At 45.8% G+C, this 127343-nt stretch overlaps 2 protein-coding genes across 9 annotated transcripts; one reads left to right on the top strand and one right to left on the bottom strand.

Annotated features, from left to right (window-relative positions):
* The first annotated feature begins 39822 nt into the window (after window positions 1-39822).
* FLNB (filamin B) lies at window positions 39823-111603 on the top strand. Of its 8 annotated transcripts, XM_056501438.1 has the most exons (47): window positions 39823-41468; window positions 64656-64904; window positions 65914-66011; window positions 66899-67046; window positions 70092-70210; window positions 70924-71001; window positions 71608-71770; window positions 73038-73235; window positions 74921-75058; window positions 76178-76304; window positions 76820-76956; window positions 77313-77506; window positions 77826-77939; window positions 78441-78584; window positions 78924-79047; window positions 79296-79456; window positions 79998-80088; window positions 80300-80469; window positions 82495-82612; window positions 83312-83574; window positions 84199-84796; window positions 85019-85192; window positions 85570-85732; window positions 86108-86268; window positions 86934-87101; window positions 87696-87785; window positions 88595-88718; window positions 88971-89127; window positions 90664-90853; window positions 92648-92895; window positions 94656-94730; window positions 95428-95530; window positions 96419-96559; window positions 98085-98213; window positions 98678-98851; window positions 99005-99163; window positions 99535-99738; window positions 100316-100468; window positions 100782-100904; window positions 101433-101699; window positions 101935-102072; window positions 102165-102280; window positions 104068-104200; window positions 105206-105382; window positions 107731-107949; window positions 108882-109085; window positions 109829-111603. In XM_056501438.1, the coding sequence occupies exons 1-47, from the start codon at window positions 41120-41122 to the stop codon at window positions 110014-110016; spliced, it is 7959 nt and encodes a 2652-aa protein (XP_056357413.1). In that variant the 5' UTR covers window positions 39823-41119; the 3' UTR covers window positions 110017-111603. The 8 variants fall into 8 exon arrangements, with proteins under 8 accessions (XP_056357413.1, XP_056357415.1, XP_056357414.1 ...); XM_056501440.1 differs by lacking the exon at window positions 87696-87785; XM_056501439.1 differs by lacking the exon at window positions 94656-94730.
* A 7962-nt stretch (window positions 111604-119565) lies between these two features.
* On the bottom strand, window positions 119566-125080 carry DNASE1L3 (deoxyribonuclease 1 like 3). Its single transcript, XM_056501437.1, has 8 exons — window positions 124877-125080; window positions 123403-123488; window positions 122667-122759; window positions 122286-122398; window positions 121717-121829; window positions 121241-121398; window positions 120286-120382; window positions 119566-120081 (listed from the first exon to the last, which is right to left on the bottom strand). The coding sequence occupies exons 1-8, from the start codon at window positions 125012-125014 to the stop codon at window positions 119959-119961; spliced, it is 921 nt and encodes a 306-aa protein (XP_056357412.1). The 5' UTR covers window positions 125015-125080; the 3' UTR covers window positions 119566-119958.
* Between the last annotated feature and the right edge of the window lie 2263 nt (window positions 125081-127343).

Raw genomic sequence — 127343 nt, 5'->3', positions numbered from 1 at the left:
GTTTTATTGCTTTTTTTTTTTTTAATGGCAAATGTGTGTGCTCTTTCACATTGATGTTTAGGTTCTTTCTTTTGTGAGTTTTTATTAGCTAAGCCTTGGACTTACTATACCAAGCAGCTTTTCACACGTATGAGACGCTCCACTTGTAAAACAAGTGCTCTGAGCTTGCACTGAAGTTTGAGGTTTTAAAAAGGTTCCTCATAGTAGCAAAGTTAGGCAGAGAGTTATTTTATCAGTTGCTAGTTCAGTTTGGAAGATTTAGTATAAGTCTTAGAATATCTGAACACTTCCTCAGATTTGTCCTGGTGTCTTGAGTGAGACATCTTTTTTTAAATTCTGAAAGAATTTACCTATGTGGGGACTACAATAGCAGGCCTTTTATTTAAAAATATAAATGTGAAAAATACAGTGTGATTTTCCTGCTCCTTGTAGCTGAATTAAAGGTGTTCTTCCAGAGTCTTTGCCTCATCCTTTTTGCAGAATGTCTGGATTTTTTGGTGCTAAATGGAGGATTATGAGCCTGCACAATATATTGCGAAAGTTCTCACTAAGCAGTGAGAATTCGTATCAGATGACTGATAGCTGAAGCAAAGGTAGTCAATCACCTGTGCATGTATTTTTGGGGTAAATCCCTAAGTTATTTTTCTAATCAAGTCTTCTGAAGTATGTTAGCTGTTCCAGTTTTCTGTGTGCTTTATGTAAGATTTTGAATGTCTCCTGCCTTAATCCATAGGGTTCTGCCACTTGCAAGAATCGTTTCTTCAGCTTGAATCTTTTTTCCATGACAAATCCACTGCCAAATTCATTCCACCAGCAGCATCTGAGTGCTTTAAAACACCAGGTCACCACTATGGCTTTTGGGAAGCCACTGTCCTTTGCACTGGCTCTGCAAGTGGGGCTGGCCGGGTTTCACCAGGGGCCTTTTCTCCCCTCTGGCTATTCATCCACCATTAGTGTTTCATTAACAACTGTCTCAATATTTTGAGTCTCCATTAATAATAGCAACTAATCATATAAAAGAATTAGAAGCCATATTCTGTTCTTCTCTCTTGCATATACCTCTGGGTCTGTTTCAAGGATGATTGCTTCCTGCAAACAGCTGCATTGAATTCCCCAGATCCAGCTGATTTGCTCATCCCAGTCCCTCTTTGCACATGCTTATGAACACAAAATTCCTCTTTCTTCTCTGGTGGGGAATTGGGCTGCAGTATAGGGGATTCTTTTATGGCTTTCCTGGGTTTTTACTTTGTACCAGCTTGTTGAAAGTGAGCAGAGGCTTGTCCAACAGAGGCAAGTATTTCTGCTTGGAAGAGAGGGGCTGCAGCCATTCCTGCTTAAAAGCTGGATGCTACCAGTGTCTGACTAAAGACTCCCAGCAGTAGAAAGTAAATCAGCAATCCAAACACAGGTTTTGATGGGAAGGGACATTACAGGCTCAAGTTCCCATTTCTAAAGGTATGGGGAACTCATCACTAATCTGGATATCATAAAACTTCTGTCTGATTTCATCAGCAGCAGCAGAATGTCAAGAAGTTCAGCATTTGGTAGTAAAAAAGAATTCTTACTTTAAGAACTTCAGATAAGATATGTGAGCAACTACTGTTCCCTCCAAAAAAACCCCAAACTAATCCCCAACCCTGTGTTTGAGTTCATCTTGCTTTGGCTTCCAAAAATTTAACTTCAATACATCTCTCTTGGAGGATGTTCTTTTGCTGCAAATATTGTCCTGATCCAGGGATTTGAAATACCATGATAAAACCTTCCAATCTTACTTTATATGAATGGATAGAATTTTAAGTTCTTTTCTTCATCCCTCTAGTTTTTGTTGTCAGCTTTTTAAACAGTTTTTGATTTTCCAGCTGTTCTCTTTTGAAGAGTAGATGCCAGAATAGAACTTGTCCTTACAGTTATTACTTTACTAAAATCATATGAATAGACAATAAGCTTTATATCCTGCTCTGGTATTCCTGCTTGATTGTCTCCCAGAATTTTTTTGGGAGGGATTCACTGATTTCTAGCTTCTGGATTTTATCTTTGTCAATCAGTCGCTATACTCCTCACATCACCCTAGTATGAGGTGCACCCTGTGGCATCTGACTTTGCAATATTGTTTGGTAAAAACCACTGTAGGCAGCAGGCCCAAGCAGCAGCCTATTCCCATGACTTTTCAGCACAGTACTGAAGGGTTTTTTCCCTGCAGGTTTTATAGGGATGACTTGAAGCTTTTTTTCTAGGCTGGTGATCATACACTGTTGAACAGCAGTGAGAGAAAAACTGATCCCTGAAGCACAGTAGGGAAAATATTCATAGAATAATTCCTTCACTTAGTTTTTACAAACTGACAGCTATTCTGTAACCTGCATTATTAGTTAATGGTGATAGTAGTGTAGCCATCACTTTTTATTGGAATGTCATGATTTACAGAAGTCTTGGTTTAGGAACACTAATAAACCCATTTTTTAAAAAAGCTTTGAAAAGGGGAGTTTTATTTTCTATATGCTTTGACAAATACTAATTATTATACATTCTTGAATTTTTTGCTGACTGCTTCCCATAGATTGTTCTGTGATTTGCCTACATCTTAGAGTGAAGCAAAGCCAGTCCTTTTCTGAGGATCAGCCATTTTACTCTCTTCCCTCAGCCCCATCATGTTGTTTGCACATTACTGATACTTCCCTCTCCAAGCATTTCAAATTCGAGGTTGTTCATGTGGCTGAGTTTCTCAGTGTGCTCAGTGAGCATCATTCCCAGAGCTGGTTGTGTCTCAGCTCCAAGGCACCGAGGGATGTGGATGTGTGTCCTTTCTGGGATTGTGCTTGCATGTGGTGAACCAGGACATGGTCACTGGTGTTTAGCAGCCATGAGAGAGAGTGGGGATGTAATTGAGATTCTTGGGTAAATGGTTCTCAGCTGTGGGAATGGAGATGTTGGCAGGGAGAGGTAATTCCTGTGTTATGTCAGGTGAGACATTGAAAATGCCAATGTGCTGCCAAAGTGTGTCATCCCTTCATCATGTCTGATGAACAAATCCAAAGCCTGGGTTAAACTAAAAGCAATGTTTTATTACCTGATCATATTAGTCAGTAAATTGAGACAAAGGAGTGAAATCATCAGTTCATTCTATTGGAATAAAATGTAACCAAAAGCTTATCTGTATTTATTTCAGTACCCATTGTTGGGACATGGATTTTTTTTTTTTTTTTTTTAGAAACACTGCACACACACTATGGTAAAGTATTGCCTTCAGTATGGAATGAATTTGCTATTTTAATCTTTTCATGCTAGATCATTTATGAAGTTTATATTCTATTTATATTTCTTGTAAGGAGTTCTTGCTCTGGAAAATAATTTTATTGAGTATGTCATCAGTTTTGATGTGACAAAACTACTTCTTGTCTTGAATACAGTGGCTCTTACTTTAAAAATGTTCCAAATATGCAATATGTCTTTTGGGATGAATAAATGGTAAAAATTATGAGAATAAATTTACATCACAACAGAAAGCTGATTTGTATTGTACATAGTCTTTCCTTCAGCCTAATTTCAGCACTCCACAACTTCTGAACCTGCTACACTCTCCTTTACTGTGATAGAAGACAAGTTACTAATTAATGAATCAATTAAACTGATTTCAAAATTGGAATCCATATACCTGCTTACTTTGTGCAAATGGGATTTGCAGCCACATGACCTTCCCTCCTCTGTGTGACATGGTAAAGCTGGGTTCCAACAGGTCTGAACCCAGGGAGAGAAGGGCTGGAGCACGGGATAGGAATGCAAGCTTTGTTTGTGCAAGAGTTATGTGGGTTTAGTGGTGAGACATCCTCAGGGCATCAGTCACTGTCCTTTAAGACAACCAACAATCCTACAGTCTTTTATCTCCACTGTAAATCAAAGAGAATTCTGGAGCTCTGTTTCAGTGCTGACTCAAGAGAAGGACATGCAGTGAGTCACTCACATAGTTTTCAGCGAGTTGGAGGAAGGAAAGTCTCCTCCCTGTTTGGAGACTGTGTGGTTTGGATCCACCCCAGGTGCAACTTAAGTATACATGGTTTCATTCCAGGCAAGCAGTAAGTCCTGGTGTAAGACCCAGGTAACTTTTCTCTTCTATTTTTCAGTTTAAAAAGTTAAAGTCGGAGTTAGCATTAAAACATTCTTTCAAATGCAGTAGATGGCTGGGGGAGAAGGAACCCTAAAAATATGATAAATAGATCTGCTGCTCTTCATGGGACATTGTTGGTAGCACTTCATGTGTTACAAATTTGTCTTGAATTCCTGTCTCCCAAGACCGGTGCAGAGTGCTCTTCTTAGACCCTAAATGAGTTTATTTCTGAGTAATGCTGCAGGTAAAAGGTGATGATAAAGTTTGCTTGTTTTTAAAGGTTCAGTGTCAATATCTCAGGCTCAGTAGATGTGATATTCAAGGCATTTGTTGTTTCTGTTGTAAGTGTAGCAGCCACAGCTGACTGGCAGTTTTTCTGTTGCAGAACCTGACTGCAATCCAACTGTAGCTGGCAATTGTCACAGACTTTATTGCTCTTTTTTTCCATTTCGTAATTATTGCAGTGGCACGTAAGCAAAGACACAGCCTGCAGCAACTTCACAGTCATTTTTTAATTGCACTTCCAGCCTTGGGTTGGCCAGGTGTTTGTGTCCTGTGCTACATTCTGCAGCAGTAGGACATCCTTCCCCTGCAGACTTCTCTGAACTGTAATTCTTCTTTAGAAGAATTATGTCCCAGCCAATAATAAATTATTAACAATCTCCCTTATTATTACTTTACATTATTGTCTTTGCAGTGAGTGAGGGTGTATCTTAGCACATCCATGTCCCTGTTAAGGAGGATGTTTAGTAGACAAATACCAAAAAAATTTTGTTGTCTTACATGGTATGTCTCATTTGAAATCTAGAGAATGGTAAAAAATTATTTACCCCACACTGATGTTTCTTCCAGTAATTGAAAAACAAATACTGGATTAATTCCACCTGAATGAGCACTTCTGGGATGTTTCTTTGGTGAGAACTGAATTGCTTTGTCAGATGTGTAGGATGTTGCATCTGCTTGGAATGTGAGTCTGTGAGATGTCCCTGCTACTGAAAGACTGCCTTAGATGGGCAGGGAAATGTATCAGAGAAACCTTTGTTGTAAATTTTGTCAGGATGGAAGATGAACTGCAGTATTGGCAGAGATAATTCTCAGCTGAGGCACCTCAGTTCTGCTCATGTGCATGTGGACTCCTTAACAGTGGTGTTCATTTGGTTCATTTAATGTAAATTGTTTCCAGTTCCCATGAAATACATTTCACTGGAGATTATTCAGACATGGTAAGTATTCAATTGTAAAATAGGGAACAATAATTGCATATTTAGTCATATTCTGCAGCTGTGTGGCTTAATGTTTTAATTTCTTGGACTTAAGTAAGGCCTCAGTGTGACCCTGCTAGCTCAGACACTTCATCAGAAAACTGCTGTATTTCTTTAGATTTTGAGTACATTTTGGAGTTCTTCAGTCCTTTTGGTTGTGAGGATACTCAAAAAATATAAAGTTCTAACTGTGTGATGTGAAGGTTCCTTCCTGCAGCCTCTGAAGTGCAAGCTTGGGAAGCAGTGGGTTTGTCCTGATAAGTATGGCCATAGGTGTCCATGTCCAGGTGTGAGCAGCCATCTGCACTTGAGGAGAAAGAGGATGATGACTCAGGGCAGAGTCACATCCTGTTAGCACTGCCTGGGGACACCACCACTTCACTCTTCCTGCTTCTCACTAATGAAAGCTGAAAAGCCAGAAAAGAAAAAGAAGCCCCTTGAAGTGTGAGAAAGGCCAGTACTTTCACAGTCTGTGGCTGCCCAAGTCCTGCATGCAAGTATCTCACCTGTCCAAAGGCAGCTCAGGCTCAGCACTGTGTTTGTGGAGCTCTCAGGATTGGGTGGTGGCTGCAGACCCAGGCACACATCATGGCCTTGCTTCCCTCCAGCTGAGAGCCCCATGCTTTTCTCTGCAGTCCCAGGCTGAGGTGGTTTGCTGTGATGTGGGTTCTGCTTTACAGGGGATGATGCCTGCTCCAGTGTCTGCAGTGTGCAGGGTGGGAGAGAGCTGAACCCCAGCAGCTGGCAGTACCATCTGGGGAGGCTCTGAATGCCCATCAGTGTCTGCCTCTTGCATCTCAGTGTGCTGTGGGCTACCCTGTGGGGTTGGCTTTCAGCTGGAGTGCAGCACATCTGTTAACAGGTGGATTTAGGTTGGATATTGGGAATAAATTCTTCCCCATAAGGATGGTGAGACCTTGGCACAGGTTTTCTACAGAAGCTGTGAATGTCCCATTTCTGGAAATATTTGAGGCCAGGACTGATGGGACTTTGAGAAACCTGGTCTAATGGCAGATGTCACTGGCTGAGGATTGAAATGAAATTATCTTTAAGGTCCCTTTCAGTCCAAACTGTGCAATGATTCTGGGACAGATCAGCTCAGCTGGTCAGAGGAGGTGTAGTTACACCAAAGTTGTGGGTTTGATCCCTGTATGGGTCATTCAGGAGTTGGACTCAATGATCCTTGTGGTCCCTTCCAACCCAGAACATCCTGTGATTAAGGGTATTTATCCAGTTTCTGGTTTACAGTGCACATTCAATGGACCAGCAAAGCTGTGTTTGCATGCTTTCCTGAATCAAATGATCATGGAGCAGAAACAAGCTGGTGTAGCTGAACATGAACCTCCACTTATCTATACATTCTTATTTAGTGGGATGAAGCTTTGTGCTTCTCAGTGCAGTTTTAATGGGATAGAGACTTAGATAAAGGTATTTTAAGCTTTTAAAATTCAGTGTGTTAGAAGGGTGAAGTTGGAGTTGCAATTTTAATGAGTACTGTGTGCACAGATCTCTGCTGAGGCATCTTAGTTTGAAAGAGGGTATTTAAAAACCTTCCCCAAATATGTTGGCTGCTTCCAATAACTTTAAAACTGGCATTGAAGCTGGAGAGGATTTTTTCTTTTGTTCCTGTGCTGCATTGCAAAACTGACTCGTTTGAGCAAGGAGCTTCTACTAACAGCTTGAGATGTCAAATCACATTTCAAAACATGTTTTGTGGTGGAAAATACTTCCCCTACAGCCTTCTTGGGGGTGTCCTTGCTGGTAGTTACTGCTTCTGTTTTTCCTCAAATATGTCAGGGTGGTTTTGCTGAAATAAATATTTGTCATCCTCAGTACATAAAGGCCCTGGTAGCTGTGTTGTCTCTGAGCATGTTGCCCCAGCAGCCCCATGCTGGATGTTTGGTTGTTATGGTTTCCTGGGCAATAAACTGGTGGCCTGGGAAACCTGACCTGGCCTGAATCACCATGAGGGGTGGCAGGAGCCTGGAGGAAATTCCAGGTGCCTTAAGAGAAAGGAAATGAGGGGAAAACAGCAAGTTTTGGGAATGTTCCCACAAGGAAGGGAGAGGCATGGGGAAGGGAAGGGTCAAATGGGTCTAGGAAGGATGTTCCTGGGTTTTGCCACAGAGGGAAAAGGTACTCTTCCAGCTTTGAAAGAGCATCCCCGTCCTCTGCTGTGTGCTGCCTGGGGGAGAGCCCCAGCTGCTGCCAGGGCAGAGGGAGCTGCCCTGTGACCTTGGGAGCAGTGAGAGGGAAGGTGCTGTTTAGTGTTCAATGCACTGTGCAAGAGAGGGGCCTCACAGACAATATCTGCCTTCCTGCCCTGTTCCTGAACCTCGTGGGAAGCCTGCTCCATTCTTATCCCCTTCCTGGCATTGACCCCTGGGTCTGCTGTGACCTGAGGCTTCCTGTCACCCCTGCAGGGTCAGCACCTTCACCACCACATGAGAGCCAGGTCCTTGGGCTCCCCTTGCCCTGAATGCAGAAGATTTCTCCTGCCTTTTGCAGCAGGGAGGTGACCTGGAGCTGTGTTTGCAGCATTAACAGGAGAAGCAGAGGATTTTAACTGGAGACACCGTTGTGGTCATTAAGGTGTCCAGGAAGCAAAGTCTGGTCTGGGCAGTCACAGCTGCAGGAAACATGTTGGGATGGGATTTGGTGGAGATCACATTGCAGAATGCAGCTGCCATGGGGCACAGTGCCCCTGCAGGGTGGGCAGAGCCCCTGGTGAAAGCAGCTCTGCTGGCACAAGTGCAGGACTTGTGCAGGGCACAGTGGAGGGTGCACCTGAGCCTGGCTGCATCAGGAGAAGGTAAGAGCTGGGAACATCTGTTCTGCTGTAGCAAGAGTGATGTTGGTGCCAGTCCCTACGTGGTCTGAGTCTTGCCTTGCCTAAACTGTGTACTAGGAGTGAGATGCCTTTGATGCATCTGTTGCCTCATGTGTTGCCTCATCCACTGAGCTTGGCTTGAGCCATCCCTATGGCTGAGAGACAAAGATCCTTTTAAAACTTAAAAGAATCTTTGTTCTAGTTTTGTTTTGTCTAATTGTCACTTGTATATAATAATGTACATAATATATATGGAAAAAATTATCTTCACTTGAATGTTTTTTTCTCTATACACATGCCAGTGGAAAATGCTTCATCAATATTTCCTACAATCCTGCAGACCCAGACAATGCCGTTCTCAATACTATTTCAATCTACATTTACTGACAAATAAAATGGCTTGTTAATTTTACCAGAAGCAGATGTCAGCTTTCTAGGCTCAAAGCAAAAAAACCCACAAACCAACAAAGCCCCCAAAACAAAAAGAAAAAAAACCCTTTAGACTGAGTGTGTGGCCTAAACACAACTGTCCCAATGCCTGTGCTGCTAATGGGGCCCTGCCTGTCACCCTCATTAGCCCTTGGGCTTTTGGGCACTGCTGAGAAGGAGCAGCCCCGTTACAGGGCAGTGGAAGAGTTGTTACATGATGTCTCTCTGTGGGAAGAAAAATTCAGTTCACACCCTGTAAGTCCAAACTATAAGGTAAAAATAATCCCTTTCTATTCTCTCCTGAACAGAACTGCTCCTGGAAAGCAGAAACAAACCCTAGTAATTGCTCTATGTCCCTGGAGTCCTTAACAGAGCATCTGCAGACATGACAGGAACAAGACCTGCTCCGGGATCCCTGCAGTTTTCCACAACGGCAGAGATCAGTTCATGCGTTACTGTTTCAGTGCTCTGTGTGTGCTCAGTGCTGTGGCATTACAAAGAAGATGACTTTATTTTCCTGCTGCAAGGAGGTTGAAATCTTAACATCCTGAACATATGGAAGGAGAGTTTTCTCTGACTGTCAAAAATCTCATAAACTGTAAGCTGGGGGGAGAGGGGAGGCCACGTGCATGCTCAATGTTCAAGAAAAAGCTATTTGTGCTCAGTGTAATGGCAATATTTTTCAGTTGCAACTCTCCTGTGCAGAAGTTTAATCTCCCTGCTGTGGACAGAGTGAGAACAATGAGTGCTACATCATTTTTAACATGGCCAGTTTTCTAAGAACAGAAGGAATCTGTGTTAAGTATGTGATTTGGGTCACTTTTGCACCTTTTTTTTGTCTGTGCTTCTATTTATGCCCTGGCCAGTTCTTATACTCCTCAACTTGTAAGAAAGTAGACATGGTTAATAACTTTAAGAGGAAAGAGACTGGTTTCCTAGACTTGATCTGAGGACCTTTATTTATGTAAACATAAAGTGACATCATCTTCTGTTGCAGAATGGGAACCCTAAACAGTTATGTGAGAGCAAATTTTAGGAAGTGTCCTTATAAGACAAGTGTGATTCATCTTCAAGTGTGTATATTTAAGAAAGGTGCTGTATCCTGAGTCAGATAAATTCTGTGAATCTGACTTCATTCCAGTTCAAACTGTAATGCATTAGCAAAAATCAATCACATTTTTTCCTTTTAAACTGTTTGAAAATTGGTGCTTGCAGCCTGCTGGGGAGTGGGAAGAGCAGTAGAGCTGGCTTTTTTGTCCCCTTTCAGCTTTCTTCAGAAATCTGCTTTTGCACTCCTCCAAAAGCCTTTTGTAAGTGATGCCTGACCCATCCAGTGATGGTAAGGGCTGCCTTGTTCCCAGGATTTAGAGTTAGTCATCCAGGCCACGGTGTTCAGGGCATTGCTGAACTGCCAGTAAAGCACTTGGGCTCCTACTGGGAAGTTTGCTGATGTCTGTTAGAAAATATCAGCCAGGTTCAGTCTCTTCTCCACCACACAGTGTGGAGGAAATGTGCATCCTTTCTGGCCAGAGCTGAATAAGTAAAACCATATACCACAGTATGGCTGAGTTGCTGCCAAGGGTGAACATCTGTTCTACAGCTTCTCATTCAGCCCTTAAAGACATCCTGTGAGCAGCCAAGAGCCCTGGCCTGGCTGGGTTCTTGCAGCTGCTTTGTACCTGAATGGGAAGTCACTCTCTCCAAAGGGGATGGTTGCAGATTAGCAGGCTCCACCTCTGTGCCAGCTGCACGTGTGCAGCAGCACATGGGCCTGCCTGCTGCAGAGAGAAAACCCTGGTTTCTCCTCACTTGGAGTTTCTGTGCCATATTTACTGAAAATAATTGTTCCTGTAGTGAATTACCATGAGCCAAGTAGACAAAAGCTCCCCATTTCCTAGCACCTGCCTTGCTGCAGGGACATGTCTCTGTGCCTCTTCTTGCTGTCAGGAAGTGACTACATCTGTGCTGGTCAGGCAGGGACAGAAGGCTGAAAGTTCTTTGGGTTTGTTTGTTTGTTTGTTTGTTTGTTTAAAGATTAATAAGTGTTTAGCAAGCATTAGTGATTGTTTCCAGTTAGTTTGCTTTCAAACTTGGCCTCATGCCATGGGAAAGGCTGGGATTAAGTACTGTTGGACATTGGGAAGTGCCATGGCTCAAGCCATGTCCTAAAACCAGAGAACCTTCTATCCTTTCTGAATTGTTTCCTCCATGAATGAAGGCAAATGTTAAATTATGGGAGAGGCTCCGGCCTGGGCTGGCTCTGGGAGAGGCTCCAGTGCTGCTGAGCTGCTGTGGGGAAGTCACCAACTTGCTTTTCTTGGCTCCTGCCAGGTTTCACTTCCTCTAATGCCTGAGTTTCACACTTAAAGCTGAGGAGGATCGCATCTGAAGATGTTCTGTCTCCCCAGCTCTCTGATGGCACTGTGTGCTTTGTTTTGAGCTTACCAAGTGTCTTCACTCTCCTCTCAAAACAGCAGCTTTATAAAAGCAGGTGACCCCAGCTGGTGTGAGGGCAGAAGTGAGATGGTTTGGGGCATCTCATAAACATGCACCAGTTCCTCACTGGGGCCAAATCACAGCAGTGCCCCAAACAGATCCTCAGTGTGCCCCTCCCTGGTGTGGGTCTGCCCAGGGCTAAGGGCTGGTGTCCTGGCTGATATGTAGGACAAGAAGCAGTTTTCATTCCTGCTGCTTCCAGGAAGGTGAGGAGATTTGGACCAGTTTTGCTGATCCTAATTTGGAGAAGATTTTGGGTGCCACCAATCATATGACAATTCTCAGGAGTATCCTTGAGATACCATTTATCCAGATTTGCTGTGCCTGGTAAGTTTAGGGATGTGTGTTTTTCCCTGGTCTTACTAAGATCCTGGTGAACCATCTGGAAATTTCATCCTATGATTACTCCAGGATCTGGAAGACCTTTTGTAACTACTAATCCCAGAAACAGATTTTTCCTTCATCCTGTCTGTCAACACAGCCTTTAACTTATTTTTATGGGCTTCAGCACATATTTGAAGCATCACTGCCTTAGGATACAATTTATTTTTGCTGGACTATCTCAGTGCTCCATATATCTACTTATAGCACTTTCTGAGGAACAGCTGTTTTTGTGGATATTTATTAGGATCTTCTGTGTCCTTCTGTAGTTGCACACCTAGAACAGGAATCAGCGTGACTTAGCATGCCATGAGTATGAGATCCTAGGAAATGATGCTTTGTGGTACCACCTATTTTGCTGCAAAAAAAATTGAGTAATGTTTTCATTGGTAAGACATGATAAATATTTAATTTAAAAATACTTATCCAATTAAAGCAAGGGGGGTAAAGCAAAAAGACTAAGATAACTGGTGCCATGCTAGATTCTTGGTATTTTGTTCTTTTTTATTGTGTCTTGCCCTCTGGCTCTTGTTCACTCACCAAAATAACTTGTGGATAAAATTTGCTGTATGTATCTTAACTGCTCTGTGGAAGGAGTGGGATATGGCAGGCAGGAATCCTGTGTGCAGGAAAAGCTGTTTAATAGAGTGCCATCAGTGTTGGGGGAGTTTGGGAAGGTCTGTATTGTCATCTTGCCTGGAACCATAGCCCTGTGTTCCTGCAAGAACACAAGGCTCTAAGCAGAGGTTCAGAGGAGCTCCCTGGGGAGCCTGCAGGACACATTCCCATGGCTGGAGCATGGCAGAGTGATGGAGAGGCAGGAAGAGTCTGAGTGTGTGCACAGACCCAGGTTTGCTGTGTGCCTGTGTGCAGGAGTGGGCCCCAGGGCACACAAAGTCAGGAGTGATGCACAGAGAGCTGCCTCCTTTTCCTCTCTTGTTAAGGAAGAATCCTCAAAAAATGTTTCTTCATTTTCTGGGAACAACAGTAAAACTTGACCTAATTGCTGTTCTAAATGTAGGCCCATGGCTTCTGAAAGGCCCAGCAGGATATAAAACCACCAGTTACCAGTTCTGATTTTTGCCAGAACTTCAAAGTGTTTCCTTTTATGCAGTAATCTTAAAACTAGTCCAAGAAAGCACTCACACCATTACTTAGATATTCCAGTTGTGCCACCAATATGGAAACTTAAATTATTGTATTTCCCACAGGCAAAGCTTCCATCATTAGTTAAACCTGATGGTCTTCTGCTCACTTGTAGGGAAGATACAACTTCCTTTCCATGCTCTGAAAAATGGTTGCAGCTCAAAGCTGAGCCAAGAGTGATGATTGATGGATGAAAAAAATAGGACCTTAACATAGTAACCCATGTCCTATTTAGACTTTAAATGTTTTTTAATCATAGTCATATCCTTCTCTGGAAAAGAAGATTTACATGGACCATCCAGTACTCATTTAGTAAATGCTTTGGTATTTTACTGTTTGAGATTACAGTTCCCATCTTTATCACGTGTGCATCATGCCCAAACTTATCAGTAGAGATAAAAGCTTGTGTACCTCCAGTGATTTAAAGCAAAATTAGTCTCCAGTCCTATTCCCTAAGTTTTAGTCACTTCTTGAAAGCTTTGTAGGCTGTGTTTCCCTGCCTGTGCCAGCGTGGCCCTGTGTGATCTGCAGTGTGTTCATGTTGTAAGCGAGGCCGTTGCACAGGGTTCATTAATGGGTGCTCAGCAAGCCATGGCTGCTCTGCTCCAGGGATTATAACTACATCATACCAATACATTGTAAAACTGAGAGGGAGATGGGGGGGTTTTGGTCAGGTTGTATTGGGACTTGCTTGATCAGTGCAGTTCTGTGGGCAGAGTCTGAGGTATTTCTTTTTTCTGCTGGAGTGACCTCATGGTAGCACTTGACCTTGCAGTCAAGCCAAGGTGGGTTTGTCCCTTGGCCACTGGGCCCAGGACAGCCCCAGCAGATGCACCAGGTCCTGGTCAGGGGGATATCCTGGAATGCCAAACAACAGCCTGCAGAGTCCCATCACACTCACAGTGGTTTCAATGACTACAGGATGTGTGGTCAGAAATGAAGAGGTTTTTCAAGAATCATTTAGGTGTAGCAAAATCCTCCTGCTTGAGCAAATATCCTGCCGAGTTTCTCCTGGAAAATAATTTGATGTGTAAAGCTGTACCTTTTCCAGATTATGAGGGATGGGATTTGAGAGAGAAGTGTCTAATTCTCCAAACTTAGAAAGCAGTGGGCCTCAAACTGTTTTCCCAGTTGGAAAATTTGCTGTTAAGAAAAGGAAATAGATTTTTATAAGCAATATTTAATTCAAGCATTTGGCTAATTCTCCTGCTGCAAAACTTTTAGGGAAAATTCTGATTCATTGGTGTGGATCTGGAATTAAAGGGATTAGGAGAGGAAGTTGACTCTGAAGTTAGGAAAATTTTGGTTTCTTGTTCACTTTTTCCTACTCATCAAATGTATATTTGACCTATGTTTCTATTTTAAGTGTTGTAGGAAAACTTACTCCTACATGTCTGCCTTTGCTCTTTTTCTGTCCATTGTCATCAGCTCTGCTATGGGTGTGTTCCATTTTACTTCTTCAGAAAGGGATCCTGATCATTCTGGACATGACATGGTTGTACAAATGCTGGGAATTTCTACATTTATTCCATTAGTTAGAGAATGGAAAAATGGGTGGTTTATTATTCTTATTACTCATTAAAAGTATGTGTTAAAACAGTCCCTGTTTCACAATGTGATGTTCTGCAGTAGCTCAGGCCTGAGAGAAGCTGTGGCCAGCACTTTCCCTTTGCTGCTATGTGTGTGTGTATTGACAGAAGTGTGTGTTGTGTTCAGGATTCCTACAGGGATCACTTTGGGGATCCATATGAAAACTTTTCATCTGGCATTAAGGTCAGTCTCCCTCTGTCGGTCCTTGCCATTTCTCTGTTGTGTGTGTGACCCTCAGCTCCTGTTGTCCACAATCCCACTCTCTCCCAGCTTCCAAAACTTCCCATTTCCAGTTGTGAGTACTCTCATTGCTAGGTCTGAGAGACCTGGCAGCCATCAATCCAAGGTAATTTACAGTGTCCTGTAACACAATCAGTGATGGTTGTGAGTGCTTTTTCCTTGCTGTGTTCATAAAGCAGCTACAAAGAGACTATGGGAGGAGCCAGGTCTGCATCCCACCCTGTCTCTGGTACTGTGGAGTTGTGATGGATTTACTGCTTTCATAAATGCAGTAAACAACATTGCCAAACCCAGTGGTTTATCTGGGGCCATCCATGTGTTCTAGAAAAAATAGCTCATCCTGGGAGAAAAGAATGATGGGGGGTTTCCCTCAGTTTCCAGTAATTACTTTGAGAGTAATTATGTTGTTCAAAAGAAAGAGCTGCTGCTTGTCTTTTGAGAAAAAGGAGATAAGAACAAGGAGGTTAAATGTGACAACTCTTCGGGATACCAGCCCTGCCAGTGCTCTGGAAAGAGGAGAGCACAGTGGTAATGAGCCAAATTCACCTTGGGGCCAGTAATTAGTCGGGTGGGAGCTTCCCACCTGATTGCAGGTGTCCTGGGAGGTCTGGAATAGGGAGAAAAGAAGGGGCTTGCCAAAGCAGAGGACCTTATAATTTTTCTCCCAGTTTTCATCATGTAATTCATGCTTTGCTCTGTAAAGCACTGTGATATAGTTTGTATACATTATGTAAAATAAGTTGTATTCTATTATATTGAAGAAATACGAATATAAAATAAAGACAAAGGATGGAGTAAAGTAGCTGTGTGGTAACTGGACCCCCAGTCCCCAACTGCACTGTTTGTCCCGTTCCCCAAGACTCTGGTTGCAGGTCTCTGGGTCCATGGAATTATTTAGGTGCTTTCCACATGATGATACAATGTTAAATACAGACTGCCCTGGATGAAAAGAGGAGCGCAGATCAAATTCTCTTCGGGACAGCCTGTCTCCACCATCCCCTGCTCTCCTGCTGTTTGTGGCATTTGCAGCTCTTCTGTCTCAGGAGTTTTAAGAAACAATTTTTTAACTGTGCTTCATTTTTTTGAAGTTGGGAAAGCTCTAAATACATCTCCAGGCACAACTGGCACATGGGCCCTTTAGGAGTAGCGCCGGTCGGTAATGGGACAGCATGTAGCAATTTGTGATCTAGGGAAAGCAAAACCCCAGCTCTCCAGAGTTTGAGTTGGGGGCTAGGCTGGGAGGGAGGTGAGGATCTGCCAAAAAATGTCGAGGGGAACGTTTCATGGGAACAAAGCCGTGGTTGTGAGCTGCCCGGCAGCAGGACGAGGTCCTGTTTCTGCCCGAGATCCCCGAGGAGCCGCATCCCGAGCACGCAGCCTCCTCTCCAGGGAGGGCAAGGGAAGAGCCCAAAATCCCAGCGGCAGAGGAGTCGGATCTTGGCTCTGCGAGGGCTGCCCAGGAGGTCAGCACGGGGGGCTCCCGGCACAAATCCCTCTGCTCTGTGGGAATTTCCCTCTTGAGCGATCCTGCGCTTTTAACCCGAAGATTAATGGAGGGGGCCATGGAAAGGGCCGGCGTGCCGGAATTAGTTCATTGGTCTCCAAGCGAGCCGCAGCCGGTGAGTCACCCACCGCTTCCTGCACTCTGCTCGCCCTGAGCTCCCGCAGCCATCCCATCCAGCCCGGAGCTCCATCAGCTATCCCATCCCGCCCGGAGCTCCATCAGCCATCCCATCCCGCCCGGAGCTCCATCAGCCATCCCATCCCGCCCGGAGCTCCATCAGCTATCCCATCCCTCCCGGAGCCCCATCAGCCATCCCATCCAGCCCGGAGCCCCATCAGCCATCCCATCCCGCCCGGAGCTCCCGCAGCCATCTCATCCCGCCCGGAGCTCCCGCAGCCATCCCATCCCGCCCGGAGCTCCATCAACCATCCCATCCCGCCCGGAGCTCCATCAACCATCCCATCTCGCCCGGAGCTCCATCAACCATCCCATCCCGCCCGGAGCTCCATCAGCCATCCCATCCCGCCCGGAGCTCCATCAACCATCCCATCCCGCCCGGAGCTCCCGCAGCCATCTCATCCTGCCCGGAGCTCCCGCAGCCATCCCATCCCGCCCGGAGCTCCCGCAGCCATCCCATCCCGCCCGGAGCTCTATCAGCCATCCCATCCCGCCCGGAGCTCCCGCAGCCATCCCATCCCGCCCGGAGCTCCCGCAGCCATCTCATCCCGCCCGGAGCCCCATCAGCCATCCCATCCCGCTCGGAGCTCTATCAGCCATCCCATCCCGCTCGGAGCTCTATCAGCCATCCCATCCCGCCCGGAGCTCTATCAGCCATCCCATCCCGCCTGCCATGCGGAGCTGGAACTCCCGGGACCGCTGCTAGAAAATAAAAACTCATCTAATTAATTACACCACACATGTTATTCATCTATAATCCTGCTCCTTTGCCTCCCAGCATTGCTCCCTCCATTGTTTTCTGTTCCTCTTTTAAGGTGTCCTTGACTTGTTTTGGGTTTCTCCATTTTTTCCAAGGGCTGGGATGACAAAGGTGCCTGGCTGGCAGCAGTGCCTGCTCTGTCTGCTCACCTGGGGCAGACCCATGTCTGTGTATGTGAGGCCATCAGAGCTGACACTGGGCTTAGATGGGTCACCAGCAGTGATCTGTGATGGCAGCACAGAGGGTTGAATGGCTGGAAATGCTCCTGGCCATAGGATCAGAGAACATCATAATTTGGGAGGGATTCACTGGGTCCAGCTCCTGGCCCTGCACAGGACAACCTCAGGACGCCAGAAGTGATGGTCCTGGTAGGAGATGCAGAGAGGATGTGTCTGTTTCCATGATGTTACAAAGGTTTGTTGCTACATCCGATAGAAAGCAGTTGAAAATTAAATCTAGCCATTGTAGGGGACCAGCCTGTAGCTGCAACAGGTTCTTACTCTTAAATAGAGCATTATGTCAAACCCGTTGTCTTCCTCACATGGAAGTGATGGTGTTTATGTGGAAACCTGTGTGCAGTCCTGGCTGCAGCACTCTGGGATGAGACAGCCCCTCACTGCACTGCAAGGATCTGGAGATCAGGGCCCAAATGCCAGGTTTTTCATTCCTAGAACACATCTCTCACCTGCACTCTCACCCATGGCCCCAACCACAGGTTCAGACCTGGAGGGCTGAGGGTATCCAGGTGCCCCCTCCAGCTCGTCCTGCAGCACAGGGATCCTGGCCCAGGTTTGTTTAGCAGCAGGATGGGGGTTGAGCTCAGAGGGACCTGCAGCCGTCGTGACTGAGCGTCACTGCCAACCTGAGCAGGCACAGGAGGCTGGGGTCTGTCCCACTGCTCTACTGGAGACTGTCCTGCTCTGGTAAAGCTCTGCTCCAGCTCTGGTAAATCTATTGCTGCCATAGGTGCTGGGGAATGAAAAGGTGTCAGCTCAACAGGGCAGCCTGTAGGATAAGGTCTGGTTGCTGCCTGGAGCCTGTGACAGCATTCCCAATGACTTGGGTGGGAGAAGCACCAGGACCCTGATCCCCGGAGATGATAAAGATCTAAGACTTGCTATATCTGGACAAAATAAGCTGTGCTTTTGTTTTGCTGTGTTGTTTAATGAAAGAAGAGACTTTGAAATGATTTTAATACCTCACAGAGGATTGTTGCACTTTCATGTGATGCCAGTGGGATCAGCATGCCAGTGGATGCTCTGGTGGGGTCCCAGGGTGCAGTGCCTGGAGGTCTCCAGCCCCCTCAGCAGCAGAGGTGAATTATGGGCATCATTCAGGTATTTTCCAGAATGTTCTGAACAATTTTTTGCTGCAGTCACTTCCAACAGGTGTTCTAAAATGTGGCGACCATTTGTTTTTTCTCCAGCCTTTGTTTTTCTTCCCTGTTCACCTATTTGAACACTGTAGCCAAAGGGAAAAGGAGTCAGAGAGTTCAAGAACTGGCTGGATTTTTTTTTTCTTTTATTCTTTGCCTTTTTTACTTTTATGACTGCATTTTTAAATGGTATGTTTATAAGTGTGGACCTCATTTTCAAAACAAAGTGTTTTGAAACTAATTTTGCAAACAGCTGTTGCAAAGGAGAGCCCAGACCAGAGACCTTTTGCATCTGTATCTCTGACCATGTCCCTGCAAAAGTGATGTCAGCATGGAGGGTTCTGGGGTAGGTACAAGAGGGGCTCATGACCCCAAGGGGCAGTAAAACAGTTGTTTTGAACACTTGGTCTGTCCCAGTGTCCCCTCAAGCTCTTCCACCAGCTCAGACATCCCAGCACCACTCTTCCTCAAGAAAACATGCAATTTCTTAAATGGTTTAAATACAGTAACTTGGGGAATGTGCATGTTGATGAAACAGATTCTACCCACACCTGAACCCCTTCCTCTGCACCTGATCCCCATGATCACCAACCTTTGGAAGTTGTGGCATTTACCAGCAAAACCAGCAGGTCTGTGGAGATGTTTTCAGTGGCACTTTGTGCATCTGCTTTAGATTGCTTTAAATTACAGCAAGGGGCCAGCTGTGTTTAAGTGGGCTCAGAGGTGAGACCAAAGAAATGAGGCTTAAAATTCAAAGCAACCCGACCTGCCCTGCCATGGTGTAATAGTCTGAGTAAGGCTCTGGCACAGAGCCATCTCCCTGCCTCCTGGGAGAGATGCTTTAAAAGCTCCTCACATGGGCAGTTCAAATGATGTACACATGGGGAAAAAGAAAATAGTGTTTAATTGAAACTCTGTACATGTATATGTGTTTTTAGGATAAACAAAACAGATTGGGCAAATATTTACTTCTGCCCCTACTGCTACAAAGCAAACTTTCCCACAGCTTTTGACAGAGATAATCTGTTTTTTAGCCATGATGGTGAATTTGTAATGACAAGGTTTCGTTCTGAATGTTTCAGGATTTCCTGATTGGTTCTCATGCAATTATTTTGATTAACAATGAGGTTTTCAGACCAACTTGAAAGGGTCTTGGAGCCGTAGGAAAAACCTGGCTCTTGGTTATTCCTCTCACTGGGATTATTTGCTGTAGCTTTCTAGCACTGAAATCAAATTCTTTGGAAATTAAAGAAAACTGCATCTTAAAAATGTTTCATATCTCCACCCTGCTCTGAGAAGAGTTTCTTTAAGTTTAGAAAAAAAGAAAAGCATAGAATTGGAATAAGAATGAAATCCCAATGTAATTTTTTAATGAAAAGATGCATTTTTAATAAAAACAGATGAATGCTTTAGGTGGTCATTTCTGTGAGAAGGCAACATCTGAAACCAGAAACTGAGAAGTATTCAAGGCATTTCTGATTAAAAAAGAAATGAGATCTCATACGAGAAACCTCTGGATGTTTCTCTTTCATTTATAAACATAGGAGGTAACTTAAGGAATTAGGAAACATCCATTAGTGCTGTTTACTCAGATTTCATTGTTCTGTTCTTATCACTTAGATTTTTTTACCCTTTTTTTAAAGATGACGTGGAAATCTCATACTGGCTTTAGATGCTAGCAGATCCCCTCCTCACTGCCTGTCTCTGTGCTGCAGGTGATGGCATCTTTCTGCAGATGGGAACAGTCCTCAGGAGTTCCCATTCCCGGCAGAAAATGCCATCAGTGGCAGGTATAAAAGTAATGTACAATATGCTTGGACTCAGTCCTGGCACTGCCACCCCTCCCCAAACTGCTGGGGGAGATGGAAGGTTATATCAGCCAGGTGAGCCTAAACACCTGCAGTGTAGCACTGTGAGATGTCTGCTGCCACTGGTCTGGCATTCATCACATCCTTCATTTGTCACCTTACAATAATTTAAGTAGAATAGTGGATTTAAGTATCATAGTGGCAAAACCAGTGAGGATTAAGAGGGGTGGTTTTGATACAAGCTGAGAAGCCTGTAAATGGGGAAAAACACCAGGTTTGCTTTCTATGAAAGTGAAGCTTTCTGAGTTTGAGCAGTTAAGTCCAACCAAACTGTCCAAGCTAAGCAAACACAGCAGCTCAAGGTAAGTATGTGTAGCAGAGTATTTTCTTTCACACCACCAAAAGTGGAAATATAAGCTGTGTGTCTGATGTCATCTCCATACAGATGGGTTTGAAATGCTGGCTCCCATCTGAAACATCATTACTTTTACAGTGAACTTTTAAAAACTCTATTATTGCTGCTAATATTATGTGTATGTATTTTAGAAGTAATTTCCCTGGACTCCAATAAAATGTTCTAACAGGGTTTTGTTCTCTAAATTATTTTAACCCATGTTTTGCCTTTTGGGGAGTACTTTTGGGCCCCAGGCAACACAGAAAAAAATTGCTGGCTAAGTAACACCAGATGCAGGAGAGACTGCTGGCCACTAGAGAGCTCCCAGATGAGAAGGCCTTACAGGTTGAAATACAGATATGTTTTGTAATGAAAGCAGAAACCCTCTTTTACTTCAGGGCACAGGGACCAGCCATGAAGCACAGAAAGATTTTTTGCTTAGGTTACAGCAAGAGGCATCATTATCCATAATTACATTTTTCATACCTGAAATCAAAAGCCCCAAAGCTGTCCTCCCTCCAGAGCAAGGTTTGGAAAATTATCTTTAATGTTGTTTTTTGCTGATCTCAGGAATGAATGAAAAGCTGCTGCAGCCCCTTAAGGGTGTCTGCACAGGGATTATGTGTCAGCCACCATCCCGTGCCCCATCAGTGGTGCAGCCTCAGAGATGCCACGTGTCACCTGGACTTACAGCCCTACAGCCACAGCCTCCTGCTCTGCAGAAAAAGGGCAAGGGGGCACCACTCCCCTCCCTCTCCCTCACTCAGGCTCCTATTATTGGGGACAAAAGTCACCTTTGCATAACTCACAGTGCCTGGGAGCTGAAGGGGTCTGGCTCTGGTATGCGCCGATGGTCCTTTGGGAACCACTTTTTGGACAGGAACAGACTGTGCCAGGTGCAGCCCCTCTGGAGGGACTGGCTGAGGGTCATGTCATTTATATTGGTCTGAAATGCACTGCCTGTGCAGCAAAGCCTGTGCCTGGGCAGCTCATGAGTGAAGCCCAGCCACAGGGTGCAGGGTGGGACGTGCTGGCAGCAGAGCCGTGGGTTACAGGAGCCTTGTGTTGGTTGTTTGCTGTGAGCACTTTGTCACCAGTGACAAGAACCTATATGGGTTCCTGTGGATGCATGGGCTGGTGCACTGGAAAGGACACAGAGGCTGAGCAGGGGTGGGCAGCAGCTGGGCTCAGCATGCAAGTGCCAGTGCACTTGGGCCAGGGAGCACTGTGCCCACAGGGCACTGCAACACCCCAGGTAGAAAACCTCCAACACAGCTTGGACCTGCTGCCTTCCTGCTGGCCCCATGAAATGCTCCTGTGCCTGCCATGTGTGGCCTTTCCTGTGGCATCCTGCAGCCTGCCCACCTGGCACATCCTCCTTTGGAGGAGGATGGTAAGGTCACACCTGTCCCTTTCCTTTGTGTGTGCCACCACAGCTGGGCAAGAGGCAGCCTGTGTGGCAGTGAGAGTGGGCTTTTGCACTGAGCCATGACTTTATGCCTATCAAGTGGTGTTTGAAGAAGCCAGATTTAGCTTAGTTTCTGGGGCGGGGGACAGGAGCCTAAAAATTCTCATCTGCCAGATCTGAACAGGCTGCAGAGGGTAGTGAGGTGGCTGAGGGTGGGAGTGAGCCCACAGCCAGGGATGGGGGATGGGACTCAGTGCCTTGAAACCCAGAAAGTGTTTCCATTGCTCAACAGTCACACAGCAGAGGAGTGCAAGAGGAACATGGAGGTCAGGGTTGACATCATCATATAAGCATTTTAAACATCTTGCTGGAAAAAGCAGCAATTAGAGTTCCTGATGGCTGCCACTGCTGTGTCCTATACATTTTGGTAGTACCACATACAGGGTCTAGGGCTGGTGTGCATAGAGCTGGAAACTCAGTGGGCTGCGAGGGCAAAGCAGAGACAACTTCTTACCCATGCTCTTGCACGGGCATGTGGAGCTGGACCACAAAACCCCATCACCAGGAGCCCCTCTCTGATCAAAGCAAGGAGAGACATGGGTGCCCAGGAGTGGGCATGGCCTGGCTAAGGCTGGCTGGGGTTTCTGGCAGCAGGGATGGAGCTGGGAATTTTTGGGGCCCCTTGCCAGTGTGTCCTTTCAGATCTGGGTATCTCCTCTGCCAGAAGCAATTTCCACCCCTTCAATTTCCCAGGGGCTTGGTGAGACAGAGCAAGAAGTGCTGTCAAAGGTTTTCCCCTTCCCTTCCAAAGTGTAAGCCCCTGGGGTCCCCGGGAGGGATTTGGCAGCCACAGGAATGTGTGGGAATCCAGGAGGCTTTAGGACAGGGCTTAGGCGTGTATGTTGTTAAGAGAAATATCTCATGGAGGACTTCTTTGAATCACACTCACCCCCAAGTCTCAGAGCAAAGCTGCCCCTGCCCACGCCCCATATCCTGGTTGGTCTCAGGTGCGTGTCCTTGTTCTCGGCAGCCTGGAACGAGGGTGTGCCCAGAGTCCCTGGCAAGGGATGAGCACAGTGCCGCAGTGTCTGCTGATACTGTGCCTTTCAGGGCGTGAAGGAGTTAAAGTTTTCAGATGGAAAGCGGACTGAAGATCAGAGCAGCAGCCTGGTGACCTCCCGCCGCTGGGACAGCCGCAGCTCTCGGCGCAGCCCGCAGTTGCTGCATCCATCGCTCGGCGCGGCGCGGCCCGGGCAGCGCACGGTAGGTGCGAGGGGCGGCGCGGCCGGGCACCGCGGGGCTGCGGCACCCGCCTGGGGCTGCAGGGCAGCGACTGAGGGGCCGGGGACGGGGAGAGAGCCCGGACAGCTGTGCCTGCTCTGCTTTCCGAAAAGGAGCTGCTCTAAGCCAGCTTGTCCCGACACTGCCTGGGGAATCGTGATTTCTTGCCTTTTCGGACACCTAGTCAGCAGAAACCGAGAGTTTGGGAAAAGCATAGTTTTGTAGTTGAACTCCTTGCGTGCAGCGAGGGAGGACACTGTGGGTTTATTTCTCCCTGATGAAGAAGGAATGACAGCTGCATTATTTAATCCTGTCCTTTGATGAAGGTCAGAGATATACCAATAAATGCAAAAAAAGCAGCTGATGTCAGTTTACTGGTCTTAAACAATGAAAGATTTTTATAAAAGTGGAAATTGGGGTTTTTTCCCCCTTGAACTGAAAACAATGTGGTCTAATTCTAAGTAGTATCAGCCATAGCCTGTTGTGCTGAGTTGTCTCCCTGGGTCTTTGGTTTATTGAGCCATAGCAGACTCTCGGTTCAAAGATAAAGTGTCAATAATCTGAAAGTTTATTTTGCGGTAATAAAGTGGTACTGTTTTACCTAGGGATGCACAAACATTTCTCATATAATTTACATTGTAATGTAATCATTTTACATGATAGAATTCTTCAGAAAGCATGGCTAAATCAAAAGTCATGATAATTTCTGGTGAAGAAACAAGACTTACTTAACACAGTTAAAAAAAAACAAGTAGAACCATAATCCTGTAAAACTAAAACCAAAGTAGTATTCTGTTCCCTTCACTGAATATCCCCAACCCTTATGGCATTTTACGTTTTTCCTTCAAAAGAAATCAGAAGACATATTTCCGTAAAATTTGAGTCTTTTTTTTAACTGAAATGCTCTTGGGATGATGATTGAAAGAGGTTGCCAGGCTGCTAAGTGGTAGTTTCTGCCCAGGCAAATGGAAGTGCAATCACCACACTGCCGTCAGAAAAGCTCAAATTGCTCTTTACTGGCCTCCCAATCGCTAGAACTCGATTTCCCCAAGGTACTTTCTGGCCAGAGATGAGGCTCTCGATTACAGAAATGCAGGTCTTCTGGTAATTGCATTTGATTTATTCTTCCGTATCACGGAGAGCAAGTCAATGTTACTCTTTGGAAGTATGAACTCTTCCAAATGCTAACGTGTGGGGAGAAAGAAAACAGCAATTTTTATTATCTTCTTAAGAACAACCCACAGGAATGTGCTTTGCAATGAGTGCAGCTTATGAGTTCCCCTGCCTCAGTTCTAGCCTTTCCTGAGGGCTGCTGGCACAGCCAGAAGCCCCTTTGCTGACTGGCCAAAAATCCGTCAGGGGAAGCAATAATCCTGGAGGGGGGAAAGGAGGCCATGGGATACATTAAGAAAGGAGCTTTGAAAAGTCATTAGTAGAAATGCAGTGGGGAGCCCCACTCCTGAGGGCACCCCAGAGACAGCCGGTGGCTGCTCAGTAAGATCCATGGGGGATCTGGAGCATCTCTTGGGGCCAGGCAGCACCTGATGGAGGTGACGTCACATGGTTCCCTGCTGATTTGTCTCTGAGGAATGCTGGGAAGGGATGCTGGGTGCTATGGCTTTTGTCATTGACTTAACACCTTTCCACAGTGGTGCAGACATCCCCGTCTGCCCTCTCTCTTTAACTGATGTCACAGAGAAAATGTCCTAAGGCACTAAGACAGGTGGTAGTTTGTCCCAGGGGAGCACAACCTGCCCAGGCTGGTGAGGTTTATTCAACAGGGACTTGATACTACTCTCATTCAAGTAGATAATAAAACTCCCATTGATGTTTTTCAGTCACTGATGACTTTCTATGGACTCTCGATTACCACTGCAGCCATGCCCAGAGTGTGCGAGTGTGCGGGGGGTGCATAGCTAGAGAAGTCTGCTGTATCCTGTTTTTGTAAAGGGCTTTTCCTCTTAGTAGTTGTAGTGAAAACAAACATGTGGGAGAACAATGGGACTTTTTTTCTGTTTTCCTCTAGATTTTTAAATACAACAAAAAGCCCATTAGAATTAAATAAAGTGCATTGACGAAAAAGGGATTCCTATATGTTAATGAGGAAAATAAGAGTAACTATGTGAACATACAATCACAAGCACAAAGGTCATTTGCCTTCTTGATCTCAGCCTGTGTTTTTGCAGTTGAAAGCCTATTCATTAAATATCTGTGAAAACAGAGCACTGGTAAAGAACAATGCCTGTGCCATAAAACTGTTATCTGTAGCAGGGTTCACACCCGAGAGAAAAACTCTGGCATGCTGCTGGGCATTCCGCAGGCTTTGGAGTTGGCAACTCAGCAGGGACCAAAGGGGAGTCTGCAGAAAGGATTTCCTTTCTTCAGATAAACCCAGAGGTATTCTATTTGTTGTGTCTAAAATATTTTTCAATGAGCAAACAAGGATAATTCTAGCTGCTGTAAAAATGGAAGTAATATTAAGATGTCAATGCTTTCTAGGAGTAAAACTTGGAATCACTGTTCATAGGATGAATTGTTCCCAAGAAAACAGGAACTAGGATGAGGTACAGTATGTAAGGTGGGACAACTGCCTTCACCTATTCCTATCTAAATTACACATGTTTTAGAGAAAAAATCTGGCATTGATTCTTCCTTCCATATGAGAGGTGGAGGATCTACTGTAAGAGATAGTTAAGGGTACAGTTAGCTGTTCACAAGGTCAAGTTACTCCTGTTTGAACATATATTTCCCTAGTGTGTGGCTGCTTAGTTGCAGCTTTCTGCCATGAGTCACTTTTCCCCTGGGAAGTGGAAACCCCTCACCTCTGACATGTCTTTCTCCATGCAGGTGCTACAGTTCGTGACCGCATCTGGCCTTGATCTTCTCAGCAGCAGATCAGGATCCCAAAGCCCTTTGCTGTAAGGTGGGTTTCCTGTGCCATAATCATCATCCTCCTTGCTGCTCTCCTTTTTCTTGTTTTTTCTGAGTGGTAAATATCATATTGAGATGCAGTTTTCAAGTGTGTTTATATGTAATGAGATTATTCGTGCTGCTGACAAAGTCCAATACTCTTCTGACAGAGTCACTTGCACTTGATGTTTAAAAGATATCCTGGGCTCTCCAGGTACCATCATTAGTTTTGCTCTATCACCAGTTTATTAAAGAAGGGCTGCTTGTCATTGTTGCTTGAAGTGCAGCTGTGTGTGGACACCAAGGTGGGGACAACTTCCAGACCCCATCTATCAGCAGGAAGGTGGGAAAGGCTGAGGAATATTGGTAGGACCAGATTTCATCCCAGTGTGTTTTGTTTATGTGGAGGTGAAAATGCTTTGTGAAATTGATACGAATTTGAAGTTATTATTTTAAGAGTGGGAGAAAGGAATAAGGTGCAATAATATCAAAGTACCACACTGAACATTATTTGGAGTGTAAGATTTTGGATTTTTTTTTTTTTTTTGAAACAACATATCCTTTCAAGAACTGGTTTGCTCTTATTCAGTTCTAATACAAAGTCAAAAAGAACAGTTTAGAAGTGCCTGAAACCAAGGGGAGCAGCTTTTTGCCCTCATTCTCCTGAGATCTGTATGCATCAGGGTTTTGGCTCCAAGTCATAGTGATGCTAAATTTAAAAATCCTTTCACAACAGGGCTCAACCTTTCTCACAACTCTCTTAATAAAAAGCTCAATGTTGAAGTGATAATGTTCGGAACAAAGAACACTTACTATAAACATTTAGTTTGTACTAAATAAATTACACTCGGTCTTACAGTCACGTTACTGGTGACAGCTTGTACAGCCTGCACCCTTTCCCTGTAATTCACCAGAACAAAACAAATATACATTGTTGGGAAAAATTTTTTTACTTTTTTCAAAGAGCCCAACTGCTGTCAGCAAACATATTGTGGGAATATGAATCTGGAAACAAACAGATCATTAGAGGGTGAGTTAAGGTTTTGTGATTTAATTCTAAACATGTTGAGTGAGTGAACCAGAGATATGCAATGCCAGAAAAACTGTGCAGCAAAAGGGCTTTTTTAGTTAATGAAAGCTGGTGTTTGTATTGAATACAAAGTACTTGGGGTGACAAAGATAGTTATATATGGAAAACATGAAGTTTCAATTGTTTTGGAGAATTATGAAGATCATTTCATTAGAAGTAACGTTGTGCCAATACAAGCTTAGCATTCTTTCCTTGTGGAAATTATTCATCCATTTACAGAACTTCATTAAAGTACAATAATTTTCCAATTTAAAAAAGAGAATGTATTAATGTATAAAAAAGAGGATCTCTGCTTGGACAGCAAGTAGTGATCTGGGCTTGTGCAGTCACATCTCTGGTTGGATATAATTCGTGCTTTGCCCTGTTACAACTGTACCAAGGGTTGAGTAAATGAAACAACTTCCCCAATCAGAGCATCTTTTTTGGGAAAAGCCTGAGCTGAGACTGTGGTACTGCCCAGCCTGCTCTGACTGCCAGAGCCATTTGAGTCAAGGACCATCAGGAAGGCAAAGAGCCAGAGGAGCTCTTTGGAGGTCTCCTGAGAGGACTTGTAAATCATCTGTGGAATCCTGAGAGGGCACAACTGTTCTCAGCCTTTTAGAGAAATGCAGTCATGTCGGGGCAGGAAGGAGGAAGGGAGCCAGGCCCCATTCCCCAGCATGAGACCCTGCATCCCTTGGGATGGACTGAGTGCCTGTGACCAGGCTTGGGCCTCTTCTGGGCTTCCATTCTTGTGACACATCTCGAAGCCCTCCCCCATGTCTGGACACACCACTGTGGAACGGATATCCCCATCTGCCCCAGCCCCTGTTCTGCAGGGACAGCCACAAGGCGCTCTGTGTCCTTGTGTACTTTGGCAGATGCTGGAGCTTTGCTCTCTCAGGGAAAAGCTGCTTTGGTCTCTTCCCTTCCTGCAGCCAGACAGCTACTGTCTTGGCCTCACTGCCAGCTGAAAGGCAGCCTGAACTGCTCTACTGTATTTGAGAGAAGGTTACGGTGAGGGAGCAGCAGGACATCTCCACTTCAGAGTGTACCACAAAGCCCATGCAGTCCTGGAAGACTTCAAAGCTCTGTCATACACCTATCCCTGGAGCACTTTCTTCAGACAATAGCAGCTCTGCCATTAATGGTTACCTGCACAGTGTCAGTATAAGAAAAGGAGAATATTCTCTGAGATTGTCAACCTTTTTGATTGTCCCTCTAGCACATCCAACTATATCCTGGATTTCCCCTAAAATTCAAGGACTTGCTTCCTGTGATCTTTGTATCCCACTGGCGCCATTAACCTGAATACAAATAGGAAAGTATAAGACATTTCCCAGAGTCTTTGACAAGATAGCAAAACACTTCTGTTTCTCAGGAGCAGAAAGATATTTTTTTATTGGAGTAAATGCCCATGCAAAACTAGTTGCAGCCCCATGAGCTGCTTGTGGCTGGGGCCCCAGGGTGGCAATGGAGCTCACACCTGGGGGTGGCTTCTGGTACCCCTGCTGTAGAAGGATCCCTTCACAACCATATGCCAGAGTCTTCTGCTGGGATGTCTGCAGTGTGGTCAGGCTTCCAGTTATTTCAGTAGTGTGTTTTATACACTCTTAATTTTATAACAAGACAGAGGTTGACCAATGCTTTCTGATATTTCCTGCCTTCTTCACAACACTGGTTTGAATAGTTATTAAATGAAGAAATCCAGCCAGCTCTGAGAATCCAGCCCAGAACTCAGGTTATAAGGGATGCACAGGATGTACTGATGCTCATCTCAGGGTGAAGGAACAGCTTTTTGCTGCCCTTCTTTTTCCTCTAGGAGAAAGCACTGATGAAGGAATGGGCTGCAAGAACATGGGAGCGCTGCCTGGAGATTTTGGGCTGTTGTAAGAAGATACCAGATGATAATTTCAGAAAATTCTGAGGTTCAGAAGTGCTAATGGCCAGGATAATGTGTTATTTATTGCAAACAGGCATCTCCAGTGGCCTCAAAGCCTGGATGTCCGACTGCCCTGCTCCACACATCAAAACCCTCTCATAGTCTCAGTCCCAAATTCAGTTTCCAAAGCCAAACAATGATGGTATCACATTCACTTTTCATTTCTGTGTGGGCACTGTGCCCATGCAGTTATAACACAGCTGAGTCTGATTTTCATATAGTTCATTGTTTACTTATGACTTACTATAAAGTTGAGCTTGTCTTATTTATGAGCAGCCATGAAGATATGGGATTTCATCCACTGGGTGATGACTCATTCATTGGGTTGGACTCTTTAGCTCCTAATACGTGACACATTTTGGACTATTGGATGAACAACATTTCTGCATGAGCCCAAATTAAATGAGGTGAATGGAAATAATTAGTTGTTTGTTTTTAAAATCATGTTTGTAGCTGGGTTTGTGCTGGTTCAGCTCTGGGCTCGTTCTAGCAATGTGCACAAGGGCAGGATGAGTTGCTGTGCACTATGGTAGAGAGGTGATGAACAGCATTTCTGAGTCAGACGTCTAAACATGCCAGGGGCGACTTTGCTTTGTTTCTCTTGCACAAGGAAACTTTGTGGTGATGGAGCATTTGATACTTTCTATGAACTTTAATGACTGCGACATTTCTTGTGCTGCTGCAAATAATTTGAGAAACTAATTTGTAAAATCACTCATAAAAATCTCATGTTCTTTCTGTAATAATAAAACTCCTCGGCTGGAAAAAGAAATACAAATCCTCAGAAAGAGCAGCTCAGCAGGAGTGTACTTCAGCCGCTCTTGTCTCGGGCATGCTCTCCCCTCCTGTGGGTGCGTCATGCCCCATGAGGTCAGCAGGAAGGATTCATGCACAGGCAGAAATATCGCCCCCGGTAACGCTCAACTACATAAGGAAAATGAAAAGTTTTTAAAACTTTTTCCCTCTCTTCCTGCCCCCAGCTCTGAGGGATGGGACAGGGACCATGGGAAATGTCTGAGTAACTTTGTCGCAGTGAGCGGTTGTTACGGTTTACAAGTTTTCACAGCCAGGAGCCCTGCCAGCAGAAATTTATGCCTCCATTTCAGCAGTAAGGATGCTTCCCAGAGCTGTCAGCCGGCAGCGGGCTGGGAGGCAGCAGCGGGGCGTGTGGGGGACTCACCATGACATAACCACATTCCTGCGGCATGAGAGGATACTCCCAGGCCGCAGCGGGGGCAGCGCAGCCCCTTCCCTGCTCCCACCCCACCTCCGCGCCTCGCAAGGCCTGGGGAGTGCGGATGAACCGTCGGCCGCGCAGGCTTTGGGTTATTTTGGGGCAGAGTGGCTGGAAAGCTGCCTGGCAGGAAAAGATCTGGGGCTGTTGGTTGACAGCAGCTGAACGTGAGCCAGTGTGTGCCCAGGTGGCCAAGAGGGCCAGTGGCATCCTGGCTGTGTCAGCAATGGTGTGGCCAGCAGGACCAGGGCAGTGATTGCCCCCCTGTGCTGGGCACTGTTGAGGCCACAGCTCAAACCCTGGGTTCAGTTTTGGGCCCCTCACTACACAAAAGACATTGAGGGGCTGCAGTGTGTCCAGAGAAGGGAAATGGAGCTGGGGAAGGGGCTGGAGCACAAGGCTCCTTGGGAGTGGCTGGGGGTGTTTAGCCTGAAGAAGAAGAGGCTCAGGGGGGAACTTATGGCTCTACAACATCTGAAATAAGATTGTAACCAGGTGGGAATCAATCTCTTCTCCCAGGTGTAACAAGTGCAGGACAAGAGGAAGCAGCCTGGAGTTGTACCTGGGAAAGTTTAGATTGGATATTAAGGAAAATTTCTTCACTAAAGGCACTGTCAAGCATTGGAATGGGCTGCCCAGGTCAGTGATGGAATCACCATCCCTGGAGGTGTTTAAAAGTTGTGCAGTTGTGGCACTGAGGGACATGAGTTAGTGGTAGCTTGGCAGTGCTGGGTTAATGGTCGGACTTGGTGATCTTAGAGGGATTTTCCAGCCTAAGCGATTCTGTGGCTCTGTTATTTCACCGCCGCGGGGTTTTTTGCAGGGATTTTTATCAAATTAAACCAGTAAGACGTTTTTTGCTGGGCCTCCCGTGAGGGCCGGGCCGAGCGGGGCTCGGTGGGCCGGCAGGGGGCAGCAGCGCCCAGGGCTCCGTGGGCGCGGCCCGCCCTGAGGGGCGCGGGGCGGCGGGCACGGGGCGGCGGGCACGGAGCCGGGCTGTGCCCGCACGGACCCCTGCCCACTTCAGCAGTGCTCCTAGGAGCTGTCAGAGCAGCTGGATCTGCGGGGAAGGGAAACTAGTCTGCCCCCCCTTAGACAACGAAGCCGTTCTCCAGTTGTTCCTCATCAGTTTGCGGCTGCTTCATCACCCCCTGCCACTTCGCTGCTGTCAAGGAACCTGGGAGAGGATTTCTGCTTTCATAAGGAAAATTTGCAGTTGCTGTGAGAACCGCAGAAAACTCGGCACACTGCTGCCGAGGCTGGCGAAGGAGCAGCAGGAAGGCTCCTGTGGGCCAAACCAACTCGTCGTAGGACAGGGAATGGCTCATCCGTCTGTATGGAGCTCCCAGGCTCTGGGCTGTGGCTGTGCCAGCTGGGCACCAGCAGCACAGTGTGTTAACAGCCAGATTGGTGTTTTTCCCACAGGATCGAAGTGTTTCACTGTGGAGTCTTCCCACTGCTGCTCCCAGAGAGACGGAGATAACACAGGTGTGCTGGCATGTGCCCTGCTCAGCCCCGTGCTTTAAGACACAGTCATACCAGGTGCTTGCCAGCCAGAGACGGCTGTGCCAAAGGAACTAAAGTCCGTGCAGAACAGAGGGAGAGTTTTACATATGAAGTTCAACAAAGAGGACGTATATCCAGAAGACAACTGCTCTGCAGAGAGCAGGAGAAGGAGACTTGTGGGTGGACCTGGCCTTCCTAGGGCATCTTGCAATCTGGGGGCTCCCTAAAGGAACTGCTGCCATCTCCCTTCCCAAGCTTGAGCGTCAGAAAAGCCAAAAGCAAACAAGGGCCCCCAGAGGCACCTGGGCGGCCACCACACTGTGCCTGTGCAAACATCCAGTGCCTCAGAGGGCAGTGGTGATAACCCAGAGCTTTGCAGAGCTCCTGCAGCCCTGCACTGGTGACATCCTTGCTCCAGGCCCCTGAGGGCTTCCACATAGCAAAACTGGCCCCAGCTGGATCGGATCACCCCAATCCTGCTGCAAACCATTTTATCACCAGGGCTGTAAAGATAAAACCACTTACCTGGGGCTGCTCTATCTATAACTCGCTCTTCCCTCCCCCTTCTCTAAAACCACTATTGCAGCAATGAGGCAGCTGGAACTAAGGCACAGCAATTTTCCTCGAAAAAGCTTCTCAAACCATGCCCCAACCCTGTTCCCCTTTTACATTTGGTTCTTGCTTACTCTGATTAGTAGGGCCAGGGCTCTGGTTTTCCCCTCTGTGTCATACCAGATTCTTGGTTGGTGTTTTAGCCTGTAGGGAAGTGACAATACTTACAAATACAAGGTTCCTTGATTGGAGTGCCATACCAGATGGCTGATGTGAAGTGCAGTGCCAGCTGCTGCAGTGGCTGAATTACCCTTTGAAATACACAGTTCCTTGATTGAAAAGGGTCTATTTTTAATTTTTGGTCCTTTTCAATTAGACAGCTTGTGACTGGGCTCATTCTCGATATTATCTCCAGGCACACAAAGAGCAAGAGGTGCCAGCTGCCCAGCTAGCTCCACCAATAACACCTTCTAACACACTTAACACACAGTAACACACTTTCTAATGCCACCATCTCCCATTAGTATACCTTTTAGTCCCTTTTTTTTGTTTTTTTGAGTTGGTGATTTTGGGCCTGCTTCACAAAATTCAGGAATCATAATTTAGAGAAAAGCAGGAACCTGGGAATTGCATGTTTTGCCCTACAAGCCAAAGGTTGAGCCAGAGCAGAGTGAGGATCCCCCATGGGAATCTCACATTTTTTAGAGCAAGTATACAGCCAGAAATCCTAGGAATTGTTAAGGCATTAACTGTGCCACAGGGTGGGTGATCAATTCAGCATTCTTCCTGCCCTGTTTTCTCCCATCTGAGAACTCCAGTTTCTTTGGACAAACCCATGCTGGGCTGTCTCCAGACACCCATCCCCCTAGTTCATGCAGGTTTTTCTGTGTACACATCTCAGGGTTTTCCAAACTGCCACCTTCCTTCTGCCTACCCTGGGGTGGTGTCTTCCATTTGTTCCGGGACAGTGGCAACACCCTGTCTTTTCCCCCTGCTGGTGCTTCTTGCACCCGCACACCCGCCTTTCCTCTTCTAGGGTGTTGCTGGGCAGAGCTCAGCTGCAGGACATTGTTATGCTGCAATATACTCATAGCAGAACTGACTAACAACTATGCAGGGGGAAGGGTGGCTTGAGGCTGGTGACTGCTGGCCGGGTCCAAGTGCTTTTCTTCTGCTTTTTATTATTCCTAATTGTTACCCAAATCAATGTGATGCTGTCCACAGAGGCCTCTGCCATTCCTCCTGCTTCTGCAACATGTTTAAAACCGTAGATTCCTTTCAAGTAAAGGAATGCCCCCAAACACATGCCTCACACGTACAGGCATTTATGGAGGAAGTTAAATTCTCTAATTACTTGGCTGGATCAATCCCAGGCTGCCAGCACTGTGCTGAGCTGAGCAGCAGAACAATGTACAGCCCTTGTGTCCTTATGCACCAGGCAAGGCTTATCAGCCATGTAGGGGCTAATAAAGCAGCTTTTAAATGAGTCAGTAGACTAAGACTTTTATGCAAGATTTCTGTCTGGGAATATTTTTGTGAGAATGTTTAAAAAGGAGAAAGGAACATGACTTCAGCGTTTTTCAGAAAGCACTTAAAAGTGCAGTTGGGGTTGGTTATTTGCCATCATGAGAACACTGCAGTGGGGACGGTAGAAGTGAGCACCCCAGTGTCATGCCTTTCCTCTCAAATAGCTGGGATGTGGTGTTTTCACTCACTCTGCACACTGGCATTCTCACCTCACTGCTGCATCCTGGGGTGTGTGTCAGGAGAGCCAAACAAACTCCCCATTTGGCTGGACATAGGTCAACAATTTTGTTTATGTCATACAGAAGAGTTTTGGCTTGCTTAAAAAATATACACTGTTCCCCTGAAAGCATTCCTTCCTATGCTACATCCAGCTGTCCCAAGGAGGAGCTTGGCTACCCCTCTGAAGTCAAACAAAACTATTCATCTGTATCTCAGGTTACAACAGCTCCTGAAGAGTAACTGGGAAACACTTGAAATTCTGTGCAGTCCATGAGCTCTGGCAGATATGAGATGCTTAATTTCAACTTTACATGGTCACTCCTGCAAACTTCAACTCATGGAGTAAAAGCACAATAAAAGAAATTCAAACCCTGAGAAAAATGGGTGTATCATCTTAGGAAGAGAACTTTGGTTACCCTGAGTGCAAACACAAGCAGTAAGATTGGAAGTAAGCAGAGAAAATGCCTAATGAGGCCCGTGCCTGCGGTATCTGCTAGGGGCAGGAAGCCCTGATTAGCTGCACACTGGAGCATTGTGTGGGTTTGTATAGGATCTGACTTCCCAGGTCATGAAATCAGATCCTGAGTTATTTTAAAAATGAGCTGCTATTTAAAATTATTTTTCAACTTCATGTTTGATATGTCAAGTCACATTTATTTGGGTAAGCTATGTTTCACTCAGACACCCACAGTGCAGCCAATGCTGCATTCCTGATGCTGGGAGGGGGTATTCTGGCTGAGAGCAGGCACTGCCATGGGGACATTTGTACTGCCAGGCATTGTCCTCAGGTATCAACACAACTTTGTTTTCATTTTGGAAAGATAAATGCTTACACATGGCTGTATGTGTTTTTTCATTTAAAATCAACTTCACAAATCAAAAGTAAAATTAAAGGCCCTGCAGCAGTTTATCAGAAAAATAGATGAACCAAGAAAAAATATGAACTTCATAACATTTCCATGGGAAGAAGCAGCAAGGGTATTTTGGACAAATAAATTAGGTGAATTCCTGCATGAGACACTCCCAGGGAATGCCCTGTCCTTGCTCTTCCAGTATGTGCTGGATAGATTTCAGTTTAGTTGTCTCCTCTGATTTCAGGATAGCAAAAGCACAAGCAGCCTTGCTCTTGGGCTGTTTACAGCCTGTGTCAAAAACAGACCTTTAAATTCCAGCTGTGATTCTCCCTGGGACCCAAGGCAAAAGCAGCACTGCAAGTTCTTGCAAAACACTGTGTTTGCCAGATGGATGGCTGCTTTTGGCACCAGTTTCAGCTTCTGGATACATATATAATGCAGCAAGACATATATATACATATATATAATGCAGCAAGAACTCTGTTTAGAAGAAAAACCATGTTCTTCCAAACACAGAGAGATGAAAATTGCCCCAGACACAACTGCTACTAGAAGCAACTGTTGCCTGAATAGTTTTTCCAAATACAAATTTCAATGCAAATTTTAGAACAAGTTATGTTTTTCAGTGTATTTCTAGAGATTTCTCTGCCTAAAGACATCCCTCTGTCCGATTTGAACTGAATTGCCGCAGGCTCACATATTGCTCTCTTCCTTGGATAACAGAAGAGGAAACAGAAGATGGAAAAACTCAGAACAAGTTGTGTCAAAGGTCTTAGCCAATAACTGTATAATGCAGAGCTCCTTTGCCTTCCATAGAGCTGCTGAATAAGGAAAATGTAATCCATATGATGCAATTCATTTGATTCATGCTTTGACTTGAACGGCTTGTCTGGGCTTCACTTGGTAGAGATCATGGTAACAAAAGGAGAGATATAATGACTACTTCATCAATTAAGAAGAAACACTTCTATTGTCTTTCAAAACCCAGTAAATAGGTAATGGGTGAAGAAAATGAGCAGTGTGTTTGGAAACCTTTGACATGGGAGGCTGGGAGGACCTGGCTGTGATGCTGAGCCAGGCTCAGTGCTGCCAACTGCACAGCAATGCCATTTATGGTCACTTAGTCATTAATTCCCTTCGAGTTACAGTGCCTGCGGCTTCTGAAAAAGCAAACCCTTAACTACTGTGAGCCTCAGCTGCTGGATCTTTAGCGTTACCGGCTGGGTGCTGGGTTAGTGGATGAGCTGCCCCGCGGGGATGAGGATTAGCATCTGCACACTGGTTTGAATGTGCTACAATTTATTTTATGGCATTTGTTATGCAGGGCTTTTGTTTTAATGCACAATGCTCTCCTGTGTTTGGATAAGGCTATTATGTGGCAAGAAACTATAAATATTTGAAATCTCGTGATAAATTTCTAAAGCTACCTGGGTGCTATAGCCCATGGCCCAGTTATTCTTTTTCCAAGCCTTTGCCCTGACAGCTCACAAGTTTTGATGGCCGCTGGGTACAAACCTTCACTGTGCTGCTGCTTCAACAGGAACCTTTTGAAAAAACTGAGGCATCCTGCTGGCTTTTCACCACAAGTTTCTGCTGAGATATGATGCATCTTCAAAGTCACTTGTGTGGGGTTAGTTGTAGTGTGGGGAAAAAAAGTCATTGCTCCTTGTGTATTAGCAACACCATTGAAATCTTTAAAAGGTGACATTTCTCTTGCACAGATCCTCAGAGAGGTGGTAATTAAAGCACGACCTGCCAGGAGCAGAAAAATGTCCTTTTACCTGCAAAGACTCATCCTGGATGCTCAGCCATGGCTGATTCCTGCTTTAAGCAAAATGTGCAGATGTTGGATTAACAGTTGAGATTAATTCCGATTCTTGTACTCTTATAGTCAAAACAAGATGTTGCTGAAAAAATCATCAAGTAGAGAGCATGTACAGTGTCCAAATGGCTGGGATCTCTCATGTATGACCCACGACTTGGAGGAATCCAAGAACATATCATCACATGAGACTGTGATAAGTTGATTACTCTGAAATAGATCTGACTGCATTAGTCACCCCATCATGCGCTGTTCACTGATGTCAGTGAGGGCCCATGCTGCCACTCCCCACACCCTTCTGCTTTTGCAAAACCAGGCTTCAACAGACTTTTCCTCAATTAAACAGCCAGTGTTAGAACTGCCATTTCCCTCTGCTGTTAGTATGCTCCAAAAAACTAATGGCAAGTGTCCACCGTGGAGCCCCATGGTACCATTCCAGAGCTTTTGAGGATATGATAAATGGGATTAAATTTACATTAAGGATTGTCAAGGATCCTGAAAAGAGCAGCAACAGACCTGCAAAGGCCAGCCAACTTTTATTTACCTTCACCATTTAAACTGTGCTCCTAATTTTTTAAAATCCTGCCAGCAAAGCAATTCCTTGTGAATTTGGAGAGCTTAATGCCATATTCTGGCTTTAGAGACATTCTGCAGTGACTTTTTGCTAAAAATAGAGCATGCCAATAATGAATTGCCCTTATAATTTATTCCATTTGTCAAGGTTGTATTTTCAAACACAAAATATTCTGAGTTCCATGATAAAACAGTGAGTATGTGGCAGAGGAAGCCCTCTGCTGCTGAATTAAACAGGGTCTTTTTAAATTCAGTGTTGCAGTGAATTACCATAGAGAAAGAGTACTTTTAAAACAGTGAAAAAAAAATCATTGCTGTGTTTTTACAACCACTTAAAGAGAACCAAGAAAGCAATGACCGTTCTTCCTTCCTTGTATCTGCATCTAGCAAGTAAAGGAAGAACGGAATGGAAAGATCCTTGTCATACAGGACAAATCAAAAGGAAAAAGTATCCACCCCAGAGCACAGTATTGAAATCTCCCTCCCTTTCTGCCTCTATACATACATTCACCCAAATATCTACCCGTAGAACTATGCACATAAGGTATTTCTGCAAGGCATACATTAGTTCATTTGTAATAATATACAGTACCAAGATGGTATTCCAGCAAGTACAGATTAATGGGTCAGCTTGTTTTTATTTCTCTGTCTCCTGATGAAACTTGAAACACAGGTTCACTTGTGTTAAACTGTCTTCCAACTTAATTTCAAAGGAAATACAGTTTTCCAGGTCAAATATGGCCCCAAGAAGAATCTGATCACAGAGCAGTACAGAAGGACTCTGTCATCAGTAGATGAGACCAGGCATTGATGCCCAGCCCTGCAGTTGCTGCCACAGCTGGATATCACATCTGTGGCCAGGAAGGTCCCAGACAGGGCATCTCTCCTGCTCTCAGTCACCTGTGCAGGCAATGGGGTGCCGTGCAAGCAGGGGTTACCCTTCTTTGCTTCCTGTCAAGAGGAAATCTTGATCAGACCATGGCTGCGAGGATCATCTGGGACTGGGAAGAAAGGAAAGAAACAAGATCTGTTCTTCAGAGCAGAAATTATTTTGCCTTTTTCATTCTCTTCCCATAAAGCAACCTTTGTTTCCCAATAATCATGAAAGCAGTCAGGATGCAAAAGGCTGAATTCTGTTCAAAAGCCCTGTGATGTGCAGGGAAGGGCAGCTGTGACACAGGCTGCTGTATTCAGACCACACCCCACCAACCCTGCATGATCCCAACAGCAACAGCCCTGACTGTGCCACTGCCCTTGTCCTGAGTCTGATGGGGTGAGCTGGGCTTGCATGTCTGTGCCAGAGCTTTGCTGAGCACTTCACACCTGGCTTAGTGCCTCAGTGCTTCTAATGGGATGGATGGATGGATGGATGGATGGATGGATGGATGGATGGATGGATGGATGGATGGAGTGGTGGAAAGCCACGCAAAGAAACCACTGTCTTTATGTGTGCAGAGCATGTCATTGCACAGTATATCATTGTGATGAAAATTTTCTTTGCTGAGTCTATGGAAAAAATTACTTTTATTGAACATTATAACTAAATATGGAAGTTAAAAATAGAGGTCCAAATACTAATTCTGTCTTTTTCCTGTGTAGTTCCTATTCACTGCCTTTGCTACAGAAAAAAACAATGGCTGAAGCTTCAACTTTCAGCATGGCATGGGCACAAAGTGATATTAAAAAGTTTGCATTACTAGGTGTGGGAGTGAAAAGGAATGGAAATTAAAATATTATAAGCAATCAGCTAATCCGGATGTGGAATGGTTGCTAAGGAGTCCCAGCCCAGGCCAAAGTCAATAAGCAATTAGTATCTATTAAAAGATGAAGTATAGGATGATGGGAGAAAAGTCCTTGAGAAAAGGCTCAGCTCCCTGTTTCCAGGCTGCCTTCCCCTGGGCTGGACAAGTCTGTGCTGACAGCAGAGAGCTGCTCGCAGAGGCACAACCTGCCCTGACTGCAGCATCTCTATGACCTTCACTGGTTTTGCTCTGTAAATTAAAGCTCTCATTTAATGTCAGTTTTTATCTGAATAATAAAAGCAGCTTCCTGCTGCTTGGCTCAGTGATTTGAGGAAAGCTCAGTGACTGCTGTGCCATGAGATGCATCTCAACATTTCAGTATACTAAATCTGACCTCTGATTTCTTGGATAGTTTTAAAACAAAAGGCAATGATGATTAGTGAACAATGGAAATTTAGACATAACTCCCACTTTACCTCACCTTCATATTTGCTTCTTTCTTAATTTATTGTCAACAAATGCATCAAATATAAATTAGTCTGAGGAAAGGATCTATTAAGTCACCAGAGAGAAACCATGGTGTGATGGTTTAGTGGAAGCATGAGAATAACACCCTTGAAAGAAAATAATTGGACGTGTATTCTAATCTTCTAGCTGAGAATGACTATAGTAAATCAATTAAATAAGACTTTATTAATGGATTTGTTTTCTCTGACAGACACCTGAACCATTCAGTGTGGCAGCCTTGATGTAAATAGGTAGACACATACACACTTCACTTGAATCTGCAGAGCAGCTCCCGGTAGCAAAACCAGGACTGTAAGTGCGTGCTGGATTGGACCCAAGGGTGAGCAGGGTGGGCACAGGCTTCCCTCGGGAGAGGAGCACGCAGGGACACCTCATCGCAGCTTTTAGGGACTCAGTAAGTGTCATGAGATGTCTCGGCGACCTGCAAAATTCAGTATGCTGCAAGGCAGCTGGAGTAGTTTTATTGACTCTGCTGTCATCAAATGAGTCAGCGGCAAGTCACAGTCTTGTAGGTCAGCAGGGAGTGGCGCGCCAGGAAATCAGTCACAAAAGTGGGGAGGGGGGGGGAGAAACAAAGAACCCCCGAGAATTCGAAGCGTAATTGACTGCTTTTAGAAGTTTCTATTATTTTCAAATGGCCGATAAAATCGTGTGTGCCGGCACAGAGGTTGCTGTCCCTTTGCCACATCGCATCTCGTGTGAACACCCTCAGCCTCTCCCGGGGCGGGCTGTGCAGAATGGAATCCCCCCAGCCCAGAACCTGGGCTCTGCTGGCCACCCTGCACAGCTCTGCAGGCCCGGCGAGAGGTCATGCACCCACGGCTGCATTCACCGCGGCTGCATCCACCCGTGGCTGCATCCACCAGTGGCACACACGGCTGGTGGCCTAACCTGTGTCGGGAGTGTGAGTGGGGCTGTGGTGGGGGTGTGCGGGTGGGTCGGGGTATGCGCTCCTGCTCCCGCTGCGGCTTTCATTTGTCTGTGGGGCCAGGAGGCTGCACCCCGGCCGGGCACTAGCGCCAGGCCAGCTGCGCTCCTGCCCCGGCCCCGCCCAGCACCTCGGACAGGTGAGTGTTGGCCCAGCGTGGACCCCGGTCCATCAAGGGTTCGGCCAGGCCAGGCCAGCCTAGCCCAGCCCAGCCCAGGCCGGCCCCTGCGGGCCGGTGCGGCGGGGCGCGGGTGGATGCGGCGGAGGGCGTGCCGCTCCCGGCGGATAAAGGCCGGGCGGCGGCGCGGGGCCGCGCAGAGCGGGTGGGTCGGGCAGCGGGGAGGCAGCAGTGGCGGCAACAACAGCGGGCGTGCGAGCGAGCGAGCGAGCAGGAAAAGGAGAGGGGCCGCTGTTGAGCGCCGCGCTCTTCACTCTTTCCCTCCCTCCCTCCCCGCAGGCGGCCGGGCGGGGCGCGGGCGGAGCGCAGCGGGCGGAGCGCAGCGGATCCAAGAGGCGGAGCGGGGCTGGCCATGAGCACGCAGGCGCGGGGTCAGGGCGCGCGGAGAGCGGCCGATCCTGACGGCGAGATGCCCGCCACCGAGAAGGACCTGGCGGAGGACGCGCCTTGGAAGCGGATCCAGCAGAACACCTTCACCCGCTGGTGCAACGAGCACCTGCGATGCGTCAACAAGCGCATCGGCAACCTGCAGCATGACCTGAGCGACGGGCTGCGGCTGATCGCGCTGCTGGAGGTGCTCAGCCAGAAGCGCATGTACCGCAAGTACCACCAGCGGCCCACCTTCCGCCAGATGCAGCTGGAAAACGTCTCGGTGGCCCTCGAGTTCCTGGAGCGGGAGAGCATCAAGCTGGTCTCCATCGGTGAGTGCGTCTCCGGCGGGCCGTTTTGTTGTTTTCTCGTTTTATTGTGTTTTCCTGCGCTGGACCTTTGCCTGGCGGAGCTATGACGACGGGGCTCAGGGCAGTGGGGGCTGCGGGCTCGCAAGCCGAGGGGCTTCTGCTGCTTCTGTCTTTAAAGAGCTCTGTGTGCCGTGGGGCTGCCCCACAGCCCGCTGCCGGGGCTGGCACTGAGCTCCTGTCCTCCGCAGCGTCCCTCTTGGTCACCACTTCATAGGTGAGGCTTTGCTTTCAGGTCTCCCCTGAAGAAACCTAGTGGCGGGGCGTGTTCTCTCCCTGTGCAGCCAGTTCCTCCAGGCACTGACCCCTCCAGCAGCCCGGCAGGAGTATGCGGCTGGACGATGCCGCTCTAGATGGGCGTACCTGGCTTCTGGCAGGGTGCTGGAGCCAGACTCACGGCTGTGGGGAAATAGCTGCAGCTGTAGATAGTATAGGTGAACGGGGAGACTTTGCTCACCACAGCCCAGTAGATGATGCCAGTGTTCAGATTAGCACTGATGCTTGCTTAAGCACAGTTGCAGCTTTTGAATAGGATTGCACTTTCTCCTCAGTTTTTCTGCTGCAGTAGGTTATAGCAGAAAATGTTCAAGGAACCCTACTAAGCCCAGGCAATGGGTGCTTTGAGCTACTGCCACGCAGGCTGCCATGAGATTCGCGCTATACTGGAGCGTGCAGTTGGTTGATAGCTGGTGGTTTGGAAGGCTGCTGGCGTGCAAGTCGGATTGCGGATGATCCCTCAGGAATGCATTCGGTTACCGTTTGGGGAATAGCTCAGGTGTGGCCACAACTTAGTCTGTAAAGCAGTAATGTGAATGCGTGAAAGATCTCTGGGAAGGAATGTGAATGCCTTTTCTAGTTCTTTGCCGGATAAATATAACTACTGCTTCTTGATGTCTTTGGTCTTGATGAATTGCACAGCTGAATTTGGGTATCTAAAATGCTTGGTCAAGGTAAAAGCTATTTCTCTTCAAAGGCTTTAACTACAACAGCAAGAAAATAGAAACTTCTTGAGTCTGGGGAAGACCTGACCCTCTCTGGAAACCTGTATCTGGGTACCCTCTTACTCCTCTCTACTGATGCATAAAAATGGCTTTGGACAAGGAGTGAGGATTGTTGGTCCCAAGTGGCTGATTGTCCTCCCTGGGCAGAACAGCTAATATACTTGCAGCTGGGAATGAAGCTGGTGCTAATTATTTACTTAGAGCTGGATTCCCTTTGCACTCAGTGGGGTTCGAATTGCAGCTGCTGATTCCTGGGCTGAGCTTTTGCTAACATCAGAGCTCACCTTTCTGTGGCAGCTGCTGGACTAACTCCAACACCAGGCCAGCATTCCCCTCCTATTGTATTGTTTTCCCTAGAAAAATGTTGTTGCTCCAGCTGCCTTCCTCTTTGTCTGTGGAACTTCCCGAGGGTGATGGGTTTGGGAGATCAAGGCTACTCCAGTCAGGTCTGGCTTTCAGTGACTTCCTTTCTAGAAATGCTGCAGCAGCAGCACAACTCCTTTACATGGTTAGGCTGAACTGCAGGGTGTCTGTAATCATTTAAGACATGTCTATTTGTTTTACAGCTTACTTGCATTGTGCTGGGTATTTAAAAAAAATCAAATAAAATTTTAAAAACCCAAACCCTGAGAAAACTTGAAGCTTTGAGAGAATGGAATGACTGTGACTGCTGATGATTTTGCCATATCCCAGCCTCTGCATGAAGGAGTGTATAGCTCCATCTGTGCTCTGCCACCTGAGCTAGAGCCAAGGAGTAGCACAGGAGCCCTACTGTACAGTCCTGGATAAACTGAGCCTGTCCTGAAAAAATGTTCTGAATGCCCTTTCCAAAAAAGACATTCTGAGTGAGCCTTACAGTGCTCTGCTGGGTTGAAGGGCTGAAGCCTCGGCACCTGTCCTGCAGGTGCAGCATCCACTGGGTTTACTACCTGCCCCTGGTGTGTTTGTCCCTGCAGATTCTGAAGAACTTGAGTCTTTCTTTTTGTTTCTACTGCTTAGACTCTTTTGTGTTGTTGAGCAAAACCAGGGCCGTTGCAGACCCTGGAGCTGAAGTGAAAAAAATAAACTAGTAAAGGCTCTAGGTGGAGAACTTTTATGACCAGGTTGGTCTTTAGGGCCTGGGGTGTTTAGGGCCAGCTCTGAGCCAAATCAACTGGGAAAACCTGACAGCTGCGCCTGCTGGATTTCTGGCATTAATAATGCCATCAGACTTCTGCTAAGTGGATGCAGTGCCTGTTCCAGTTATTATTTAACTTCCAGGAACATTTTGGAAGCCATGTGTTATGGCTCAGCTACCGCTGCTGTACTACAACCACATTTTAAAACCTTTTCAGTAGCAAGGTTTTGGCATTTAATGTTTGTCTATTTAAAATAAGTCAATGTTTGGCCACAACCCTTCTGGATGCACATTAGCAGCCCAGCCTCTCCTGCTGCTGTTACCCCTTGTTTAGTCTCTGCTGAAAGTCTTTTGCTAGTTTCAAGAAGCTTTTCTTCTAGGTATGAAGTGTCTTCAGTTCAATGCCAAATTCACTGCATGTATGATCTACTGTAAAAAAAGCCATGAAGCACATAGGTGCTTTGTGCCATCCAGCAAGATGGGAATGAATGCTCTGAAAAAGCTGCTGTGGAGCAGGTCACTTCACACAGAGCCTTGTGCTCAACATTAGGTGCTGCTGTGCTGCTCAAGTGTTAACAAGTGTTAAGTCTAGCTTTTTTCCTTGTCTGCTAGACTGAGATAATTGCAAATTCCTGGGTGCTGAGTGGCATGCTGCATGACAGGCACTGGGAGTAGGATGCCAGGAATGTAGAGCACAAGGGCTTTGCTCTTGGCTGAAGGGGCTGATCAACTCTACAGATTACTTAGCAGAGAAGGGAGAGGAGTTGAAGCTAATTTGGTATGGAGTTTGTCCCTTGAAACCCTGGTAACTGGCAATAGGAGTCAACTGATGTAGCTTAGAAACAGAGAAGTTGGGTGGCTGAAGCCTGGCAAATGGTTTTGGGTTGAGATCTGCCAAGTTGCACCCCAGCTTGCAGCTGGCAGGTCCTAGGTGCATACAGTGCTGCTCAGTATCTGTCAGCAGTGTTCCCATGTCTGCTGCTCACCCAGCAGCCTCAAGTCACTGGTAGAGGGAGGATGGGTGCCAAGGTGCCTTGAGTAAAACTGCAGTCCTGGGCTGCTACACACAGATTGAGCAAACTGAAAAATGTGGTTTCTCTGCCAGGTTGCACTTTCACCAGGTAAGTGAGCTGACCTGGCTTGCCTCACAACGGCAGGATGTGAAGTGGCAATGCAAGTAAATGGATGTGCAGTGGTACATCTGCTGCCGTGGCAGTAGGATCCAGTGCTGCCCTTGGCTGCTGCTGTGTGATTTGTTTCCAGGTTTGTCTCTGTGGTGGTCCTGTGTCCTGCTGCAGTGCCTGCAGGGAATTAAGCTATGCCAAGAAGGAAATGGGTGAGGAGAGGATGGGGTTATAATCATGATCTGTTGGTACTTCCCTCATGGAGTTTGGTGGTGGCATATCCCAGCTGCAGGAATACTGACCAAACCTGACCTGTGCATTGGGTGGGGTTTTGGTTCATTACCAAGTACTTGATGTACGAACTGTGGTCTGCAGTGTGCTTAAGAGGAAAGTACCTGTGAGTCTGAGGAACTTACAGAAATCTCACTTTAGGAAAATAGTTGAAAGTCAAGTTTCTTCTCTATGTTGCTGATATGTTAAAGAGTGACAAAGCAAACTGTACATTTCTAGAGGGAAAACTAGTTTCCTGTAAAACAGTAAATGTGCTGTCCTGTAATGCTTAGAGGTAGGTCCTTGAAAACTGAAGAAAGAAAATGTGTTTTCAGCCTGTGTACATTTAAGTGTTCTTGTGTCTCACTCAATGTTCTATTAACACATCATAAGGAGGTAGTCAAAATACACTTGTATTTTGTCTGCCACTTATCTGTGACTTCCCTGGATGTTGTTTTCTGGAAAATATCCAGCTGTGTCTTGGAAGCAGATTTCTGCTTCTTGGAAATATGACACTTTCCTTCCCCTTGGAAATAATTTTTGATAGATGGGCAGTGGCTCTCTTTGCTGGAGGTGGCTTCAGCTTTGGAAGATTTGATCTCCTCAGGACCTTCTGTTTCAGTAGCTGGACTGCTGATCTAACGAGAAAGTACCTTTGCCTGAGCTATGACTTCCAAGTTACAGGAGACTTTAAGGTAGCTTACACAGACTGTTCTTGCATTCTTTTACATATGAGTGGAAACTTGTAAAGTGATCAAACTTCGGTAAAATTACTTAGGGCCAGTTAGATTAATGTGCTAAACAGCTTTTTCATTTAAGGCCCTGAAGGCTATGCCAGCTATTCAAGATGGATTGAAATTTTAACTGCTCCATATTCTAATGCCACGTCCTGTATTGACTTACATGGGGATGTTTAAATCTAAATGGGTTAGGATAACTCTTTTCTAGCCTACAACTGTAACCTAAGAATGTGGTTAGCCTTGTGTGTGGTCATGCTGCTATGTTGCCAGCATTGTTCTGTGTCTGCTCCAAGCAATGGGAAGTAAAACAATGGTCTCTGAATCCCCCAGGCTGCAGAGGAATTCTGTTTTCTCTCTGTCCCTCAGAAAAAAAACTTTGAGCAGCTAGTTTGGGTCCTGAACAAGGGCCTGCTAAGTTTAGACCACTAATCCGTGTTTAGCAAACACACCAGTGAAAGTGTATTGCTGGTCCTGCTGGAGTGAACAAACCTCTGCTGTACTGTGATGCTTACCAGGTCCCTGCCACCAGCATCAGGTGGCCCTGTTTTCCTTTATTGCCTGGCATGATAGCTCATGAATATGTCACTTGACTTGTAAGTCATTACAGTAAAGAAGAGCTCTGTCGAGTGGTGTTTGGCTCTGTCTGGTGTGATACCAGTGTGCCTGAAGAGCCTGTCACAGTGGCTCTTGCTTACAAAGCATTGAGGGTGACTCTGGCTGTTGGGGAGGTAGCCAGGCTTTCTGTAGACAAACTGTAGGTGATTGTGGGGTTTTCTTGCCTTTTTTGGGGTCCTCTGATAGTACTGTGGGTCCTGTTCTGGAGTATACACCCCTGGGGAAGAGGAGTGCACCATGGTAGTGGTGGTGGGTGGTGGTAGGTGAGGATGGGTAGCTGCAATCAACTTGGATGTGGCAAGCAAAATGCAATCAGATATACCAAGAGTGTCTCTGCCAGAGGAAGGAAATGCTGTGCAGCTAAATGTTAACTGCTGTCGGAAGAATGGAACCCAAAATATGCATAGAAAAGACTAGGGGAGGGTACCACCAGCCCTTGTTAAGGAGATCTAAGCAGTGTGCTACAGCCTTCCCTTGCAGGTGGAATTCCTGATAATGGTCAAAGGTGATGGTGGAACAGTGTGTGTCTTTAGGTGGTGTTTGGAGGAATAACAGTAGCAGTTGCATGAAAAGACTGTGTCTGTGAAACTTGTGCTAGCTGTTTCTGTAGCTTTTCTCGATTGCTATGCTTGTCTGTCTGTGTGTGTAAAAAGTGGATACTCACCCCACCCTCTTGCAACCCCCCGCCGGGTGGGGTGAGCAGAGCTACCCTTGCTCTTCCTGGGAACTTGACCTCGGGTTCAGAGTTGAGTCAACTGAGATCTGAGGTTCTGTGCAATGGGCTAAGCAAGCTCTGCCTGTTTATTTGGATTTGTGCAATGAAACTCTAGTGAGTTTTCCCCCCTAGGTTCTGCTTCTGGGGACTTGGCACAGATTTTCTTTCCCCACAAGGCAAAAGTTTGTGTAGTTGCACTCCTGCCTGTTTGGTTCCTCCTAAGGAAGAACTAGTGCTCTATAATCTAAGAGGGAGAACTTTCTTCAAGGTCATCATTAGGAGATAAATCCCAGTTCTGTACTCAAAAGCCTTGCAGTAAGTGTATGCTGTATCTTAACCAGATGGTTCTCTGGGCTCTGATGTGGTCTCTAACCTGTCTGTCAGCCTCCCTTGGCTCTCTGTCCCTCCTGCAACTAACCTTGAATTTTGAAGGTGTCTGCATAATATCTGGTACATCACAGGTATATCACATCTGCTGTGGTGGGCTTTGGGTTCACCTAATGGATTGCAAGTCCTAGTGTAAGCACTGTTCTGCTGTAAGCAGTTGAAGTCTAACATCCATAGGGAGATGTATGCAATGTCTAGTTCCTATTGTGCTTGTACATGACAACTGGCATACAACCACTGCAAGAATAATGTAGATTTTTGGTGTTAGTGAAAACAAGCTAGGCCACTTCAAACAGCAGCTGAATGAAGCTTTGCCCAAGTTCCTGGGGAAGCGAGGGTAGCCTGGCACATCCTCCCTTGTGATGAGTAAGGCAGCAGACACTGCCCTGGGCTGCCTGGGAGTGGGCAGAGGGTGGAGTAGCTGAATCCTGTTACCCCTGGTGTGATGGGTTGAAATTGTTTGGACCTCCTGTTGATGCTGCTTTTGAAAGAAAGCAACCATGTCACTCTGAAGTGTCTGAGAAGAATGGCCACACAAGCAGCTGCACTGTCCAGTTACCATTGGGATGCTTTCTCTGCATCAGGTGATGGCTCTTTGCTGTTCCTTAGAACTTGGAGAAGTAGACAGCTAAACTAATGGGAAGGAACCAGTAAATACAGAAGACTGTCTCTTACTTTAAAGCATAAATCCAGCAGATATTCAGAGGTAATTTGGGTCACTGAAATATAGCAAGTTTTACTGATCAGACTGGTGAGTTGGTAGTGGCAGAGCTTTGACCATTCAGGCTATGGCCTTTCTTGCAAAGGGACAAGCTGTTTTCATCTAACAGCAGCAGCAGGTTGCATGAACTTTCCTGCCAACGTTACCCAGTAACAATACAAAAATTACTGTAGGCTGCAATGACATCATGGGCTGTGGCTCCTTGTCCCTTGCTTCAGGCCATGCTGTAAATCATGACGCATTTATTTGTCAGAGCATTGAATTACTCTGGCATGAGCTGGCCAGGCTGCATGGCAGTGTGGCTCCCAAAGGATGCCTCCTCTGAGGGCGACGTGGGCACAGACTGCCAGGCTGACGCCCAGCCTGCCTGCTGGGAGGGGCAAATCGGGCAATGGCTGTCGCAGCACATCCTGCTGTCACATTGCTGCAGTCGGTTCACGCATGGCGTGGGTGCTGCGCTGAGCAGAGGCTGTCAGCTGCCCCTCTGCTCTCCCCATGCTGCTGGGGTGACTCTTGCTGCCTCTTGCTTGCCTGGGTGGGGTGCAGGCATTTGCAACACTCCACTGCAGATCAGCAGCTGAAAGCACTGGAGGCAACTGCTAGCCCACGGCTGGTGTGCTTCCACCCACTTTTTGTGCTGAAACCTGTGTGATGAGCTCTGGGCTGAGCTATTAAATGCTGCTCTGAAACGCCAACTCCTGTCCTTTGTATTGGTGCTGTGAGTATGTCTGGCATTGGTGCACATGAGCTGGGGGCTGCCCCAGCCTGACCTGGGAGTAGGAAGCTGGTGACTGCTCTCCTTTGCAGCTCACAGCCCGCGGCAATGTCGGGCTACCCTGTGTGCTTGTGACTGGTTTTGATTAGTCTTTGGCCTCCCTTGTAAGGAGACAATGTATTCTGTATTTCTGAGCCTGTGTTAAAACGCACTGTCGTAGTTGGTGGGCCCAAATTGAGCAACTGGTGAGCTGTGTTGTGTACATGTCTGCTCTGGGGCCCTGCAGCAGAAGGCACAGCTTACGGAGCTGTGCTGAGCAAACAGCTGTGATATGTGCATTTGAAGGTTATTCAAACACAGAAGAGGAAATACTGTTCCCCTCGGCTAAGATACTAACTTGCTCTATCTGTGTTTCCTTTAATTGGTGTAATTAACTGTTTTGCATTCCCTTTTCTCACAACAACCTTGCAGTAGTAGGTGCAGCAGTTTGCTTATGGAAAGTCTACTAAAATACTGGCAAGCCAAGCCTTGGAACTAGTTTGTCTCAGTGCTAAAACACTGATGAGTACATCTTGGAGGTGAGCTTTACCTTTGTGCAGATCCTCTCTTTGTTGTAAGGTGAGTGGCAGGAGCAGGTTTCCCTGGCCTCAGACTACAGGAGCAAAGCCTGACCAGGGTATATGTGCAGGGTCCTCCATTTGTCTTTGATGTATCTTCCATGCTGGGAACTGTAATAAATACACCTTGTATCTGTCATGGTGTGTGACACAAATCTTGGATTTATCTCTCTGATTTTGATCCTTGCTACAGAACAGGAAGTGCTAGCTTGCTAAACAAAATTGGTGTCTAACTGTCATCTTGATGGTGCAAGGTATCATGTGTTGCCTCATCACATCTAGACAGTGAATTTCTCTAGGGTTTCTCTGCAAAACTAGAAGTAACTCTGCTTGTTAGTCTCCCAAGTAATCTGAAATCTAGGAGTCTTTGAGCCTCCTCCAGCTCCTGGATGTTCCTGAAGGGCTGCCCTTTGCTGATGTCACTCTAGTTGCAGTGACTCTGAGCATTTGTCACTTGCTCAGACATGGCTTATCAAATTCCCTTGTGGGGGACAAGTTGGTGACTGAGCAGACCTAAAATACCATCTGTGGGAAGACTTGGGATATTAATTGTGTTGTTTCAGTTTTGTTCCAGCTGTTGATTACCAGTGTGGTTGCATGCAAATATCCTATAGCTCATGTAACTGCTAGAACAAGATCAATGATCTAATTAAAAGTCAAATAGAAGCAGCTTTAGTTGACTCTGGGGATTATTTCTTTTGGTAACTCTTTTAGGTGTGTAGTAAAAATGCAGCTATGAAAAGCAGAAAATCCAGAATGTTGACTGCCACAAAAATTTATGGTGACACTTGAAAGACTTATAGTGCTACAGCGTGAGCTCACCAGTGCTGGACACTGCTGCTGTCAGAAGTCAGGACCAAGACATGGAGGGTTTTAAACCAGGACTGCAGCACCTTCTATAGTGGAGCCACCTTAATGTTCTCAGTACTTTGTGATTATGTATTCCTGTGCTATTTAGTGCCGACTTGTGGGTTCAATGCTCTTAATAGAGGATGCACCATATGTGCTGGACAACTAAACAGTGACATTGAACAAGGGTGGCCAAAGGGAGCAGGGTAACTTGCCACAGCCCATACAGCTGCTTTGGAGAAGACCCCAGCTTGCAGAGGTTGCTACATGTTGATAAACCAACTCTGTACTAATAGTACTTCTCTGGCCTAACCTGAGTGCTGAGCAGGAGCAAGGATTGCCAGCTCAATCAAGGTGCCAGTGACCAAGTGAGCTGTCATCTTGTTGGGAGATCACAAACTCAGGTGACTCAGGAGTGCTCCTGCAGGTCCCCAAGCTGCAGTGTGCCCTGGGGCTCACCAGAGCCATGTGGAAGCAGGTGTGGCTCTCAGGGGACCAGTTATGCTTTTTGCATCCAAAAAGCATAGAAGAGCCTGAGATAGTCTAGTGGTCCAGGTTCTCTCCAAAATATGCATGAATAAGCCCTGATTGCATTCAGCTCACAGCCAGTGTACAGTGGGGTGGCTCAGCACTGCCCTTGGTGCTGTCACACAGGATGATCTGTGGCTGCTCAGTGAGCATTGCTGAGTGTGCTAATGACTTGCAGACATCTGCAGTTAGAGATACATGTGCTACTCCTGGACAGGGTATTGCAAAGACCTTGTCCCAGAGGGACGTTGGGATATTTTCACTGGGATTCTCACTGGAGTATATCCCACTCTACTAATTTCTGGAAGGAGGCAGTTTGGAGCTACTCTGTAAGGGTTGTCTCAGGGAGAAGGTTTGCTTTGCTGTGAAAGCCCCATGAGCAGCAGACTTGAGTGAGGAGCTGCTAGTTCAGACCCTGTAAACAGTGGAGATGTCTGGGATTTCCTGGGTGGAAAGCTCTGCTGAATGACTTGACTCAAACAGGGAAGCCTCCTGAAGTGAGTGGCATAAAGCCCTACTTCAACACTTCAGATTTTGCTGTGGTTTTGTAACCTAGCTCTGAGTTTGGTGTTTGAGTAAAGAATAATTTCTTCTGATATAGGTAAATAACTGAAGAAAACTATGTCCTTTTGAAAGGTTTTAATTGCAAAGAGAAGAAATGAGCTGCTTCACACATAATGCTGCAGCTATTGGCTGAGAGTACTATTTAAGGCAAAGCAAGTTCAAATATTTAATTTAACCATCTTTATTACTTAAACATAGGCTTTAACAAGATGCAGAATATTTCTTACTCTACTGTAAGAAAAATAACTCTGACTTCTGAAGCAGTATCTGGTTAGCAAGAGTATTTAAGCTCAAATGTAGAAGCTGAAAGAAATGGCCCAGACTTCCTCTGGGAGTAAGATAAACACCTGTGGGGCTCTTGTGTCTTGATGGAGGTAATAGTATGCCAGTAAACATTTTTCTGTGAAATGGAGGAATTGCTAAAAAACTATGTCATCTAATGCTGCATCAAACATGGTAGGAACCTGGAAGAGCTATGGGAGATCAGACCGAGCAGCATAGCTTGTGAAGTTGCTGCAACTATTCCAGCTCTAGAAGAATTGTCCCTAGAGCCAGCGCTCTACATTTTTAGTGTTGTTTAAAAATGTGAAATACAATAGGCTTGCAAATGTGAACAATGTGAGACTGCAGATTAAAAATGGGATCTTGCAGCTGGTGAGACTTTGGGTAATTGCCTGCACTGTTCTTGGTCAGTATGTGTGTGATGGAGTGCTGTCCCTGAAGACTAGGGTGAGATCTGCAAGCTTGTGAAATTTGGAAAGACTTGTGTGAAGTCTTTAGTTGGAGGATTTGAGGTCTAGCCTCTGGAGAGGAAAGGTAGTATCCCTCTCAGCACTGGCTAGTTTGGAAGCTCTGTTAGCAGCCAGAGCCTATTATGGCTGAGCAGCTCCTGACTAAGTTGGACTAGGCTGATGATGTCAAATGAGCAGACCTGCCTCTGCCTTTTGCTAGGAGAGTGAGAAGATGGTCCCTGAGCAGAGTCCTGGCATGGCGCAGGACCCGTGGTGCAGGAGGGTAGCTCTGGGGCCTGGGGCTGGTGAGTCCATGGCAGCTGGAGAGAGATGGGGACTTGGACTATTCAGGCCATGCAAAATCCAGACATTTGAAGCAAAGCTTTACTGTTTAGTGAGTGAGTTTGTGTGGGAGGTGGCGGTGTATGGTCTGCATGAGCGGGTGTTGCACAGCTGGGGCTAATGTGTGCTCAGCCTGTACCATTAATCCCAGATGGTCCTCTAGACCACCCGTTCAGACTGTGCCTCTGCAGATTCAGCACCGTGTTCCCAGCCATGAAAGCTCCTCTCAGAAGAGGTCTGTCTGATAGTGGTTGCCACAGTTGGATGAATTACCTGGGCCTCAAGCCAAGCGTCTATTCCTGATGTTAGCGGCTTGTAGCTGAAACCGTATAAACACAGCGCTGTCGTGTGTGGGGTGTTAAACACACAGGGCTCAAATCCACACGGTGCAGGGGAGAGCCTTGTGTGATGTGCAGATGGAAGTGTGTTTATGGCTGTACTGCACAAGCATACAGAAATGTGTTCAAGCTTCATTGTTTCCTCAGAAAGAGGAGGGGAGCATTTTTCTTTCAAGATGCAGCACACAATATTTTTTACTTAAAAATTGGAATTCCAGGAAGAAAGCAACCCCATTCCTTCTTGGAGAGGGCTAGTCACGGCTTTTAGTGGAGGGGGATGAAGCTCATGGGGAACTAAATCTAGCTGGCTCACACACAGAAGCTTGAAGACATCTTCATAATGGTCATGGAAAAGCAGCAGTGCTTTCCAGGCCACGTGTTTGTAGTGACTGTGTCCTGCACATCCTTGCTTTGTGTGCAGCTGCAGAAAGCAGCCTGGCTGTGTGTCACCCCTGCCTGCTTGACACTCATACGGCGATGCTGTGGTGATGGCTGGAGCTTGAAGACAGGATGAGAGCTCATTTTGGGTGTTTGACATCATCACAGCAGTGTTGAAGGGCAGTAGCCTGGTGAGATAGTTCTGTTGCTGGCACGTGTGTGTGCTGGGCTACTTCTGGTGCTGTGTGTTTGGGCTGAGTGAGTACTACATCTGAATGTCAAAATGAACTGATGAAATTCAGATTTGGAGAGTAACTCCAAAGTGCCTGTTCCAATCTGCACTGAAGGTACAATTGCACATCTCATAATTTAAGCTCAGCCAGCAACTCTGTCCCACACAGCTGCTCACTCACTTCCCTGCCATGAGATGGGGAGAGAATTGGAAGAGTAAAAGTGGGAAAACTCGTGTGTTGAGATGAAGACAGTTTAATAAGCAAAGTGTTCATTCTCCACTTCCTATGGGCAGGAAGGTGTTCAGCTATCTGTCATGTGTAATGGTTACTGGGGAAGACAGGTGACATCACTCCAAATATTCCCCTCTCCACTTCCTTCTGGTTTTGTGCTGAGTATTACACAGTATGGGGTATCCCTTGAATCACTGGGGATCTGCTGTCCCCTCCCAATTTCTTGTGCATTCCCAGCCAACTCACTAGTGGGGTGAGAGACAGAAAATGCCTTGATTCTGCGTAAGCACTGCTCAGCAGTAACAAAACATCCTTGTGTTATCAGCATGGTTTTCAGCACAAATCCAAAACTTAGTTCCATTCCAGCTACTGTGAAGAAAATTCACTCTAACCCAGCCAAACTGAGCGGAGCATGTTAGAGTTAATTACCTTTCCTGTTGCTTCTCAGGGAAATGGTTGGACAGAGAACTGGAATAACTGTCATTAAGCTGCAGAGGGCTGCAGAGCATCTGTAGCGTGGTACCTGGGCTTGTATGCTTCAAAACAAGCTGGCATAGAGCAGTGCTGTTAGGTGCTCAGAATCGGAGATGATCAAAACTGAGACAAACCACAAATCTTTTGCAAAGCTAAAGTAACTGGTAGGTTACTTTCTGATGTGTTACTAACCTCAGACCACAAAATGTGCTCAAATCCTCAGAACTTTGGTGCTGCAGTGTGGAGTGGAGATGGGTTGAGCTGTGCAGGGCTGCATGAATGGGGATTTCCTTTGAACAGCCCTATGCACAGTGAATCACAGTCAGTGTAGCAATTCTGGTTTCAAATGGAAAAATTGAATCTTGGTGGATGTTGTGGCCAAGGATTTCCCCAAACAGTAATCACTTCTGATAATTTCAAATGTGTTGGTTTTGGCTTCACGAAGTCTATCCCTTGCAGCTTTTATGCCTGGTGTCTGCTACACAGAAGATGTTAGACAGCCCTATCTGAATAGGCTCATTTATCTCGGCAAGATTTTACATGCTGTTTCATATAACTATCTTGACCTACCCCCAGTGTGAATAAACACGTTGTTAGTAGCACAGAGGTCACTTTGGTGCCTGGAAACCTCTGCATTATTTGTTTCTTCTTTGGTCTTGCTGAGGCTTCTGTTTTTTTGTAGCCCTGTCTCTTGCAATTTTTTCATATCCAATGCCTAGGGTGCCTGAGGGTGGATCTTCCTGTTGTCCCCAGCACTAAAGATTGGTAACATTCATTTGGTAATGTGAGACACAGCACATTGCTAACAGCTTGTCACCTAATGCCTCTGCCAGCCCCTGGGAGGTCTTTGCAAGAACTACACAGGTTTTTGACCTTGGTGAGACCTGAAGTAACCTGTGAGATTTAGGATTACTTTCAGAGACAATTTGTAGCTTTGTGTCACTTGCAGTATTTGGGCCCTACAGTTTTGTTTTTTTTTTTCAGTTCAGCCTTTCTGATTGAGGTTTGGCTTTCTAGTTGTGTATGCACAATTTGTGTTATGAGGATGTGCTTTTTTTGTTTACACATATGAATGAAACAACCTTGAGTTGTTCAGACTCCTAGAGAAGTGTTTCTTGTGAGGGGTAGGCAGTTAAACATTTGACTAGAATTTTAAATGTCTTGCTTAAACTGAAACTCCTTTTCTGTTAATTGGCTAGCGGTGTTGCTGACTCAGGTGTAGCTGTCTGCTCTGATGGGAAGGTGAGGCCTTCCTGTGCCATGGCAGTAAATGCACTGACTCCTGGGGAGCGCAGACCTGCTGTAGGATCATTCCCTTTTCTCTCCTGTCTCATGACTGGAGGAGGGAGGAGTAGTTTGTGTCATCATTTGGTTTCAAAAGTTGAGCCAAGTGTTTCTCGGCAAAGTGTGATAAAGGCAGGAGGATGCTTTCTTCCCCCTCCCTCCATAATTTAACAGAAATCCGATTCTGGCATGTTCACTCCCCACTGCAGGGACTTTCCTTCTCAAGTTATTCCGGGATGATTAATTAGCCCTTGGGCGCCTTGTGCTGGGCTGTCCCCATGGCTTCCTGGAGCTTCCCTCCATCCGCCTCTGGACCTGGGGCTGCTGCCCATCCTGAAGCCCTTTTCTGCAGCCCTGTCCCATGCTGCCAGGTGGTCCGGGGGCTTTCCCAGTCCATCTGTGAGGTTGTCTGTGGGGTTGGTGCCGTTGGTCTTGGCATGCTGCCAGCTATGCTGTTCTGGAGGATGGGATGGAGAGCAGGATTGTCCCACCAAAGCTTGGGCTCTGTTTGCGTTGTGAAGCATAAAGGCTGACTGCTCTGCCACTCAGCTTCCACTCATTCCTCCCTGGAAACGTGGATCTTTGCCATCCAAGGGGTTGAATGTCACTTGCTGGTTCGGTGGCGGTGCAGGATGCCCGCGCTGTCTGTCCCCAGCACAGGCGAGTGGGAGCCGCGGTGTCCCGGCCGCTCCTGGGGCCGGTGGCAGCACGGAGGGGCGTTGGGATGAGCTCAGCAGCCGGGAATGCGCTTTGCTGGTGCAGGGGCCGTGCTCACAGGGCCCATTGTGGGGCGGTTTTGGCACCGATGCCATGGGCGGCGGCGTGCTGTGGCAGGCCCGGAGCCGCTGTGCCGCTGGCCGTGTGCGGGGCCGGAGCTGCAGGCGGGGCACGGGGGTTCCAGGATCGGGGGAACCCCCTCGCGGTGCCTGCTGTCCCCGGCCGCTCGGCCGCGCCAGCTGTCGGGGCGAGCCGGGGTTTCGGGGTCAGTGTGGCGCTGGCCGCGGACAAAGCGGCACTCATTGCTGTTCTACAAAGGCTGAACACTCAGACGCCTTCCTTTCTTCCCCCGCCCCAAAAGGATCTCAGATAATGGGCGCAGCATTCCTGTATGCTCTTCGGCTGGGTGTCTGTGCTGCAGTCCTGCAGCTGAGTGGGGACCTGCTGGGCGGGGAGCAGCCGGCTCTGAAATAGCGCTGTGAATGGCGGCTCTTACTGTTCTGTATTGCATTCTTGCTCACTGCTAATCCCGTGCCAGCAGCGTGCCAGCAGAGCAGAGCCCTCCTGGTGCTCCCTGGCAGTATTCACAGCAAGGGCGAGATGTGCACTAACACCTGTCTGCAGCTCCTCCTGGACATAAGAGTAATGTGTTTACCTTCTCATATCCCAGCTTGGGATGTGGCACTTAAGGCAGCAGAAACCTAGGTGTGTTCAGACTGAAAGTATTAAGGAACTTGATCATAAGCCACCCTCAGTTTGACTTTTTTCCCCAACCACCTTAACAATTCCTAATCTTGAAATTCTTGACTTTTCCTTCAAGCCCCCCTTGGGTGATTTCAGTTTCTCTTGGAGGAGCTGGGTTGGTTGCTGTTGCTGTTATACTGCTGGCTTAAACTTGCTTTGTGTTATGCTTTTCTCTTTTGGATGTGAGACATGAGTGGTCTCTGGGTACCTGTTAAGGAGTTGGGCAGAGCTATTTTAATCTGTATTTTGCTCCTGAGAGCTCTGTTGGTTTGATTATGTTTATTCTTTACAATATTAAAAGTCCATGATATTTTTTCTTGCCAAACCTACACTAAAAGAACTGGATTTGAACTTATTTTTTCAATCACCAGCTCCATCTTATGAGATCCTTTCTAGAGGCCCAATGTGCACCAATAGGCAGTACAGAGTGATGGATGCAAGAGGGGCCTAGTTCTCTGACATAATTGCTTTCAAATCCAGTTGAAATAAACAGTATTTTAATAGTTTAAAACCCTCTGAAGTGTAATGTTTAATATCTCAAATCCAAAGATTTCTCTCACAAAGGAATCTTACTATTTTTTTTTTAGTAACCAGTCATCCTGGTAAACCTAGAAGAAAATGGTTTCTGTCTCTTGCAAAAAAATAAACCCCCTTATTCTTTTTTATTGTCTTGTCCAGGCCCAGATCACCACTCAGTTACTTCTTACAACCCTCAGTGAAAAGCCATTCCTCCTCTGGAAAGCTTACCTTGTAAAAAGCTTAGTGGATCTCTGAGTGTACATGGTGTATCATTTAGACTTCCTGAAGATACCCTTCCTCAGGTTACAAAATCCCCGAGGCTCATCAGTGAAGCTGAGGAGTGGCTGTACCTTGGCAGGGTGTGGGAGCTCAGCTGGGAGCCAGTGAGCTGAAAGCCCGGGGAGACTCAGCTAAGCTGGTTGCTGAGGATCAGCTGTCCTGGAAGGTGCAGCACTGCCTGCAAACGCTGCTGAGAAGCAGAGATGCAGTGGGACTGGAGCAGTGAGAGGCTGGCAGGTCACACAGCCCGAGCTGAACCAGCTCAGTGCCATAGGCACAGCCTGTGCTTCATGGGGTGAGTGGCTGCATGCCACAGAACACAAGCCTTGTGCTGACCCTGAAGAGCTGGGATGTGGACCTGGGCTTCAGGGAGACTGGAGGAAATGGTTGCAGTATGTTCTCAAAGCACAGAGGAACTCCTGTAATTGATTTAAAGACATATTATCCCTACAGAGGATGTCGCTAATGTCTTTAGCAGGCACAGTAAGCCTGTGAACACATACTGTATGCTTCAGCAAAGAATTTCCTTGGGCAGCTTCCTCAGCTCCATCTCGTCTGCATACTTCTGTTTGGCATGTGGCTCTGCTCAGCGCTGTGTTTTCTCTGTTCCAGAAGATTAAGCCCTAATCATTGCCTAATTTTTCTGTCCCATAGCTGCTATAGCTATTTAACAATAGGTGAGAATAACTAATGGTGGGGAGATACTCAGACACTTAAAGACACTAAGATCTAAAATTCCTACAGGCTCTTCATAACTGATTCATAATTGAGATGAACTTTGTGTGTGCTATGCAAAATTCCTTCCATGCCTGGAAATAAAGAGTAAGGGCTGTTGGTGAGACTTCCCCTTTGTTTTGTATTGAGAACCATTGATTTAGTTTCTCCCTACATATAATAAATAGAACAAAAGTTTAAGTATGGATGACATAAAAAATTAAAAGGAAGACCACTTGTTAAAGGTGGATGCAAAGATCAGTGCTAGTTGTGGTTTAACATCTCAGTGTGAAAAGCAACAGCAAAGCTTCTGAGGTGGCTGTGTGAGATAGTGAACAAGATGTGTTGACTGCAGCCTTGAAACTATTTAAAAAAAAATAAAATTCACTACTTAAAAGCTGCTTTCTCAGTCCTTCATTTGTTTTTCAACACTTCCAAAGTCTGTATGACTAGCTTGATTTAATAAGGAAGCTGTCTGCTTTGGTAGCTTGTTTCCACTAATTGTCCAGCAGAGAATGACTTGCAGCTTTGCTGTAGGGCAGAGTTTAAGGAACATTGCCACAATTTGGGTGGTACTTATGCTTAATCTGAATGCAGAGCAGACTTGCACATGAGCAGAAGATACTAGTCACAAACATGTTTATAATGCTTTTTTGTTCATTTTTTTTTTCAATTGTAGAATTATAGACCTCATAAAGGTCATTGTTGAAGCCATGTGTTCCAAGTAGAATTTAGGGATTTTGGCTGGACTAGATAAATGTGCAAGCTTCAAACCTGTGCCAGGTTTCAATTCTGGCACTGCCTGCTGGGGCAGCTATAAGGACAAATGCAGAGGACCAAGCATTGGCTGTTTTTTACTTGGTAGGTTGAGTTGGGAGGCTTTTTGTGGCCTAAGCTATAAAAATGACACACATTAGTCTCAAAATGGTCACATTGCTGGCTTAGACTAGTCACACTCTTAGCTGAAGCCCTGGCACTTTAACATCTTTCTTTTTGCTTGGAGTAGTGTGATTGTAGGAGTCCAACTGTAACATATTGTGTTAGTATTTCAGTATAGCTCAACAGTTATCAGTTTGAGAAGTTGAAAATTGGTTCCTTTTCAGGACTGAGACTGGTGGTATGTACTGCTGGGCTGTGGAACTGCCATAATTCATTTTTTGGGCTGGTTGCCACTTAGTTAATAGGATAATAAAAGTGGAAGAATTAAAATCTAGACTCAGAGGTGTGATGGAGGAAGCAAATGAGCTCTGGTAGAGCCTGTTTTCCTCTTCACCATCCTAGGCAGCCACTTAATAGCTGACTAGGAAGCAGAATACTTCTACATAAGACTTAATGTTGTAGGCTATATATAGATGCCTTTTTTTTTTTTTTTTTTTTTTTTTTTTTTTTTTTTTTTTTAAAAAAGTGCATACTTACTTATTCAATACTGTTGTTGATTCTGCAGAACAGCTTAAGTCTGGTTGGCAGGTTTTCCCCAGCAGTCACCATGTACATCATGTTGAGGTGCCCCCTGACAGCAGGGCCTGAGCAGTGGGCTGACAGCAGCCCTGCCCTGCAGACAGCTCCTGCCTGCCTGCAGCTGAATGGGGGATGCATCTTGCTGATGGCTGCTGCTATTCTCTTGATGTTGGATTGCCATCGGAGCTTCTAGAGGAGGAAAGCAAGTTGGAGATGGAGAGTTGAAGATAAAATGCTCATTGAACCGTGTAGGTGGGAAGGAAGGTTTGTGTTAAATCTGAACTTGAATGTTTGTGGTTTTTGCTTCTTGTTGGTTCAGGACAGCATGTCTAGCCATAAGAACTTGCAGACTGTCTGAAAGTGGTCACATTACAGCATTCGAAAGTTTGGAATCCATAGCAAGAGTGGCAGGAGAACTTGCATATCACTCCTACAAAATTCCTAGTTCTAATAAAAATAATAATAAAAAAATAATTAAAAAACCCCAAACCCACCAAAACCAGTACAAAGCCCTCTTTCCAAACCCTTAATCCATTGTCTCTTCTAGATGGCATCTCTAAAGTTGCCTGTTTCCAGTTGAACTAAAGTCCTCCCAAATACTAATGTGAAGGAAGAGGGATGGCCTGTGTCATGTTTTCCTGCTTCATGCCTGGACTTTCCTTAAAAATGTGCCCTTTGAAAGTAGAACTCCAGTGGGGCTGTCAGTGGGCATGAGTCAGCTGTGCAGGACCTTTGATCTCCAAAGCACACATCTCCTGCTGGGAACCAGGGACCATTGCTCTCTAACACACCTGTACAGGCATCTTGCAGATGTTGACATAAGCACTTGAATAAACATGAATGAAGCAGGTTATGCAAATGATCATGCTTTCTCCAAGAAGGGTTACATTAAAGCTATCTACAATGATGCTGTAAAGAGTTGGTTCAGCCCTGCTAAATGATCTTGGCAGATGAGACCCAGTAACCTGCTTCCTTCAAGCCCCACGAAGGCAGGGACCAGTGTCTGTGTCCTCCATGAAGAGGGCTCCTTTAATCTGCAGAAATGTGGCTGCTGCTATGGAGTAAACACACTTCCACAGCTGAAAGCAGGCAATTTGTTCCTGTCCACCTTACTCATTGAAGCTGAAAGCCAAATGCAGCTGGGGGTGGTGGAGATGAATTGTCAAGGGGATGGGCTGTTCTGTTCAGAAGCGCTGACCACAAGTGTGCATCTCTTCTTCATCTTGTAAATTTACTATGAGATCCAGCGGAGCAATTGAGAAGCATGACTTTAAAGGCTCTGTAAAGCATTGATTGTATGAGTAATAAGTATGCCTAAAAGTAATTTTTATTGTAGGAAAGCAGTAGTGGAAATCTGCTGTTTGTGTAATCTGTTTTCCAGCCTGAGATGGCCAGAAAGTGTCTTGAAGCAGACCAGGGAATGGTGGGAATTCAGTGGCAAGCCAGCCGAGCTGGGGTACAAGCAGGACCTGCAGTAATGATTGTTGGTGCTTAAGTGTCATTGGAATGTATTGTTTTTCCACTATCCTAACACTGGCAGTATTACATGGACAGTGTGCACTCAGAGCTGGTGGGGGATGCTTGCAAATTTGGTTGTACTAAAAGTGTTCTCAGGGCCAGCTCTGTGCTCCCTGTACAGGACCTGAATGGATGTATGTCTTCCTGGTTGCCACTTTCATCTTAAAGCCCAAGATACACAGAAAATTTTTAGTCAATTAATAAAAAAGGCAGCACTAAATCAGAGGCTCCTCTGGTGAGGCTGAGTGCTCAGGTAGAGCTGAGCTTTACAGCAGTGCGTGGAAGCTAAGCCTGCTATGAGGTGGACTTTGGTCTTCTCTTGAACATGGAGGGTTCTTTTATATAGTGGTAGAGATTGTGAGCCCGTGCTGGGAGTGGAGTGCCTGTGAGAAGGGCATGCGGGCAGCTCTGCTGGGTGCTGATAAGGTCTGTCCTGCCCGGGAGTTCTTCTCTGTCCTTACTTCCCACCCCAAATGAAAGCAGACAAGCCCTCCTCCTTAGCTTGGAAAAAATTACATCATGAGATCCCTATGCGTGGCAGGAAGCTAGGAGGCTGTGAGAGCTTGCTAACAAAGTGCAGTCGTGGCAATGGCACCAACCCCAGAGAGGAAGAGCTGTCCTGTTCCTGTCATGACCTTTTCCTGTCATCAGGGCAGCAGCCCTGTGCCCAGCCTCTCTGGGTGAGGCTGGTGAGATGGGATATTCTTGCTCTTGCTGTAAAGCCTGTACAGGCTATTTTTCCCCAGGTCAAGGACCACAGCCCAGCTGTGCCTTTGGAGAGGGCGGTGGGGTACTGGGGGAAGCTCTGAAGACAGAGCTGGTTGCTGCAGTAATCACAGTACAAGCCCATATAGACATTTTTTATGTGCTATAAATATGAAAAGAGCTATTCTTTATCTCGAGTAATGTGTGCATAGCATTGTATTCAAGGTGGTTCTGTCCTGCTGGCATTCCTCCCTGGAAATGCTGGATAGCTTTCTGAAATGAGCTTCCTTGTAGAATACTAAATCATCGCTGTGTCCCTCTAGTAAAAATGCCGATGTCGATATAAATCTGGAACTGAGGCTTGGAGACATTTCTGGAGCAGAGCCGGGCTGGCCATTGGTGTGTGTGCTCCTGCACCACAATGTGACCTGGTGGTTGTGCCATGGAGTGGGATGAAGGAGCTGCTGGCACTTGGGGAGGGAAGGCACTGAGCAGTTTGCAGCTCAGCTGGAAAGAGGACAGAAATGGGTAACTAGGGCTTGTTTAGTTGTTGCTAGGAGACCCACTGTTTATGTGATGTAGACTTTTACCTTGGAACCTGTAATTAAAACCCAGTAGGGCTTAATCACCCCATATCTATTGTGTATCTTGGACTGGATGTGCAATCAGCAGCAAGCAGCAAGTGGCAGACATATATCGTAATCCTGTAAGATTAGTCAAAACTGATGTTAAAAAATCTGATATGAATAAAATCTAAGTAGAAACCAGACACTAACTACCCAGAAAGTCCAAATGCCATTCAAGGTCTGAAGTTACAGTATTATCTCTTTAGAACATACTGCTCTATTGTGAAACCATGTAAATATTAACTGCTTTGCCAGAGCATTAGGTTAAAGGGTGAGTACTGTTCTTGGTTACTATTCTGTATAATCACTTGTTTTGAAAGTTAGTAGATCTTTTTGCATTGATAAGATGGTGCTGGGTTGCTGCTGTGGTCTCTACAGCTGAAGAGGAGCAGGTAAGGCATGCACAGGGAGTGTCACCTTGGAGGACTTTGCCTCCAAGACTTTAGCACTCTGAATGTGAACTGGAGAATGCAATCCAGTTACAGAGCATTTTTACTTTGCTAGCTAGTACTCTGTAAGATTCCTGTATAATAATTGTGGTGGCATGAAAGGGAGTTTATACAGCTGTTATTGTCTTTACTCCAGCATCTGCTGCAGGAGTTGGAGAGTACACAAAAGCTTCCAGGTAACTTCTGTTGGCTGAAAAGGGACTTCTGTAACAGTTTGCACTGGAAATGGAGGAAAGAACTGAAAAATGTGGTGCTGTAACTGCATTTGAAATTGTTATTCCGCTGTGCGTAAGAGGAACTGTGAGGCTAAGCATCCTGAAACGTTGCAGAAGAGCTCTGGTTTGGGTGAGCTTGATAAAACTGGAGCTGTTAGCAGTGTAATACAACCTGAGCAACAGCAACAAGCTCAAAGGGAGGGAGGTGTGAGAAATGAGGCCTGCTCCTCAAAATTTTAAGTTTAATAACGGATAATAAGGGAAAAATCATTAAGGCAAAAGTAACAGTGCTGATTATAACAGAGGGCATCCAATCTGTGACTCATTAAAGCTAAAGTAACTTGCATGTAAATTCTCAAAACTGTAATGGTCACTTCACAAGGCCAAACTGATGCAGAAAGGCATCCTGCCCCCACAGACATTGCTTACAAAAGTGGGATCTTGATACCAGCAGCCTTAAACTTAGCTCTATAGTGTGTCTTAAAGCAGAACAGCAGCCTAGCCACTCTGGTGACGAATTTTTCTTAAGCTGGAGCATGATATGGAAAAGCCAAATCTTTTTGTAACTCTGCATTCTTTTCTGTAACTCTAGTGTGAAGGGAGGGTGTCTTGTGTGATGGTGCAAAGGATCATCCATGGACCTCCACTGCCCACTTTGCTAATCATAAGAGGTCTTGATATGTGCAGACCAATTCCAAATTCTGTATTTGCTTGTCTTTACTACATAGCAGCACTTAGTTTTCTTCCCTACTGTTTTTAAGGCAAATTATTGATGTATCTAGGAGACATGTTTCTGTATATAAATGCTGTTTCCTAAATGATGCTTTTATCTATGCCCTGGAGTGTCTCATGCCTATTGGGATGCTGTTTTTTTGACCCCCATCACATGCTGTTTGGCTTTTTTCATAAGATACAAATGTTGTTACAAAATACCAGGGGGTACTTACCCAAATCAAAATACCAGAGATCTTAAACTGCCACTTTTCCTAAGCTAAGATCGTAAAGCAGAAGGGCAAGTGACAGCTGGAGAGCGCTGAGTCCTTTGACTCCTCTCTTTTTGTCCTAAGGCTTCCTGTGAGGAATGGTGTGTCTACCTGAACAAATGCCTGCAGTGACCTGGGTTGGTTTTCTTGTCCTTGATTACCTGTGCGTGAGTGCAGGCACACTGTGTTAAAAACACACCTCTTTTCTTCAGAATGGCAAATAATCAGTTGTGTGTCTTTTGTCTTCCAGATAGTAAAGCCATAGTTGATGGAAACCTGAAGCTGATCCTTGGCCTGATATGGACCCTTATCCTTCACTACTCCATTTCTATGCCAGTATGGGAGGATGAAGGTGATGATGATGCAAAGAAGCAGACCCCTAAGCAGAGGCTGCTGGGCTGGATCCAGAACAAAATTCCTTACTTGCCAATCACAAACTTTAATCAGAACTGGCAGGATGGCAAAGCACTGGGTGCTCTTGTTGACAGCTGTGCTCCAGGTAAGTCCTTTGTTCTGATGGCCAGTGTTTTCCTTGTTATCCTTATAGCTGCTCTTCCTATGGGGGGATGTTTTCATTGCTGAGCTTGAGACTGGAATGAGGCTCTCAAGAAAACCAAAAGAGTCCAAAGAGACCAGCTGCAGGGAGCAGCAAGTTGAAAACTTCTTGGCCAAGAGAAATTCTGGCCTGTAGCAGAATGTGTGATTGCATTATGGGAGGCGCCACTCTAAGTTTTGTAGTGGGTGCAAGGGACAAAGGCACAAATGCTGGCTCTTAAATAGAAGAAAGGATTGTTCCCACGGCAAGTGCCAACAACCTTTCAACTTCAGGGTGCAGTGGGAGACTTCATGCGTTCTCCTGAAGTAGGATTGCAGAGGGAGCACAGAGCAGCCAGAAGCTGCACAATAACTGAAGCTTCAGTGTTTAGCAAGCTGAGACTGAGCTGCTTAAAGCAAATAATTTGATGAAGTGTGAAAAAGGCAAAATTTCCTCATCTTCTTATAAAACACCCTTGCAAGTGGATTGCTGGTGCTCATCTGATGCAATCTGGGCTGCTGTGGCAAGCGGTTGAAATTTTCTTTACCAAATACGCTGCAAGAGAACCAGTGAAAGATAAAGGATGGTAGATGTATTTATGCTAAATTTAGAGTAGTATCTTGCACAAGTTTTACCCAGAGAGATGGTAGATGTTTCCCCCCTGAAAATGTTCAAGGTCAAGTTGCACAGGGCTCTGTTGAAGATGTCACTGTTTATTGCAGGAGGGTTCAATCTAGATGACTTTTAAAGATTCCTTCCATCCTAAACCATTCTATGACTCTACACTTGATTGTTGTCTTGGAGTTGTTTCAGTGAGCAGCATGTGCTTGTCTTCTTTTGGTTACTTCTGCAAAGCTCTGAATGTCTTTCTGTGAAGCAGTGTAACACAGGGGGATGTGGAGTTTATATTTGTTTTCTTCAGCTAGAGAAGCACTTTGGCAGGTAACACGCAACAACTGAAATGTGCTTGCAGGTTTGTGCCCTGACTGGGAGACCTGGGACCCGAAGAAGCCTGTGGACAATGCTCGGGAAGCCATGCAGCAGGCGGATGACTGGCTGGGTGTGCCACAGGTAAGGCCATCAACACATGGGCTGCCTGTGGCCAGCTTTGGCCTTGTGACTTGCTAGAGTTTAAATTGAGGAAGGCAGGTGAAGCTGTTTGGATGCTTTGAAAAGTTACTGTTAACTCATGTAGAGTTGCCTGAGAAAGGGTGGACTGTAATGAAACACACATTATTAGACTTCAGAGCTCTGATTATAAGATTTTGTGTAGGTGTCTCTCTGCTGAAGACAGCTGCTGTTGCAGCATGTAAAGTAGGAGGAAAGGGCTTATGTGGTGGTGCCTGATATGTTAGTCCATGAAGAGAGTTTGTTTTGCTGCATTGAATTCCACAGGAGAAAAACTTACTGGCTTAAGAAATCACCTGTGATGATAATGTTCAAACAGAGAGCAATGTATTTACAAACTGGGTTATTTTAATTCTGATAAAGTTGGACAGAATTCCAGAAGTCTCTGAAGCAGCTTGTGTTGTGGGAGCAGGAAAAGAAACTAGTCTCAAGTTTTACTTTGCAAACTTTGCAGTTCAGAGCTGCAGCATGCAGGATTATGAATTACTAATAGTAATCGATTTCAGTATCGATTATCCTCATGTCACTTTTCAAGGGGAATGTAACTAATGTTGTCTTGCCTTGATACCATTAAGCTTGTTGCAGTCTCCTGAGAACCCCTAGTAATCAAGGCACAAAAAGCCCCCAAACCACACTGCGGTAATAATGAGCTTCTTGATTTTCTTGCCTGAGATAATAAATGATGTTGTTTGTATCAAAGGGAAAATAAATGTGAGAAATCCCATTAGCATGTGGGAGTTTTGAAATCTAAGTCTGTCATGGTTCTGTTTCTGTGTTGACACATGGTAACCAAGCACTGGTACAATATGCTTAATTGCACTGTATTTCAGGTTATTACCCCTGAAGAAATTATCCACCCTGATGTGGATGAGCACTCTGTGATGACTTACCTGTCCCAGTTCCCCAAAGCCAAGCTGAAACCAGGAGCTCCTTTAAAACCCAAACTGAATCCAAAGAAAGCAAGAGCTTATGGCAGAGGTAAGGACTTAGTGAACTGAAGCTGCATGGAGCAGTAACTCTTCAGAAAGCTGGGTGGGGTTTTCTGCTTATGTTGAACTTCAGACCTACTGTAACTAACTGACTTCAAAGTTTCACTTGTATACTCTTGGTGTGGTGCCTGGTTTCAGAAATACATGGATATAGTCCAAAAGGCACTCCTAGTTCTAACATGTAAATTCCCCAGTCTGAACCTGTTCTGCAAGCTGCCAGCCTCCCATCCACAGCTGGAAGAAGTAGCATGCTAAAGTAAGAAGTAGCATGGGGCTAAAACAACCTTGGTGTGGAATTCAGGCCAGCAGCATTGCTGCTGATGGGTGATCATCTAGCAGTGAATGCTTCATGTGATAAAGCACTCCTTAAAAGAAGAAAAACCTCATCACCTCACTGTCTCTCTGAGCAGGCTCTTTGTTTTCCATTTCCCAGGCTTGATTTGTGTTAGAGTGGGCTAATTCTAAATTACTTACTTGAATTGATTGGTAGTGTTCAATACCTTGCACATGTACAAAGATGGGTTGGTAGCCCTTGAGACATTAAATAGTGCTGAGCCTTTGTTGCAAAGGCCTTATTTACTGATTGGAAGGACTGAAGGCTGAATTTGGTGATTGTCCATAGATGCTTAGGCAACTGCAGATCTATGTAGGCATTCTTGTTTTTTAGCTGACCTTCTAAATTGATAATTTCATATAACTATTGATGAGGTTCTGTTCTAGATTGGTGCAGTCACGACTGCATAAGTAACAGATTTTTACCTTTAATATGGTTGGTATGTTGGAAGACATTTCTTCAGCAGTACACTTGGCTCTCCATTCCATCTTCATTTTTTTTTTAATCTGTGGGCTGCTGTTGGCCCTTCAAGATTTTTAGAATGAGTGCATTTCAGAATTGGATGTACAAGAGTAAAATGGAAAGAAACAAAACTTTCCTTTTTTTTTTCTGATTTTCTTACTTGCTTGGGTTTTTTTTAACTTGATTTTCTATTAAAACTTACCTAGTGGAACAAAGGGACATGGGCTTTATTTATTCACTTAGGAGCAGTTGCTACAATCAGAGTGGGTTTAGCACCTATCCAACTTGGGGTTTATGTCCTTTGTTGGTGCTTTCCACAGCAAACCACAATAGACTGACACATTTTTCAGGTCCCAAATGTGTAAATGACTGATCAACCTGACTCAATCTGTCAAGTCTGGCTTTAGTCATGTTTTCATTCAAAAACTGGAATTACTTTGTTGTCTGCTTTCATGTGTATTCTGCTCTAGAGCCATTGTAATGGAAATTACTTTAGAGTGAGTGGCTCTTCTTGAAAGATTGATGTTTTCCTGAAGTTAATTGCCAAAACAAAGTCACTAAATACACTAACTGGTAATTCTAACTTCTAAGATATGTCAGAACTTGAAGGTGACTCCAGCAGCAAGGGGCTCAGTCCTCGATTGAGCAGGGTCTTTTGGGCAGGTGAGAAACAGGTTTTTGTGCTTCCAGAAAACGATGACTGTCAAGTGCAAAGTGGGTCAGTCTTAGCTCTTTTTATTCTCGTTTTCATGTAAGCTCTTCATAACCTCTCAATAGGAGTCTTAGCTGTAGCACACCATCCTGAGCACCATGGGGGTTTGTGCTGAGGATAGCCATGTGTAGAGCTGGTGCAAAATGAGCCTGAGGGGGGATGTACAGAGTTGTGTGTTAGGAGTACTCATTTAATCATCCAAAGCAGACCACTGATCAGATAGTAAAATCTAGAAGATGAAGTGTAGGCTAAGATGGTGTTGTAACTAATGGTGTCCTGGCTAAAATTGTCCTCAGAAGAGGATAATCAGTCCTTCTCCTTGTGCTTGCAGAAGGCAGGATACTTAACTTCAATACCATATTCTAATGCTTGTGGGATGGACTGGAGAGACACAGAGCAAATTCATAGCAGTTTCAGCTAGATGATAATCTAGGGCTTAGTTTGAAAGAATGAATATGTCAATTGTTAACACCTTATCAGAATGCTCAGATTTCCTAGCAAAAACATCATCTTCCTTGCATTACTCTCAAGTTACTGTTTTCTGAAGATAAACAAGTTCAGGAATTCTGTTGTTCACAACCACTTCCTTTATAATCTATCAGACGTTGCACTTTCCACTAATTGTGCTACAGAGCAGTAGTGCCCACGGTTTTATGAATCAGCCAAGGAGTAATTGCCTTGGACGGAAGGGTATATGTTTGGGCTAGTCTGGAATCAGCAACTTTGGGAAGTTCTTCCACCCACTCAGTCTGACACCACCATGACAGATGTCATGACCTGGGACTATATACAGGGAGATGATGAAACCCTGCTGGTAAATGCATGCTGTAGCAGGCCCTGTGCTGGAGAATAAGGAAGCTGTTTAAAAGTTAAGTGGAAACCACATTGAGTAGCAAGATTTTTATAGTTTTAAGAGGTTCCTTCATGCCATTTATACATCTGAGCACTATCTGTATTGCTGGGTTTTGAAAATGGAGTAAGATGAGGCAGTACAGATAAAAATTGTCTTGCTTAAAGTAAGTCTTTTACCCTTGGCTCTAGGGTAATGCCTTCACCCAAAGGCTTCCCAGAATTTCTCTCCTGCCTCTCTAGTCACCCATCCTGTGGTGCAACACTCTTAAGCATTTAGCTGTGTGGAACAGCTCCTAAAGAGCAGCTGATGCACATACCGTACCTGCTGTCAGCATCAGCCCTGCACTTGCCAGCAGTGGGGATAACCCTCAGTATCTGTCGGGGTAAGCTTGCTTTCACCTGAATCCAGATAGCAGCTGGGTTCCTGATTTGGTCAGAGATTGTAAGATGAGTTGTGTGCCAATGATTCAACCAATTTAAAAAAATGCTTGTATTTTTAAATTGTGAGCATCATGCTCTGGGCAGAGAGTAAAGACATGATATGCAGGAGTCTGGGGAAACTGATTCTGATGCCTTGCAAGGGAGAATGGGTTGGACAACTTTTTGATAGCCTCCAAACTGTCCTCCAGGTTTTGTGGCTGCAGCTAATGTGCTGTTCTGTATCTGTCTCACAGGGATTGAGCCTCATGGGAACATGGTGAAGCAGCCTGCCATCTTCACAGTGGACACCATCAGTGCTGGGCAGGGTGACCTGATGGTCTTCATAGAAGATCCAGAAGGAAACAGAGAGGAGGTATGTTTAAGTGTTGGAAAAATCAGACTGGTCTGAATGCTGTAACCTTCATCTTTCTCAAGTGAGTTCTTAACAAATAAGTAATCTATAAAGAAAGTGCAAAATACCATTTATCTAAAGTGCAAGAAGCCTCAAGCTTTTCTTCATAATTGCCTTGGAAAAAAGTTATACCTGCAACTAAGCAACACAGTTTCAGTGTCCAGTAGTTGAAGAGCTTTTGCTTGACTGGCCAAGTACACTCTGACCTGCTTTTGGATAACATACATCACTAAATCACTGTCTGCATTTACTCATTCTACAAGAATGGCTAAATCAACTATTTAGAAGCCATGAATCATTTTGAGTTAAAATGCTGGTTTTAATGTTTATAGAAACTTCTCATCCAAGTGTTCCACTTGATCATGTTACAGCATTCCAGAAAAATACAGCTGTACATTGGACTTACTGTCTCCTCAATTTTGGCCTGCCTCAATAGAGCAGTTAACAGCAAAGGAAAGGGCTGGGGTGGGGAGAAGGTGGCTTGCTTCTTCTCTTGTAAAGACAAAACCAATGGGATTTTTTCCGTGTGAGAAGAGGGGGATAGCAAGGATCCCTGCTCTCACAGCAGCAAGTGTCTAACATTGCTGACTCTGGAAATAGCTTGCAGTATCAGTAAAGAGTTCAGCTGGCGTGCGTGGGTACAGCTTGAAGATGAATGTGTTTTTCTCTCCTAGGCAAAGATAACGCCGTCCAGTGACAAAAACAAGACCTACTCAGTACAGTATGTTCCAAGGGTTACTGGACCTCACAAGGTGAGTTTTGTGTTCTCTTGCTAGACATGCTGCTCTGCTGGTTGTGAACGTGAGCCCCTGAGGGCTCCCTGTTCACTGATGGGTAAGAGCCACGCCAGGCATCCTGAAGAAGAGTTAAATTGATGTGGCCTTAGTTCTCCATCTGGCCTTTGGGCTGCTCCCTTCTCAAAGGGGAAAGAAAGGGAGGAAGTGCATTTGTTTTTGGGTATCAAGTGCTACAGTTGGGCTGCTTTGTTCGACTCATAAAGCCAGTTTTGTGGGTTGTCACAGAGACACAGATGAAAACAGCAGGTTGTTTCTATAAGGTATCTCTTAAGGTTATATTTTATCCTGAAAAGATAAAATGCAACATCTGCTGCCACTTTATTGCTGGATTCTGATTCAAGCTTCCATGTTGGTGTGCTTGACACTGTAATCAACAGAACTTTAAGAAGGTGGCCAGCAGTTAGCATGGATGCGATGAGGGCTGTGGGATGGATGGTCCCTCACCTCTGAGGGAGATCTTTGTGTTAGGAATGCAGGTGCTTGACCCTGCACTTGGCTATTTGGTGGTGATCTGAGCTCTGCCTCTGCCCGGTGAGTTAAGCTGATGCTGTCTGTCTCTAGGTTTCAGTCCTGTTTGCTGGGCAGCACATCTCAAAGAGCCCATTTGAAGTGAATGTTGACAAAGCCCAGGGAGATGCAAGCAAAGTGACAGCAAAGGGACCGGGATTGGAGGCTGCAGGAAACATTGCCAATAAACCTACCTACTTTGACCTCTACACAGCAGGTAAGCAGGATGAATGATGATGGAAGCCCTGCAGTTTCCTCAAATGTAAGAACCCAAGGCCTTGGAGAAATAAGAAAGCTGAGAAGTGGATGAGGATTTGTTGCCCCATCAAGCTCAGAGGTGAAATAACAGCCAGGCTCCTCAAAAGGCTTCAGCTGTGTATGAAATATTTGAAGTGCAGAGCTGAGCTGGGGCAAGAGGGTGCTAAGCCTGACCCAGAAATTTGCCATGAATTTTCTGGATGGCAGCAGTCAAGTTCCTGGCTGGTTTCTTCCCCTGACTCATTTTAAACAGGAATGTGACATAGTGAACATAAATGTGAAGGATAAACTGTAAATGTGTAGTGTGTTCTATACTTAGCTCTACAGAAAGAACCTGCTGCAGTGCTACTTTGAGTTCATACTTCAATGATGAACTGGTTTCAACCTCTGTGGTAATTATTAGAGGGCTACTATCTTCATTAGGGCATCTCCATCACATTATTTGTTACCTGCTATTAGGCCAATGCTGTAGCCTAGAGGAATGAGTCAATAAGATGCTACAAATGTTAATTCATTTAGAACAATGTGAAACTACTTAAGGCAGTTACTTGTAGCATTTAAACACCAAAATATGCTGAGTAGCGTATTTGAAATTACCTTCTGCCTGAGGGAGTTTAGGAATAAAATTAAATGTGGTTGTAGTGAGGGAAGTATTATGTTCAGCCTTTAATTGGGAGAGGGAGTGGGCTGAATCATGTAAAGACATGTCTGGCCTCCGAAAGTGTATAGAAAACTGATTTTGTTTTATGATGAGTTGAATAAAATGTGAGAGGAGCAGGTGTCTGAACAAAAGTGAATACATATAGTCCAGCAGACAGGATCCTTGTCAGACCAGCATTCATTTGTCCAATCTCTTAATCTAAACCACTTCAAAGCTTCAGAGATTGAACTGACTGGTAAAGCTGTGGGCTGATCTATGATAAAGGTGCTACAGGGTGATATGCATAGGGTGACCAGGCTGTAGTATATTCAGTACTATGTTATTAAACCCTGTGGCTGAAGCAGCAGAGCCCTGACAGTTTGACTTCATGGAATGCCACCATGCTGTCTTGCCACTCCCTGCTCAAATGTTTGATTGCTGTCAGCAGAAGCTGAACACAGAGACTGTGCCTAGACTTGGCAGCAGAGGATGGCTGGCTGAGCCCAGACAGCGGGTGGAAGTCTGAAACAGGTTGCCTGTTGCTGGTGGAGAAGCCAAGGCTCAGCTGGGCTTGTTTCCTTTGCAGGTGCCGGTGTGGGTGATGTGATTGTGGAAGTGGAGGATCCTCAGGGGAGAAGCCTTGCTGAAGTTGTAGTGGAAGACAAAGGCAACCAAGTCTACCGCTGCACCTATAAACCCATTCAAGCTGGTCCTCACATTGTCAAAGTGACTTTTGCTGGGGAGGCAATTCCCAAAACTCCTTGCACTGTTCTTGTTGGAGAGGGTATGTTTTTTAAAAATGCATATAAATGTAGATGGCCACTTTTCTCCTTGGATGTGATCACGGCATATGTTTGGATCATGCCTTTTATATTCTCTCTGCCTTTCAACATCTTGGTCCTGTTTCAGTGGGTCACCTGAGTACTCTCAGGCTAAACCAGTGCTCTCTAACAGTAATATGGCTTTTGTTGCTAGTTTCCTTTCTGCCTAGACTTACAAATGTTAAGCTGGCCTTTGGATTTTTTTGAGTAATTTATGCAGCTATGCAGTGTCTTGCTGTTTTCCACCCTTGTTCCTCAAATGACTATATTTACTGTTTTCTTCCTTAACGGACACCTAATTTGCTTTCTGTTCCATCCTTACGTGCTCCTATGCTTTTAGATCTCTGCTCATCTCTCCTGAGCTACCCTCCATTTGTGGAATTTTGGACTTCACTGCTAATGGCTTCATAGTTGGTAAGAGGTGTGCAGGATGCTCCGTCATGTTTGCTTTTTGTAAGCTTCTAGCCTGCAGCTTGTTCCAGCCAAAAGGATTTTTGGTTTTGTTGGGGTTGGGGAGGAAAGTTGCAAGTGAACTGAAGCTTTGTGTGACCCAGCCAGTGAAACTGGCTTAACCACAAGCTGCCTGACGCAGCTGTGTAAGTGCTCTGCAAGCTGTTCCCACTCCACGTCAGCCGCGCTCCTGTGTGTTCCCACTGAGCTTTCAGAGCTGGCAGATGGCACCCAGTCCCCACTCACACCGTCCGGTGTAGGACACGGGGTGATGTTGGCTGCTGCAGGATGAGGGGAAAACCTGTAAGCTGTTGTATAATGAGTGAAAACCTAGCAAGCTGCTTGGCAGACTTGTGCTCCTGCTGTAAGCACGGCGTGCTTGGGGAAAATGCGTGTTGGGTTTACAGTGCTGGGGAGCTGTGGTTGTTTGTAAGTCTCTTCAAACCTCTCAGTTAAAAACCTCATGACTGCTGGAATTGTGCAATGAAAACTATTCCTAAGTGCATGTAATTTTTGTAGCCACTCTGCAGGCCCAGAGAAGTGCTTGGAGTAAAGAGGCCAAGATAAGTCTAAGCCATGTATAACCCTCCTGCCCTACCCTGCTTCAGTCTGCAGAGGCTTGGTGACTTTGCTTCCGTGAAAGTGTGAACTGTGACGAGCAGGGTGGGGGTTGATGTAACATCTTTTAACAAAGCACAGGCAAAACTCAACTTTGCTAATAGCAGTTATCCCAGTCAGGTGCTTCTGAAAGACCAGCAAAATAATACTGTTCACTGGGGCTTATCTGCAAAAGGGACCCTTCACCCCACACTGCAGTGGGCCTCAACGCAAAAGACATCAGGAAGATTGTGTCTGTGGTAAACATCTCTACGTGATAGTTATGTAGAAGTCTTGTATTGATAACTGGCATTGAATTGGAAAGCAGCAGGGCTTCAGTGTTTGCAGTCATTCTAAAAAATGGTGTTGGAGGGGGTCAGTGTTGCCTGGCTGCACTGACTGCCCAGCTGCCTAAAAGCCAGGGGGCACAGACAGCAGCTGGGCAGACTCACGTCTGTCTGCCTTAATGCTATAACCTTGTGCTGAAAGCTAAAGCTGTGATTGCCCTGAGTCAACATTAAACCAAAGGTTGTCCCAGGCTGGCTAGACTACCTGTATGTTTTGATCAGAGACAGTAGTAATGCCTGAAGTTGCCTTGCAGCCTGCAACCCCAACGCGTGCCGTGCTACTGGTCGAGGTCTGCAGCCCAAGGGCGTCCGTATCAGGGAGACAGCCGACTTCAAGGTTGATACAAGAGCAGCAGGGAGCGGAGATCTCGGAGTGACGATAAAGGGGCCGAGTGAGTACTGGGGGGAATCTGTGCTGTGCGTGTGTTTTGGAGAAGGGGGAGGAGCAGAGCCTGGGAAAAGGAAGAGCAGGAAGGAGGTGGTGTTCTGATGGAACTGATGGAATCTGTACAAAAAGTCAGATTTCAGAAGGGTTTATTGGTACTTTGTGTCCGTTGGGGAGGTTTTGATCTGCAGGGCTGGGTAAGATTATATCTGGTTTTAGTTCTTTCCATTTGAATGCATCAGTTAGTAAAACTGAGGTGATGCATGTATCTGCCTGCTGTGTCCTCCAAGCTTTATGGGTACTCACTCCATCTTCATCCAATCTGTGGAAGCAAGTCACACAGCAGGATCTCTGGCAAAATGGAAATCCTGCTCTCATAAAGCTGGGAACGGCTCAGAGCAGTATTCCTGGTGGCAGTAGCTGCTTGGACACACAAGCAGAGGAGGAAAGGAGCCCGTAGGCTGACAGAGACCATCTGTGAGGATGCATGCCCAGATCCCTTGGTCCTGAGCTCTGGATGTGACCCTCTGCCTGGCGGGCTGGGAGGATGGGAGCACTGCCAGCAGCAGTCCCTGTGTGGTACTTTGAGCTCTCCACCTCCCCCCACCTGGGGCAGCATTCAAAGGTGCATTGTATTGCCTTCACCTCCTCCACACACACACAGAGCTCTGACTGTGTGGCTTTGTGAGGCTGGGGGGGAAAGCAACAGACGTATCAATGTAAATTTTAGCGTATTAAGCTTTTCTCTCTAAATTCTTCATCTTGAAGAAAATGAAAAGTAGGCATTCCCTGCATACTTGTGGTTACAAAGTCTGACAAATGTTAAGCTTTTTTGTTTTAACATATGACACACATCATACTGCAGACTAAGAAAATAAAACACAAGGGAACTTATTAAGTCTGGTAACTTAAAATACTTTCTGCTGTATTTCTTCTGGAAGTGTTTGCTGTCTTTGTCCTAGAGGGCAGCTAGAACTAACTTCCCTTATAACCTGACCTTTTTTTTTCTGGTGGAAGAAATTTATTCTTGCAAGCTAAAATAAATACTAGAAAACATGAACTTGTCTAAGTAATTGAAAGCAGGATGGAAACTGTTAAGTTCAATGCTGAACTGATCTTTCAACAGAGGGCTTGGAGGAGTTGGTGAAACAAAAAGGCTTTATGGATGGTATATATGCATTTGAATATTATCCAGCCACACCAGGGAAGTACATTGTCACAATTACATGGGGCGGACAAAACATCCCAAAAAGGTGAGTGAAAAGTAGCTTTTTTGGGCATTTCTGTGTCCTTCAGTGGGTTGTGTAGTTGGTGGGCTTTAAAGTAGTGCTTTTAAAAAGCATTGGGGAGACAAGTTAGTGGGAAATTGTTGTAACATTTTATTTTTAGCAGCCTGTTTTCAGGCTGCAGCAACTTGACAAAGCTCTGAAGGGTGATTTGCATCAGTCTTTCTAACGCAAAATCATGAGTAAAAAATGGAATAAAACGTGGTGGATCATGCAGTTTGGACTTTGCTGTAAGATTTTGAAGATATCTATTATTTTAGTGTCCACAACTATAGCAAGCAGCGCAAGTATTTGACACTCAGGATTTGTGGTGGAAGATGGTGATGGGTTGGATGACCTCTCTGCTGCGCACTGTGCCACCACATGGTAGCATCTATTAATTTGGAAAATCCAGTGTAAAGCCTCATTAAAATGCCTGGGGGAAAACATGGATGCTATATTTGTCCCCATTTCTAATACCATGCTTCATTTTTCTCTGATAGCCCCTTTGAAGTTCAGGTGGGTCATGAAGCAGGTCCTCAGAAAGTGCGAGCCTGGGGGCCAGGACTGCATGAGGGAGTTGTGGGCAAGTCGGCTGACTTTGTGGTCGAGTCCATTGGCACAGAAGTTGGCTCTCTTGGTATGTTACTTGACTTAGTCTCCCTGAAATATTTCTATCTTGCAATGCTAGCAGTGAACTCATGAGAAACAATAGGTTTCCCAACAGTAAAAAAGCCGTGTCTGTGAGATGTTGTGGTCTAAACACAAACATCTATCAGGGTATCAAAGGCAAGTCCTAGGGACAGGAGTGTATGTGATGGAGAGTGTTAATCTGTGGTTTTGTGGGATGAAATCCAGAAGAGAATGATCTCCTGTGTTGCTGAAGAAGGATGATTGAGAGATCAGGCATGGTTAGGGCTAACAAAAAGCCATTTGTGGAAGTGGTGTTAAATTACCACAAACCTAACATGAGGAACCTACTTGTTCCTTTTTCAGGCTTTGCAATAGAAGGCCCTTCTCAGGCTAAAATTGAGTGTGATGACAAGAATGATGGCTCATGTGATGTGAAGTATTGGCCCAAAGAGCCAGGTGAATATGCTGTGCACATCATGTGTGATGATGAGGATATAAAAGACAGCCCTTACATGGCCTTCATTCGACCAGCTTCAGGAGACTTCAACGCGGATAAGGTGAGGCATAGGAGCTCACTCATGGCATAGCATGTCTGATGTAGCTGCAGTAGAGATGTTTCTAAAAGAGTCTGGTAGCAGACTCTTAAGCTGCCTCTGCTTAAAGCTCTGAATTTGCCAAGACACTACCCAGCCAGATATTCCCCAGCTTTTTCTAATAACACTGTTGTGGTTTTGATTTAATGTAATGAAAACTTGCTGAAGTAGTATCGCATGCTTCATGGGGTTTGTGGAGGGGGGCAGGTCTTCATGCATAAATCACTTTAGTTTTGTTTCTCTTTCTGAACTGCAAACTAATACTCTTGAGCTGCTCTTTTAGGTGAAGGCTTATGGCCCGGGCTTGGAGAGAACTGGCTGTATAGTGAACAATCCTGCTGAGTTCACAGTTGAAACCAAGGATGCTGGGAAAGCACCTCTGAAGATGTATGCACAGGTAAAAACCCAAAGGCAGCTGTGTGAAACTGCAGCAAAAGGGCTTTAATACTGTTTAGAAAAATGCCTTAAGTATTTCTACTCACACACCACTTAATTCTGGGGATGTGTAATTCAGTCAAAGCTCTGTGCTTTGATCTGTGTAATGTAGTCAGGCAACAACTAAGACAAAGTGACTGCTCTGAAGTGTATGAAGTACTTAGCTTTGCTTCCTTACTTGGAGTCTCCTCAGCAAAGCAAGGTGTAATTTCCTTGAGTTGTCATTTGGAAGCAGTGAAATGTCTCTGAGCCTGTGAATTTTCTATGTGTTGTAGGATGGTGTATGAATGAGCAAGTGTTAGATGAGGAGGACTTACAAGAGTGTAAATTGCATGTTTCTTCAGTATTTCTGAGCTGCAGTTCTGGGAAAAAAACCGACACATTTTGGAACAGCCTTGGGCTGTTGAAATTGTGCAAGCACTTTTAAGTACCTGAACCTTCTGCTTGTATTACTGCTTTTTAGGATGGAGAAGGAAATCCTATTGAGATCCAGATGAAGAGTAAGCCTGATGGTGTGTTTGCCTGCTCCTATGTGCCAGTGAAACCAATCAAACATACAATTTCTATTGTCTGGGGAGGAGCCAATGTGCCCAATAGCCCATTTAGGGTAAGTACAGAGATGAATAGTTCTTAGTTCTAGTCAAATAGAACACTGGTGCTCACAACTACTTGTTTGTACAACTAGGATGATAAAACCCTTCTATGAACTTCAAGGAGGTGTGCCCTTCTGCTTCTTTTTTTCACAAATCTATCCACTTGTATAAATCTTTCTGTTTTTACAAGCTCACGTGGTGGTCTTCTATCAGCCCAGCTGCAGCCTGGGAGATATGGGGCCATTCATTTGTGTCTATTATCCTATAGCTCCTCTCCAACCACTGCTCTGACTTGACTATGATCTCAAAGTGTGACAGATGTGTGATTCTGACCCTGGTGAATTTGTGTGTAGGTCCTTATAGGTCAAGGGAGTCATCCTCAGAAAGTCAAAGTGTTTGGACCTGGCGTAGAGAGAACTGGCCTGAAAGCAAGTGAGCCGACCCACTTCACTGTGGACTGCACAGATGCAGGAGAAGGTAAAAGCAGTCTGGGCTGTTCTGTGGTATCAGATTTGCAGGTCGTGTAAGGAGGGGAAATGTACTGTTCTATGCTGATTTTCCTTATTTAGTGGAAAAACCTTGGGAATCAAAACATTGCAGTGATTTGTGATCTGATCTGTTACATTAGTTAACATGGTGACTCAGCTAGAAATGGGAATGGTCTGGCTGTTTGGCTGGCAATGTGTGTGCTGTCCAGTAGCAAAACCTCCACTTGCTTTTCCTAGGTGATGTCAGTGTTGGAATTAAGTGTGATGCTCGTGTGGTCAGCAGTGAGGAAGAGGACATAGATTTTGACATCATCCACAATGCTAATGATACATTCACAGTGAAATACTCGCCACCTGCTGCCGGGCGCTACACTATTAAAGTGCTTTTTGCAGGAGAGGTTTGTAATCTTTGTTTTGTAGCCTGATGTTTCAAGAATCTGTTTATCTGCTCTTTGATCACCATGCATTTGCCAGTTCACAGCTGGCTCTTTTCACCTCAGCTCACGTGCACTTGGTTTGGTCACCGTTTCCGTAATAGTGTAAAAAACGGAAACTTCTTTTGTAATATTTGCATATATGCAAGTGAGACAAGTTGGCTGGGGACACTGAAGTTTCAGTAATGTGTTGCGCTGGCGTGATGAGTGTGGTCTCTGGTGGGGCAAGGCTGCCTTCTAAAGTTAAAAAACCTAAGTGACTTTCCTCGAAAAGTAGGGAAAAAAGGTTTTCCTTAAAGATAAAAGACAGAGAGAGAGAAACTTCCAGATGTTAACTTTGCCCTGTATTTTAAATTATACTACTCAGTAAGGCAATGCTTAAGTGAGGTGAAATTTTACTCAAGATGCTGGAATTGGAGCAGAATTATCTTAAAATTATTATCTGTTTAAATTTGGCTAGTGAAGAGCGACCTGGTTATTTTTTGGAGTTGTGTTTCTGTTGCAGGAAATTCCTGCCAGCCCATTCAGAGTTAAAGTGGACCCCTCGCATGATGCCAGCAAAGTGAGAGCTGAAGGACCTGGCCTGAACAAAACTGGTGAGAGCTGGGTACATGTAGTGTGGTCAGTACTGGATCATGAGGAGCAGGATGGTCACAGCCTGGCTGAGCATTGCTGGGATGCAGCAGCAGGATGGGGTGTCAGGCAGTTGCAAGCAATGCATTTCCCTTGGCATTTTGCTTGACTGGGCTTTATTGGTTCTGAATGCTTCTGAGCTGTGTGTAAATTAGAATTGACGTTTTTCTTCAGGTGTGGAAAATGGCAAACCAACACACTTCACTGTGTTCACCAAGGGAGCTGGAAAAGCACCACTGGATGTGCAGTTCAGCAGTTCAGTGCCAGGAGAGGCAGTGATGGATCTGGATATTATTGACAACTATGACTATTCCCACACTATTAAGTACACACCGATACAACAGGTAGGTCCAACTCCTGTTGGTACAAGAGTGAACAACTTATGTTGCTGTAGTGTAATGACCTTCCTCCTTAGTACCTGAAAAAAAAAAAAAAAAAGCAGAAAAAACTTGCCAGGGTATCCTGTTCCCCAGGATCCCTAACACCTGCAGCACAATGGGAACTGGAAAGCTGTAATGCAGTTTTTCTGGTGTAGTTATTGATAGCTTGCCATTGCTTTCTTTTCTATGGCAAGGAGAGATACTGATGCAGTAGCACACAGCTCACATCGTCCTTCCGTACCTTATCAGTTGAAGAAGAAAGGTGGCAAACCTTCCCAGACTCCACAGTGGAGCTGACTGCTGCTCTAGCTGCTGCAGTCCTACAGAGTTGGGGTTGTGGTGTGCTGTCTGTTAGCAAGCTGCTGGTGTCAAAGGGACTGGAGTGCAAACTAGAGCAGAGACAAAAAGAAGAGTTTGAGTGATGCTGCACTAGTTCCCTGTAGGCAAGTGATGAAGTTGGTGCCTCTCTAGCAAAACCATTAAAGAGCTGAAAGTGGAGCTCTTAATAACTAGAAGTATTTTTCCTTATGCTGCACTTGTACATTTGTAAAGGGCCACTAAACACTAGAATGCACAGATCTCTTATTTCTGAGGACCTAAATGCTCTTGTTCTGAGATGAAAGTGTTTTGCTGCTCTTTTTCTCCTGAACAACCAAATGCACAGCTAGGTCATCTGCCCCAGCTTCCTTGAATGGAGCTATGTAAAAGTGAAACTGATAAGGAAGATTGCAGTACTATTTAGCTGATAATGCTGGTTCAGAATTCTTGGAAGCAACATAGAGTTTATTTTTTGATAAAGCGGTTACATGAGCTCAGGATATGGCTAGCATGCCTGTTTGGAGAGGCTTTGGCTTGTTTAGTCAGGGTTGGTATGCAGAAGGGAGTACTCCTCTGTACTCCATGCATTCATGAGCAGTACCAGATTGCTGTGTTTCACCTGAAAATCGCTGGTGAAAGAAGCCAGGATGGCCAAACCAGGTTTTCCACTTGGGTCTTCCATCTGGAGAAGTACGATGGGACGTAAAAGAGGTGTGGGCTTACAGGAGATACCCGCGGATAGCAGTGGTTAAAAAGAGATGAAAATAGACTACTCAATAATTAGAGTAACTTTGTTGTCTCTCCATGCTGGGGGTACATAGTCTTTCCTGGAGCCTGTCCTCCTCAGGTTCCTAAGCAGTAGCTTATGAATGCGAGTGTGAACTCTTCAGAGCAGGGGAAGGATGGTAGTTAAATTCCTGAGGGGCAGCGTCAGTTGCAAAGCAGCCTTAGTTTAATGCTATTATTTGACCTTATCTATCTTGTGGTGTTGCTACAGCTACCCGTGTGTGTGTTTTCTAAAAACAACTAAAAATAATCATGGAAGCTGTTCACTTTTGCATGAAACATCCATGATTATTTCACTTGGGAGCAGAACCAGCCAAGAATGAAAAGTAAGCAAACAGTGAATATAGCTACAATATGGACTGTGGTAGGAGAGAAAAAAGGAGCACACATCATGGGCTGGAGCTTGCCGTGGCTGTGCAGCATTCCAGCCAAAATACACAAGAGCATTAATCTTTCTGACTTGTAGAGCTTAAACCCCTGGTATTTCACATGCTGTAATAATACGGCCTCTTTGCAGTCTTAGCTTTGGCCTCTCCATGTGGTGGAAGGGGATACCTGGTCTGGAGCAGTGGGACATTCATTCAGCTGTCGGGTCTGAGTGCTGGGAGGGTGGGAGCCAGCCTGAGCTGGAGGCTTTGCCAGGCAGCTTGAATATAGTCTAACTAAACTTTGGAGACAACTGTCTTTTTTACTCTTCCTGTATTGACTAAAAACCTTTTAGTACTTTGAAGAGCTGCAGTGGCGTGAGAGCTTTAGTGGCCATAAACAAGTAAATTTGGCTGTGGCCAGATAAAATAGATTAATTGATGTGGTTATGTACTGCTTGGGTGTTGGTGTGTCTGTGTGAAGTGAGGAACTGAGCTAACATGTAAATTCTCCAACTAGGGTCCAATGAAGGTTTTGGTAACTTACGGTGGTGATCCTATCCCTAAAAGCCCTTTCACAGTGGGTGTTGCTGCTCCTCTAGACCTAAGCAAAGTTAGAGTCAATGGACTTGAAAACAGTAAGTATCTGTGGGCTGGAAGCCTCTGAAGGGTCTCTGGAGTCTGGATGATAGCCAAAATGTCCTGCTGGAACAGGAGCAGGCAAAAACAATCTCCTTTTTAACTTGCTACAGCTGGGGATCAATCAACTCCAACTTTATAACTTGACTACACTTATTTAGGTGGTCGTCTTGAGGACTGAATTTCAATTTAGATTTTTTTTTTTTTTTTTTTCCTTTTTTGCTAAGATTACATAGTAATTTGGAGAGAACATGTGTTTGGGGTTTGGTCCTTCGTGGTGAACAGACCTGGTTGCTTCACCAGGCTGAGCACTCACTGATGAAATCTGTTTCCCTGAGGTCTAAATAGCTGTTACAATGCACAGTGTCATTGATACAGTCCTGTCGGTTTCCAAAAGTGGAAGAACTTAAGTCTGTGAAATATTGTTGCTTTCCTGAAGTGAGCCTCTGATACTGTCAGACCACACCTTACAGTCTTGTTTTCCCCTGTAGCTTTGTAGTGTCAATTAACCAAAGCATTTGGTTTTGGTTGGTTTCTTTTTTTTTTTGTTTGACTTGGGAGGGTTTTTTACCTGCAGACAAATGCAGACTGGGGAGGGCTCTCCACTGCTCCTTTCGTGATATGTGCATGGGAGATTCCTTGGACCATTGTTAAGTAATGTTAAGTAAGTAACGTAATACGGGCTTTGTCTTTTTCAGGAGTGGAAGTAGGGAAGGATCAGGAATTTGTAATTGATACCAAAGGAGCTGGTGGGCAAGGTAAACTGGAGGTTAATATTTCCAGTCCTATGAGGAAAGCTGTGCCATGTCTGGTGGAACCAGTTCTGGGTAAGGAGTGCAGCACTGCAAAATACATCCCACGGGAGGAAGGACTGTATGTGGTGGATGTGAGTTATGATGGCAACCCAATCCCAGGGAGCCCTTACACTGTGGAGGCCACATTACCTCCAGACCCCTCCAAGGTAAGTGAACAGTGTAGGGCTGTAACAGCAGCTGATACCTGAAAACTGAACTGTGGGCTATTGCATGAGACTTGGCTTGGTCTTGGCCAAAACATACCCTGGAACATCCTTACTCAGAGTGCTCAGTGATTTCTTTTGCAGTCTCCATGGCTTGCAGAGTTCGTTCATGTAACACTGTATTTGAAAAAAACACTGAACTAATAAAAAATATGGCAAGCATCCTGCATGGCGTGGCAATTTAAAGTATTGCTCCTAATTTAATAGAAGGCTGTCTGATAAGCATCTCTGATGTACTAAGATGCTATTTTTCTAAGGAAATATATTTCTAGAAAAACTGGGTACAGCCATCAAAGATTTTAACATTTCTACCTTTTATTTCCCATGGCTATATAAAAACTACATAAAAGCTATGGTGAGATTATAAATATCTTTGCCTAGAAACGTTTCTGGGGAAGAAGTACCAGCTTTACAGTAAAAATGAGCTGAGTGGTAAAGGAGACAGTGCCTTCTGTGTATTTTTAAGAGCCTGTTAATCGAGTCCTACTTACAAGCATGTCTAACTAGGAAGTCTTCTGACAATAACATGGAAAAGGCCATTTAGTTCAAATGCGTATTCTCTTTTAGGTAAAAGCTCATGGTCCAGGTCTTCGAGGTGGCCTTGTTGGAAAACCAGCCCAATTTACAATAGATACCAAAGGGGCAGGAACTGGAGGTTTGGGTTTGACAGTAGAAGGCCCATGTGAAGCTAAAATTGAATGTTCGGACAACGGCGATGGAACCTGCTCTGTCTCCTACCTGCCTACAAAGCCTGGAGAGTATTTTGTGAACATCCTCTTTGAAGAAGTTCACATTCCTGGTTCACCCTTTAAGGCAGATATAGAAATGCCATTTGATGTCTCTAAAGTCATTGCCACAGGCCCAGGTCTGGAGCGTGGTAAAGTGGGCGAGCCAGGGCTGCTGAATGTCGACTGCACGGAAGCGGGTCCCGGGGACCTGCGGGTGGACATGGTGTCAGATACTGGTTCCAAAGCCGAGGTCCAGATTGATGATAACAAAGATGGGACCTATGTCGTTACCTATGTGCCACTCTCAGCTGGCATGTACACAATCAAGATGAGATACGGAGGAGAGCAAGTGCCTAAATTCCCAGCCCGGGTCAAAGTGGAGCCAGCTGTGGACACAAGCAGAGTTAAAGTATTTGGGCCAGGAGTTGAAGGAAAAGGTGAGACTAACTGTTACTAGAAAAACTGTTATTAGAATTTGTAGGACTTGCATCCTTTTTCTTTCTGAGCGTTGAAAGTTGTAAAAGCCTTGTGTGTTTCCATGGTGATCCTTGGACACACTCATGATCCCAAACAAGTTGTTTATCATGCTGCTTCACCAAATGTTTTGTTGTTGGAATGTATGGACTTCTTGAAGTGACTCTTCAAAACATTCCCTGTAGATGTCTTCCGAGAAGCTACAACTGAGTTCACTGTGGATGCTCGACCTTTAACAAAGGCTGGTGGTGACCACATCAGGACACAGATCACGAGCCCATCTGGCTCCCCCACAGACTGTCTCATCCAAGACAACGCTGATGGAACATATTCAGTGGAGTACACGCCGTTTGAAAAGGGTAACCAGGGGCTTGTTTTTTTTTACTTAAAAGGGGAAAACCAAGAGCAAGTAGCTCTTCTGCTACTTTCATTTGGCAAACCCCTGAGGTCTGCCAGTAACTTGTTGGCTTCTTTGCAAGAGATCTGCTAGCAGAGGAGCTGATTCTGCAGGAAGTAGCTCTATGTTAACTTGAAGAACTGACTTTTACGGTAACTTGTCTTTAGAAGAACAGAATGTAGATGGAATCTCAGTTACAAAACACCAGTGAAGTCTTGTGAAATGCAAGAGGAAACTCTTACCCATATACTGACATTTAAGTCTGTAGCATCTTGCAGAATTGTGTTAAGTGATAAACATATTTAGGGAATTCAGGAGATGTTTCCCTCTTCTTAACAGGTCCGCACACAGTCAGCGTGACATATGATGGTGTGCCTGTGCCGAATAGTCCCTTCAGAGTGAACGTTGCAGAGGGCTGCCATCCATCACGTGTGAAGGCAGAAGGACCTGGGCTTATAGAGGCTTTCACAAATCAGCCAAATGCCTTTTCGGTTGTCACCAGGTGACCGAGCCTGTTTGATCTTGAAGGAGTATCTGAGGGGGGGAGGAATGTAGTGGTGTGTGCAATGCAGGATGCTAAACTCAGTACAAATATTTATAAAAAGTCCAAGCTGTGTCCAGCTGATGACTGTATGTGCTACCTCATCATCTACTCTGCCTTGCAAACATTTGACATTAGGTATTGATAGTTACTGAGGGGAAAATTTGAGTGAGGTAGTGCTGAACAGCTTTGCCTACTAGCACATGCTGAAGGCTGAACATTGGAAGTCAGGATACCACATTTCCAAAAAGGATGAAAATGCAGCCAGAGCATGTGAAGGCTACAAAGCTGCTTTAGAAGCAGGTGATTCTAACAATATATGTTTCTGTCTTGCAGAGGGGCAGGAATTGGTGGCCTTGGGATAACTGTTGAAGGACCTTCAGAATCTAAAATTAGCTGTAAAGATAACAAAGATGGGAGCTGCAGTGCCGAGTATGTTCCTTATGTTCCAGGAGATTATGATGTTAACATCACGTATGGGGGAGAGCATATTCCTGGTAAGAGCTCCTTCTCAGTGGCTTTCAGAAGAGGGAAGTTCTCAGAGTTCTCAGTTGGCTGCATCTCCCTTGTGCTGTAGGATGTTGATGTAATTTTGACTTTCTGCTTTTCCTCAGAATTCAGGCAGAAAAGGCAGTGGCATCTGGTCAGATGGGTACAGATGAGTTGGACAGGAAAGGAGTCACTAACCCTTGACAAATAACTGGTATTGCACACAAGTGGTGTGTAATACTTTATGTCATGAAAATATCTCTTTGATATGTGGATGCATTAAAGATCCTGTTCTGCAGTAAGAGGGGATGTTTCCTGTTGTTCCCATTTTCTTTGTTGACATACTGAACTTAGTAAGATATAAGGAAATGTGTTGCCTCCATGATGCTTCATTTGCGCTTCTGGTTTCTTTCATGTTTGGCTTTTTTCCTGAGGTGTGAGAAGCAGATGAGTCACAACAGAATTGTTAACAATTCTGTGAAAATTTTGAAGCACCATCAATACACTTCTGGCTTTTGCAGAAGCCGAGGGATAGTGTGGAGGCTGTGGGGTTGTCATTCCTGCCTGCAACAGAGGAGTAGTAATAAAAAAGCATAAGAAAAAGTGGAGAAAAAAGACCTTTTGTTCTCTGTAACTATTAACCTTGTTTAACACTTACTATGTCAACTTCCAGGCAGTCCTTTCAAGGTTCCTGTGAAGGATGTTGTGGATCCCAGCAAGGTGAAGATAGCAGGACCAGGTCTGGGTACAGCTGTTCGAGCCAAAATCCCCCAATCCTTCACTGTAGACACCAGCAAGGCAGGAATAGCACCTCTTGAAGTGGTGGTGACAGGACCCAGAGGTGAGAACCAAAGGATTCCATCTGGCTGTGTCCATATCTGTGTTTGGGCAGGTAATGTGGTCCTGGCCCTGCTTGTGATGGTGGTGATGCCACTTGAATGAATATTTCCCTCTGGTCCTGTTCATGTGCCCCTTGGCAGCTGGCCCTCATGTCATCCTGTGAAAGGAGAGCCATGTCCTAGGTAGTGCTGCTTTGGACAGTGTCTTTGTTGGCTTTAGCCTAATCACCTGATCTTCAGGCCTGGGAGAAGTGATGTGAGTAACCATCACCAGTGGACAATTTAGTGTTAAGTTTTAGACATCAAAAAGTAAATCCAGAGTCTAACATGTGAACAGTGGCTTGGGAAACCTGTGTGAGTGGATTGGAGGAGTCTCTGAACCTCAGTGGTCCCCAGAGAGCAACAAGGTCCTCGAGCGATAGCATTAATGGTGTTTGCATTAACCTAGAAAGCAGTGTCTCAGTGGCACAGTATCTTGGCAGTGAGTACCTGTTGGCTGCAAGTCTCACCTTGCTGGGAGGTGAGAGCTGCCTTCCCACAGGAGTGTCAGGTCTTGCTGTGCAGGTGCCCCGCAGGTAACACTTCTTTAATTCTAGCGGATGAGACGGATTCCCAGGGATGGCGCTCCCCATTGAAAGCAATTTCGGATTTCTTTAAAGGTGGTCCAAAGGGTGACACTGAGACAGGTTTGAACTCTCACTAACTACTGGCAGTTTTGGTTCTTGGAAATGCGGTTGGCAACAGCAAGAATCATCTGCAGGAGGGAGTGGGAGCCAACGGTGTTGCTTTTAGGCCGTGCATGGCAACTATATACATTTCTTTTGTGCTTGCTTTACTACTAATCCTTTCTGTGTTTTAAAGCCAACTTGTAATTGTAGACTGCTTTGTGTGTTGATCTGAACTGATATGTCACATAATCTGTTGTAGATTTAGCTTAATGCAAATTGAAATAATTGATCCTGCTTTCTTAGGTCTTTGGCAGCTTGCAGGGTGTTCTTGCCTAGGCAGCAAACCTGCTTTTCTAAACACCTGATTGTGAAAGACTCAGCTGGTGAATGCTGCGCATTGAGCTTTAGAGCTCAATTCTGTGCAGTGAATCCTAGTAATAATTAGTAATCTTGTAAATGATAGTTCAGACAATTACAAGCATTATTCATTTTCTGTCTTGAAAGATCTTCAATGCACTTTTAGCAATTGCTCTTGACCTAGACTGTACTGATAAGCAGATCATCTTTCTCCAGTATTTTCATGCTAGCTTTTGTTTACAGCAAGAAGATGGGAGCCCAGAGAGCAGTGGATAAAAAATCTCTCTCAAGTCAATGGCTTTGAATACAAAATAAGCAAAACTGATAATTGATTCATGCCTGTTGCTTTCATTTTTAAAAAAATTGAAATTTGTTGCCAGCTGTAAATGAGCAGTGCATCTTGTAGCTTTGTGCAGCAAATGACTGTATTTTAATAGCATAACTGAGAAAATCATATATTGATTTTTTAGGAGTTGTGGGACCTGTTAATGTGGTGGACAATGGAGATGGCACCCACACGGTGGTGTACACCCCTATGCAGGAGGGACCCTACATGATCACTGTCAAATATGCTGATGAAGAGATTCCTCGAAGGTAAGGTGATAAGAGAAACCTTGGATAACTGGATCCAATTGTGTTCTCCTAGCACATGAGCGCCATTTAGGGACTGGCTGTGGTCCTTTCTACTTAACTAGTGCAGTTCCTTGCATGGCTTCAGGGTTCAGTGGTGTTTTGAGCCCACTGCAGCAGTGTAAGAGGGCTGTATCCACAGATACCTCAGCATGCACTGCAGCAACTGTCAGCCATTGACTTGGGAAGAGGGGAAATAATGGGTTGCTCTTTAAGTCCCTTCAAGGTGAAGGTGCTTCCTACATATGATGCCAGTAAAGTGACAGCAAGTGGACCAGGGCTCAGTTCCTATGGCATTCTAGCCAGCCTGCCTGTGGAGTTTGCTGTGGATGCTAAGGATGCTGGGCAGGGACTTCTGGCTGTACAGATCACGGTAAGTAACAAAACCAAGCAGGTTTTTTCTAGGTGGGCATGAGTCTCTCCTTTCAGAAGTGTCCACAGCTTTGTCCTAACATACCCAGTGTCCTGGAGACTGTGCTGCTGACAGGACCCTAAAGTCTGGTACAGGAAGGTCTTGCACTCTGCATTTATAAAGCTCTTGAGAGTGTTTTTGTTTAACTTCTGTCTTAAAGTCATCAGATATGCTCTATTTGGCCCTTGTCTAACCTTGCACTCTGCAAATGTCCAAAATGAGATAAGTAATTTCTTGTAAGATTATGAAAATACTGGCATTTGAAATGGAGGGAGTCTTCTAGCAATGTTCAGCAAGGCATGAGATAATGACCATTTTGAGCATCACGTTATGATAAATTACCAAAATGCCAGAGGTCATAAGCAGCTTAAGGAGATACTGCAGGAATATTTTGGTTTATCTTTGTTACTACTCTTTCCAAAGTTTCTGGTGCCTGGACTCTGTGGCCTCAGCGAAAAGGTGTCTGGTTAGTGGACCATTAAGCACATAGCTGAGCTCTGGCATGCCTAGGTCATAGTATGCCTGGTTGTACTTGCCCTTCTGCATTCTTGCTCCTGTCCTGTCTCAATGCCTGCTCAGGTGCACCAAAGCAGTTGCCATTAATTCTGGCATGCAGGTGTGCTCTTAAAGGATCCAAAATGCTTATCAGAGCTCCCAGCCTGGCTGGGGCTTTGAAGATCAAGTTCCACAAGTTCTGGTAGGGAGTTCATTGGTGATTCTTCTGGCAGCCTTTGCTTATTATTCTGAGCTGTTGAATGTCCAATGTTTCACAAACCTTCATGAAAGAAGTAAGCTGTTTTGTGCTGTACCTAAAATCTCAAGACCTTTTCAGTCTATGCTGTACACCAGGTAGTGTTAAGTCATAAAATATGAAATGGAGTCAACGTTACTGATTCCCAGTAAGCAGGCTTGGAAGACTTTCTAAAATGCTTCAAGCTTTGCAGCTGACAAGAAATGGTAGTTGAAGGGGCTGCATAGACCTGCTTTTAAATGTAGACTTTGCAGTGTGCCAGCAGCCGGATACTTCATGCAGGAGGGTTGACAGCAGACTCCAGTAATGCTTCCCCCTGTCCTCTGACCTTTGAGGGAGCAGCTGTCCAAGGCTACCCAGTGCTTACTCAGGACAGAACTGCCCATTTGTGCCTCAGGGACCTGGGAAGTGTTCTTCATTTCCAACAGCAGTACGACAGTGAAGCCTGAACTTCTTACAATTAATATAAAGATCATTAAAATGACTTGCTGCTCTTATAAACATTCTCATTTCAACCAAAGGGTAGTTAATGATAGCACTGAATATTTTGTAGTGGTCTGATACCTTTCTGCTCCTAATACGCTATTTTTGTTACTAGTCTTCGAGCAAAATATCTTTAAACTTTGAAAAGCTTCAGTTTTGTATCTGTTTGAGACCACCTAAGTATGGTTGTGAACAGATTTGATCCCAGCTAAGGAAATTCAAAACCTTCATAGTGCTTAAATCTTCTGGTTTGCATTCCTCAGGACCAAGAGGGCAAACCCAAGAGAGTGGACATTCATGACAACAAGGATGGCACTTACACAGTCACCTATGTCCCTGACAAAACAGGCCGCTACACCATCGGCGTTAAGTATGGCGGGGATGATATCCCGGCCTCTCCCTATCGGATCCGGGCGTCTCCTGCTGGGGATGCCAGCAAGTGTTTGGCCACAGGTTAGTGTTTGACCCCTCTCTTTGCTGTTGTTTGTTCTGGCTGTAAAGTTGCCTTCTGAGCATGGTACAGTGGATGTGGTGGGTGTAGAAGACACGCTTGAGACCTGTGTAGTCTGGCTGCTCTTACGGAAGGGGTGTTCCTAAAGATAAAAAAGTGTCCACCCTGTGGGTGAGCAGGGATCTCTTGCAGCCTTAGTAAAAGACTGCCTGGGCTATTATAAACAGCCAGATGCAACTGTCCGATGCTTATTTTGGCATCAAAAAATCTGAGAACTTCAGTGAGGTTGATTTAAAAATAACACATATGCATTTGTCCACTGCATCATGCTCCTTGGACAGTGAGCATTGCAAGAAGCTTTTAGTTGCAAGCTACAACAGGATTAATTCTGAGGATGCAAATAGCTGGTCATGTGCTCCTATATTAGCAAAGCCTATTCAGGCTGGGAGGTTTCTGCTCCTTTTCTGTCTGGTCAAGATTGGCCCATGTCTGAACAGGCTTTTGGGAAGGAGAGAACCTAAGGATAGGATATTACTATGACTCAAAAAATCATTGCCTTCATGTAGAGGGCTCCAGATTTTTTGCTGTAGGAGCACACAGGTTTTAAGGACAGGTGTTCATCACATGGCTTTGGGCTGGTCAACATGGTATGCTCCCACCTCCCAGGAGGCTGTGGCAGGGAGGAAAAGTGACAGGAGGTAGTTACAAGAATACCACTGAACATTAAGTCCCTTGATTGTGGAATAAATAAATAAAGTAGGCAAGGCCAAATTGAACAGGGAAACCTAATCTGTTGTTGTAGACCTGTGAGAGTGTGTGGGTATTGTGCTGGACCTGGGCATTGTGCAGTTAGAGTGCACTGAAGCCTGTCCATGAGCTGGCTGCTTTCAAGTTGTTTTAAACAGAAGTATGTTCCTGACACAATGGAAGAAAAAAAGAGAGACCCTCTTTGCCTCAAAATTTGTTTAAAAGGTGCCTTAATGAGTAAATCTGATACTTTTCCAAGTAATTCAAGTCACTAACTATTCAAAGTAACTGAGATGGAGATTACTGCCAGATGCCAGCTAAAATTTCCCATTTCCAAGAAGTGCTTCTGATTCAGTGCTGTAAAGCTGAAATACAATCACTGTAGGAGTAAGTGCTGAAATACTGCCAAGGTATTAAACCAGCAGGTTCATTGCCACTTGAAAATGAGCCACTTACCTGGTAACAAGTGAGGGTCAGAAGCAGGAGTATTCAATATGTACTACTACAAATAAGACATAATAGTTCTCATTTAAACACAGTGTTCTTCAGGCTAGAGCTGATTGCTACAATTTTGGCATTGTTGCTTGATGTTCTTTTTTTAGGATGTGTGGCAGAACAGTGGAAAATGGTTTGTGGATAATGGTGGAGAAAATGTGGCCATGGTTGCTATTGTGCCCTTTTATAGCTGCTTATACAGGGTGGTTTATGTTAAAGCAGTGCAGCTGAGTTGCTGGCAGAAGAAAGTGCCTTTGGCTCTTCTTAAAGGAGTAGGATGATAAGAGTATGGGTTAAGGCATTGCTTTCTTCAACTTAGATTTTTCCTCTCTGTTCCCATCCAGCCTCTCTGATTGCTTAGGAGGAGGAGAGCTGGTAGCCAGCTCTTGCATACCACTGTGCTGACCAATTTTACAAATGTCCCTGGTTGTCTATCTCTGCTCCCAATATTACATCTGTAGCTCCCTGAGACCGGTGCTTGGTGCCATGCTCCCCAGGGTGCTCACAGTCAGTCTGTCCTGTGAACGCTTTCTGTAATGAAAATTGCCTTGTAGGTCCTGGAATTGCACCCACTGTGAAGACTGGTGAGGAGGTTGGCTTTGTGGTAGATGCCAAATCAGCAGGGAAGGGAAAAGTGACGTGTACCGTCCTCACGCCAGATGGGACAGAAGCTGAAGCAGATGTTGTTGAAAATGAGGACGGGACTTACGATATCTTCTACACCGCTGCCAAACCAGGGACCTATGTGATTTATGTCCGCTTTGGTGGGGTGGACATTCCCAACAGTCCTTTCACCGTCATGGTAAGCCAGTTCTGCTCCAGAAGTACCTCCCACTCAGATTCCTGCTGCCATGTTTTATTCAGCAATAGGTTAACTCTGTGTGTAAATGTTTGTTCAGATATTTATTAGGCTAGCAGGAGCTAATGAATCCTTGTTCCTTGCAGAGCTTATTTTGGGCAGCAATACAGTTAAGTGAAGTGGGATAGAAACCATCAGAGGATGAAGACTTGGCTTTTCTGAAGAAATTTGTTTTTTCATTTCCTGACCATGTAGTTCTTTTTCTAAATGATGTAAGGGTTTTAATCAGCTTCTCCAACTAATGATGTTGGCCATTGTCAGATACAGTGCTCTGCATTTTCTGTCTCTCACTTTTTATTGAGTTGATCTCAAAATAAGGAATGGTCTGCTGACAGGTCCCAGGGAAGCAGACTGTTAGCTCATGCTTTAAAATTATTTGTGCTAGTTAAACTGTTATAGCCAAATTCCTCCTCCTTCTAATTATCTTCCTTCCAATGTGCAGTACTCCACACCTAGAAAACAATACCCCAGTCCCCTGAGAAGCGGACTAGGTGCCTCTCAGGGCTCACAGAAGCCCTTCTTGTGAAGAACATCCATCTGTGTTGGCAAAAAAAAAATTCCTGGTCTTGTAATCTCCACCCAAGCAGCCTCTGATGCATCTCAGTCCCTGAAATCACAGGACTGTACTGTTGTACTAAGTCCAGATGGAGTTTGTGGGCAAGTCCCTGGGGCCAGCAACTCTGGCTCTTCTTACCTGTCAGCCTGGCAGATTGCTACGGGTGCCTGAAGATTTCCTTGAGAGAGATGGCTCTTGGTCACTGCTCAAAGTTCACCACAGGAAATGCCTTTCGAGGTCAGGGAGCCCAATCCTGGCCAGCCAAAATTCCCACTTCCTAGCTGACTGATACAGTATGTGTTTGACTTGAGTGTCTCAGCTGGGGACAGAGAGCTGTGAAACAGCAGCATTTCTGTTTTGCATTGGTTTTCTTAGTGGAGTCCATCTATGCAGAAGTTTCCAGTAGGTTATTTCATTAGGGTGGTTTGCAGTGGTGTAAATTGGCAGGAAGGGCTGGGATGGTTGAGCCTGGGGGAGCTGCCTGGATGGGTGTCAGACCCAGCCAGTTGTGTTGGGTTAATGGGAGAGATGGGAATTTGCAAGTCATGCTCTTGGCATGGCTAGTGAGAAGAGCGGCTGTGCCAGGGGAAAACACATTGGGCGTCTTGACGACGCAGTCCCAGCTATGAATCAGAAGAATGGCTTTGCTGCTATGGCTGGATGTGGGCTGGGTCATTCACCCAGGAGCAGGAGCCGGAGCAGGGTTCCCACAGCAGCCAGCTCTCCTGCCTCCCAGCTGGCTGTCGTGCTGCACAGTGCTCAGGAACTCTCATCTTAGGTTTAAAACTTTCCCTTCCCTCACTGCATCAGTCCCATAAGAAAGCAACTCTGATACTCAATTTCACCAGTGTTCAGGCACAGCTTTCCACTTCCCTCCCAAGCATCCAGCAGCAGCAGGTACTGGCTTTGTCCCTTTGTCCCTGCTGTGCCACTGGTGGTTTAGCCCCGTGCCTGCAGGTGAGGGCAGTTCCCCAGCTTCCCTGACTGGATCCGGGTCTTTGCTATGGCAAGAGGACTGGGAGGGCTACGCAGTGGGAGGGAGGTGTTGAACTGGAAGGAGCAGTGTGTTCTGAACTGTGGAAGATGGGAATTCCTCCATGCCAGAATAACATCTAGTAACAACTAACCTGCCTCTACCCCTGCCCAGGCTGTAGATGCAGATGATGTCGCCGCACAGTCGCAGGAGCCAGTGGGCGCTTCTCCCCCCGGATTCCGCCCTTGGGTACACAATTTTTACGTTTTTCAGCTCCCCATCTGTATTCTATTTCAGATGACAGCCTGCTTCTTGGGACTGCTTGATCATTGTGTTCATTCTTTCTGTTTCATCAATTGTTCTTGAGATCCAGACCTTGTTTTTTCTTTGCTGCTTGAAGGGAGTCTCCAAATAAACTCATGTAAACATGAAGAGGATCATTGCACCCACAGCTTCCACTTCTAAAATGTCTGTTGTTGGCAAAAGCACCCTGAGTGCACTGCTTTGTTTTCCCAGTAAAATCACAGTGTCTTGAGTTCAGAGTCGCATTGTGAAACTTGTTTCTTTTGTCCATTTTGTGTTGCAATCATTCTGCCCCATCTAAAAATCACTTTCTCTTCCAGGCCCTAAGCAACTAAATCCTTTCAGATGGAGCCACTTTGGGTCTTGTGTGCAGTACATTGTCTTCCATCCCTTTGTGTTCCATTTTTATTTCTCACTTTTTTCCAGCATGTCTTCCATCCGCACCGTGTTTGATTTGCTCTGCTCTGCGGTGTGGTGTTGTAAAGGAGAGCTTGGCCAGACACTGCTCTGGTTGAGCCCAGTCCTTGGCTGGCTGCAATAATCACCGCACACTCTCTTCTGCTTGTGCTTGCAGTGGAGTTGCTCAGTGCTCGTTTGGCTCTACCAGCTTTTTTGAAGTGACCCCTCTTTTTGCTTGCTTTAGGTTACAGAAGAAGCTTATGTCCCCGTTGGAGACATGAATGGCATGGGGTTCAGGCCCTTTGATATGGTTATCCCATTTGCTGTAAGGAAAGGAGAAATAACAGGTACCTGGAGTGCCTCTCAGGGAGATTCATGCTTTTTGTTAGTGTGTTTATCCATTTGCTGCTAACAGACTGGGTGGTCTAGACCACAGTGTGTGTGGGAGGTTTGTATCCTGCCAGCAATGTAGCTGTTTAATTTCACATTGAGTGGCAACCCCTGAGGATGAGAAGGATATGCCCCTCCAAGGCTTTGAGTTAAGTGAGGGGATTCTTGATGTTGCTGTGGCCTTCAGTGCTAGGCTGTGAGCTACTGCACTTGTAGGGTGAAGTTGATGCTGGGGTCTGTTGATGCTTTTTCCCTTCTGGAGCAGCATCCTTGATAAGCTCAATTATTTATTTTCTGCAGATACTGTAAAGCAGTTAATTCTGCATTCCTGTTACATACCTTCTCCAAAGCAGATGACACCTCTTCTAAAGGTCTGGCAGCTGAGAGCATTGCTCCAGTAGCATCCTGGTTGCACTATGCTCCTGCACACAAGGCTTGTGCCCCCTCTGCCATCTAGCTCAGCAATCCCACCCCAAGCCTGAAGGAACAATCAGTCTTTCCTTTTCAAAAGTGCAGCAGATGAGGGAGCATCTTGCTACGAGGCAGATCAGTGCCTTTTATGCGGCTTGCTGTGAAAAGCTCCGTGGCTGCAGCAAACAGCCCTGCCTGTAGAGTTTGTAAGGTCACAGGACCGTTTGCCAGATGTCTACCACTGCCTTGTATTCATGTAGCTTAAGCAGAAAACACGTCTGGTTAGTGTTCCCATTAGTCTCTGATTTGTGCCTGTGGGTAAGGAATTTAACAATTTAAAATGCTTATTTAAAATGGCTAGACAATTCTCTGTGGGTGGGAGAGGGGAAGCAGGCAGCTTCTCCTTCTGTAACTCCCATGGTGGCCTTTTGTAGGGGAAGTACACATGCCCTCTGGAAAGATGGATACGCCAGATATCGTGGATAACAAAGATGGCACAGTAACAGTGAAATATGCTCCTACTGAGGTTGGGCTGCATGAAATGCACATAAAATACATGGGAAATCACATCCCAGGTAAGTCTTGACAAAGGAAGTGATGCAAATGTAGGTGCAGAGTCCTGCTGATGCATCTGCTCCCTGGTGAGGTTCTATAGCTAAGTCATACATGCTGTGGAAAGATCTGCCTAGGATATTTTACCATTCAGCAGCCCTTTCTCTGCAAGCAGTCCAGGGAGAACTAAAGCAAAGGAGTAAGTGCCAGCACATATGAGCTTCCATTGTGGTTTAATAGTACCAGCCAGGCTTAAAATGGATTTTGGTTAGCTTTTGTGGCATTTTATTATGAAGAAGAAACATACAATTTTCTAACTGCTAGTTTTTCAGGTTGAAATTTACTGCCAATGGTGCTCAACAAAACTACTGATTACAGTGTGTATTTATCCTTAAAACTGCATTGGCAAAAAAATCTCAAAACTGTGGGGAGGACTGATTGGCTAGAATACTATAGTTAGTCTTTCCATCTGATTGCAATAAAATAAAACACACATGCATATTATGCTGTAATCTTTCTTTCTTCCTGACTGCTTCTTAACAAACAGAAACCACTGCCTTTCGTTCTGTTTCTCTTCTTTTCTCCTTGCTTCACCAGCTCCCCAATGGAAGCACTGCCTTGCCTGGAGGCTGTGGCTGCCCTGCAGTTCTCAGGGCATGCTGGCTTTGGGGAGCTGGGCAGAAAAGGGTCAGACCTGTACAAGGATGTGTAGACAAGACACAAAATACCTTCAGCAGTGTCTGTGAGGGGCTGCTGGTTCTGTTCCTACAGAAAAACAGCATAATTTAGGCTGAAGTAGGGAGCTCAGTGATGTGATGCATGGTGCTACTTCAGTCTCTGCACTTTATGGATATAGCACCCCCATAGGTGCTGACATGTCTGATGTATTGGTTCACTAAGACCACTACCCTGTGCTGAGATAGAAAGATGATGTGCCATAATGTTTTTCTTGAAGGTTGTCATGAATCAAACTTTTTACTGTCTCAGCTGCAAAAATATAACTTTGGACTGAGGAGCTATCTGTGCCTTTTTTTAAACTATTATTGGTTTTTGGTGACTGTACTTTTTGTTCTTGTGCACCAGCTTAGCTAATCTGAGGCTGGCAAATACATTTTTTGGATACCCTTCAAATTTGCTAGCTCAGGTTCATTGAGTCAGACAATATGCTGTGCTAGTTCCTAATTCTGTGCTACCAAAATTCAGTCAGTGCCTGAACTGAACTGAAAGCCTGCTTCTGAGTCATGTTCTGATTTAATGTGCTAAAAATAAACTTGCAATGAACAAGATGCTTTACAGCATCATTTAAGCATATCTCTGGTAACTTAGAGTAACACTTACTCTTCCATGACTGAATGTTACACAAATTGTGGAAAAGTGTCTTTTGAGGATGTAAGTGGAGGCTTATTTGGTTTTTAAGGGCATTACAGTCACAATAAGATTTTTCAGATACCACATATTGAGAAGGGCATTCAAGAATATGGGTATCAGTTCTTGTGGTCCAGACCACTCATCCTTAAAAGCACATCTTTTTGGTTTTTTCCCGTTTAGAGAGCCCCCTGCAGTTCTATGTCAATTACCCCAACAGCGGCAGTGTGTCTGCTTATGGGCCTGGCCTCATTTATGGGGTTGCAAATAAACCAGCAACTTTCACCATTGTCACAGAAGATGCAGGAGAGGGTAAGTCAGTTCTTTAAACTCATCTTACTCTAAACAAGGAACTTCTTGGTAGTGTAATGCTCGTTGGCTTTAATTTACATTCATCTGTTCAACTATGAATCTCTGATGTGACACAAATGACTTGTGCAAATATCAGGCTGTAACTTGCAGTAAAAACTGGTTTGTTTTCTTCCTGACAGCATTAGATGTACCCTATGGTACAGGGTGCAAATTATTTGTTAATTAAAAATAAACTGAAAGCAGCTTTAATCTAGTGGAAGATGACTGGGTGTGGAATCACTGTTCAGTAAATCTAAAGACTGAATAAAACTGTGGCCTTAGTGGTTTGGTCTGAGCTGGTTTTGCTGCTGTCCTTTGAAAACACACATTTTCAGTACTATGTACTGGCTATTTCTCTTTGGACCAAATCTTTGGACCTAGTGTTCACAAAGATTTACAGAAGTGCCACTGTACTCTTTTCCTAGGTGGGCTGGACTTGGCTATTGAAGGACCTTCAAAAGCAGAGATCAGTTGCATTGATAACAAAGATGGGACATGCACAGTCACGTACCTGCCTACTCTACCTGGGAACTACAGCATCCTGGTCAAATACAATGACAAACATATTCCAGGCAGCCCATTCACAGCCAAGATTACAGGTATAAAGTTTAAACTTCTGGAAGCACTTCATATTAAAAATTAACCTCTGGTAGCGTGGGGAACCTGTTTTGTGGCAGGAATTTGAAGTCCTCTGGCTTGTTTTACTCTTAATCTTGTAATATTTTGTGACTCGTTTCTCTTTATGTATTCAGATGATAACAGAAGACGGTCTCAGGTTAAACTTGGTTCTGCTGCTGACTTCATGTTGGACATCAATGAGACTGATCTCAGTCTCCTAACAGCCAGCATTAAAGCCCCATCTGGTCGTGATGAGCCTTGTCTTCTGAAGAGGCTGCCCAATAACCACATTGGTAAGCTCTGAGAGATTGCTGTGGTAGCCTTTACTCCAGTTTGCTTTGCAGTGTAAAATGACTGACTTCTGTGCTCCTTCCCCTTTCATTGTCCAACCAAGTAGTTGATAGTGTTGGTACAGCTGTCCAAAGACAGAAAAGTGTGAAGAATGGCCTCTTGTCTTAGCTTTCATGTGGCATGCCAGGTTACAATCAAAGTGGATTTTGTCAGCATATATGGATGGCCTTGTGGTCTACTTGAGAGCAACACTTCAACATGAGTAAAGAGACTGCTCTTCCAGTACTTAATTTCTTGGTGTGATTGAGGCATTTAAATCGAGTATAACATGAGTAAAAACTGAATAAATGTCTCACATTTCTTTGCTTTGCAGGCATCTCATTCATTCCACGGGAAGTAGGAGAACATCTGGTTAGCATCAAGAAAAATGGGAGCCATGTACCAAACAGCCCTGTAACAATCATGGTGGTCCAGTCTGAGATCGGGGATGCCAGACGGGCAAGAGTTTTTGGACGTGGCTTGGTAGAAGGACGAACCTTTGAAATGTGTGACTTCATTGTAGACACAAGGGATGCTGGTTAGTTCTCTCACAAAGGCACCATGAGATGCTATGAGATATATATTGATTCTTCACAATAGCACTGCCTCCTCCCTCAGCATGCAACCACCAGGTCACAAGCTGCAAAGCAGCAGCTGCCATTAAACACAGTCATTGTTGTCAGTTATTAACCACAGACAGTGCTATTAACTTAGAGTATGCTTTGTAAGGTCCTGGCTCATGTCTTTGTTACAACCAACAGGGACTGTCACTGGGGTGGTGCTGGCTCTGGTATCATTTGGTATAGCAAGAAGGAAATGAAGATACTTATTTCCCTGTTGGTTTAATGTGGAGCCTTGGATAACTTTTAGCTTGGTAGATAGCTTTTCAACATTATTGAAATAAAAGGGATACAGTCAGAGAGTTTTAGGAGCTGAATGCATGCTGTGCCTCTGACTGATTAGGAGTACAGAAATGCCATTAAGGCATCATGCAACTCCCATGTGCCAGTTATGATACAAACCTACCAACTAGTGCCTGCTATAGGTTTCGACTATTTTATGTCAGATTTAGACTAGAGCTTTGGAAATCTGAGGCTAACTTATCTATATTGTAGGTTATGGTGGGATCTCACTGGCAGTTGAAGGACCCAGCAAGGTAGAGATCCAAACTGAAGATCTAGAAGATGGAACTTGCAAAGTGTCCTATTTTCCAACTGTGCCTGGTGTGTACATTGTGTCCACTAAATTTGCAGATGAACATATTCCAGGTAAGCAAAAGTGTTGGGAAAATTTTTGGTTAGTACAACAGAAGTCTTATCTGGCTGACCAGGGCTCTGGAACTGTGGGTGGGCTGTGTAATCTGGCTTGGACCATAAGCCCCAAAGATTGGAGGTGGTTCTCCCCAGGCAGCAAACATCCAAAACTGTTCTGGTTACGTAGATGTATTTGGCTTGGGTCTGATTCCTAGTTGGGTATAAAAGTTCTCCTATGATCCCCTACAAGTCAGAGGAAGCTTTCATTTCTGCCTTCAATGACATGTGTAGTAAGCAGATGAGGAATGACTTGCTGTGATACTTACAGGCAGCCCATTTAGTGTGAAGATAAGTGGTGAAGGAAGAGTCAAGGAGAGCATCACACGAACAAGACGGGCTCCCTCTGTTGCAACAGTTGGAAGCATATGTGATCTGAACCTAAAAATCCCAGGTGAGCAACAACATCCTTATCCCCAAAACCACAACTTGCACTTGTGTAGCATGAAGTACTTGAAGCAGGGAAAATACAAACTTCAGTTTTGTAAAGACATCCTCATATTAACATAGCTTAGGGAAGAAGCACTGGTAATGTGTCTTTTCAAACAGTTAAAAATAAGCATAACCATGATCAACACATGGAGAAACAAATACTGTTGAGGCCTTAATTTATTCTATGTACAGCAGGCTGGAGAATGGGCTGCACAGCTCACTTCAGCCTCCAGGGTTTTAAGATCATGTTGAGTGTTTGTACTGCTGTCTGGAAACTGTGACTCATGTAGGCCAGGCTTAGCTGGCTGCACTTAATCCAGACACTTCATCTGCCTCTGTAGCACCTGGGAAAGCTGCAGCTGGCCAGGTTTTCTGCTCAGAAGCACACAGGTAGCCGAACATGCAATGGGCATTTGTGTGCCTCTTTGTTATTTGTACTGGATAATCACTTGAGCTCTTTCTAATCTGCATTTTTCTATTCTCTTGCTAGAAATTGATTGTGCTGATATGACAGCTCAGGTAACCAGTCCCTCTGGGAGAAACTTCGATGCTGAAATTGTGGAGTGTGATAAAAACACCTACTGTGTCCGCTTTGTGCCACAAGAAATGGGGGTCCACACTGTGAATGTGAAATACAAAGGGCAGCCAGTGCCAGGCAGCCCCTTCCAGTTCACCGTGGGGCCACTGGGTGAGGGAGGAGCCCATAAAGTGAGAGCTGGAGGCCCAGGGCTGGAGCGTGGAGAGACAGGTGTTCCAGGTGAGTCCTCTGCTCTCAGTGGGCTCCAGAATCTGTGTGCAGGTCTGCAGTGCAGTGTTTTGGCTAACAGGAGCTCCTGCAGAAACTGCTAAGCAGTATCTCCCAGGATGATGGGATGAGCTACCATTCTTCAAATACACTCAAGTGTGGAACTTGACTGTCTGTTAGGAGGGAGCTGCAACCCTGAAGCAGCAGCAAAGTTAACTCTTGTGTGTGCTCTCATGTGCTTCAACAGCTGAGTTCAGCATATGGACGAGGGAGGCTGGAGCTGGAGGGCTGTCCATTGCTGTAGAAGGCCCAAGTAAAGCAGAAATCACCTTTGATGACCATAAAGATGGATCTTGTGGTGCATCATATATAGTTCAAGAGCCAGGTATGTACTGAGACCAAATCACATGGAAACAACACTGTGATTTTCAAAGAAACTAAGGACACTCACTGCTTCTCTTCTTTCTTCTTCTGCAGGCAACTATGAGGTGTCCATAAAGTTCAATGATGAGCACATTCCTGAAAGCCCCTACCTGGTTCCTGTCATCGCGCCCTCCGATGATGCTCGCAGGCTCACTGTCACTAGTCTTCAGGTGAGACATAAGGAAACATCTCACAGCTTACCACAGAGACTGATTTCGTCCTTGTTCTCCAGAATCAAAATGGTTGTCCTTTCTTCTTAGTAATAGCCTTGTCTTGGCTGGTGCTTGTTTTCAAGCTCAGCTTGCAGCCAGAGAGATTTTTGGCTGCTGGCCACTGGGCAACTCTGGCTAGTCAAAGGCAGAAGGCTCAATTGAGTGTGTTACAAGTGATAACACTTGGGAATTAGGAATTAGAGGCTCCAGAAATAGCATTGGAAAAGCAAAGATATATTTCCCATGCCATTAACTAGGGAAAAGACAAAGAGAACTGAAATTTTGAGGTGAACCACCAGTGATAATGCTGGTACCAAGTTCCTCATTTGGCACGTGCGTGAAGAGCTGCATTTCCATGGGTGAGGTAGCACAGGGCTGCATGGCTGGGACATCACTGCAGCCTGGCCAGGCAGACAGAACTGGCCCCACCATGAGGTCACGGTGCAGATTTGCTCTAGCTGGTGCCACAAAACCACAGAGTCACAGCTCTGATGATTCATGAAAGGTAGTGAATCTCAGAGTGAATCACAGCTTTGTAGCTGTTCTGGGCTCATCTGGTAACCTCACCATATAATTTGTGTATGTGTGTGGTTAGAGGCATTAAAATACAAGTAACATTAAAGGCCTGTCTGAAATCTCCAAAGCCAGAAGCTTGGATGTGAGACTGAGAATCTGTGTCTAAATATACAGTACCTCAGTCCTCCTTGAGTAGTGATTAGTACTTCAGTTAAGGCATTTTTGGGTCGTGTCCCAGCTGTGATCCCCAGGAGTTTGCCTGGGCTGCAGGAATTCTCCACCTGGGCTGTGTAAATGAACCATGATAGCCTGATCTGATAGTATCTCTTCTAACCAGGAGTTACAAGGGCGTTAATTAGTCACTGTGGTATTGATGTTTGCCTTGTGTTTCATTTAAAGACTCTTTGACAGGAATACTAGATTCAATTAAATCCTGGAGAGGCAGATAAAGCTGAGTATTCTGTAATGAAGTCCTTTGTGCAGCATCAGCCTCCACTAAACCCACACCAGGGACTTGTTTATACATTGTACCTCAGTTCTACTCAGTTGCATTTATTTCCCTCTTCAGGATTTAGTTGAAAACAAAATGAGGTAAAGTATGTTAAGTGAGATTACTGCTGGATAGCTGCATGGGCTTGTGCTGGTCGAGGAGCACTGTGGCTCAGATGTGGAGCTGCCTCGCCTTCCACCAATGGCCTGACAGCATCACAACATCTGGTTTCATGTTTTGAATTACTTTCTCATGTTTGAGACATCTACTGGTGGCGTTCTAAATGCAGCCTCTTGTGGCAAATATGAACATGCATATTACTCTTTCAGACATTTGGATTATCAGAGGCTTTTCCCTGAATGAATCTGGAATGAATGAATGGGCTGAAAATGGAGCTATAGCTTAAGCATCCTTTAAATCAAGTGCCTGAATACTGAGGACTGACCTCAGTGATAACGGGTGACTAGTACTGTAACTTGCCTCTCTTTGACGTGGAGCAATTGTTTGGCTTCCAAAAACAGTCTGTTACCATGGGAAAAGTCAGCCTAGCCAACGTGGGTGACTCCTGAATCAGCCACCCCCTAAGAGGGAGAGAGCGTCTGATTTGAGAGTCACAACTTCATGCCTTTTGTTAAAATCTAAAAAAGCCTCATGCTGCAATGGTTATTTCCCTGCCACAAATCTTGTGCTGTCTGAAATGAAAGTTTGCATTTGATAAGTCTGACTGTTGCATTCTCAGGAGTCTGGATTAAAAGTTAATCAGCCAGCATCCTTTGCTATAAGGCTGAATGGGGCAAAGGGCAAGATCGATGCTAAAGTCCACAGCCCCTCCGGAGCTGTTGAAGAGTGCCATGTGTCTGAGCTGGAGCCAGGTGAGCACAGCTTCATGATGATCAAAACAATTGCATGATCTCCAAAGCACTTGCTGCCACATAGGGAATTCAGTTCCATTATTTACGAATAATGTGTCCCAGGGATGAGCATGTTGCTTGGAAAATTACTTTTTGATATCAAGAGCTGTTCAGTCAGGGTTATGTCCACATTTTTCCGTGAACTGACTGAACCCCAGCTTGTGTAAGATAGAGGTATCCAAGTCTTGGCTTGGCAGTGAAGGTACAGTGACATTAATAATAAATTAAATATGATGTGGTTGTTGAATTTAACCAGGGAAGAAGTTTATTTCTCAAAGCTCTGCTTCAATCTTTGACTAATAGTTTATTTTTAACTCACACTCACTCCTTCACATGAAATGTCAAGGAAGCTGCCTATAAGCAAACACTACAGAAAGCTCAACACCTGTTTCAGCAATGAGCTTTTCTTTTTCACTTGAAGTCTGTATGAGTTATGGTCTGTACTATTAACAAACAGCAGCTGTCCAGCTGGGGGAGATCAGTCCCGCTTCTGAGTTAACACGCAATCAAAAATGTGAAATATCAGCAAATTGCTAAATGACTTCATTAGATAAAGGTGTGGTGTCAGAGCAGCTCAGCTTGCTGCTAAGATTTGACTTGCTCTGACCAGCTGCTTTTCTTCTACACACAACTCCCTCAGCTGCCGACAGATTAGACTGTGATTCAGTTTTCATGTTTAGTGCATGAGTGAGGCAAATAACTCTTAGACTAGATGACAGTTGAGATCAAATCCTAGTGTACAAGGTGAAAACACAAGCTGTAAAACCTTCTGTGATAAACACAGCATTTTCCTGATTAAATACAAGTTTAGCAGCTCGCGTAGCTGAGCTCACTTAAACTGGGACCAAAATATGTCAAAGGCTTTCAGAAGCTGGGATTGCTAATGAGCCCTGTGTTGGGTTTGATGGGTGGTTTATGGTTGGGTCGTTGTCTGGGCTGTGTCAGAAGAGCCCCTGTGTGTTGCAGATAAATACGCCGTTCGGTTCATCCCGCACGAGAACGGCATCCACTCCATCGACGTGAAGTTCAACGGGAGCCATGTGGTGGGCAGCCCCTTCAAAGTGCGCGTGGGCGAGCCGGGCCAGGCGGGCAACCCTGCCCTCGTCACAGCCTACGGGTCCGGCCTGGAGAGCGGCACCACGGGTAACCCTGCTCCTTCACATGCTTGCACCTGGCCTTGGACACCTACAGAACCTGTGTCTAGGCATACTTCTACATTCCTTCACCTGCTAAGGCAGCTGAACTAACCCACGTTCTCTGCAGACCTGAGTGCAGGCTAATTTTGCTTTCTAGCGTGCTTATAACTATCACTCACAAGTCTGCAGCCTATACTGAGCCTTAACAAACTTAAAACTTCTGTAAATCAGCAACTGCAACACGCATTCACTGAGCTGCTGGTTAGCAGCTGGGCTACAGCTCTGCTGGTTAGCTTAACTCCACGTCGGTGGTCCCTTGAGCTCCAGAGATGCTCTGGCTCCCTTCCACACATGAACATGACGTCTGAGTTGGCTGTCTAGAGATGAAGGAATCTTGTTTAACTTGTGTTAATTAAATGGGTGTGAGGGTATACCCCGTTACATTCCCTTTGGTGCTTGCACCTCCAAGAAATCTCAAGTGAAATGCAGTAGGATGTGTAAACCCTAGGGAGAAGGTGGTTTATTCTGTTGGTAGTGTGCTGTGCATGCTCCAGACACAGCGTGAACAGTCTCTTCTTGGAAATCTGGCACCTCGTTGTCTGCTGTGGCTGCCTCATCTGATAGTTCTCAACTCAAGAATGTAGGGTTTAGGGTTTGTTTTTTCATTTCTATGATTTGTGGCCTTAGTAAGTATGAAAACATTCCAGGATATGCACTTTGATTTATTTGTGTTCTTGCTCAGGCCACACACACAGGTAAATAGCAGAGTAAAATGATTATTTTTCTCTCCTTTTGTTGTGTAAGGGAGTAGCTAGTTCATTTTGTCCTATCCACTTCTGTCTCCTGTGGACTCCATTTCATACTTTTTTTCTCCCTGTGAAAAAAAAAAAATACTGCAGTTATTCAGACAAAGCTTCTGCTGTTCTGGAGGAACCAAGCAGTTGGTTTTGGAAACATGCAGATACACTCTATAAAATAAAGATGTAGCTTGAGCTCTTTTAATAGGTGGAAACAAAAGCACTCATTAATACCGGCCAGTGATGCATCAGGGACAGGGGAATATTTCTTCATCTATAAAGGTGCTTGGGGTTGTTTTTAATCTAAATAGACTGTTTAATTTCAGCAAAGCTGCTCTGTGCCCTGTTGTTGAATCCGGGCCACTGCCAAAAGTGCAGTGCCCTGGGAGCTGCTGAGCAGCGTTTCAGAACAATGACCCAGTGTAGGGGTTTCAGTGGCTGAGCACCTGAACCATCCCCCTGGGAGGGCTGAGCGTCTGCAGCCTCCAACAATGCAAGCCTTCATCTGGGGCACAGGAAAAGCAGTGCCTGTGGAGCAAGAGCTCTTAGTGAGGAGAGGTGCTGTGAGGCTGGCTGGCTATGAGAATTACCTTCTCTCCAGCTGAGCAGGGCACTGCGGTGATGCCTGACCTCCCGGGCCAGGGGCTGGGCTGCTGGAGCACTGAAGAGCAATCCTCTCTGGGAGCAGGGCTCTTCCAGCATTGCGACACAGCAGCCTCTTTTGTGGGGAGGCTAGAAACTTCTCCCGAGTTTATTCCCACATCTTCATGCTTCCATCGCAGCAGCAGTAAACTTTCCCATGGCCATCCTGGTTTTGAGTGTGCCTGAGCACTTTATTCCTCCTCAGCAGTGTCTCGTGTAACAGCCCAAAGATCATAAATATTTGAGGCCAGAGTCTGACAGTAAATTATTTGGGGGCTGAAAGCCTTACTTAATTTTTCTTGTGTTGCTGGCATTGTGTCATTGGCTTAGTATTAGCAGCAATAATTCAGCTGTGTTAACCAGATGCTGTAATTAAACAAGCTTTTGTTTCCACAAACTGCTTGGAGTTCTGTTGCCGAGCAGTTCAAACACCCATCTCCTCCAGGCCATCTCCTGCCCCTTGTCTCTCCAGCTTTCTTGTGGGCTCTTCGCTGCTGATTTGCAGTCCAGGCAGCGAGACAGCTCTGAGCTCTCCCAAACTTAGCCATGCTGGAGCTGTGTGGGTGTGGACTCTGATGCCCAGCAGAAAAGGTCTTGTTCTCTCTCTTAAGCCAGTTTTTTTGATACCAAATCACTTCCATTTGAGTCCCGAAGGGCTCTCATGGCCCCTTCTCCCACACAGTCACATAACCTAACTGGAGGAGGGAGCAGGATAAAGCTGGGGAGGTAGCCAGGGGTGCAGAGCTCCATTTGGGGCTGGCCTGTGCAAGGCTACTGTGGTGGATGTGGTGTCCCTCCCTGCCTGCAGCCCTGGGCAGACTGATCTTGCGCCAAATTACCCCTTATGTAATGTGAGGCTGCGTGTGTAACATCGGGTGTGAGGAGGAGTGTGTCTCACTGTGCTACGTCTTTCTAGGACTGCAGTCGGAGTTTTTCATTAACACGACCAAGGCTGGTCCAGGTACCCTCTCTGTTACAATTGAAGGGCCATCAAAGGTGAAAATGGACTGCCAGGAAACTCCAGAAGGTTACAAAGTCATGTACACACCCATGGCTCCAGGAAACTATTTAATTGGAGTTAAATATGGTGGACCTAACCACATAGTGGGCAGCCCTTTCAAGGCAAAGGTTACAGGTAAAAAGCTAACTAGTATTTACTCTATGCCTGAAGCAGGTCATGTCATTCAGCAAAACATCCTCCCAAGACAATGGTGTTCTGGTCTAGATGCCCAAAATCATGAGAAGCAAAATATTTCTCCCCATCATCTCCAAAGCCTAGATGAGGGGTCTCAGGAGCAGCTACAAAAGCAGTAGTCAGGGAGCTTGGCAGCTTGACTCAGTGATGGGCTATAAAACAGCTTTATGGGGTAATATTAAGTCTTGATCTAGCTCAAGGGTCTTGCATGGGCCATAGGGTAATATGACTTATTTACCCATTTACCCCCACCCTCAAACCTGAAACCTGCTCACCTGTAGCATGTATTGCCTCTCTTGGTCTCATTTTGGTGAAGGTATCACCTAGCCAAGGTCAGTAATGTCTGGGAGGCTCCTAGATGAAGTGAGGAAGGCTGATTTAGGAAGCTTGTACTCTCTCCAGCACTGTGTTTAAGCACAGGCTGAAACTCATCTCTACTCCTCCCCCTGAGTTTGTGAACCCTCTTTTGGTGCCCATAGCGTGGTGAAGTTCTCGGGAGAGGGTGGCAGGGACTGCACTCCCCCCCAGGCTGGGACATGCTCTGCTTTCAAAATGGGTTATTGCAAAATTGCACCTGCTTTTCTGCCAACTCATTTTTGGCATTTGGTGATTGGAGCACAATTAACTCTTCTTAAGCAACCCGCTTTGCTTAATGAATCCTGAAGTTCCTGTGGTCCTTTAGCCACTTGAGGGCTCTGGGGTGGGATTGTTGCCAGCATTGCTGGAAGATGTCAGCTTAAATACCCAAGTAGGAAATTGCTCCTCTCCAAAAATGCCTTTTGGATGCAGAATGCATGCTAGTCATTAGAAGGCATTGTGAATGCCTTTCAGATGGGGCAAATCTGAATGTCAGAAACCTTTTCTGTTTCCAGGGCAGCGACTGGTTAGTCCAGGCAGTGCCAACGAAACCTCTTCCATCCTGGTAGAGTCGGTGACAAGGTCATCGACTGAAACTTGCTATAGCGCCATTCCCAAATCCACCTCGGATGCCAGCAAAGTGGTTTCCCGGGGAGCAGGACTCTCAAAGGCTTTTGTGGGTCAGAAAAGCTCCTTCTCTGTGGACTGCAGCAAAGCAGGTATGGATACAGAAGCCAGGTGGATGTTCAGGGTTGGTGGTTTACCTGGGTATTTTTTTCCCTAAACCAATTTGGAGAGTTAAAATTCAGAGCTTGAGGTAATGATCTGGTACTAAAGAAAAATGCTAAATACTATACTGTGCTCACCAAGTTAGTCCTAATACAGAGGCTGTGAAGATGCTAGTTCATCTCCTGGCTTCGTCTGAGCCAGGTGCACCTGAAACAACCACAGGGTTATGGCATGAGAACAAACAGGTTGCTGAGCTTAAGCAACCCTTGTGGTGCCTTGTAGCATGTAATGCACAGTGTTCCTGTAACCTTTTGATGCTCATCATCATCATCATCATCTGGGAGTTCTGTGGTGGGTGGATTAGAGGCCAGCTGTGTCCACTGGCCCCTGCTATTAACTTCTGATGAAGTACTTGTAAAGCAATACCAGCTTGTTTTCACAAGCAGTACTGGTGGCTCTACTTGGTGGTAACCTGTAGTTAGATAGTGGTAATCTGTAGTTAGATAGTGGTAACCTGTCAGATCTGGCAAATAGTGCAGACAAACCCTCGCCTCTATGAGGCTGAAAGCTTTTTAATATAAAATTCCTTCTTATACCAAATTAATCTGAGGTATGTCTCAGCTACCACTCTGAATTAAAATAACAAAATCCATGTGTTACAGAGCCAATATGTTATGGTACAGCCACGCTGCCTTAAGTTCAGGGGTATTAACAGCTGTGTGTTGTTCTGTAGGTTCCAACATGCTGTTAGTTGGTGTCCACGGACCTACAATACCATGTGAAGAGGTGTCCATCAAGCATTTGGGCAGCCATCAGTACAACGTCACTTATGTCGTCAAGGAAAGGGGGGACTATGTCCTGGCAGTGAAGTGGGGTGACGAGCACATTCCTGGGAGCCCCTTCCACGTCACCGTTCCATAATCGCGCTCTCAGGTGCTCTCTGCGTGTGCAGTTCAGATGTAGAGTTGTGCTGGGTGCAGTCGTGTTGCAAAATGCAGTTTCTAGATACACACGGCTCACATTTCAATAGTCAGACATTAACTGTTTTTACAAGCATTTCACTTCTATCCTACTTACCAACCTAATGTCAATTTATTTAATATCTCCTCAAATTGTACCTTTGTAGTGCTGTCCGGGTCACTGTTAATGTTTGGAGAATCATGTGGATGAATAGACACTAATTTCCCATGCGGATGTTAAAGACTTTAGATGTTAATTGAAAACTGGAATTTGTCTTTGTAATTGGGTATCTTAACTACTGATTTTATTTGACTGGAGACTTTACATTTTAGTTATGGAATATGACTTGGGCTGTCCCCAGTTCAAATTCTTTTCTGTAAAGAAATGAGGTAAAACTGGTACTATAATAGGTGCCTTTGTATACTTGATCAATTTTAATACTCAACATTATAAAAAGCTATTATAAGTAGCTTTACAATTCAAATTTAAAATGTTTTCTTAAAATGCTTTGCTAATGGTTTACATTTAGAAAAGTTTATCTTTTATAGCAAACCAAAAGCAGAATGAAAATTACTTCCTGTAAGCTTTCAGCCTCTCTATGTTAACGCTTTGTAACTTTAGAGACAGGTAGTGTTTTGGCCATGATGCTAGGAATGCGGTTTTTAATGAGCTTGGGATGCTGGTGATGTTTGTGTAACTTTACAGGTAACACCCCCTACACACTTTTTGATTTAAGAACAAGCCCTGGGTTGTGTGGGTTAAGTAAAGCACCTGAACTTGCCAAGCCGTGCATGGCTGTCACCTGTGTGACCAGAGTCGCTGCAGTCTGGAGCACCACGGTGTGTTGAAAAGATGACCACTGGTTTCCCTGGAGGCTGCAGGCCAGGCCAGTGTCTGAGACAGGGCAAAGAAGCCATCCTGGAATGGGACCCACATCTGCAGTGGGACACAGGGTGGATCTGTGAAGTTACCAGTAATAGCAATAGCAATACCAATAATAGCAATATCCATGAACAAACCCTGTTTGGTGCAAGGTGTTTTATTGTATCTGAGTCCAAGGACATGCCTGAAGCAATGTCTCTTTCATCTCTCCTGAAATCCCCTTCTTGCTGCAACAGGCAGTGGAAACTTCCTGTAACTTGTCTGTTTGTCCCGGATTACTCCATACTACTTCCCAGGTGCATATCTGAATTGCTGTCAGCTGCTGGGGCTTTAGTAAACTCTCCTGATGAGCTCAAACTCTGCAGTTTGGAGAAGGTAGGATTTGTTGAAAACCTGTTGACATGTCGCTGTCCCTCGGGAGAAGTTCATGCTTACGGTTCTGTAATTATGTGTGGATGTACTGCTCTCCAGCACAGTTAATGGGAGAAAAAGGAAGGTTGGGGGTTTTTTACTGTGCTTTTTTTGTGCCTTAATGTGAAATGCTCACTACATTGTAAACTAGAAAGTAAAAACAAAATAAACTGGAATAAAATGCAGGATTGTAAAATTGTATCTTATAACTTATTAAATAGAAATGTTTGCTTCATTAAAATGTGCATGTTAAAAACAACATCGGATTCTTTTCATATGTAGTCAGTAAAGTTAGACTGAAATTACTCCACACAGCAGCTTCAGGCAGACCAAATAGCCTATGGGCTGTGCAGGTAGCCATGAAAATTTAGGCAGAACCTCAACACCATTAATTTTTTTCCCTGAAACCTTTTTTTTTTTTTTTTTTCCCGTTAAAACGAAGTGGCAGACTATGGTGTAAATGGGCAGGGTGCAGTGGGCACAGTGGATGGAGCATTACACAGCTGTGCTGATACCCCTGTGCAGAGCCCAGGCACGGGGGCAGCGCTGTGATCCCAGAGTGCTCCCGGCCCCTCTGCTCCCCCTGGGATCCCTGGGGTTGTTTGCACAAGGTGTCTCCTACACCTGGGGCCAGCACCTCCAGGCACACAGCCATGGAAACCAGCAGATGTTTTCCCAAACACTCTCCTGCTGAAAGCTCAGGTGAAACCTGAGATGCAGTGGCTGCCAAGGACTTTCCTGCCCCAGGCTTATCAGATTATTTCCTTTTTATAGTTAACTGTGTTTCATTAGCCTTGTGGTAGGTATGTCATCTGAGGCTCCTATTCAATGTTTTTAAACAAAACAAACCTGGATAGGGCTGTTGCTGTGAGCAAACCTTGAGAGCATCTCACCTGTGTAACTCCTATGTCCCAGTGCCCCCTGTGCTTGTCTGGCTTTCTCTTGTCTGCTGAAATTAGCAGGAGTTGTCTGTGAAGTTGATGGAACCTGGTTGCTACTGTGGCCGGGGTTACCTCTACTAAAACCTGAGCTCTGCTTCAACTCTGCCTGGTCTGGGCACTGACAGCTGAGGAGTGGCTACAAAAATGCCCTAAGGACAGCAAGCACCCGGTGGTGGTGATGAGGGGAGCTTCTTGGCAGGGTTCATTTTGGGTAACAATGTCCAGCTACCTCCAGCAGCTCTGCCAGCTGAGGACTGACTGTGTTGGGCACAGATCAGTGCTTTGGGGACATTCTGCTCTGCTTTTGGCACCTTGACAAAGGTTTCTGAGTGCCTGTGGGGCTGGGTGTGGTGTACGGGTTACTGGTGTCCCAGTGCCTCCTGCTGGGCAGACTTGCAATAGTACAAGATTCACTTTCTTCAGTCCAGAAAAAGGACTGGCATCAGATTTTTATCTTTAGGTGTGGAAGTGCTTTTCTACTGGTTTGGTTGAACTTAAATGCTTTTTCTTTGTTTATAGTCTCTCTCCTTGGAGGTGGTTTGCAGTAGGATTTGGCCACTTAGTTACCTGTGAGTCCCACTGGGAGCTTCATCCTTCCTTAGCTGGTCTGAGCTGTCCTGTGAGCACTGCACTAGCTGTGGCAGTGCCCTGGCAGCCAGCTGGAGCCCTGCCTGCTGCTGAGCAGTGGCCCAGGGCAGGGCAGTGCCACCTGGGGACACGTGCTGGGGCCCATGGCACAGCTGGGAGGTTCACTGGGTGTGTTGGTGGGAGGTGGAAGGTAAGTCCCTGCAGCACAGCAGATACATGGGGTGGGAACTCCCTGCCTGGTATTGGTGGGATGCATTGGTGCATCTCAATGGCAAAGAGAAGGGGTCTTTGGGGGTGATGTCCTTGAGCTTCTCACAACCCACACACTCAAGCCTGTCCTCATCCTGCAGCTCAAGTCTGCCCTGCAGCTGTCCCTGACCTGGGCTGTGATTGTTCCTGCCATCCCATGGGATCTCACTGGCTGCCCACTGGCCTCCTTTGGATTGGGGAGCTGTTGGAGCTCCCTCTTCAGACCCCTCTGGCTGTCCATGGCCTTGCCTCTGTGTTTCTGATGGCCATCTCTGCAGCCAGCATGGCAAATACCTCATGTACTGGGGTGTTGCATGCAAAACTGAGAATTGCATTTTGCCTTGTGCAATTGTGTCTCAAAATTAAATATATGCATTTAAATTATTTTAATAACTTTAACAGTTTTCAATATTTAATATTGTTTAAATTATTAAAATATATTATTTTAATAATTCAAAGTATTTAATTAATATTTACTTTAAATCTTTATATAATTAATCCTTGAATAATTATATATATGTGTGTGTGTATATATATGTGTAATATATGTAATATATATGTAGTATACTTACAGTATAAGTATACTTAATACTTGTAAGCATACTTAATATTTTTTTTGTCCATGTTGCTGCAGTGGTCAGTCTCCAGGCCTGGGCCTGTACAGAGCACTTTGTGTGTCCAAGCTGGATCTCCCCTCACCCCCAAAAAGCCCTGACCTGCTCTGACATCATCCAGGCACGTTGACAATGTGGGTGCTGGGGCTGTTGCTTAGCAGGGCTCTGGGTTTGGTCAGGTTATGCAAACCCTGTAATTACTTTTCCCTCTAATTGTTTAAAGTGAGATTGTGAAATTTCTAATCCAGAAACTGCTTTTTTTCTTTACTCACTTATAGCTTCTGCATTTATTTGTTTTAAACTTATTTGATTGGTTTTTTCTAATTATTTATTTTACTCCACATTGAGATGTATTTGCAGTGTGGACAATGCACTTTTTTACCTGAAAAAAAAAGGGAACAAACTATGTATAAATCACATGGAAAGGCCTATGCAAAGTGGTTACAGACATCACTTGACAGAAACTGGGATGGAGTTGCATAAAACTTAATTCAGGGGATGGCATAATGCTTTTTTACACAGTGGGTTTTATTTGTTTGAGAAAAGACTTTCCAAACCATTAGTTATTACGACAGCTGGCTGTGCCATGCTCTCCCATGAGCCAAATTAAATTGGTTGCCCAGGTTGTCCTCTGCCAGGTCAGGGCCAGCTCTGGCACCAAAGGAATGGGGCCTTGAAAAGCTGCTGGCAGCATCCACAGGTGTTTATCTGTGCTTTGTGCCAGCTGGCTTGGAGGATCTTCTATTTCTTATTTTTTTCCCTTATTTATTGCATCTCCTATCCACATCCAGAGCAGCAGAAAGGAGGGTTTGGAATTTTGCTGCTGACAGCAGCAGTGCAGAACATGCACTGGAGCACCCAGCCCTGCTGGGACTAAACCCACTGGGTTCCTGAACATTTCAGCATCAAGCTCCCAAATTCCTCTAAACAAATGTTTGGTTTTAAAAGTAATTTTTTCTTGTGTTGCAGTAATTTAGAGATATTCCCATCCCAGGTTCCATATCTTCACAGCTCCATCCGAGCTGGAAAAGCAGCAGGGAAGGCTACAGCATTTTTTTCCTCCACAGCCTTCAGTAATGGTTAATATTCTCAGGTCCCTTTCACTGAAGGTTATCAAAACAGCCCTGCTGCCAGGCCCCCCTCTTGTGGGGGGCTGTTTTCCCAGAGCCTCCTGAGAAAAGGCTTTTAAAAGGCTTTTCAGAATTTCTCAGACTTTCAGAGTTAATTTTCATAGTTGTGAATTTATATTGCATGCTTAGAAGAAATATTGTCACTAAATCAGGTTGGATTTATGGCTCCTGTCGCTGTTAATTTGACTGAGATTTAAAGCACATTCTTTAAATGACGTGAATGAAAGGCTAGTATATATGATTTTTCAAAAAAAATTAATAGGAAAATATGATCTAGCAGGACCTAGAGGTATGTTTGACAGCTCTTTCCTGTGCTGAGCTGCCTTTCTGCAGGACCTTGGTACTGCAAATATTTACATCCCTGCTGAGCTGGAAGCCTGAGTCCTTTGGGCCCCATGGAGGAGCTTGCCTTGCCAGGGTGGATATTTCCTTCTGACAGTGATGTCCAGCTAGGGTGTTTTGTTTGGGGGGTGGGATTTGGCATCTGGCTTCCCCAGAAGTGGCTGGGGTCAGGCTCTCCTCCCAACAGAGAGGCACAGAAAGCCTTCATATCTCAATGCCAGTATTCGCAGAGCTTTTCAGGGAAGGTTTTTTGTTACTTTGCCAATATGGAAATTAATTCTTATAAATCTGTCTTCTCTCTACCAGAAAATTGCCCCTGCAAACAGTGACAGCAGAGACTCTATATTTAAAATGACACACAAAGTATTTAATCTTGTTTTTCATACTGGCTGGAAAACCAAGCTGTGGAGAAAGAGCACTTGTGTTTTTATACCAGGTGAAAGTGCAGAGGTTGTGTCCCTGAACCTTCAGGAAGATGGAGAGGAACATGAGCTAAACTCAGCTCAGGGAGGTTAAGGTTGGATGTCAGGAAAAGGTTTTTCACCTAGAAAGTGGATGAGCACAGGAACAGGCTCCCCAGGCAAGTGGTCATGTCCCCAAGCCTGTCAAAGTTCACAGAACTTCGGGCAGCATTTTCAGACACACAATGTGAATTTTGGGGTTGTTGTGTGCAGGGTCAGGAGTTGGATTCAATGATTTTTGTGGGTCCCTTTCAACTCAGGATATTCTATGATTCTGTGGTTGCAGAAAGAGCCTCTGATCCAAATTGATTGCAGTTTCCCCTGGCATTGGAAAAGGGCTGGGTGATATCTGTTACAGGGAGGGGATGGTGGTACTGATGCCACAACAGCCTCACATCTTTCCCAAAACCAGGCACAAACCAGCAAAGAGCAGAAGCACAGGCACTAGAAGACATCCAAGGGGCTGGGCAGGCAGGAAAGGCTGTGGTCACTGCTGGACCAGGCCAGCTGCCCTTGTGCAGGTGTGGCAGGGACACCAAGGGGTCCCAGGGGTGGATGTGCCCTGTGACCTGCCAGCACCTGGGCCTGGGAGCTTCTGTGCCTCGTGAGGGTCATCTCAGCATGATCCCCGGTTAAATAACTGTGGGCAATCAATAACCAGACCTCAAGCCAACCACAGGCTCCCTTTTTACTGCAAAACTCATTTAGAAACCCGGTGGGGCCTGGTACTCCTTGGGGCCAGCCATGGGCTGTGAGCAGGGAGTGAAGAGCTTTGTGTGGAGAACATGGGGGGGATGCAGGTCCATGAGCTCCTAGCTGAGGAGGGTGAAATCCCTTCTCCTTTCCTTGAGTTTGCTGGCCGTGCTGGGAGGCTGGGTGTGAATTCCATGGGGATGCTTGGGCAGCCTGGGGCACAAGTGCTTCCCCCAGTCCCTCCAGAGGCAGAGGGAGCCACGGAACAGCCAAGCTTGGGCCAGCTGCTGGTGTCACACTGGGAGGCTCTTTGATATTTCTGCCTTTGATTTTGCTGTCAGTGCTACCAGCCCTGCTGTGTGACAGCACAGCACAGCCCTTCTGGGGCTGCAGCTCAGTTGTTTGCTGCACATCTTTATGTGTACATCTGGTCTGGGGCACGAGTTTTATGAGGAGTGGCTGAGGCAGGTGGGGGTGTTTAACCTGGAGAAAAGGAGGCTCAGGGGGACCTTACCATGTACAACCCCTGACAGGAAAGTGTAGCCAGGTTGGTTTTTCTCCCAGGTAACAAGTGATGAGGAAACAGCCTCAATGGGAGGTTTTGATTGGAGATTAGGTACAGACCCCAAAAAGAAGCCAGGTGGGTCCCTGTGGGGTTTTGTACCTGTGTCCTGTGTCCTCATTTCTGCCGGCAGCTCAGAAGAAGCAAAAGGAGGTAGGGCAGAGCCTTTCTCTGGGCTAAAGGGTCTCCCCCTGTGGTGCAGGCAGAGGTGTCAGGGCTGTGGGTTCGTGGGGAGCAGTGCCAAGGCCAGGAAAAGGACATGAGCTCTCTTCAGGTGAAGGTGCAAAAGGACAAACCAATCCAGCAGAGATGACTGAAGAGAAGAAGCCAAGTCCAGCTTGGGGCTGCTGCTGTGGGCTCCTGGGGGTTTCTCTGCCGAGAGACTTGCAGTAAAAACCTTCCTGCTCTGTTTCTGTAGGGACCTTCTGTAGGCTGGGGAGGGTCTCTGTGGGGCAGGGGAGACCTTGGATCTGCAGGAAGAGAGGATGCCTCCAGTACCATTCATTGGAGAAGGGCTTCCCCAGGACCCCAACCTGAGGGATTGGGGTCTCAGCACTTTTTGTTCAGCTGAGCTCTCTGCTCTATTCTTGTCTGAACAGGGCTGCTGGGGAGGAAACAGTTTTCTGCTTCTGAAGAGCCTCTTTGTTTCTCTCCCAGCCATGATCTGAGACCTGGCTTGCATGAGACAAAGTCTCTCCAGGAATTTTGGATTCCCAGTGAAAAACTTCTGTTTGATCATAAATAAAGCTCAAGAAGCCTTATTCATCAAAAAGAGAAACTTTGTTCTGGCTGCAGAATATACTGAGACTCCTGCAGGCTGGAACCACTTAAAAACCCCTTTGCAGTTGGGATAGCTGTGTCCCCAGGGGGGGGGAAATCTAGAGATGACATGAACTGTTAAATATATTAGGGTGTAATTATAATATTATCTAATGAATATCTAGAGAGACAGACTGTGCTGACAGCAGGAGTTTGGGACACCTCCCAGCCCCTGTCAAAAGTACAACATGAGTGCAGATGCTGTCTCTGCCGTGAATCCACAAAACTGTGTCCCAGCTCTCCATGGAGAAGCACCATTTTGCATTAAGAAGTCTCTCTGTTGGTCAGAAGCTCAGCACCTCTACAAGAAGAACCCTTCTTCTTCCCCAAGGTTTTAATGCTGAGCAGGACTCCATTTGGTATGGGATATTGCCTGGTCAGTGGGAGTCAGCTGTCGTGGCTGCATCTCCTCCCAATTTCTTGTGCATCCTTAGCCAGCTCACTGGTGGGGTGAGAGACAGAAAATGCTCCACAGCAGCAACAAAAACATCCTTGTGTTATCAACACTGTTTTCAGCACAAATCCAAGACATAGCTCTATACAACTACTGTGAAGAAAATTCTCTCTACCCCAGCCAAACCCAGCACACTGCTCTGAAGCCACTGACATCACTCCTGAGGTTGCTCTCTGGCCACATCTCTTATTTTCAGGTCCTGGATAAAGGGCTTTACCAAATATTGCAAATAAGGATAAATATTTCCAGCAAAACTTAGTTCTAATTATGTATTTTTTATGACTGTGTCCATTATTGCTTTTCTGAAGGGTGATTCCTTTCTCTGTGCACTGCTCCTTTCTGAAAGCCAGGAGACAGAAAGTGCTTACATAGAAGCAAGATGTGAGGCCAGAGACTCAGACTGATTTCAGCCTTCACATGAACCATCACTGATGTCAGCCAGACAGAGGCATGTCTATAAAAATCCCAACGTAAATATTTGTTCTAAATCAGGCTTTTTCCTTTGTGTTGATTGCAGTATGAGGGAGCATATGAAATGCTGTATCATTTCAAGTTTAATTGCTACTAAAAGTTGGAGGATTTGTTGTCTGCCTAGCACACAACCTCCTGGGTTAATTTTCTCTTGATTTAGTTTCTTTCCTCAAATTCTTCTCCCTGAACAGTGGGTTTCACAAAGGCCAAACTGTTTCCTTCCCACAAAGCCTCTCTCACTCCCCAGCCCTCCCTGCCCTTCCAGCAGGCAACCTGGGGCGCATTGATGAAGGGAGATGAATATTTGTCTCTACTAGCAGTTGGATTATTCCCACTCTCCAGATGCCATCTGTGTGTCAGGGTTTGGTTTGCACTAAATACAGCCTGTGGGCTGAGCTAGGAAAACAGATTGCTGCATCATTACATTGAATAATCACCATTAAAGTCTGGTTCATCAGAGGACTTTGGGCTGCCATGGAGATTTGTTGTTTTTTTGTTTTTTGATTTTTTTGGAGGAGGAATGCAGTTCATTTCCGTGTCAGGATGCTGAAATCAGATTTTGATGTGAATTTTATGGCACTCTGTTGGCAGCAGTGTCACCTGGGATCCCTGGGATGTCTCACCTGAGGTCTGCAGTGGGCAGGGGTGGGAACCATCAGCTTCCTGCTGCCCTGAGCTGGGCAGTGCAGAAAAGTGACTCTCACTGCCTGTCCCTCTGTCTTTTCTTTATGTCTTCCCCAAATCCCTGGATGCTGTGACCAATTTTAACCCCTCACTCGCAGAGAAATACCCTAAATTCAGCAATATTCTCCTTGCAAACCAGCAGGTACAGCCTCACGTCTGCTGGTTGCAGCTCTGAAGCATAAACACACAAACACACTGAGACACACACATGATGCAAAAAGTCCTTTTAATCCTTCTGCCCCTGCAGAGGAGTGGCAGAGCTGCAGAGCCCAGGGGAGCACGTGGAGCTCCCTGCCCCTCAGGTGCTGCAGGTAAAGCACACAGAAGTATTTTAGCCCTGCAGTAGCTCCTTGCATTTGTGACCAGCACAGTAAGTACAGTGTGCTGCTTCTAGCTGATTTATTTCTCTATACAATGAAGAAGAAACAGCGTGAAGGTTTAATTTGCCTTCTCACTCCAAATATTTTAGCGAAATATTTGGGGGTTTTTACCCATTAAATTGGGTTAAAATACTGGAAGCAATTGCACTTGCTGTGAGTATTTCTACACCAGTCTTCTCCAAGATCTATTGGCATCTGTAGGAGGACTCAGCATGCTCATGATCATGATCTGTGGCTCTTCTTTGGTCTCCTCTTCCTTGAAAACTTTGATCTCAGCCAGTTGAAAAAGCCACCTTTTGCTTTTAACTCAAATTCTACTGGGAAATGGTCGCTCACTCCCAGAGCCTGCAAGACAACAGCACGGAGGGTTGGGAGCCACCCTGGATGTGCAGTGCTTGGATGTGGGGAGGTGGATGTGAGCACTGCACAGTTTGGGAGTGTGGTCAGCAGTGACCTGTTTTACAGACAGGGATGTGCTCAGCCCTGCCTGGGCACTCTGTTCTCCATGTTAGCCCTTCCCCACTGCTGCAGAGGCTGTGCTGTGCCTACCTGCTCCTCAGTCATCTGAAATTCCTCCTGGAAATCAAAGATGTTGACAGAGTGTGGCATCACAGCCTGGATGAGCTTCTGTCCACTGACCACAATCCTGCAAGGAGCAAGGGAAGGGGGTGCTGCAAGGGGTGCCTGGCCTGTGGCAGCCACATGCACTGAGCTGGTGGCCAGAGAGGTGGCTCTGCTGAAGTCACAGCTAGATGTGGTTTGTCCTGACCCATGGACTGCCCACCCAGAGATGTCAGCTCCTCCTTGGCACAGAGGGACATAAATATCTTGATGTGCACTGGCCTTGGGAGCCAACATTAAATGACTTCTGTCTAAACCCACCCAACAATGCTGCATATTTCAAAGCCCTGCTTAGGTTACAAAAATCACAGGACAATGACTGGAGTACCGGTGAAGTTCTGCTCAGACCCAGAAACTCGTCCTTCAAGAGCACTCTGAGCTCTAATGACTGATGTATTCTTGTCCCTGCTGAGGGAGCTGCAGTGGCAGCAGGACTTGCCACATGTCCAGGGCAAGGGGAGGTGTCACAGAACCTTGCTGTGCGTTTGTCAACCCAAATTACAAACATGAGAGCAAAAGCCATGGTGCAAAGCTGGCATGGAGGGGGCAGCAGCACCTCCTGCCAGGTGTTTGCAGGGCTCCCTGCAGATGAGCAGTGCTGCTGGCTCTCCTGTCCTGTCCTGCCCTGTCCTGCTCTGTCCTGTCCTGTCACCCATCCCACCTGAGCCACAGCAATGTCTGGTTCTGTGTAAATCCTGCCCAGTCTGGTCTGCAGAGGGCTTTGTGCTCCTGACTAGAAGCATTTGGATCACTTTTCCCCTGGACAGTTTTACCTCTGATGGCCTCATGGACGTTTGTTTTCCCTGTTGTTCACTGACACCTTTTGATACAATTTTTCTCTCAGAGTTATAACTAGTGGGTGGTTTGGCAGTGAGCCCTTTACCTGTCATATGGGCACCTGGTACTGTTCTTCACGGTTGTGTCATTTCTGTCACCAATTAGCCAGAGGAATTCGGAGTAAGTCCTCAGACGGATGTTCTTCCAGTGCTTTTGGGGAACATAGCTACACCCAGCGTTGAAGTCCCCCATGAATACAAAGTTCTGGAAGGTAGGAGGGTTTCCAAATGTAATCATGAGGATGACTTTTCAAAAGAAGACCCATGAGGATTTTTATGGTCCATGGATGCAGTGGGGCTTCTCCTTTCTGCTGGGCATATCAGGACACGCTCATAATAGTTTTATTAGGTGATCAAGTTTACTGTATACGGTGTGGAGAACTCAATGAAGAAACACCAAAGAGATTCTCAAAACCTGGGGTGCATTATCAATGGGTTTAAGGTTTTCAGCTCTGAATAGTGAATAACGTGGCCAGTGACTCAGTACCAAAGCCCTGTTAGTGACACAGATGTGGTAACCAACCTGGGTTTCCCAGCGCTGTTTGACATCCAAATACACATCGTAGAGCTCATCAATCTCCCGCACGGCTGTGCCTGGGGTGGTGTGCAGAGGGATAACAGCAAACTCACTGACAGCTTCAAAACAAGGCAGAAGAACAGGAAAAATGTTCAACAGAGAATGAGTCACACAGAAACAGAGACTGACTTGTAAGCAAGGGGATTTTTTCTGATGAAGAAGCAGCTTCTGCTCTGACTGTAGAGCAGGGTGATCTCTGTGCTTGCAGGGTGACCCCCTGCAGGCACTCAGCTGTTTGAGGAGCTGTGCCAGTGCAGGCAAATCCTGCTCCAGCACCCACAGTAATGCTCCCAGGCTGCCAGCAGCATGGAATGCATCCCACTGCCCATGGCAGCAGCAGAGGCTTTCCCAGCAGGGCTGTGGCATTTCCCAGAGGCAGCAGCCCTGAAGGGAAAATGCTGCTCTTGTAAGGAAAAGCAGTGTGGGGTCGGGATGCAGCCTCTGGATCCTACCCTGTGGTCCAGCCAGCATTGCTGTGCTGACTCACAGTGGGACTTGTTTCTGAAACACCTCACCGGTTTTGGGAGACTGCCACCAGATGGCAAAGGGCTCTCTGGAGAAAACATCCTCATCCCCAGGCTGGGTGTCAGGGTACTGGTAGGTTTGTTTCACTGATGCCTGATTTTGCCTGCAGAAAGAACAGGATAGGGGATGTCACATTCAAGACTGTCCAGCACTGGCTGCATGCTCTGACCTGGAGCCTGGGCCATAGTCTGGGATGGACACACACACTGGGATGATCCCCACATCCCCATCATCCCTGGGCACAGCCCAGCCCAGCTGCACAGCCTGCACCTCTCCAGCTCCCTCTCAGCAAAGACAGGTCCAGCCCACCCGGGGGCTGTGCCCACAGGGCAGGGAGAGGGGCTGGCTTGTTGGCAAAGGGGCTCACCCACCTGTAGATGAAGGCATACTGCTCCTTGTAGCTGTTCCTTCCCAGCCTCTCACTGGCCACACACCTGTACTCCTCCTTTGGCTCCTTCAGCTGGCTGGGAGCAAAGTGATGGTCCAGAGTTTATTTCTGCACTCTCAAGGGGCTGAGAGTGACGTAATTTTGCCTGTGCCCAGGGGTTTGGGCACTGCCTGCCTGACCTCAGAGACAGCTGGGTACAGACACTAAACCAGGTCACAGACACTAAACCCTCCTTAGGAGCTGGACCCTGCTCTATCCCTTGCTCTTCACTCCACCCTGTCCCTGCTCATTGCAGCCTCTGTCTCTCCCTCAGCTGGGTATCATGTCCAGCCAGCTGAACGCTGCTGTTTCCTCCGGGTTGTCCAGGCAAGCAGTCCCTAATCCAAGGCAGTTCCAAGCCCTGCAGGAAGGTGGCTGTCCTGCTGCACCCTGAAACCAGCCCAGTCAGGACATTCCCCTTTTTTCTCCTTCGGGAACTGCTCTGTAGCAAATTGAATTTAGCTTGATTATTCTGATTTAAAAATGTGTTCTACAGTGATCTGGAACTGTCTTTGCTCCTGTCCCTCAGCCAGACTGACAGAGTCTGGTTCTTCCTTGACACTGGGACAGAGCCCAGACCCTTGGATTGATTTTTCCCCAGTAAAGTGGCCCAGAGCAGAGCACAGGCTCTTGCCAAACAGCTTTCCCTGTGTTTGTCCATCTGCCCACGGCCATCCTACCTGAGCTTCTCCACCAGCAGAGGACACACACGGTTCTTGCTGTCCTTTATTTCCATCAGCAGCATGATGTCACAGCGGGAAATGATCTGCAAGGGGAAGGAGGAGGAGAAGTTTGCACGTGCCTGGCTTTAGGGGATTTGGAAGGGGTTAGAAAGAAGTGGTTACAGGCATGGGAGAAGTCCTTTGTGAAAGAAGTGGCTGCAGCCTGGGACCGTGGGGGGGGAGCAGGGGCTGGAACGAAGCTTTTCTGCTCTCAGAGCTGCTGCACGCCCCAGCAGGAACTGGGAGAGGGAACCGGGAGCAGAACAGTTTCAGATTTAGTGGAAAACTCACCCTGAAAAGGAAGTGTGGAGGGGAAGGGGCTCCAGTGAGCCTGATTCCACCACCACCACGAGTACTGGGGTGCTGCCTCTGCCCCCCACCACTCCTTCCCTGAATAAGCATTCACCTGTCTCTGCTTTTTGCAGATTCCTCTGAAACAGCCCCTGAAGCCCAAACTCCCTGAAAACAGGTCCTGACACCAGGGACTGCACACCCAGAGGGGCTGAAGGCTCAGCTCCCACAGCTGCTGCTGGGATTCCCCATGGGAGAGTCCAGCTCACCCAAAGCCCAACGTTCCCACGGGTTTCATTGCTCTTTAAATTTTGTGGGTGATTTTTGTCAGGAAAAAAAGCCCCTCTTTATGCCCTGAAACTTACCCACAATTATCTAAGTGACTCCAAAATTGAGTATGTATTGCCCACAGTGATTGCAGCTCAGGAAGAAGGGTCTGGGAATGCAAAGCCAAGCAAACCACTCTTGTCTGGCAATTTGCAATAAAAGGAATACAACCCAACCATGTGGTCATTTCTCCTTGGTGCCATTCTGCACACACAGCCACCTCACTAACACCAAGTCCCATGTCCTCCCCCACTGTGGCATCTTGGAGGGCATTTGCAAAGCTACAAATCTAAAAGATGGTTCTTTTTAAAACCAGGGTTATCTTCAGCTTTTGCAGAGGCAACCTAATGGTGAGGATTTGCTTACAGAAATTGGCAATTGAGTCTTTCAAATTTCTACCACACTCTAATATGACAGATGACATTTGCTGTCATGAGAATAGGTTTAATCAGACAAGAATATTTGAGAATAACTAGCACGTAAGGAAGTAAATAATATATCACAAAACAAAGCTTTGTGCATTCAAAGTGAAAATTATTTTTACCATGCATTGAGGTTTTCCTCTTTTTGTAACTCAATTTCCAAAGGAAACAGCAAATATTTTTTCTGTTATATTCCCATGAAGGCTAAAATAACAACACACATTCTGTTTAACCACAGGCTGATTTTTCCTTTAAGAGTATAATATTTTTAAAACAATTAGCTCTTTTTTTTTTCACTTGATACTTAACTGTGAAAGACAAAAAAAGTGCAAGATTGTGCATCTAAGAAACCCTGGAAAGCTCAGTGCCTCTCATCCAGCAAACAAACATACCTTTACCACAGCATCAACGACTTCAGGTCTGGCGATTTTAGTTTCTCCAAAAGACCTCACATTGAAGGAGCAGATTTTTAGGCTCAGAGATGGGTTGAAATGGAAGAGTGAAAGTAAGAAGAAGAGCAGCATCTTCATGGATCTGGGCAAAACGAGTTGCTGCAAGCGTGTCTATAAATATGTATGTGTGTGTGTTTATGTATCCGTCCCCTAGGGCTGGTTGGGAGGTCACACTGAGCAGCCAGCTGTGTCAGTCATCAACAGGAATCACCATTTCCTCCTTCCCCTCACTTCCATCTCCCAGCACAAAGCACCATGGAGACTTTGAACTTCTGCCTGAGGGGAAAACAGGCTCTTCTAAGCCAACCTCTGAATCCTGGCAGAGCAGCAGCTCCAGCAGAACCCAGCATCCCTTCCCACAGGGAGACACCAGCTGTGGGGTGCCTGCCATGACTGGGCACCAGCTGGGGCCACTCTGGGCTGTGCCAGACTAGGACCAGGCTCCCTGGGCCACTACAGGCCAGCAGCCAAGACCAGGAGGTGGCTGGGGTGGATGGTGAAAGGGTCTGGGAAGCAGCAGGGGGAAGACAGGGATTTCTGGATGACACCAGAAGCCCATTAGAAGGGACTGCCAGGCAGCCACAGAAAGGCACATGATGCCCCAGCACTGCCCCTCAAACTCCTGTCCAAGTGTCCCCAGCACAGGAGCCTTGGTTTGTGCATGTGAGTCTGGCTGGTGCTGTGTGCTGGGAGGGCACACACGAGTTTGGCTGAGACACCTGAGTGAGGATGCTGCAGGTGGGATGGCTTGGTCCCCTGAGGTGGCTTTTGTGGAGAAACCACCCCCCTATCCCCTTAATCCTCCACCATGTGTCAGCCCTCAGCCAAAGACACATTTGTTGGTCCTCAATGGAGTTATAAAGGCAGGAGGTGTAACAAGAGTTCAAGCTAAATGATGTCTTTGCATGACTTGAATTTTTCTCCCTGTGCTTACAGGGTGCTTTCATACCCTCCTTCCTTTCTGTAGGAGCACCCAGCCTGCCTGCACCCTGCTGTTTGAGCAGGTCTGGATCCAGAGGCACCAGGACACAGCTGCCAGCACAGAACCAACTGCACAGGCTCAGATGGAGACAGCACAGAGAGCAGCACATGGAAAGGCTCCCAAAGACATGGCACAGCTGAAAGCAGTGGGATCTAGGCTTGCTGAGGAGGCAAGTTCTCCAGGGAATGTGCTGCAGGTGTTGGAATAGGCACCACAAATCCCTCTTGGCATTATTGGAATTTGGAGCACTGGCTGCCAGCAAGGGACGTGTCACCACATTGCCAACCAACAGAGCTGCCTGGGCAGTGGGCAGCTGATCCTCCAAAAGCACAGGGCTTAGGAGGTGCTTCCTCCACCCTGGGTCTCCAATGAGCTGTCCCCAGGCAGGACAGGCCCCGGAAGAAGCTAATAAAGAGAGAGGGGAGGGAAAGTGGCAGCTTTGGAGGGGTGTAAATCTCCAGCTTAACCTTGCTGAAAGCGCAGCCTGAGCCAAGCACTTGCGACAGCAGCTGCAGCTTCAGGGTCAGAGTCAGCAAAACCCAGAGCTCTCCCCAAAATCAGGCTTGTTTTGGCTACCCTGGCATCACAGAGCAAGTGTCTGTTGTGGTGCCCATGGAGGCTCTGACCCTGAACCGTGGCTGTCAGTGCAGTGTTTATCTTCAGGGCTTATCAGTGCCCCTTTCTCCTGCATTTAGGCATTATCAGGGGACAAACAGCAGCCAGCCAGCCTGCAGGGGGTGACACAGGGAGCTCGTGTTCCTTTCTGCAGCACTTTACTCCCTGTTTACTGCACTTCCTGTGAGTGTCCTCTTTGCTCTTTATCAGATCATAAAACATGCTTGGTGAACACTGGCAGTTCAGGGCTGCCCTGCTCTTGCACAAGAAGCTGCTGGTGAAACCAACACTGCTCTTGTCCCCATTTGGAATGATGCCAGGGGAGGGACACCCTCTCCAGCTGAGCAGCACCTGTGGAACATCCATTAAGAAATGCCCTCCTCAGGCTCTCCCTGCTCCAGGGGACTGGAGGCAGCTGGGGAGGCTGAGGGCGAGGCAGAAACCACTTTGGGCAAGAGCTGTGAGCAGTGAGAAGGTGCTGCCCAGGGCTCTTGGTGCAGCTTTGCTGCCAGCCTGTCCTGGGTGCCTGGGGGCTGTGGCTGGGGTGTCACTGCCTCTGGAGCAGCAGCTCAGCCCTCCCTCTTCTTCCCACTCCCAGAAGGTGCAGTGGGATGGATGGGGTGAGTGTGTCCCTGTATCACACCCTGTTTGGGGTCCCCACAGGACAGGGGTGTGAGGGTCCTGCAGCCATGTGGGTTTCTTCTCTCCCTTCAGGCACAGCTGCTTCCTTTTGGCTGCAGCCCTGGCTGCTGTAGGGAACCTCCAAAATTGTTTTTGTTGGCAGAGATGAGCTGAGAGGATCTCTGAGGT

This window comes from Oenanthe melanoleuca, chromosome 12, assembly GCF_029582105.1.
Source record: "Oenanthe melanoleuca isolate GR-GAL-2019-014 chromosome 12, OMel1.0, whole genome shotgun sequence".
Lineage (NCBI taxonomy): Eukaryota > Metazoa > Chordata > Aves > Passeriformes > Muscicapidae > Oenanthe > Oenanthe melanoleuca.
Note: the sequence above shows the minus strand (reverse complement) of the source record. Positions and strands in the feature narration are given on the sequence as shown.

Bases quoted from the DNA above. Each gene is read 5' to 3' on its own strand.
- FLNB (XM_056501438.1), top strand. From the start codon at position 41,120: ATGAGCACGCAGGCGCGGGGTCAGGGCGCGCGGAGAGCGGCCGATCCT. The intron at 89,128-90,663 runs GTAAGTAACAAA...TGCATTCCTCAG, and splicing joins TTCTGGCTGTACAGATCACG to GACCAAGAGGGCAAACCCAA. The intron at 96,560-98,084 runs GTAAGTCTTGAC...TTTCCCGTTTAG, and splicing joins CATGGGAAATCACATCCCAG to AGAGCCCCCTGCAGTTCTAT.
- DNASE1L3 (XM_056501437.1), bottom strand. From the start codon at position 125,014: ATGAAGATGCTGCTCTTCTTCTTACTTTCACTCTTCCATTTCAACCCA. The intron at 121,830-122,285 runs GTGAGGTGTTTC...CTTGTTTTGAAG, and splicing joins GTGGCAGTCTCCCAAAACCG to CTGTCAGTGAGTTTGCTGTT. The intron at 120,383-121,240 runs GTAAAGGGCTCA...TGCTCCTTGCAG, and splicing joins ACCAGGTGCCCATATGACAG to GATTGTGGTCAGTGGACAGA.